The sequence below is a fragment of the Vipera berus genome (assembly GCF_964194415.1).
Source record: "Vipera berus genome assembly, chromosome: 6".
Lineage (NCBI taxonomy): Eukaryota > Metazoa > Chordata > Lepidosauria > Squamata > Viperidae > Vipera > Vipera berus.
The window spans coordinates 63,058,016-63,202,194 of NC_138208.1; the positions used below are offsets into that span (position 1 = coordinate 63,058,016).

The following is a 144,179-nucleotide window of genomic DNA, read 5'->3' on the forward strand; positions in this document are numbered from 1 at the left end:
CCCATTTTATCTTCATACCAGCCACGCTCTGAAACGAGCCCGTAAAGGAATATCATAGTCAAAACGGAATTCCTGATCTACGTGTAATGCAGATTGGTGGCCCGAGTCCTCCAGTAGCCTGCGACAGGCAAGAATTCAACTTAACACAGACCACCTTCCAGCGACGAACAGCGGCTGCCTCCCCCCCCCCTCCCCTCCAGCAGGCGCAGGGGTCGGCAACCTCGGCTCTTTTATGACTCGTGGACTTCAACTCCCAGAATTCCTGAGCCAGCATAGCTGGCTCAGGAATTCTGGGAGTTGAAGTCCACGAGTCATAAAAGAGCCGAGGTTGCCTACCCCTGAGCTGCAGGCGGATGGAAACTTGGACGGTCTCTGACATCAGGAGCACTGACGCTCGCGACGTAAAGGCCGAGCGAGCGTTGGCGCGACGGGCCAGGACTCCGTGCAAGGCTGCGCATGCGCCGCCTGGTCGGTGGCTGTTGGTCCAAGAAGGCTGGGGCTGCTACCTAGAAGGTGAGTAGAGAGAGCCTCGGGACGAGCGAAGTAAGCTCGCGAAAGAGGGGCGTTCTCCTTCCCGTTTCCTTCCGGCGGCGAGCCTGGTTCTTGGGTTTGGAAGAAGGCGGGTAAATCTCGGGGGCCGTTTGGGTAGTAGGGGAATCCTCTCCTCGGCGTCCCCCTGGCCGGTCGCCGTCCTCGCGGGTAGTGTGTATGGGGGGGTGTTGTCTCGATTCGGTCCAAGTGTGCAGGCATCCAGCCCCGCCGCCGCCGCCGCCGCCCTTATTTTCCTCTGGAAGGAGGGACTTTCCTGAGCTTTTCTTTGCCCACCTTGAGAAAGCGAGGGGCGCTTCGCAGGGCCTGCTGGCTCTCCCACTGCGGTCTGGAGAGGACAAGCCAGAATTGCTGGGATTGTAAACACAAAAGCCCCCGACCTTCGCTCATTTCGCTGGGACCTGAACACTTGGCTCTTCGATCTGTTTGGTCCAGACTGCGGGGTTCTTAATTTAACTGGGTTTTAGATTTACTCTTGGGGCTTGAATTTAATTTGTTTTAATTGTTTTTATTTTTTTGGTATTCATGGTTTTAACTGCCCTGTAAACCGCCCTGAGTCCTATGGGAATAGGGCGGTATACAAATCCAATCAAATAAATAAAAAAATAAATAAATAAAAGTCCCCTCCGCGGCCAGGCGCGCTTGAAACCACACGCGTTAGGCTCTGGAGGCTTTTTTTTTCCCTTCTGACAGCGCGTGACAGCTCGTCGTGGTAAAGGATCCAAGTGTGTTGGTTAATTGAGAGCTTTCCCGAGGGTGGATCTTGGCTAGAAAAGCGCAGGCCTTGAATCTTTGTTGTGTTTAGTTCGGGAGTATTTCTGGCTTGAGAAGCCTACTGGGAGCTGTTTAAAAATTGATGCTCCTCGCCTGCACGCTATGGTAATGAGCAAAATCCTATGCTTAATTGAATATTTTCTTTCTCCATCAGGAATACAAGGACAGGCGAGGAATCTTTGCTTATTCGAAGGTGGATCAGTTGCTTTTTATTTTCCTCCTATCTTGGGGAGAAGTAGTTTCTTCCCTGTCTTTTGATTGCTCTGTTTTGGAGGCCTTTTAAAACTCTTTCCAGAATGCAGAGATGCACTTGATGCTTTCCTCGGGGGGGGGGGCCTGGTGTTGTTTATGAACAGTAAAAAGCCTGGGCTTGCTTAATTTCAGACTGTCTTTTCCTATATTGGGGAAAGAGGTGGGCCGTGGATCTTGGCTTTACAGTCATCATTAACCAAAAGAAATGGAGGAGAAGGAGCGATGTGATCAATTCAATCTGACACTCCTACGCTAAATTATCTCAAACAATTTTTCAAGGGAAAAATCAGAGAAGAAGAGAACAATATACTAGAAGCAATTTCTTCAAGTTAAGGAAACAGGAGAGTGGAAGAAGAATGGTTCAGATTTTGAAGTTGCTTTTGCAGCTATCAAATAAAGATAACAATTGAAATCAACTGCCGATCTATTATTTTGCTCAAGTTGTCTATAAAGAAAAGGGCAGTTCGCTCTTTGTTTCTTTTGTACAAAAAGAACCTTCAGAAACATTATCTCCAATCTTCACATCAACACCACTTTAAAAAAATGAGTTGCGTGCCATGGAAAGGTGACAAAACAAAATCGGAATCGCCAGAAACGCCACAGGTGATGCCAGTGCACATTTATCATGAAAAACAACGCAGAGAATTATGTGCCCTCCATGCTCTCAATAACGTCTTCCAGGACAGCAATGCCTTTACCCGAGACACATTACAGGACATTTTCCAGAGGTAGGAAAAATGGTTTTATCATATTATTGTGGGGGGTTTGCCTACATTTCTTTGGTAGACTAGAGCTTTTGAATGTCTGATTTTCTGATGTTTTATTATTAAGCTCTTCTACCATTCAGTTCACTTTGATCTTTGTAAATTAGTCTACCTGCCTGTCTTAACTTCAGACAGAGAAGTAAAACCCAGTTAGGATTACATTACACATTTTTAGTGTAAAGAATGTAATGAATGAGTCAATAGTTAGGTAAAATTTTCTGTTAAGGGGAACCGATACCAGTTCATGATATAAAATTCACCTCTAGCTATTGAACATTTGGTGGCCCATAATCCATTAAGCTTTTGCTGGCAAACCTAATCAGCAGGTCTGCAAGTGTTCCTGCCTTTCCTGTCCCCTTTTGACTGCAAGGGTTCCTGTCAAGTGCCTAAGACATCTGACTTTGTGATTTACACATGAAAGAAAAGCTATGAAAAAAGGCAATTGTCAGTTTAATGTCTATATGCTACTAAAACTGTATTTATGATCTTTAACTGGGTGATACTGTATATCATAGAGCAACAGTTTTCAAACCAAGATAACTCAAATGGACTAACTTACAGAATATGTCCAGAATCCATGACCCCATGACTCCCAAGGAATGAAATTTGGGGAAGTTGTAGTTGCTTCAGTGCTATTGGCTGCTGCTGCACTGCTGATCTACTGCTGCAGTCACATGATCTTCATTTTCAATGTTCTGTGACAGTTTCCCAGCCAATCTCACAATCCCCTGCTCCCCCACCCAGCAGCAGCCACTTCTGAAAAGGGAAGGGAAAAGAAGAGAGAAAGGAAGATCTCTGATGCTCCCTCCCACAAGAAAACGTAATAGGAAAGCCATCAGGAAGTCAGTTCAGTTCTCACTGCTTTTTTGGTCACCCTTGTTCATTCTGTTTCTCTGTTTAGGTAAGAAAATATCTCTGAAACAATGACCCTGTGGGACGCAAATTGTCTAGTTTCCTTATAAGTTTGGCTTTAACTGCTAGCATTTTTCTACACAGTAGCTATGACACTGTCACAATTCATCTCTAAAAGGAGCTGGTGATATGTCTATTTTTATATAAGTAACCTAGAAATCATCTTGATGCATGTTAAAATATAGTATCATTGATTTTTTGGATAAACAAGTCTTTGAGATATTAGTCCAATCCCTTGCCTTCCTTAAAGAATTAGAAAGATAGAGAGACCATCTGCTGTCACCCAAGTGCCATTCCTGTCTCTAGGATAAACTGATACTTCCTATAGGACCCACTGAAATACTTATATGTTAAAACATCTGATTTGCATACAGAACAGTCCAGATTCTTGCAATTACTAGGTAATGCTGAGAAGAACTTCAGATAGCCATCTGAACTTTTCTGCCAGTCAGTACTGAACTAGATGAACCATTGTTTGGATAAGGCTACTAGTCTCCACGTTTTACATTTGATACCAATCTCTAAAGTACTAATGGATAATTTTTGTTGAAAATTGTAATTGCAGATTGGCTTGAGTTGACCAGCTATTTACAAACTTCATTTTTCAAACACTGCTTTATGGCTAGATTTCTTTGTACATTTATAAGAAATAATGTAAATGCATAAAATCATGCTTTATATTTTGAAATATGGTAAGTCATTAAAATGAAAAATATAATGCACTTGATTCAATAGCTCCTTACACTGTTTATACAATGAAAGTTTTACCTTATCTGGGCTTTACAAGACTCATTAAGAAGCAATGCATTAAAAGTTAATTCTTGTGACTTAAGGAATTTTGAATGATAAACTTAGTGAAGTTTATCACTGGTGCGAGTGGGACGGGCTTCTCCCATCAGGGAGAGACAACTTCTCAGATACCCTATGCCATTTAGGGCTTTAAAAATAACAGCATCTTGAATTGCATCCAGAAGCAAACTGGTTATAATACAGTTCACACAATAAAGGAGTTACATATGCAGGCCTAGGAGTTATGCTGCTGCATTCCAGATTAGCTGCAAACTCCAAATATTCTTCAAGGGTAGCCCCATGTAAAGGGTGTTGCAGTTATCTAACTGAGTTATGACTAGGACATGAGTGACCATGTGCACAACCTCACAGTCCAGATAAGATCATCTTTATTGTCATTTTTTTTTACTGTGGGCACAACGGCACACATCAAAAATGAAATTTAGTTGCCCGCTGTCAAAGTGAAACATACATGACACACATTTAAACATACTATATACAACATATGTATAGACCCACACCCCTACGTATACATAACAAATATTAAATACTGTCCATCTTGAATATATAACGGAAGGAGGAAGCTTGAGAGTTCACAAGGTTAATGTTGTATGGAATGAAACTATGGCTAAGTGCACAACTGGTACACAACATGAAGTTGAGCAAATGCCCTCTAACCATGATTGCTACCTACTCTTTGAGCAAAAGTTGTGAGTCCAGGAGGACGCCCAAGTTGCACACTGGATCTGTCTGGGGAATGCAACCCCATCCATAACAATTTTATGATCTTTCTTGCAACAATTGTTAAGTGAATCTTGCTTCCCCATTGACTTTTAGATCATGCCTCCAAAAGCTAGGATTTTCTTTTTTTCCTAAAATGTTTTTAAAAGTGTTGTATGCTAAAGTCTTTGTTACAGTCATGATATTTATTTAACATATTCCTGTTTTAAGATAATTTGCAATCTTGTGTTGCAGGTTCTGTAATATTTTCTGTGTGTTAGCAGTATTTTTTCAAGAAATACTTGAAAATAGTAAAAATACAGACTTATTAATTCATACATGGCAAGAATGTGGAGAGAACAATGCAAAGGTTTGGTCTGCAAGTGCATATTTAAAATGTACCTTTATTCAACCTAGCTACCTAAGTACCTCTTTCATATGATTTGGGATAGCAAAATCTTTGTTTCAAGCACTGCTACTCCGCAAGGTAATGTCTAGAAGGATCTTCCCTAATTTTATCTTTACAGAAAACTTTGTGTAACTTGGTCTGTGTGTGTGTAACTGGCTTAAGGTAATCTAGTGAACTCTGTGGTCAAATGGGAACTTCAACCGAGTCTCCACATGATGGCTGAACTGGAGAGAAATCTGCTTTTTAACTAGCTAGTCATTCCTCCATTATCAGTTAAGAAAACTCTTCACGTATGAGTCATTAGGATATGGAGAAAGTCTCTGCCTTAGGAAATAAACTCTACAGGAGGAAAACAAACCAGTTGTTGAAGTTTTTGTAACCTTATTCTGGCTTCTTTCAATAAATCTTTGTAAAGGTTTTTATTGGGAAAATCATGCTTTCTGTGAGATGAGACAGCCAAGAGCTTGACAAGTCAGCACCTTAATTATAGTACATTGTCTCATTCTTTCTGTTTATTTATTTGTATTATTTGTTTCATGACCAGGCTATCTCCCAACACCATGGTGACACCACACAAGAAAAGTATGCTGGGGAATGGGAACTATGATGTGAATGTCATCATGGCAGCTCTTCAGACCAAAGGTTATGAAGCAGTTTGGTGGGATAAGCGCAGGTAAAGTAATCCAGAGTACAAATTTATTGCCATTAGGGATGGCTGATTTAAAAGGAAGTAAAAAACTATTTTTTTCCTTCTTCTTTCCTTGTTCAGGGATGTTAACGTGATTGCCCTTTCCAATGTCATGGGTTTCATAATAAATCTGCCGTCAAGCCTCTGCTGGGGACCACTGAAACTTCCTCTTAAACGGCAGCATTGGATCTGTGTCCGGGAGGTGGGAGGAAACTACTATAACCTTGACTCCAAACTAAAGGTTCCTGAATGGATTGGTGGTGAAAGTGAGCTCAGGTAGGTTGTCTTTGTTAATCTGTGACCTGAGTGCTATCATCCGCATACACTGTGAATTTATCATCTGAATAACATTGTTTGGCTTTAGGCCAGGGGTGTCAAACTCAATTTCATTGAGGGCCGCATCAGCATGGCGGTTGCCCTCGGGGCCGGTGGGTATGGCCACGGTGGGCGTGGCCTACTGGGTGGGCGTGGCTAGAGTGCGTATGGCCTACTGGGTGGGCATGGCCAGCTCTACATCATTCGCATCAAGGGTGCCTATGGGGGCCTGGGCAGGAGTGGGACAGATCTGAGGGTCTCTGGCAGAAGGAGGGTCTCTGGGCCAAGGCAGTGGGGGCCGTTCCCTCACTGTTTCCAGGATGGTTTCGCGGGCCACATAAAACCACTTTGCGGGCTGGATCTGGCCCTCGGGCCTTGTGTTTGACATGTCTGCTTTAGGCAATGAAATCTCTCTTCCCTCTCCCCATTAACTCCTCCAAATTAATGAAATGTTCCAACAAAGGAAATTGTCTCACTTTGGATTCTATTCTTATATCTTTACATGTCAAGATAATAAAATTGCTACATTTTTGTGTAACTATTTTCACTGCTTATGGCAGATAAAAGTTTTGAACTGAGATACCCAGTTGTTTGGAAATAGTATCAGTTGCCGAATTCAGTGGATTACATTTGAGTTAAAATTTGTACAACTCACTAAACTATCTAATGCCAAGATCAAGCCACTAGCAGCAGTTAGATTTTAGGCAAGTTAGCATACTAGTTGCTTTGGCCTTCAGCAAATCCAAACCACAGCTTTGCTATTGTTGATGTGTTTAAAATAGTTTGTTCTCAGGAATATGGAAGGAAATCGCCCATCTCAAAGCATTTGTTTCAAGTAGCAGCTGCTGAATCCAATAAAGTTCCAAAAGCAGTGTATGAAGAGCATGCACTGTTTTTCATGCATGAATCAAAGAAGAGAAATCAAAGAAGAAATAGACTTCTTTGATTATTAATTTATGACTTCTCCCAACAGCACAGGCAATGTGTATTTTTACAGTGACATTCTATAAAGCTCAACGGAGTAACATAGCTTTTATGCTTAATGTCTATGGAGATTCTGTCATCCAGGTCATAGTTATCCCAAAGGTGCTTTTTCACATGGCCTTGTGAAAAATCACCTTTGGGATAACTTTTATGCTTCATTACCCATAAACTCAACAGTATAAGCAAGCTATTTTTGAGGTAAAATGCACACTGCTGTATTTGATAATCTGCATAAAGAACAATATCATATATCATATTGCAACTCTTGAATTCTTATTCACTATAGAAATTTAAGAATAGCACAAACTTACCAATGGACAGCAGTCCTGTTCTTATATTTAAAATGATTCTGTCTCTGAATATCTTAGTGTTCTCTTCCATTACCACTTTATTCCATTAACTAGCTCCAGTAAATCCAGCAAAAATGTTATCTATGCCTCAATTCATTGATTACTACACTTTCTCCAAGTCTCTATAACTGGAGAATATAATAAAAAAGCAACAGGTAGGAGAGTGGAACTTTTCAGAATAGTTTGCGTGTTCCTAACACTCAGCTGTTTACAAAAATTCCAAAATATACTCAAACTTCATTTGTGCTTGTTGTGCTTTCTTTTTATTTCCACAGGAAGTTTTTAAGAAACCAGCTGCAAGGAAAGAACTGTGAACTTCTGCTGGTAGTACCTGAGGAGGTAGAAGTACATCAAAGTTGGAGAGTTGATGCATGACCTGCAAAATATCATATCTTTGCACTACAGTACTGGTCCTTCTCCTTTCCAACTTCTAATGTCCTGTGATATGGATAATGAGCACTATTCTCTCCCCAGGAACTTTCCATTATGAAGGTGCAATAAGGCAGTCACAAGGTAGTCAGGGCCAAACCAGATTATTGAAGCTGGATTTAGGGAAAGAGATAGAAGCCAGTTTTGCATTCTTTCATTGTAATGCATAATGAATTGGGAAAGGGGTATTGGAATCCTCTCCATTAAATTCTGATTCACTTTCTTACCCCATTATCCTAAAATACTTTATATTGAATTGTACACTACTGTCTCCAGGAGTCTCTATATTAGGATGGTTTGTCTCTCCTTCAGGGGAAGTTTGAGGCCTGGCATGTTCCCTTCATATCTACAACTCCCTTCTCTACCAAACTTATGTTGAAGAAATTTGCAAACGGTATGGGTCTCTCAGGAAATTTTAGATACTCTTAGCAATGGTATGGTGCTTGTGGATTCCCTTTTTAAATAGCAATTGTGCCAAGAGTTAGGGGACATATTGACAAAATGGGACCATAATTCTGAAACTCCTATTGGACTTTGGGGTTTTTCTTTGTCATACTTGACATTTTTGTTGATTTGAGAATGAAAGAGTGAATAATTTGGGGAGATAATTGATGCTTATTTTTCAAAAACCTCAAATATTTTTGGTTAGTAGGTCAGGTACAGCCTCTTTATTTATCTTGTCTGTCCTGTAATTCAGGGAAATAATTCACCGAGCAGGGAATATATCAACAGACATCTTAAGGATGAAATCATGACATAAAAGGAAATTATAGCCAAGTTTTTGTAAGGTAGAACATTGTTGAAAAGGCAAATGTTAATTTTGCAAGCTATTGTGGGGGAAAAAAAATCTAAGGATTAGATTTTTGTTCCTATTTCAGCTGATAATAGCTGAGGTTAAAAAGTTTCTAGGAAAGTTTGATGCGGGTAGATGAAGACCATTTAAAACAGGTAAGCTGAGTTACATTCTTCCATTCCATATGGCAGGAAAACATAATCTCTTCTCTTTCCCACTAAATTAGTAAAAGAACTGAAGATTGGCAGGAACCTTAATAGTTTTCCCTTTCACTTCATCTAATGTGCCTCATTTATTTTTGTCAGTTTACCCTGCTGTATTTTTCATTAAGTGTCATTTACGTTAGTACTGATACATCAATAGAGCTTGTTTCCACCATCATCCTGGTAAGGTAAGGGCAAAAGTAACTCGTGACTGTAAAGGATGTCTTTTGCTTTCTAATCTGAGTGAAAGCGAGATAGACACCTTTCAATTTTGTACTTGAACTCTCCTTTCAATCAAATACTTTGAGGATGACAATGAGATGAAGACGAATCTTGTTTATGATGCCTGGATAATTTGCAGCCATATACTGGGAAACTGAATTGACTCTTCTCTGCATGTACTACAGTCCAAACAAAATACTTCTAGTTTAATAGAAGCACTTTTTTCTTCTGGACTATACATTCCAGTAGTAAAACCAGCTGACATTTTTACATATACGTTTTTCATAAGCAGAACATTAGGCCTGAAGTTCTACTTCTGACTTGAAGCCATTTTTCTCATGAATTTTAAAAATATCAGCAGTAAAGATGATTCTTTATGCTGACTAAAACAGCACTTTGGAGAGACCCTGTTTGCATGGAAGCCAATGGACCAGTGCATAATATACAAATATCTTTTTAAAAGTAAAGCTATTTCTTTCCTCTCAGTATATTGATGTCATTGTTCTGCCCATAAGGAAAGTGGTGTGATTCAGCAGCTCAGGAAAAGGGAACATGTAATCATACACACTTCAGAACCAGAATTATGGCACGAGGAGAATAATCAGCCCAGTCCATTTGCTTGGGAATAGAAAAGCTCATGACTGTTTTCTTGCTTGTTTGGTTTTGTTATAGCTTTGTCTTGGGTTTGTTTACAGAGATGTATTTTGTTTAACCAAATATTAAAAATGAGAAAACCTTTCCCAATGTGCTAATACTTGTGTGAAATTGAGCTGCTGTTTGTAAAAGGTGGAAAAATTGTGCATCTCATAAATTGACTATAACTTTCCTCACCAGTCTTTTAAGATATTCCACCAGTGAAAAGTTCAGAAGCACACATTATTTTATAACTCTGAAATTGGCCTAATAAAGTTATTGCCTTACTAAGGATTTAAGATTTTTTTCCCCTATGACCAGCTCAACTATCTCAATTTTTTATGAAGCTATTGAAGACTTAAAACTCTGCTAGTAGCCTTTTAATGTCCAGTTTGAAAATGTGGCTCAACAGAGAAAACAATTGCCCATGTGGTCAACTTTTTATCGTAACATGCAATTAAACAGAAACTGTATAGCCACTAAGCTGAAATAATAAAGAAAACATTCCATAATTGCACTCTATTTATTACAAAAGGGCTGTTGCAGACTTCAAAATTGGTGAAAATGAGTTAAGATTCCCTCAGCATTGAAACAACAGTGAAATTTAGTGTGCACCAGATTGTTCCATTGTACTTGTAGCATGTTTACTTCATTTTTTGCTGTTTCTATTCTAAAATCCATCCTTGGTATATCAGGAGAGAAACACAGGACTATATAGACAAACATTGCTAACTAAATTTGGCCAGAATCTGGCATGTCCTGAGGTGATTTCCTAGAAATAAAGATATCAAAATAAAAGCTTCCAAAGTTCTTGTTAATTGCTTGGATCATCAGCTGAGGGAAGGAATAAAAAAAAATCATGACTGCCTAAGGATTAAAGAAGAGGTCAGTTTCATTAAATACATATTGGGGTTTGCCTCCATCATGAACAGATGTCCAAGAAAAGAAAAAAACCTGCCTAATAAACAATTTCAGTATTTCCTTCCATAATATGGCTCCAGTGATTGGATTAAATCTTGCCAGGAAGAGAAGGCAGAGCACCTGACATTCCTCCAGAAAGTCCTGTATTTGGTCCTAATAAAATCTGTAAGAAATAAGAACACGTCAAAATGATTGAAATGCCAAACATTCAAATTTCTGCAAAATAATTCAAAGAATTTCTATTTCAAATGTCATAAACCCAACAATTATTTTGCATCATTTTTACCCATAAAAATACAAATGTAGCATTTCTGTTTGCAATCTGTTACTACAAAAATACAATTAATGGTTTGTAGGATTATCAGATTTACTGTATATGAAGCAACATTTGCAAATGCACTCATGTTTTTGATCCTGCAGTGTCCCAATACCTTACTGTGCTAAATCTTAATATTCTGGTTAAGTATGAGACCTGGAAAGATTGTTCTGACAAAAATTCATTTAAATCTTTGGTTTTCTCAGAAAGTGGCTGCTATTGTTCAATTTCCTATTTTATCAGATTGGCTTTATTTTTGTATTTTAAAATATGTAAATAATCCTGTTCATATTCTCAAGACTGGTGTATGAATCCAAGTAATTATAATATTTCAGCAAGAGAGGGAAATTAACAATCAGAAATAAATTTATTCATCCCTGAAAGAAAGCAATGTGTTTACAAAAATGACATGATGAAATAACATATTTACTATGTAAGAAAGGAGTCAGAAACTTGAAGTTGTTTTTCTGAAAGCACTTACAATAGAATATTACAGCAGCCATACCGGTCACCCTAAAATGTGCTCCTTCCAGCTGAGAATTATGGCCTCTAGTATAAAGGCTAAAAGATAACTATTACATCCAGCAATAACTGGAACAATAAGTAGACTTCACTGTGATAAAAGTGCGCACATTTATTAATGTGAATTACTACATATATTAATGAGGTTACATTGTTGATACTACTGTGGGTGAATATTTTAAAGGGATGGTATACACACACACACACACAGTATATAGATATTATCTTTTAGTCAGCTTTGACTTGTGCCAGCTACGTGGACAATTCCGTTTTCTTGGCAATTGTTTCAAAAATGGTGATGAGCTAACAGGCTAAATAGCTGCAGTCTTAATTTTTTTTGGTATCCTAGTACTGCCAGCAGCTGTTAGGATTTTAGAATACTAGATTAAAGCCATTAAGTCTGGATTGATGGCAGCCATGAAAGTCTGCAGCAGCATATTTTTAGTAATAATTTGCCATTTCATTTTTCTTATGGCTGAGAGGGCAATTGGCCAAAGTCACCTAGCTGCTTTCTGTATCAAAGGTAGGATTAGTTTCCTGGCTTCTGGTCCAATGTATTTAACTATTACGCTACAACTAACTCTCGTGGTTAACAGATAGATATACAAAACTTTAACCAATCTTATGTTTTCCAAATGTGTTGGACTAATAATGTCCAGAATTCCAAGCCAATACTGCACATAAATGAAAAACTGGAGAAGTATAGAAGCTGAATTACAGATGAAAAATTACATTAAATAAAATGTAGCTTTCCAATGAGTCTCTTTATAATTTCTTGATGGGTTGGCGAATGAAGGATAGATGAAGTTCACAGACAAAAGGAAGATTAGATTCATTAAATTAGAGCTATAAGAGACAGTATTCACCTGTCTTTGTTGTAACTGTTGCTGCTGCTCCATTTGCAGTTTCTCAGTTTCAAAAACAACAGGAAGAACTAGGATCATGAAAGAAGTGGTCCCAATCCATAAAGCTGCCCTTGAGAATCTTTGGGAAGATGTAAAAAAGAAGTATATTCTTACTCATGCTGAGATGGAAAGTAGCTACTCTACAGATTTCAGCTGTAGTATGTACCCATTTCACATCAAAAGATTCATATACAAACTACATATTCATAACAATTTGAAAAATCATTTTTTTAAATTACCAATATGCCATTTAGGCCTAACATAAAGCATAAATATATATTAATTCCACCCAATCTTTGATCTTATACATAATTAAAACTAATATTTTCATACTGTAATGGATTTTTAAAATTCTTACTGTTTGTGGAAAAAGTTGTTACCATAAGATTGGTACTCTTTAACAGGGATGAACAGCACTTAGGATTTGATTTCCAAAAGGTACTTCAAACACATAGCAGCATGTACATAAAACATGTCTGCAATGTTTTAAAGCAGCTATAACTTTTTTTTATGGGATTGCAAACTATCCTCCATCATTTTTCATGATTATAGGAAAGCACTTTTTGAAGATTGAATGCAAAATAATGTACACTCTTCCTTTTATAAAGAATATAGCAGCATTTTTATTTTAATCTGTAATCTAGCCACCAAAGATTAGAGGATACCTTTCCTAAAAAGAAATATGGAATAAAATCCAAGTTTAGAAAATCCAAGTATAAAAAAGCTGTTATAAGTGAGATAGACTTGTCAGAGAGAGACAGATACAGGAAATTGCTGTGGTTTAATAGGTGCATTGTACACAAATGTGAAATATATTTATATACTGCCTTTTCTTTAGGGCTTCAAGTTTTTATATGTAGAACCCACTCCTCCATTTCCCCCCCCCCCACAACAACTATCCCATGAGTTATCTTGGGCTCCTTTAGTCATACTACTGAACTTCAGCAAGACCAGAAAGGCTGTAATATATAGTTACCTTACTATCCAAAAATATTTGAATAGTGTTGTTTCATTACATTCAGGTAAAAAAAGCATTCTCTAACGGAACATTTTTGGGAGGAATATCTAGAAATTTAACTATAATTTATGAGATAGTGATATTTGGCTTCTGTTTAATTATATAGCTTTTTTCTACATACATGAATATTTTGTGTTTAATTTTGTGTTAAAAACAAAGACTTCAATATATTTAATAATGAAACTTTATTGACTAGAATATTAATAAATATACCTATGCTGAACACAACCACATAATTTACTACAATTTATGAGGTTCTAAGTCCATCTCTCCATCACAACTTCAGTGACGCCACGCTAGCATCTCAATCATAATTAACAGTCAAGGCTGTCTGGGATCTCTTATCAGCTTTTGATACCATCAGTCAGGTATCTTTCTGCATCAGCTTCAAAAAACTCCTTAAGCAGACTCAATCCTTATTTGGTTTGCATTTTTGTTACTTTATTTATTTGTATCCTATCCTGCCTTTATTTTTACAAATAGCTCAAGGCAGTGAACATATCCAGCACACATTCCTCTCCCTATTTGCCCCACAATAGCAACCCTGTCAGCTGGGCTAGGCTGAAAGAATGACTGGCCCAAAGGCACTCAGCTGTCTTTCATACTGTTAAGATGGGACTTGAACTTATGGTCTGCTGCTTTCTAGCCAAGTATCTTAACCAATAAACCAACTATTATTACAGGGAATAACCTGCTATATTACATGCTGTAAGTTTTATTCTTAGCTTTATCTGAACTGCTTAAATGGAACAGACTGTAGCCACATGCTGAAGAAACGTCTCTCCAGCCAATTGGGATGCATGAAACAGGTTCTGTGTTCCTTTTGCAATAATGGCATACAATAGTAGTAGATTACTAAATCATTCAGGACATCTCAACGTCTTTGGACTAGCGACTAGTATCTCTACTTTCCCATTTCCTTATCTCACCTGTACATTTTCTGAGCTACAGAAAGGGATACATCGAAGGTAGCTCCAGCTGCCGATCGAAGGCTCTCCGGAAACATCTCTGTCAGACCCCAAAGTCTCTCTGCCAGGGTCTCATCCAGCTGCAACAAGGCGAGAAAAAACGAAAACTAGGAGCCTGCCTAAGCCTCCAGCCCAGGGGTCTTCAAACTTGGCCCTTTTATGACTTGTGGACTTCAACTCCCAGAATTCCTCAGCCAGCCATGCTGGCTGAGGAATTCTGGGAGTTGAAGTCCACAAGTCATAAAAGGGCCAGGTTTGAAGACCCCCTGCTCCAGCCTGTTCTCCCTACCTGACGTTGTAGACGTGTGGGCTCAATCACTGGGACCACGACTATTCAGGCATCCCTCCGAGGAGACCCTCTTCCAAAGCACCGGGAGCGCACGGCGCCCTGACAAACACGTTCCAACTAACCTCGTGGGAGCCCCGGCCGTCTCGGCACGCTCTGTCCCGCCCCCAGGAGAGGTCAAGCCTCGCACGGCTTGGCCCTGTACGGAGTTCCGCGGCAACGACCCGCTTACCTCGTCTTCCTCCTCCTCTGTATCCTCTTCCAGCTCCTCCGTTTTGCCAGCGCCTCCCTTGGCTGGCAGCAGGTCTTCGGGAGACAGCGGCGTCGAGGCGGCCATGACTGCAACCGAGAGAATAACGAGCGCTGAGGTCCCGCAGCGGCTAGACCGTTACCGGAAGTTCAGATCTAGAGGCTGATAGCCCCGCGGCCCTTCTGTAATTGCACAGCGACGCATAGCGCACCGGAGGAGCAAGTGAAAGTAGCGTGAGGGCTTAGCCCTGCGTTTCTCAAGCTCGGTAATTTGTGGAGGCGTGGACTCCTCTTCAAAGTTACTGAGGTTAAAAATAATGGCCTGAGCAGGGTTTTTCAACCTTTTCACCCATTGTACCACTTTTAGGATAAGGCAACATCCGAGTACCACCACTCGCCTAAAGGTAAAGGTAAAGGTTCCCCCGCACATGCGTGCTAGTCGTTTCTGACTATAGGGGCCGGTGCTCATCTCCGTTTCAAAGCCGAAGAGCCAGCGCTTGTCCAAGGACGTCTCCGTGGTCATGTGGCCGGCATGACTAGACACCAAAGGCGCACGGAACGCTGTTACCTTCCCACCGTAGTGGTCCCTATTTTTCTACTTGCATTTTTACGTGCTTTCGAACTGCTAGGTTGGCAGAAGCTGGGACGAGTAACAGGCGCTCACTCTGTTACGCGGCACTCGGGATTTGACCCGCCAAACTGCCGACCTGATCGACAAGCTTAGCGTCCTAACCCACTGAGCTACCGCATCCCTTCTAAAAACGTGATGACCCCCAAAAAAGTGAAGTACAGGTAGTCCTCGACTTACAACAGTTCGCTTAGTGACTGTTTGAAGTTACATTGGCACTGAAAAAAGTGCCCAAGTCATAGCTGAGCAAGACACCTGCCTGCCTGCCCGGCAGTGCTCTTCTTCCTGGCTGAGGTTTTCATTGTTCTGAGCATTTCTGTTGAGGATTGGCAGCGGGTGTGGAGTGGGGGGTGTTTGGTTTTTATCCCCCCCTCTGCTGGGTGGTTGCAGCAGGTTTTGGTCACTTCACATGACCCTGGGACACTGTGACCGTCATAAATATGAATCAGTTGCCAAGCATCTGAATGTAAATCACAAGATCCTGGAGATGCTGCAACATTCCAGCTGATTGGTGCTTCTTCTTGGCTCAGTGGAAGCGCCAGAATCAGCATCAAACTCCAGCTGGAGCCTGGTGCTGATCCTGGCGCTTCCACTGAGCCCTGACAGCCCTGCAGCTCCAGCTGTCTGTTGCTCAGGCTTGTGCGGTGCTGCCACCTGTTCAGCTCATTCCCCTCCCCCGCTACCACTTTTCTAGGATGGTTGCGTACCACCTGCCAGGTGCCAATGTACCACAGGTGGTATCCCTACCACTGGTTGAAAAGCCCTGGCCTAGAGCAGGGATTTTCAACCAGTGGTAGGGGGCACCTGGCAGGTGCTGCGTGATCTTGACAAGTGGGGTGGGGGTTCGAATGAGCTGAAATGGCTGCAGCGCCGGCACAGGCCTGGGAGATAGTCAGTTGGAGCTACAGGGTTGCCGAGGCTCTGCTGAGGGGCCAGGATCAGGGCACTTGGCTCCCGTTGATAGGCACTTCCCACTGCTATCACAGGGAGCAGCGGACAGGCCTTGGGGTGAGAGTCAGTTGGAGCTGCAGTGCTGTCAAGGCCAGATCCAGTTGATCAGCACTATATACGTCGGCCAGCCATGGGTGACCGCATGGGGGAGTGAGGCTAGGGTAGTTTCCGACAGCCAGAGCTCTTCCTGAGTGGCGCACCTGTAAGAGAAAAGGGGGGGGAGAGGATATAAAAGGAGATTTTGGCAGGAGAGGCTTCTGTGAGACAAGCAAAGGGATCCACGAAGTAACAGAGACTGTGGAAAAAGACCCCAGCAGACAGTGGAGGAAGGAAAGAGGAAGAAGGGCTGACTAGTCCCCTGACTACGAGGTAGCGTTACATATTGATAAATATAAATTTGTCATGTTTGTCAGTGCAGAGGGAAAGTGATTCAGCAAAGGAACCACCACCAAAGATATTAAAACCAGCACCAAATTGAAAATACAGTGAAAATTATTTGAAGTTTAGATTTTATTTCATGGAAGAAAATGATCAGCAATTGCCTGTTTGTGTTATCTGCAATGAAGTACTATCCAAAGCATTTCATGAAGCCTTGTTTGCTGCAGAGACATTTAACAAAAAAAACCTAAAGAGCACACTGAAAAGCCAGTAGTATTGTTCTCGAAGAAGCAAGACGAATTTATAAAATGCCATGCTGCTTTCATGAAGTCCACAACCATCTCGAAAAAATGTCTGGAAGCATCTTATGTCTATCAATTGTCCTTGATAGCAGCTAAAAGAAATCAGCCTCACACAATCACTGAAGTCATGGTTTCCTCTGCCATTGCAATTCTTCAATTCTCTTTGATGAAAAAATGGCTGTTATTCGTAATATTACATCTTCTAACAACACCGTCCAAAGACAAATACAAGGTATGGCCACAGACATTACTCAGCAAGCAGTGGAAACAATCACAGCAACAGAAAAGTTTGCATTTTAATTGGATGAAAGTATTGACATCACCAGTGAAGTGCAATTAATTGTCCTTGTGCGTGTTCCTGATTCGGGCTATATACTGGAACATGTATTATTTTGTCTTCCACTACCAGGCAGAATGACTGGGGAAGAAGTATTTACAATAATTGACAATTTTTTCAGTGGACATGGAATACTATGGACTTGGTGTGTAGCAATTTGTTCCGATGGTGCAGCAGCTATTACAGGAAGAGCTTCGGTCGCGATAACACGAGCTAAGACAAGAAACAGTTCTATTATTTCAAATCACTGCATCTTGCATAGACATGCACTTGCTTCTAAACAGATGAGTCGATACTATGGCCAAAAGACTGATATTGCAGCATTGGACAGATGAACTCATGGCCCCTTTGACTCAATGGATTGAAGACTCCGGCTGCCTATGAACAGATTCCTTCTAAATGTAGCCTTTGCATATGTTATGGACAAATATAATGAAATTGGAACTCATTTATACAGAATACAGTTGTTTAAAAAAGTCATATAAATTTTATCAGAAATATATACATCTTAAATATTTGTATTAGACAAGTATATGATTGTATGGGATTTGTTGTAATTTTTTGTTACGGCATTTTGCGATTTTTTTTCTTTTTGATGATGTATATACCACTATCATTTTTGTTTTGTTCTTTGTTAATTTTAAAATAAGAAAAATAATTTTAAAAAGTATTTATTATGTGATGAATTAAGGATCTAAAATAAGAATTGACTATTCTGTGTGAAGATCGAAGAAAATCAAAGATATATAAAAAAGTTCTTGCAATTTACAGGTAAATTATTGTAGTTATAAGGCAACCCTAATGAATTTTGTTGAATTATAGAATAAATAAGCCATTTTGAGATGAATGTGTTACGTCATTTAAGTATCTGTGAGCAAGTGACTAATCTATTAAAACAGATCCCACATTTTTTTTTAGCTTTTAAGGTTCCTCAAGATGTCCTTTTTCTGATGTCATAGATTTAAACATTATCTCACTGGTGGCTTTCTATATATGTTCAGGGAAAGTGCAGAGGCATTTGTGATGCCTCCTATAACACAGGAACTACATGAAAACATATGTTGTGCTATCTATTTTTCTGCCGTATACCAAGTCATTGGCAGAAACTACAATCCAGAGGTATTTTGCAATCTAAACATTAGACTCCTAGATGCCAAGGCATACACGGATAATGAACCTAAAGTACATTAAAGAAAGATAATGGCTTATTTTAGACACAACATGAGTCCAGGCAACCAGTTCCTCTATTTGTATGAAGCAAAAAGAGGCTACGTTGCTATGGTAGTTCACACTTAACCCCTTTCAATCAAGACAGCATTTATAATTTAAAGTTGACTTTCAGTCCTGCCTTGTTTCTATCTGCTTGGGATGGTGACATACGTTTTCTATACTTAATCATCTATTAATAATATAATGAATATTAAGAGCACTTGGAAAGAAGTTTCACAAAAAAAAGTAGATACCAGCTTCCTCACAACACTATAGAGTCCAGAATAGCAAAGTCTTCCAAGGCAGATGTGACTTTACAAGTCTTGAATATCATTGCTTTAAATCATATTTGCCTGTTATTTCCTCCCTCTATCTCCTAGTGATTGCCAATTTATAATTCACTTTCTCCTTCGGCTGTAATTTTTCAGTTCTTCTAATTCCTTCTCCATGAGGTGGGATTCAGCAGTTGTCTCAGAGAGCTGAAAGTGAAAGGCATAAATGGTAATGGAAATACATACATACTAATGCTGTGGCACACCCAGAAGTATTTTTCTTTTGGTTTTATTCCAAAGCAAAATTATTCTAAAAGTTTGGATAGATGGGGCTGGGTTTCAATCATGTGTTTGGGATAAAGGTAATACTTAAAAAATAAGTCATCAGCCGCAGGTAATGTATAACATATGGTATTCTGTTCTATAGAGCCTTGGTGGAGCAGTGGGCTAATGCCTCCTTAAGTAACACCAGCTGCCTGCAATTAGTGCAGGTTCGAGTCCCACCAGGCTCAAGGTTGACTCAGCCTTCCATCCTTCCGAGGTAGGTAAAATGAGGACCCAGATTGTTGGGGGCAATTAAGCTGACTTTGTAATAATGCCGCTTGGGGGTGTGTGTGAAAGCCCTAATAAGCAGGTATATACATAGAATGAAGGCTACTGCTAAGCTTGTAAGCCGCCCTGAGTCTTCGGAGAAGGGCGGGATATAAATGGAATTAAAATAAAAAAATAAATAAATATTCTTAAAATACATTTTCAGACATTGAATAAAAAATCTGAATGCTGCTTCCTCCTGTCTCTGCTAACCAGTAAGAACTGTCATTTCTAAGTCCCCCCTGCAAACCAGTATGATCTTGTGGGACCTAGAACACAGATGATCTCTATAGCTATGCTTGGCCTGTGAAACAACATTCCACGTAAGTCCATATATCCTGACTCTGCTGTAGTTTCACAAATTTTTAAAGCTGGCTTTTGCAACAAGCCTCAGAGTAGTTTGGGTCATGATCTATTCTCTGTTTATTTATTTTAGTTAGTGGGTCTTGTTTTGTTCTTGCTGTGTAGTTAAATATTATTTATTTTTTATTACTTTTGTTTTTAACCCTCATGTTTAAGCTATCTAGAGATGGTTTGTGATTTGAGATGGCATACATGCTTAACAAAACAAACTATTTGAAAATTATCTGGAAAAATTCTCTCTTTCATTTCTCACTCAGAAAAAGCCTGTTGCCAGTAGTAGTTTTAATTTTCCAGATTTAAGTTTGTATAATGAGGTATCTAAAGTATCTTGGATTAATGAATGACAGGTTTTGTTCACTGGGAAATTCTTCTTATGGGCTGTCCTGTGTTGTGGCCAAAAGCTGGCTCACCTAAAGCAATCAATTCACTTTGAAGATACAAGCATGTAAAGAACAATATACACTGGGCTCCCAACAAAGCATTTGCAGATTACTGAGTGCCTTGTGCTAAAAGCAGGGGTAGGCAACCTCGGCTCTTTTATGACTCATGGACTTCAACTCTCAGAATTCCTGAGCCAGCTACGCTGGCTCAGGAATTCTGGGAGTTGAAGTCCATGAGTCATAAAAGAGCCGAGGTTGCCTACCCACACCTCATATACCTTTGGCCTCAAACTTTTTACCACCACACCTGGAATTGGCATGTGTGGCACCCACAGTAACTGATTCAAGAGGTGTGGAATGCAATAGCACCACAAATCTTCAAATCATACTAATTTGAATTTTCAAATTGTGCTAAGAAATCATTAAGAAACTAAATAACTCCTGAAATGTGATAAAAAGAGAGATGACACATTGACCTTACCATATCCAATAAAAGATCCACTTTCAGCCGAAGAAGATTGTTCTCTTCTTCTAGTTGCTGATTCCGTTTGCGAAGACGCTGTGTCTCCCTGCGGTCCCCATTGCTTCCAAATGATTCTGGAATTACATATCCCAAAATTATCTAGTTTGTCTTGCTCTGGTATGTAATGGAAGATGAGAGCCAGAACCCCAGCAAAACCCAACCACATTAGCTTTACTAAAATAGACAAAATAACAAGTCATAAAAACAATAAACTTCTGATACAAAATAACACTTTATATAGAATAATTAAAGCATAATAAATAAATATACTGCAAACAATATATTATAGCAAATGACTTAGGTCTGGCCTAGCATAAAACGGAGGCCAAAAGAGGTATCTTTGAATATGATAACATTTTAGTTGCAGCTAAAAATTCTACAATGACAGCGAAGACAACCAAACGTTTTAATGATGTAAAAATAAGGTCTTTATTAGTATTCTGAGTTTGATCCCTTTCTGCATTCCAATCTGCAAGATAGTTTTACCTTTCATTTCCCAGGTGGACAGATAGAAGCCTATTGTAGTTCTCACATCAAAGGCTCCAACACACACTCCATTTCATTCAGGCCCAGAGGCCCCTGTTGTTTGTTTACAGCATCTCAGAGTTTAGAATATGTCTCTTAAAGTTTCCAAATATTCCTTATATTTGGATACAGGTACTCCTCAACTTATGATGACATTTGGGACCCAAACTTGTGATTGCTGAGCATGGGATTGTTAAGTGAGTCACACCCAATTTTACGATCTTTTTGCCATGGTTGTTAAGTGAATCACACAGTCATTAAACAAATCTGGCTTCCTCCACTGTCTTTCAAATAAAATTGCACATCTACCAATAGATATCCCTATGGGTATGTTTTGGTGTATATTAAGACTATTTTATGCCTCCAAGAGAAAATGAGATTTGGTGTTATATAAAGGATTAGAAGGAACAAGGTCTGTCTCAACCTATGATTTAGCAAGAATACCAAACTGGATTAAACTATAATATGAATGCCACCCCTAATATAATAATTACTACTTGCACACCCAATCCAATAACAACCAGTTTTTGCAAAAGCACATTAAAAAAAAGATGATGGCAGGAAACGCATCAGGCTGATTATGCACCTGTTTGGAAGGAATCAGGATCTAAACCATCTCTGACACTGCAGAATATTGGAGTCACTGAGATAATTGCTCTTTCTCTCTTACCAGTTATCCATTGGCCATTCTCAAACTTCAGACTCTGTCCAGTAAGTGTCATAACAGGAGTTCCATATTCTAAGCCCAACTCAATTTCACGGGTAGATCTGTCCAGCTGTAAAACAGCAAAATCACTTCAGTACTTTCACAATATTTTGTCTTCCGTAATTTCTATTTATTTTCTTAGCATGAGGCAAGCTTGTACAAAAATGCCAAATCCATTTATTCTAGGGGATAAAAAGTATATATCTTATTTAAGTATGCATAGGAAGTTGTTTAGCATCCTCACACTGATGCTCCCATAATATTGCATCATTTTAGAGAAATATGGATGCAATGTTATAGCTTTAGTGTCCAGTCGTTGCAGAATATGCTGAATTCCAACCATCAAGATCAGGAAAGCTCCAATATCACATTTCTTTTCCAACCTCCTCTGAAACCAGCTCCACCTAAGATTGGGAAATGGAAACTATAAAAAGTTCAAAACAAAACAGTAAGAGGTGGACTAGGCTGAGCTAAGATGTAAACCCCACTCTCTTCTCTAACATGTTACAAAACAGAATAAAGATTTCATAGAACTTGAGAACTGCTCTAAATCTCTTCTTTTCCACACAATGAAAGTAAAACATTATTTTTATTTATACAGTTCTTTCTTCAAGTGGGGATAGATGGCCAAATACATTTTGCTTTCAAAATAGAAATATGTGGTTGTTGTAGCCAACATTTTTGTGTTTTTATGTTCAGTTTTACAGTTTTTTATTGTTAAAAGGATATTTTATTATTTAAATAAAAATGGGTAAAGATGTGTAACATCACAAGTAGGATTCAACAAGTAACAATATTGGCTCTGCCAATATTGTATGGGACAATAGCTTAAAGATTCTTATATTCTGATGAAAAAGATAGCATAGATCTTCAGTTTCTTCTAGAACTTACCGAATGGAGGTTGGAAAGTGAGGCTGATTTTCTGGGTGGAGTTTTCTTTGGACTGAATGTCTTTCCAAAGAGTGGCATCCTTCTAAATTCCTCTTATCTTTGAAAAAAAATTCCAGATATTATTATTTTATTGAAAAATGCATAGATCAATCACTGTCCACAAGGGTTGCAGACAGAGAACTTTTCGACCTCAACCAGACTATAAATTCCCAGTCTATATAATAACCTACATCTCCAGAAGATACCAGGTTTGGCCAAATAGCCCTGAGCAACCACAAACACTGCTTTAATCACATGCAACATGTGAGTATCTGTGCAATAGTGGCTGCTCGGCTGAATTTCACTGATGTGTCGCTGAGTAGACCGTCTCCTCAAGGTAGCGGGTGGCAATTTTAATACATCTTTCAAGCGATCCAGTCCTATTACCGTCTCTGCCCCAAGCAATACCCCACTGGAGGATTTTTGGAGAATCAGATATATCCTGTGCCATAAATGTCGAATCCAAGTTAACACCACATTTAAAGGAGCTGTATGACAAGGGGCAGCATTTTCTTGAAGCCACCCTGCATCTCATACCTAGTACGTCAAACCAAATTTAGGGAAGTTTCACAGCATGATCACGATCACAAAGCATACAACCGTTCCAACCTTCGCAACCAATCTGCGCATGCGTACCCTTAACCGGTGTTTGAAGCTTTGCACCCCGCGGTAGCCCCGGGAAGATAGCGCAAGATAGTTGGGACAGCAGACAGTACCACACGAGGGGAGGGGGAGATTATTTTTATTGCACAATTCGGAAAATAAGCTTTGATATACACTCATTCAAACTGAAAATATATAAACTAAGAACGCGTAACTAAATCTCTTAACAGGAGAAGATGGTCCTATGAGTAGAAGGCTTACGAAGTTATAACCCGTATCAGAAGATACAGCCCTCCTCCTCGTGTAATGGTAGCGACCTAAGTTACTGTGAAAGGAGGCGTGAACAGCAGCAGCGGCAATAGGATCTTACCATCGTTGTAAACTGGGGGAGGAAGAAAGAAAGAATAATAATGTTGATGGAGATATTTTTAATGTTGTTGTTCAGAAACTGTGTTCTCAAATAAATTATTCCCAATTTATCACATTTCCCAGTAATAGCGAAGCGGTCCTAGGCTCCCCTTTGGTCTGGTGTAAAGGTAGATTAAGGAAATAGTTTCTTCCATTGGTTGCTATGGTAACAGAAGGACGCCAAGCGAGGGAGCGAAGCTCGACTCTTCCGGGAGAGGGCGCTCCATGGCGTGATTCGAGCCTTGGTTGTTGTCGGGAAAGTGAGCTTTTTATTCCGTATTAGCCGTCCCCAAACTGAACAATGGCTGGGAGCTCTGAATGTGGTGTGTTGTTCCTGAGCGGGCAGTGCTCAACAAGTTGTAGTTCCCACGTACCAAATTAGAGTCTCAGCTCGTCCAGTTTGTTCTTGGACAGATCTAGGCAGAGAAAGGAGCGCGATACTTTGTTCCACTGTCGAATTTCTGGTATTGTTAGGAGGCATTTTTTCATAATCGGAATCTTACGTTCTAATGACTTAAAATCCATTATTCTGGATCCTACAGTTCGGAACAGTACAGAATATATCTTCATTATCCTCTAGTCTATGTGATCTCCTTTTTATTTACCATGCCTAGATGTAAGGCAGCGGACTTCATTTCCACTGTGATTTACAGATATTTTATATCATCACGTAAACATGTATCTTCCCCACAGTGCCCCATTTTCCTATATAAATGTTTTAAGTAAATAAATTCATGTTGGAAACTGAGCAGTAGCTATTAATATAGTTAAATCCAAGTTCATTTTTTTTTGAAGAAGATTGTATTGGAGCCCACTTCAAAGTCCCCAGCATATTGTCCCCTTTCCTCCACCTCCCCCATTGCATTCATGATAGTCCCAATTCAATCTTCACTTCCCTCCCTGATAGCTAATGCAACTGCTTTTTACTTTGGCCACTTCCTCACCTCTTGCAGACTCTTCCCAGATGATATCACAAGGTGTCACCATGTCGAGGCAGCTTCTAACTCCTTATGAAAAATAAATTCCATCTGCAAAATTTCATTAATACTGTATATCTTCTTTAACAGGGTCCAAGCTATTGTGAAAAGAACTTTCAACAGCAAGTTGCCACTATAGTTTCCTATGTAAGTGACTCCTTTTGTTTCCACATTCCAACACAAGTTGATGATAATTTGTTAACTTCAAGGATGATTGAGAATAAAATGACTGAATAAAAGTGTGTTTAAATGAAACTATGCTTTCCTTCCTGATATTTTTAATGTTGTTTTCTGCAGGATGGATTTAATACATACTAAAGCATTTTTAAGCCCCCTAAGTGGGTTCTTGATTTTGCCATCCTCAACCCAAGAAGAGAGAAGCAAAACCATGAGTTGCAATTTAGATGACCTTCCACGCTGTATCTTTTTTTCACTAGTTACAAATAACATGAACTTTGCATGAAAATATTGTTTTATATACACATGTATATTTCCATTTAGCAGAAATATGCTTTTGTGATACAAATTGTTATTTATTTTAAAAGAGACTTGAATTGGATCTCTGAATTAAGTGTTTGTTATGAAAAATACAAATAACTGCAACCAAACAAACTAGATTGTTTTAATTGTGATAAAAATAATTATTTGTTCAGAGCCTTACAAATCAGAGTAACCTTCAAATCTGTGATAGGTAATAGAAAGGTGAAATCTGGCAATCAAGTGGATGTCCTTTGGTCCCTTACACAGTTATGAGAAATACCTTGTATGGGAAGTTAGTGTCATTAAAGTATTTGGGGCCAAGAAAAGAAGCTAGCAGAGTTAAACCCCAACAGCTCCTTCACAAAACACTAACTTACAGCAAATCTAAGAATTTAATCGTATTAATTAAGAGAAGATGGAATGGAACTCAATTTGAACTTTGCACCAACCAAGATCAGTATTCTAGAAAGTCTAGTTTCTATATACTTAAATGCAGGGCTTTTTTTTCTCATAGAACGCTCAGAACGGAGTTCCGGCATCTTTTTTGGATGGAATCTTGTAGGGTAGGCAAGGCAGGTTGTATGACATGTGTGAGTTCCGGCACCTTTTTCTTTTACAAAAAAAGCACTGCTTAAATGACTTTTTTTTCTTCCATTCAGTTGTATTCAATTCTTGGAGACTGCCTGGATAAGTCCCTACACTTTTCTTGGCAAGATTTTTCAAAGGTGGTTTGCCATTAGGACTAGAATTCATGAGCTCCTGATTTCTAGCCTGGTGCTTTAACCACTACACTAACCTGGCTCCCCAAATAAAATAATGAATATCATATATAAAAGCAATATTAAAGGAAAAAGAAACAGAAATAACAGCAACATTTGTATACTCTTTATAGACTTGAAAAAACCCTTAACAAAATTGTTAGTGTATGTCATTGGCAATATACAAAATGTGAATAAAAAAATATCTCATTTAGAATTGGGACTGAGAAGATACGACAGTAGTGATGTGGTAAGTAAAGATATATTGCAGCATTTTTAACATGCAGAATTCCAGAATGTTTTTCTGTTGTATTTTTAAACAACTTAGGGATTGTCAAATACTTTGCTTAGCCTTTCTGATGACAAACTAAAAATCAACGCAGTTTTTTTTCTAAATACAAATACACTTATATAGCTGAGTAGATGCACAAAATAAAAAGCAGATACTAAGCTGATACAGCTACATGAACAGTTTAAATAATTAAAGCTTTTCAGCTTGAGAGTACTTATGCACAAATATGTATAGTAGAAGAGCATATAAATAGTTATCAGACTTTGGGGAAGCGTATTGGTGGTTATTAGTTGTATTACTTTTCTTCACACCAGAGTTAGATCATTCTTGTTCCACATGAATGGATTATTTATCAGGTTGGACATTGTTAGAAATATGGAGATTTGGATTTCTTTAAGTAAATGAAAATTTATAGAGCAACAAAATGAAATACGTGATTCTAGGAAAGGCAAGCGCTTTAAAATTCCATTACTTTTGATGGAGGAGATAACTGTTGAGATAAACAGGAATTACAGAATAGAGAATATTTTCTTTTTTTCCATATATTTTATTTTTTTAAAAACATAAATCACTTAATAGTTGGTAAACAGTGTGTTGTCTAGGTTTACATTTGTAAAGAAAAATCATTAACAATTGGTTTCTACAATCCACAATCCACATAGTACATTTAGTTGATTCCCCTTTTCCCTAAAATGTCTTATTTGCAAACCTTGAAATAATAGTTTTAATTATTTTAATAAATAACAGTTACATATATGAATTTCCCAATATTCCTAAAAATCACATCAATATATTTCTTTTCTATCTAATCATTCTGGTTGCCTCATCATATATCCTGTTACAGTCCTTATTTTTTTAAAAAAGTTTATAATTCTCTCTTTATCTGGAGCCCAGATTGTTGTCTTTTTTTTTTGGTCACAGCTGCTCTTTGTTATTAAAGCTTTGAAGGTCACAAACACAGATTAGCTTTTCCCAGGTTTTGGCAAATTCTCTGTGGAAATCATAACTGTCATAATCTTCATCCACCACTAGGTGTCAGCATCTATTTAGTTTTCAATATGAACAATGGTCTTTAAAATGAGAGTTTTAACTATTCAACAGTTTTAAACTTATCCAAAATTAAATTTTAACTTTCAAGTTTATATATTTATTTCACTACCATATATTTTGATCCCCCAGGAAATTTTAATCCGCCGCTTTCGCTAGTATAAGGGTGGGGCGAAAGTCCCCCTCCTTCACTTTCGGAGGTATTTTGCTTCTTGGTGATCTTTTCCAGGAAATTAAGTGTAGAATAGAAAAGGGATGTAGCCAAGAAATTAAAAGACGCTTGCTCCTTGGGAGGAAAGCCATGGCAAATCTAGACAGCACACTAAAAAGCAGAGACACCACCCTGTCAACAAAAGTGCGTATAGTCAAGGCTATGGTCTTCCCAGTTGCAATGTATGGCAGTGAAAGCTGGACCATAAGAAAGGCTGAGCGCCAAAGAATTGAAGCCTTTGAACTATGGTGCTGGAGAAGACTCCTGCGAGTTCCTTGGACTGCAAGGTGATCAAACCGGTCAGTCCTAGAGGAGATCAACCCTGACTGCTCTTTAGAAGGCCAGATCCTGAAGCTAAAACTCAAATACTTTGGCCACCTAATGAGAAGGAAGGACTCACTGGAGAAGAGCCTAATGCTGGGAAAGATTGAGGGCAAGAGAAGAAGGGGACGACAGAGAATGAGGTGGCTGGATGGAGTCATTGAAGCAGTAGGCGTGAGCTTAGATGGACTCCAGAAGATGGTAGAGGACAGGAAGGCCTGGAGGAACATTGTCCATAGGGTCGCGATGGGTCGGACACGACTTCGCAACTAACAACAACAGAAAAGGGAAAATCAGATTCCTCACCCAGTTTCAAGCACACTGTTTACTGTTGTGCTGGTTAGTTCTTTTGGACTTCGGTTGCAAGTAGCTTGGGCTGATCGGTGAAATACAGTCTTTCTCCTGTTGAGTTAGAAGGCTTTCCCCAAGACGAACGGAACGACCACCGTCATTCCAGAGTCGTCGGGGCACCCTTCTTTCTTGGTTCTCCATAAATAAGATAAATTTCAGAGCTTTTAAAGAAGATTGTATCTGTTTATCTTTTTCTTCATTGTTACGGCTTAAGGTGATTGAGGATATGATGCAGAGGAAATATGCAGGGTTGAAGGGTCCTAGAAAAGGAAGACGTACAAGCAGAGTAAAAGGTAAGCATAATGACAATATTAAATTAGTGGTCTAATTGTTCAAATATAAGGTTTCATTACATCATATTTAAAAATATCCCTTTTTGTCATTGTTGCTTAAATCAGATGTCTTACCAAACTGTTCTTCTAGTAACCATAGTTAAGAATCCAGAATGTTTGAGGAAACTGCTGTTTCATGTGAACTTTTACCCCTCTTCTATCTGCTCAGCATACATCTTCAAAATTTCATAAGTTCACTCCTGGAGCATGAGTACAGTTGGGGAACATAGCAATGGTCCTAATTTTGGCTTATCAGAGGATTGTGAATCAGGGCTAATACCAAATTACAGTAGCTGATTTTTTTGTACAAATAGACTCCATTTAGGTTTAAATGCATGACAAAACAAAAGCTATTGACATGGAAAAAGTCTACATTTCTATGTCTGAATAATTACATACCAATTAAATTTGCATATTAAGTGAGCTTCTACTCAGGTGCTCAATATGAGTGTTCTTTTTCTTATATTGCAGAGAAGGAACAGGTGGTGATACAAAAGTATGGAAGGCTTGGGTCAGATGCAGGTACTTTAAGAAATCAGAAAAAAATAGCTCAGAAAAAGGTATGATATTGAGTGACAAATCAAGAATCATTCTTTCCTATAAGTATATAGTATTTAGAAGCTATATTATTCTTAATGGTTAGAAAATACAAACTTTACTGTGGGATGTATGCTATGATGAAATCATACAGGATAAGAATTTTTATATTTAGTGACTATTAAACTATTCCATTAACCTATTCCATTAATTATGCTGATATTGCAAAATATTTTATTATGCTTACTTGGAATTCTGGGTGCTTCTGTACAAAACTTCTATAATTATGCATGTCTGAAAAAAAGTAAATGTTTTCTAATAGTACAGGTAATCCCCAAGTTACGAGCGTTCACTTAACATTTGTTCAAAGTTATGTGATGAGTGCCCCCTAGTGCTTATGAGCAAGTCCCAAAGTTACATGCGACCGCAGCGGCTCTGCAGCATTCACCCTGGTTATTCCCTCCCTCCCCACCCCCGCCTGCCCCGGGTCTCCCTAGGCACCAGGTCTTCAATACCCTGCAAAGATTAAGATCCTTCACTTTCTTGGCTGCTCCAGACCTTCGGTGCATTCACAGAGAATGGAGGCCTAAAGTAATGCAAGGTCACATGAGATCAGTGGGGCGAGGATCTCACGCTACTGATCTCACGTGATCTCATGGTACTTTAGGCCTCTGTTCTCTGCAACACAGAATGGAACTGAAGCTAGGGGACACTTCCATGTGCCTTTGGAGGCTGGATTGGGGCCCTGGACACCTTTTTCAGGCTGCTGCCACCTGGATTTAAGGTCAGGGGATGCTTCTGTGACCTGCTGCGGCTTGATCCAGGCTCCAGTGGTGTTTTCCAGGCTGCTGCCACCCAGATCTAAGGCCAGGGGATGCTTCTGCACACACACACCCGTGGCTTGATCTGGGCTCCAGAGGTGTTTTCCAGGTTGCTGCTGCCTGGATGTAAGGCTGGGGGGTGCTTCCGCGCTCCCCCCATGGCTTGATCCGGGTTCCGGAGGCATTTTCTAGGCTGCTGCTGCTGCCTGGATCTAAGGCCGGGAAACACTTCTGCATGCCCCCCCCAGGCTGATCCGGGGTCCGGAGATGTTTTTCAGGCTGCTGCTGCCTAGATCTAAGGCCAGGGAATGCTTCCGCGCACCCCTGGGGCCCGATCTGGGCTCCGAAGGTGTTTTCCAGGCCCCATCGGGCCGCGGGAAGGCCGCAGAAGCGTTCCCTGGCCTCAGATCCAAACGGCAGCAGGAACCGTGGCAGAGACAATACGGGTCTTTTCCTGGTGAGTCTGGCGTGGAAGGAAGGGAGGAGAAAGCATGCGATATCTTAGTGGGTTCCCTGGCCTTGGGGGCCTGTTCCATCAGTAGGCCCTCCATGGCCTTCCCTACCCTGAGGTACCTCATGTTCGCTTAATGAGCCACGTGCATCTTAACGACCAAGGGAGTGATCTCGTTCAAGGTACGGGATTCACTCTATGAGTTTTCGAATTACAAGTTGAATAGGCAGGCTCCATTTCACACATAACTCGAGGACTACCTGTATTTAGCATTGAGCAAAGAGTAAGCAATCTATGACCCAGATTTTTTTAAAAAAAATCCGAGAACCTGATCTGAGTCTGCTTATTACACCTTTACAGTATAATTTGCCACCATATTTAGGCAAAATACCTACATCATCATAGTGCAAATCCTCTAAAATAAAATTAAAGTAGTTATAAAAAACAAGAAACTCTGAAGGTATAGAAAAAATAAAATCTTAGCTTTCTCCATGTATATGTAACATTAAATAATCAATGAACCCTTGGATCATCATTTCAGAGAGATTTCCTTACCAGATTCCTCAAACCTTTAGCACTGAGTTTTTCAGTAAAGCTTCTAATGTACTTGAAAAGTGCCTAAAATTCAGGGAGATATTCAGAGATGCATCTGCCTTGAAAGTAGGTCATACTGAATTGTGTAATATAATCAAGTATCAGGAATTGACCACAAGAAATGTGCTATAACATTTTGTATTATGTCATAAAATATTTTATGATGATTTTATAAGATTTGCCAAATTTCAATTCTATGGGGGTCATGGGTCCCAGATTTTGGGGGCATTTTATAAGTTAACCCATGTGAGGTACCTTGGTTGAAAAGATTTTGTTCTATGTTGCACCGTTTCACTGAGTTAAAAGTTACAGACAAGAGATAGATAGATATTCATATTCATTTTATATTATTGCCACACCTGCTGAAGATTTGGCCTCACCTCTACATGTTAAATCATTCCTTACTCCTGATTTAGACAATAGTTTTGAACATTAACATTTTTTAAAGAAAGTATTGTTAAAATACTGAAATATAAAAGGAGGAAAAGCAATAAGACAGAACAAAGGAAACACCATATATAGATTTTTAAAAAGAAAAAGGCATAGTAAATAGATTTTCCCCTTCCTTTCCATTGTTTCCTCAACCACTAGCCATAATATAAATATTTATACTTTAAATATAACATTAGTGGTTGTTGTTGATTTCCAGTTAAGTCCTAAAAACGCTATTCTATATTACATTCAAGAAGTTTCTGCATTCATTATCTTAATGTAGTCTATAAAATAACCCAGAATCTATATTATAACTAAGAGTTGTGGTTAAAGGCCAAACGAGGCATGAACTGAAACACCTGGTAGATAATTATTAGCCCAGGTAGATATGAATTCTGTTAGAATTACTATATGTGGCAGATAATAATGAGATTCAAGGTGCTGGTAATGACCTATAAAGCTCTAAATGGCTTGGGTCTGGATTATCTAAGGGAACACCTGCTGCCGGCATCAACTTCCCATCGTCCTGTGCGCTCCCACAGGGAGGGCCTTCTCAGGGTACTGCCGGTTAAGGAATGCCGGCGGGTTATTCCCAGGGGAAGTGCGTTCTCTGTGGGCGCACCGGCCCTATGGAACCAACTTCCCACGGAACTCAGGACTGCCCCCGACCTTCGCTCATTTCGCTGGGACTTGAAAACCTGGTTCTTCGAGCTGTTTGGCCCAGACTGAGGGGTTTTAACTAATTTAATTTAATTGGGTTTTAGTTTAACTTCAGGGACTGTAATTTAATCATAGTTTTTAACTGCTTTTAATTTTTGTATGCTATGTATTTTAATTCTCCCTGTAAACCGCCCTGAGTCCTACGGGAATAGGGCGGTATATAAATTTAAATAATAAATAAATAATAAATAAATCCTTTTCTCCCCTGAGAAAATTTTCCTCCTAGTTGTACTTACTGCTAAGCCCAGAGAAGTAAGCTCTGATTGGTATAAATGACAGATTACTTTATCTACCAGGATCCAACCTTTGTTTCAGGTATACCATAGCTGGACCTGGAATGACTTTATAAAGCTCCATTTGGTACACTCATGTTGGTCGTTCCTGCTAAAGGAAGATCTAGACTTTGTTATGAATCCCATGGTTTGAGGTTGGACTATAATATAGTCTGTACAAAAATAAAAATACTATTTTCCTAATAATTATAATTATATTAAATAAAACAGTATTCATAATAGTAAATATTGTTATGGCAATAATGTAGAATTTTAAGGATGTAGAATTTATTGTTGTCATCGTGCACCACTTGTATGTGAGGAAAAACCTAAAATACTCCATACATACTAGAACAATCATATGCATTGTCCCTCCCCTATCAAATTAAAATCTCCTAATAGTGTTTTTTTAGTAAAAGAAGTGCTTAAAGGAGCCAATAAATGATGTAGCTTGGCCCATAGTCACACTCTGTGCAAGCAAATGTAATCTGCAAATTCTATAAAGATCAGGAAGCATAAGGCAGTATGTTCTGGCTTATTGTTGTATTTGGTAACTGTCATTTTACTTAGCTTTTACTTACAATGTCTGCTTTAATCGGATCTGAGGCCTGAATCCTGCTTAATAAGCCTTAGTTCATCACTACAAGAATAATAGGGCTTTGCTTGGTACAGTGAGTCCCTAGTTTGACTTATTTACCAACACATTATACATTGAACTTAATATATTCTGGGCAATATTGCACCTTGATTGAAAGGTAGCTAACCACATCCATTTTATTAGGCAGACGGACATTCATTTTTTTTAACAGATTGCTTAAGTAGAACCTATTGAATTATGGGCTTCCTATGTTTCTCATATATTATTTCTTCCTTTGATCCTTAGATGATCACAGAAAAGAATAAACTTGTAGAGTTGTATCATTACCCAGGATATCATGAAGAGGAAATGACACCACTGCCTAATGGAATAGAGCTGAATGCAATTTTGGAGAAAGTGATTCGTGCTCAGAGTAAAACTGTAGTTGGGAAGGTAGTTTGGACCTTCAGGGTTTATGTGGCAATACTCTTAGTTCTGGAGAAAAATAGTAGGGATAGATTAACCATATATTTACTTGCTTTAATGTCTATTAGCACCTGATATAATATACAGTATATGGCCATAATGCCCCCTGGTGATGACTGCACAGGGATTTTGTTTTTTTACTTGCTCAGTTTCAAATGAGTACAGTAGATCTGGACGAGGGGATAGATGGGGAACTCATGAAATTTGCAGACGACACCAAGGCAGGAATAGCCAACGCTCCAGAAGACAGGCTTAAGATACAGGAGGATCTGGACAGACTCGAACACTGGGCGCTATCTAACAAAATGAAATTCAATAGTGAAAAAAGTAAGGTTCTACATTTAGGCAAGAAAAAACAAATGCACAGGTATACAGTAGTATAGGTAATACCTTGCTCAATAGTAATAACTGTGAGAGAGATCTTTGAGTCCTAGTGGACAATCACTTAAATATGAGCCAGCAGTGTGCTGCAGCTTCCAAAAAAGCCAATACAGTGCTGGGCTGCATTAACAGAGGGATAGAATCAAGATCGTGTGAAGTATTAATACCAGTTTACAATGCCTTGGTAAGACCACACTTGGAATACTGTATCCAGTTTTGGTCACCACGATGTAAAAAAGATGTTGAGACTCTAGAAAGTGCAGAGAAGAGCAACAAAGATGATTAGGGGACTGGAGGCTAAAACATATAAGGAATGGTTGCTGGAATTGAGTATGTCTAGTTCAGGGGTCAGCAACCCGAAACAGCAAAAGAGCCACTCGGAACCGGTTCTGTCATACACACAAAAAAGTGGGAGCCGCAAAATGTGTGCGTGCATGTGGGCACGCACGCGCATTCGCAAAACAAGCAAAAAATACACCACCCCCTATGCCCGCACCGCATCCTGAGCTGCACGCACCTGTCGCTGCCAAGTGCCGCCAGCTTATGCGGAGGGGGGGAGAGACGGACTCGCAGGCGACGGGCACTGGGTTGCGGTGGCGCCTTCAGCCCGGGCACCGCCGGAGCCACCCAAGCGCCCTCCCCCTCTCCCGGGACCTCCAAACCTCTGCGTTTGATGAATGCAGCAGCTCTTCAAATGTGGAGGCGGAGGTGTGGGGAGCTGCGCAGCTCTCTAAACCGCCGCCGCCCTGTTTGCAGAGCTGCTGCATTCCTCCGCGTTTGAAAGAAACACGAACGAACGCAGCAGCTGTGCAAAGAGGACGGTAGCAGTTTGGAGAGTGCGCGCGCACCTCTCCAAACCGCCGCTGTCCCATTTGGAGACCTGCCACATTCATCTATGTTTGACGAGCGCGGCAGACCTCCGAACGGGACGGCTGCAGTTTGGAGAGGTGCGTGCGCACCTCTCCAAACCGCTGCCGTCCCGTTCGGAGACCTGCCGCGCTCATCAAACATGGACGAACGCGGCAGCTGCGCAAACGGGATGGCGGCGGTTTGGAGAGGTGCGCGTGCACTCTGCAAACCGCCGCCGCCCGTTGGGAGACCTGCCACGCTCGTCAAACATGGACGAACGCGGCAGCTGTGCAAACGGGACGGCGGCGGTTTGGAGAGTGCGTGCGCACCTCTCCAAACTGCCGCCAACCGTTGGGAGACCTGCCGTGCTCGTCAAACATGGACGAACACGGCAGCTGTGCAAATGGGACGGCGGCGGTTTGTAGAGTGCACGCGCACCTCTCCAAGCCGCCGCCGTCCTGTTTGGAGACCTGCCGCGTTCGTTCATGTTTGACGAGCGTGGCAGACCTCCGAACAGGACGGTGGCGGTTTGGAGAGGTGCGCGCGCACTCTCCAAACCACCGCCGCTCGTTGGGAGACCTGCCGCGCTCGCCAAACATGGACGAACGCGGCAGCTGTGCAAACGGGCCGCGGCAGCTTTCCCAACGAGCGGCGCCACTGCCCGTTCGGGCGGAGGTGCGCGTGCACCACTGCCCATTTGAAGAGGTGCGCGCGCACCGGGCGACTGGGAGCCGCAGGAGACGGCTCAAAGAGCCGCATGCGGCTCCAGAGCTGCGGGTTGCCGACCCTTGGTCTAGTTTAATGAAGAGAAGCACCAGGGGGGACATGTTAGCATTATTCCAATATCTCAGGGGCTGCCACAAAGAGGAGGGTCAAGCTATTTTCCAAAGTGCCTGAAGGCAGGACAAGAAGCAACAGATAGAAACTAACCAAAGAGAGAAGCAACCTAGTACTAAGGAGAAATTTTCTGACAGTTAGAACAGTTAATCAGTGGAACAACCTGCCTCCAGAAGCGGTGAATGCTCCAACACTGGAAGTTTTTAAGAAGAGACTAGACAGCCATTTGTCCAAAATTCTATAGGGTTTTCTGCCTGAGCAGGAGGTTGGACTAGATGACCTCCAAGGTCCCTTCCAACTTTATTGTTGTTGTTGTTATTTAGTTATCTTTCTAATTAATAGAGTATCTAGATGCAACCACCTGGTATGCACAAAAGACGCCATCACTTAGTTACACAGGATAAAGTTTTACAGTTTGAATTGGTTCAGTTGACAGCATGATCTTAACTATTCTTTTCAGGTTTTAACTATGCTTACTTATTCAGATTAGTTCACAATTCGGAGAATTGAGATTCAAGATATAATTTAAACCCCTTGTTATGACTGCTTAATATAGTTCTGATTAGGGCCCCTAGGTCTAAGGTAAAACAAGATGATGGAGTAAATATACAGTAAAATATTCTTTTCAGACAGTTCTTAAAATATCTTGACTAGTAGTTTCCAGCTGACCTCCTTCAGATGTACAAGATAGCAAGTCCCATTATTGCCAGGCTTTGTCCATTCATAGAGGGAAGTCAGAGAATTGCAATTCCACACTTGTGGAGGGTTCGTAACATAGGAGGGAAGACAGATATAGACTATGGTGTTACTCTTTTGTTTCTTTACAGACGAAGTGGGCTGTGAAAATGCTGCACAGGTTTTTTGATACCCCAAGCATCCGAGCTGTTTTGCTGGATAGTTTCTGGTGGCAATTCCTGCACTTATATCATGTAAGGATAGGAGGTGGTTATTGATTAGATTATTAAATTCCATTTCTCCAATTTTTCATTTTTGGTTCACCATTTTTATATCATTTCACCTGTTTTAAAATAATGGTATTATAAATCTATATCTCTAATATGTTCTACATAATTATAAAATTATAATAAGCTATTCAGAATTTTGAAATATTGGCAAAGAAAAAATATAATAGTTTTTTTTTTAAAAAGTCTTATAACTATTGCTTTAATTTGGATTTTTGCATTAATAGGCGTACAGGTAGTCCTCGACTTACAACCTTTTGTTTAGTGAGGTTCCAAGTTACAACACTGAAAAGGTGGTGTGAGTTTTTCACACTTTCAACTGTTGCAGCATTCCCATAGTATGTGATCAAAATTCAGACACTTGGCAATTGACATGTATTTGTGGCAGTACAGTGTCCTGGGGTCATGTGATAATCTTTTGCGACCTCCTGACAAGCAAAGTCAATGGGAAAGCCAGATTCAATTTAAACCATGTTACTAACTTACTGCTGTGATTCACTTAACAACTCTGGCAAGAAAGATCGTAAAATGGGACAAAACTCACTTAACAACTGTATTACTTAGCAATGGGAATTTTGGGCTCAATTGTGATTATAAGTTGAGGACTACCTGTAGCTTGCTGACCTAAGTTTCCTTTCTAGCTCTGTGATTCTGTATCGTACAATGTTAAAACAATGATGTTATTAAAACCAGTGAAGTACATATTTATTATATTCACTAAGGTATTATGTTAACAATTTTGTATAGGGCAGAGAAAAAGTCGTTTCTGATCATATATCTCAAAAATGTGAATATTGCAATCCAGAGCATCAAACTTACAAATTTACAAGATTACTACAAGGATAATGCAGGAGGAGAGAATCAGACAATGTCTGTCTGTCTCGTTTTTGGCAGACTGATACAGTATATTGGGTGTCAAACTGGCAGCCCCGCAAAGCCCATGCCCACCCCGGCTCCGCAAAGGCAAAAAAGTCACAATACATCACAGTACATCGTATGACAAAAATTTGACACCCGTGCAGTATATGATCCTTCCTCCTTCCCTTCCTCCTGCCTTCCCCCTTCCCCTTCCCCTTCCCTTTTAACTCCCTCTCCCCTCCCTCCCTCCCTCCCAATTTATATTTCTTAAGTAAAATTGTCTGAGTAGCCTCGAATGGAGGGATAGCTTTCTTTTATTTAGGAAACTTAAATTACTGGTGTATTGGGAGGTTTTTTGAAAAGAAAATTAGGAACATAGAGAAGTAGATTTTACTAGAAGTCTGAGATGTGATAAGTTTTATTTTTGACAACAATAAAAATAAAATCCATCTACAATCTAATTGTTCATACAGAACTGTATAAGGTCTAAAAATATAGGATACATGTTACAAATGTTAATTCAAAACTTAGATAGGTTGTCCTTAAATGGTAGCATTGAAGAGGGCTGATGAACCTCCGAAGTCTATAATTTAACATGCAAAAGGTGATCATATGACCCCAAGACACTGTAACCATCATAAATATGAGTCAGTTGCCAAGCATCTGAATGTTGATCATATGACCATGGGGAATGCTACAACATAAGTGAGAAAAATGGTCATAAGTAACTTTTTTCAGGGCTGTTATAACTTTGAACTGTTGTGAATTAAGGACTATCTGTATTCTCAGAGGCAGTCCCATTTACATCTAATGACAGTATGCTTTTCCTTTAGGCTTCTTGTCATTAGTTTTCCTTTCTAAAATTCCATTGCCATGGCACTGTGGTTAAATCAATATGCCTTCAATAACCATGCAATTTATACTTCTCCCAATAGCCAAATCGAGAAATTCAGGGGCACTTGTTTGAACGCATTGCAGAAAATTATGCCAGCATTCTATTAGGCAATCACAGTGTTTCAAACCAGGAATGTATCCTCAAGGTGAGTAAAGATTTTAAGAAATACTGGACTATAAGCAATATTAGTGTTAGTTTTTAATCAAATCTTAAGTGTGATATGATTTAAATTTTAGAAATACAGGAAGAAGTTTTAAATATAAGGTTAAAACTGGGACACTATTGAATATTACACTATGGTTTCTTTTTCAATAATCAGCTTATGACTTCTTATTGTGTAAAATGTATGCCATCTCTTCTTGATTTCTGGTTAATACCAATGCTTCCCCCTCCTAAGAATAATAGATAAAAATAAAGATGAACTTAATCTATCTTCATAAGTGGTCAGTATTTCTGTCAATAACTTTCCTCTGTTACAGTACTTATTTCTAGGAACTAGTTTTCAAGCAATATGGAAGTTCACTTGAATGTGAATTTCTCTCTACTTTTCATTAATACCAACTCAGTATCTATGTAGTTATCTACATCTTTTTTAAACTGTAATTTAATCCGCCAAAAGTATATATTTGCTATCTTTACTTTTGTGGCGAGGGAACACCTACTGCCGGCATCAAATTCCCTTCGTCCTGTGCGCTCCCACTTGGAGGGCCTTCTCAGGGTGCCGCCTGTAAAAGACTGCCGGCGGATAACACCCAGGGAGAGGGCCTTCTCAGTGGGTGCGCCTGCCCTGTGGAACCAGCTGCCCGTGGAGCTTAGGACTGCCCCCGACCTTCGGTCATTCTGCCGGGACTTGAAGACCTGGCTCTTTGAGCTTTCCGGCCTAGGCTGAGAGGTTGGGGTTTTTTTCCCCCCTCAGGGATCAAATTTAATTAACTGTTTTTAACTCTTGTATTGTATTGATGTTTTTAAATACTTTGTAAACCGCCCTGAGTCCTACGGGAAAAGGGTGGTATATAAATTCAATAAACTTAAACTTAACTATGGTTTTGGAGGAGTAAGTTAAATGCAATATCACCATCTGAGTAATTATTTAATGATTGCTACTGGAAGAAATCATTGCTCAAGCCTATACACAGAAATCTTCTTGTTTATATCTGAGCGAAACTAGATAAAATTCAACAGTATTCAGGGAGAGAGGGAATTCGGACATCTTCGGGCCCATGTAGGAATTCTGGATTAAGTCCCCATTTGACTCTTCCCCCTCGCTCTGTCAGTTCTCTCCTGTAGAAGGTTAGGAGAGAAGATGACGATTATCTGACTGCCAATCATTAAACTTTTAATTGAGGGACTTTTGAAAAGATTTTAAGGAGGTTTAATATTCTTATAATACAGGTTGAAAAATAATTGGTTGAGAAATTTAAATACGGTACTCAAATACAATTGCCATAGATTTATTTGAGATTCCCCCCCCCACTCCTGCTTTGTTTGAGTTTTTAGTTTTTTCCATCACTACTGAGTCAAGCTGTGTACATCTGCTTCTGCTCCTGTTTCCCGAGGTCCTGGTTTAATACCTCTGAATTCAAAGCCCAGCTCTGTGATGTATTCTTCGAGTGGCTGGGAGGTGAGATGCTATGATATCCTTACTCAAGGAATGGTCATATAGGTTTTGAACATGTAGTCACTGCCTTTCCGCTTACTCATCCTAGATGGGAATCAAGGGATGAATCTACTACTTGCACCTTCCAAAAATTAGTTTTTTAAACTATTGCAACAAAAATGTTGATTATTGCATAGGTTTTTGTGAACTAGAGGCCAAAGTGTGCCATAATAATAATTCTTTAAAATGTGTTTTAAGATTCTTTGTTTCAACTAGTTATATGCCAACAGAATTTGTCCTTGTATTTCTTAAGCACAGTATTTTTTATGTCACTTAGGTAACTTTATGAAAAAAAACATTTAAACACAGCATGTAATATGGCATATGGAAGAATGCTGTTTATAAAGACAGCATACTCCACACCTATACTGTAGTGTTTTATTAACTTCTGGTGTTATAACCTTTTAACAGTTATCCTGTAGTACAGGGGTGTCAAACTCAATTTCATTGAGGGCCACATCAGCATTACGGTTGCCCTCAGGGGGCCGGGTGGGTATGGCCAGGGTGGGCGTGGTCTACTGGGTGGGCGTGGCTAGAGTGCGTATGGCCTACTGGGTAGGCATGGCCAGCTCTACATCGTTCGCATCAAGGGTGCCTATGGGGGCCTGGGCAGGAGTGGGACAGATCTGAGGGTCTTTGGCAGAAGGAGGGTCTCTGGGCCAGGGCCAAGGCAGTGGGGGCCGTTCCCTCACGGTTTCCAGGATGGCTTCGCGGGCCACATGAAACCACTTTGTGGGCCGGATCTGGCCCCCGGGCCTTGTGTTTGACATGTCTGCTGTAGTAGGTCAGGCAAAAGATCTAAAAAAGGTTCTCCAATTTTTTTCTGATTGCTTGAATACTTGGAATTTTACTGCCTTAGGCAGCTAATGTACCTTTATTTAGGATGGTTGTCACTGTCTACCAATATATGAGTTAAAGTTCAGTTGTGTTGCCTGGGCTGCTTAGAAATCATATCAGTTGGAATCTCAACATATGTGGATGGCCCAGGTTGCAAGATATATGCACCAAAGCCTTTTTCCCAGTTATGAGCCCAAGTGGTTCATAATCTGAAAAAAATATGATGTTGTGCTGGAACTAAACAGATCTATCCCTCTTGGCTGTATGAATACAGACTTCTTGGGAACAATAAATGTCAATCTCTTCAAATGATCTTTACATAATCAGATAGAAGGTGCTATTTGAAAATACATGTATATTAATTTGAATTCATTTAGTTCTTTAAATTTCTCCCTCTCCTTTTTTCCCCGCATATAATCTAACTCATACTCAACAGCATCCACTAGATTATGATTTTTACTATGAATTCTTTTTTGCACAACCTTGTTAGGTACACTGCATGAACCAAGAAGTTTCAATAAATGGGATTACTCCCAGCTGGAACCAGAACGATCAAGGAGAGAAGATTTGATGTCAAGAAATAAAAAAATAGGGACTGGTAAAAATCCTGATAACATTTATGTTATCTTTCTTACATAAAGGAAAATGATCATTGATTTTAAATGAAGTAGTTTCTCATTATGAACTATTATAAAGTATTACATGGTAAAGGGGAAAAATTACATCAGTTAAATTCAAACAATATGCCAGTTTCCCTTTTATTATATTTATTATATTATATTATATTTCAATCGTGCCAAGAAGTCAAAATGAAATGTATAGAGCTGTCATAGATTAGTGTTAAATATATGATTTGCTTGCAAAATTAGTTTTAGTAAAATATTAATAGTACATCTTAATCAACTGTAGTAAATAGATTAATCTGAAAAACAGTGCTCAATTTGTCTGAGATTTTGTAGAATGTGAGCATCTAGATGTAAATAGCTATTGCAAGTCATCTTACTACTTTCTAATCCACTCTATTATACTAACTGTAATATAAGTCTAGACACTTGGTTTAATTTTCTCAGGATTATGTACCTACACAATACCTGAAATTTTCTGCATGTGGATAAATGGCAAGTTAAAACAACCCTGATCATAATATGCCTTAGAGATGAAGAACAATCTATAGCAGTAATGGCGAACCGTTTAGAGACTGAGTGCACAAACTGCAACCCCAAACCCACTTATTTATCGCAAAGTGCCAACATGGCAATTTACCCTGAATACTGAGGTTTTAGTTTAGAAAAAACAATTCATACATTAACATCTTTTATCTTAAAAGAAAAACACAATAACAAAGCTTTCAGTGATACAAACAACTTTTTATTGAAAGGTAAAAGTTTGCATTTGGCATGCTTTTGAACAATTAATGTGATTTTTGCTGTTGTATGCATGCTGATCATTTGTTTAAAGTTGGCCCATACTTCGTAAGTTTGAGAGCAACACATGCAGCACTCAGATCATCTGTTAGTCTGTTTCTGGTGTCAGATTTGATATAATTCAAATCTGAAAACAGCTGCTCACGAGCATAAAATGATTCAAACAAAATAAGGAAAGCAATCCCAAGTGCTTTCATTGACTTAAAATTATTTGGCAGAGAATTCCACACTTTAAGGATTTCATCTTTCGAATTAATTGTGCTTTTCCTTTGTCATCCTTGTTGTCGCAGGATTGCTCTCAATAAGAGCGAGGCACGCTTTGGCTATGTTTTTGCCAGGAAGGGACTTGGGAAATGTTTTTTTCCTGGCGAAAACAAGCCTCCAAGTCCTGATGCTGGTGGAGTGAGGCAGCAGAGGCCACAGCAGACCCTTCCCCATCTCCCCTCGCTTCCCCAAAGCCTCCCTTCACTAACCTCCTTTCCAGCTCTGTTCTCCACCACCGCGTGCAGGGCAACAAAAGAAGCTTGTGGGACTACCAATTAAAAAAAAGTTCAACCATACCAGGGGTAGGCAACCTCGGCTCTTTTATGACTCATGGACTTCAACTCCCAGAATTCCTGAGTCAGCTATGCTGACTCAGGAATTCTGGGAGTTGAAGTCCGTGAGTCCGTGAGTCCGTGAGTCATAAAAGAGCCGAGGTTGCCTACCCCTGAACCAGACCTTCCAACTTTGCAAGATCTTTTTTTTTTTTGGCGAGAAGTTGGAAGGTCAGATTGATCTTTTGTTGCCCTGCACACAGAGAACAGAGCTGGAAAGGAGGTTAGTAAAGGAATGTGGTTGCCCTGGGGTGAGGATTAGGATTTGGCATTGTAGATGCACTGGGGTGTGGTGGGGGTTAGGGTTTGGCATTGTGGATTGTGCAGTGTTTGTTTTGGCTAGGAAGGGGCTTGAGAAATGGCTTTTTCCTGCAAAAAAGTAGCCAAAGAGTGAGGCATGCTCACTCTGGAGGCTTATTTTGGCTAGGAAGTGGCTTGAGAAATGGCTTTTTCCTGCAAAAACATTGCCAAACAGCAAGGCGCACATGCCCACAGAGAGGGCTCTGAGTGCCCCCTCTGGCATGCATGCCATGGGTTCACAACCACTGGTCTATAGGTTATGTGTTTTCACCACTTCCTCTCTTGAAAATAGGTTCCAGTACAGTAATGTAGAAAGAATGCACTGGATTTATTTATTTATTTATTTATTTTATTAAATTTATATACCGCCCTATTCCCGTAGGACTCAGGGCAGTTTACAGGGAAAATTAAAAGCATAACATACAAAAATTAAAATCAGTTAAAACAATTAATTCAAGTCCCCAAAATTTAAAACTAAAACCCAATAAAAATTAAAACCCCTCAGCCTGGGCCAGACAGCTTGAAGAGCCAAGTTTCAAGGCAGGAGAAGCGTTCCAGTCTTTCTTGATTAAATTTCACATTTATTTTATTTCTATAGGCACTGGTATTTCGTTTGAGAGCTACAAGCAATACAGTTCAATAGGAAAAACTCATTTGCAAATTCAGAAGGTAAAATATGAATTAGTTTATATTAGTATTGAGATAAAGCCATTTCTATTTCATTTGGGATGTGAAAAAGAAAAGAATTTATCAAATGCTAAAGCTAAATTTCATGCCTATTAGCCCATTAAGAATTCATTTTTACAAAAAAATCAAACAATGTTTGTAGTTTAGCAATCAAGCACAATTATTTTGCTTCTTTTCACAGAGCAGAGGATCTTAACTTGCCAAATATATTTAAACTCAAATTTTCTTTGAAAAAATGCCAACCCATAAATGATTGTAACGCACCTCCAGTTCTCTTTCCTAAAGTTTGATATTCTAATATGAAGTGATATTTATGTTTTATTCATCTTTCTTTTTCTGATATTGAAATAGATCCCATCAAGGAAAACATTTAACATATCTGTTAAAAAATCCAAGAAAACTGTATCTGGGAAAAAATATCAAAAGCAGCTTTCCAAAAAAGTTACCACATTGGAAAGTGAAGGTAACATCTGCAGAATTTTCTGTAATACCAGTTTTAATAGTGCATGTATGTGGGACTTTGTTTTCAGACTAAGCAAGCAATAATAATGGCGAATGCTTTCTCCAATTGAATGGATAGTAGTAGTAGTAGTAGTAGTAGTAGTAGTAGTAGAAGAAGAAGACTTTATTGTCATTTCAACAATATACAGTACAGTACACAGTGAAATGAAACAACGTTTCCCCAAGACGAAGGTGCTACATCAGAGGACACAAATCAAAAAAAGAACAGAACACAAACTACACATAACTCTAAACTAAAAACTTAAAAAAAACTACAAATACAAGTATTTATAGTTCCAGTTTCTTCGTGTTGAGAATTCTAATGGCTTGTAGGAAGAAACTGTTACACAATCTGGATGTCCGAGCCCAAATGCTCCTGTACCTCTTTCCAGATGGCAAAAGAGTGAAGAGTGTGTATGAGGGGTGTGTGTAATCAGCCACAATGTTTCTGGCTTTACGGATGCAACGTGTGATGTAAATATCCGTGACAGAGGGAAGAGCAACCCCGATGATCTTCTTTGCCGTCCTCACTATTCGCTGTAGGGTTTTGCGATAATCCATAAAAAGGTGTCTTATTTTTATATATCATGAAACCATATTCCTATGACAGAAAGATACAAATATGCTACATTTAGTTGGTTTGTAAAGAATTCACAAGCTTAGATCATAAAATACTGCTTTTTTTCCCTAAGGATTGTGTGGAAGCACAGAAGTTCTGCACTGGTTCTGTAGCATTAACATTGTTGAAGATGAACTGATTTACAGATGAACACCCTGTGAAGCTCCATTTATTTTAAAAAATTGTTCTGAACCAGCCAACTACCGGCCTTGTAATAAGGCAAACCCCTATTCAAACAGTAGAGACTGGAGAGCGTCCAAGGCTGAAAAGCGTCTGCCAAGATTTATTAGTCAATTAACAGAGCAAGAAACAAAAACACTGGAACTTGAATCCTCAAGCGGAAGGGTTGCTTTCAGCAACCAGCCCTTCCCCAAACACTCCTTTTATTTAGAGTTCAGGGCGTGGCCTCCCTCTGCCTCCTCCCGAGGAGACCCGCAGCCTTTCTCTGCTTGGTCCTGCTCGACTGCCTCCTGCGTCGGGCGTCCTTGAACAGGGCCAGCTGTGGGTCATCATCCTCCGCACTATCGGGCTCACGCAGCTGAGAAGAGGGCCCCGGCTGGGAGCTCTGCCAAGCCTGCAAGCCATCATCAGCCGGTTCGTCTCCCACACACTCCTCCTCCCCCTCATCTGAGTCATCCGATACATCTGAGCCGGCTGCCGGGCCCACAGGCTGGCCCTGAGTCACAACAAAAATACTGTCTTTCTCCCCTTTGATGATTGTACAAGAATTTTTATTTCTTCTCTCTTCTTAGCGCTGGAACTTCAGCTAGCTTGATGGCTTTGTAACTCCACCTCAGTAGCCAGTTTCCCAAAGCTCTTGTCTACTGAGGGTTTGTTTTTTCCCCCTTTCCCCTTGGTAGGATGGCGATGGTAAGGAGATTTGTGTTGTTGCACACTAAAATAAGTAGGCTTGTTTTCAGCATTTCAGTTTGACAGAACAATCAGAATCAGAATCAAGCTGGAACGGACCTTGGCGGTCTTCTAGTCCAGCCCCCTGCTCAAGCAGGAGTCCCTATATCATTTCAGATGTGGCTGTCCAGTCTCTTCTTACAAACCTCAAGTGATGAAGAACCCACAACGTCTGAAGGCAAGCTGTTCCACTGTTTAATTGTCCTCACTGTAAGGAAGTTCCTTCTTAGTTCCAGGTTGCTTCTCTCCTTGATTAGTTTCCATCTGTTATTTCTTGTCTTGCCTTCTGGTGCTTTGGAAAATACATTGATCCCCTCCTTGTGGCAGCCTCAAATACTGGAATACTGCTATCATGTCCCCCCTAGTCCTTTTCTAGACTAGCCATTCCCAAATCCTGGAACTGTTCTTCATATGTTTGTCTCCAGGCCTTTAATCATCTTAGTTGCTCTTCTTTGCACTTTTTCCAAAGTCTCACCATCTTTTTTATAATGTGGTGACCAAAACTGGTTGCTGAAGTCTAAATATATTATGTCCACAGCATTTTGTTGGTCTACTAATTTAGTCACTTGATCAAAGAATGAAATAAGATTGGTTTGGCATGATCTGTTTTTAACAAACTCATGTTGGCTACTAGTTATAACTTTATTTGTTTCTAGATGTTCACAGATCTGTTTTTCCAGGATCTTCCATGGTATTGATGTCAGACTGATTGGTCTGTAGATTAATAATAGTAATAGTAATAGTAATAGTAATAATAATAATAATAATAATAATTAATAATAATAATAATAATATAAAGTTGGTAGGGACCTTGGAGGTCATCTAGTCCAACACTCTGTTCAGGCAGGAAACCCTATACCATTACAGACAAGTAGCTGTCCAGTCTCTTCAAAAAACTTCCAGTGTTGGAGCATTCACAGCTTCTGGGGGCAGGTTGTTCCACTAACTGTTCTAACTGTCAGGAAATTTCTCCTTAGTTCTAGGTTGCTTCTCCCTTTGATTAGTTTCCATCCATTGCTTCTTGTCTTGCCTTCAGGTGCTTTGGAGAATAGCTTGATTGGCAATCCCTGAGATATTGGAACACTGCTATCATGTCACCCCTCATCTTTTTTTTCATTAAATTAGACATACCCCATTCCAGCAACCATTCCTTATATGTTTTAGCCTCCAGTCCCCTAATCCAGGGGTCCCCAATGTTTGGGGCACCAGGGACCGGTTCCGTTGAGAGAGGTTTTTCTGTGGACTGGAGGGGGCATGGTTTCATGTGCTGCCTGCATCCTGTGGATGTGACTTTCCTTGTTTGTATGGCCCGGTACTGGTCCATGGATTGGGGGTTGTGGACCTCTGCCCTAATCATCTTTGTTGCTCTTCTCTGTATTCTTTGTAGAGTCTCAACATTTTTTATATCATGGTGACCAAACTGGATGTAGTATTCCAAGTGTGGCCATACCAAGGCATTGTAAAGTGGTATTAACACTTCATGTGATCTTGATTCTATCCCTCTGTTAATGCAGCCTAGCACTGTGTAGGTTTTTTTGGCAGCTGCAACACACTGCTGGCTCATATAGTTTCCTGGATCTGTTCCCTCCCCCTCCCCTTTTTTTGAAGATGGGAACCACATCAGCTCTTTTCCAATCCTCTGGTAGTTCCCCAGTGCTCTACGTTTTTTTAAAGATATGATATAATGGTTCTGCAATAACATCTTTCAGCTCCTTCAGAACTTTGGGATGTAATCCATCAGGTCCGGTGATTTATATCACAGATCACCTTTAAACTATTTCTGATAATTTTGGAAGTGCAAATAATAGCTAGAAGTGCCTTTAAAGAAATTTCAGGATTTTATAGACTACCATATTTTGTCTATGCTTGTTCCTTCCCAGATGATTGTACCAAGTTAGTTAGATGCACAGTCTGGACATTCAAACTATATTAGATAATACAATGCTTGTCTGCCACTATAGAATACATAGCAATACATAGGAGGAGAATTCCTTTTTCTAACTGTGCTACAGATTAGAGAATTCATGCATAGATGTGGTTCATTTCAGCTGAACAGAAAATCCCTCAGAAATCATAGTCCAGGAACAGGGATTAAAATAAAAGATTAAATCATCTTGGTAAAGATTTCTTTAATCTTTGCCTTTAACTTGTGAAAAGCCATTTCAGGATTCTTCTGAGAGAAGCTTCTTCCTCTGTATAGATTACTTTTTGGAATGCCACATAACCATGCAACACTATCAATGCGGGGCAGGCATTTTGGGAATTTTGAACAGGAAGTGTAGATAAGAAGAGTTCCAATTACTGCAAGAAAAAAAAGGATTTTCTAGTGTTGAAATCATGCTAATAGCACACTGGGCTCTCTTAATATATGCTTTTTTTGTGTGACATTTTCTGGAGTCTCCACTTAACTAAGAAATGTCAGTTGACAGTTCTCATTCCAGACAATGTTTCTGAAGCCCTTCTCTGTAGAACCACATGCCATAGTGAAGACCATAAAAAGCCGGGGGGAGGGGAACCAAAAGCTTCTTTACCACTTCATATATTTAATGAAGTAAATGCAAATCTCTAGCCCTGCAATGAGAAGGCTTTCAAAAAGACAAAAAAAATTCCAAAGGATTAATGAGGACCCAGATTGCTGGGGTCAATATGGTGACTCTGTAAATCACTTACACAGTGCACTAAAGCACTACGAAGCAGTATATAAGACTAAGCGCTATTGCTGTAAAATTTTGAACAACATTAGCAGAAAGATTCTGTATATTATTGTATAAGATGTGAATGCAGTTATTAACATGTTTTTCTATGGATTATTTTTTAAAAAACCATAAAAAATCTTGCTAAATAATACAGATAGAAAATTGAATTAATTTTTTATTGATCTGCACATCTAAAATGCATGAAATTTATGCTGCCTAGATTTGATGTGATGAACAGCCATATAAATCAGATTGTTGGGGGCAATAAGCTGACTTTGTAATAATGCCGCTTGGGGGGGATGTGAAAGCCCTAATAAGCAGGCATATACATAGAATGAAGGCTACTGCTAAGTTTGTAAAGCCGCCCTGAGTCTTCGGAGAAGGGCGGGATATAAATGGAATTAAAATAAAAAAATAAAATAAATAAATCTAATGCAGGTATTCCTTGATGTACAGTTGTTCATCTACGAAAATAAATGATGAACCCTACACAATCAGCACTCCATTGTTCTGGAAGAGTTTTCTAATTATAGACCAGTCTCAAATATTCAATTTTCAAATAAAGTGATTGAGAAAATAATGATTCTATAGCTCCAATTATATCTGAATGAAATTTATTTTTGGACCTGTTGGTTCCAAGATATGATAATAAATGTAGTAAAAAAACTCTGATTGTGGTCTGCTAATAAAATATGTATTTGCTCATCCATGAGGTCACTTTTCTTCCATACCTGAATATGAGTAATAGCTCCACTTGGAAAGTAAACTGTGTATGTTATTGATTAATTAATGGTTATTTGAATATATAATTCCTAATAAATGATTAATATTTATCAAATGAGTGCTCTTTTTAGAAATAAAGCATACCATATCAAGTAGTGACCAGTTTAAAGAGGATAATGAGAAAGATGCATGGAGCAGACACCAGAACTTACCCAAAAAGAAACTGAAGATAGCTATGCTTCCTCGAGAGGTGACATTATTTATGGATAATAAAAATGTTAAAATAATTATTAATGGATCTGGATAACATAAGAATGTATTCCTTATTCTTGTGCAAATTAGCCTTTGACTTCATAACTTAGTTTTCAACATATATTTGCTTGATTTATTTTGTAGCAAAATAAATCAGCTCTCTCCCAGGCAATGAAAGTTATTTGTCTAAAATGAACTAATGATCCAGAAATGTTTTACAAATCTGAGAGTTGTTCAAAACTCTCTCTGTTTGGGTTGGTTCAGATTCAGTATCAGTCTCTTTTAGATCGTGATGGGTTCAGAGTCAGCCTGACAATAAACATCACTCATGTAGAAAGACTGGCTATATTTAGATGACTTATTTTATGAAATAGTTAATTAGGATATTTTGGATATTGTGTATCAGAAAATTCATATATGTGGAGAAAATTATTTTCCAAAATTCATAGGACAATTTCAGAAGAAAATTATTCAGATTACAGATTTTCTAATATATACATATATATATATTTTCTTCTGTTCAATCTTGTCCAATTCCTGGAGACTAACTGAGAATGTCCTGGCAGTTTTCTTGACAAGGATAACTATAGAGAAACAAGACCTAAAGGGGATGATTGTGAACAATTTTAAATATATTACCAAATTTGTGGAATAATCATTCATCTAAGATAAAAATTATTCATTCTGAATGTTGCTTTAGTAATAGATCTAGCCCTGAAGCACTAATAGTCATGTTTATTTACGTTCTAGTCACACCCAGCTTGCTATGGTCCCGAGTTGACGTGGCATCGCTTCAATATTAGTGGTCACAGTCCACTAATTCAACATTACTTCCAGAAGCATGGTACTGAATCAAAATCAGGATGTGACATCTTTCTCTCTAGGAGGGAGATATACAAACCAATGCCATATCCTTATGATATTCCAAAGAGAAGTATTGATGTCTATGGAGATTCTCAGTCATCCAGGTCATGGTTGTCCCAAAGGTGGTTTTTCAAAAGGCAACTGGACTTTTCTTGTTTTTCTTTGAAGAAGTTTTGCTTCTCATCCAAGAAGCTTCTTCAGCTTTGATTGGATGGTGGGGAATGGAAGGATTTATATTCCATGCAGACAGCTGGTCATTTGCATTCTTTTAGAGAATTGTTGAAGCCGCTTGGAGGTTTATCTATGCAAATAGACGTGGAGCCTTCTTGGAACTGCTGAAAGGCCTGTGTTGTAGACTGGAGATAGATGGTGTCATATCCTCCCCTTCTGTTGAGAGAGGGCTGTTCAATTTTGACACAGATGGCCTCTTTGACCCCTTTTTCAAACCAGCAGTCCTCTCTGTCCAAAATGTGGAATTTGCTGTCTTCAAAAGAGTGGCCTTTGTCTTTTAAATGCAGATGGACTGCTGAATTTACATATAAATGTCTAGGTCATTTTGGGAACCCATTACTTTTTCTTTGTGGTTTGCTTAAGAAAAAAATTCTAAGTAGAAATTTCCTTTACTTTTAAATTCACTGATTCTGTCAAAACATATGCAGAAGTGATCAAGGAAAGTTTTCATATCCTTCATCAGAATCACAAAGCCTTCAGAAAATGTTATTGGCAACAATACAGAGAAATGAGAAATTTTGATGAACAGAACAAATGTAACCAGGAACTTTACAGGTACCCAAAAGTGTATATTGAAATGACATAATTTTATGCATATAATGCCCACATTTTAAAACTGTTTCTGGATATAGATATAGTTTATGTAACAGCCACACTGTTTTCTTCCTCTACATTTTCAGATTTTGTTCCATACCATCTTGTGTGATGAAGAGATCTTACCCATCCTTTTGAATTGGCTGACATTGTTTTAATAAAGAATTGAAATGAATTCTAGCATCATGATATCAACATGAGGGAAACAGGGCTCCCTCTAGGAATTTCCTGTTTCTTACATAATGCATTTAATGTTAATTCTTATTTCATTGGCCACTCTGAATTCATTACGCTAACCCAATACATTCCCTTAAGGATTCTTGTACTTGTTTGCTCTCACATTTACATACTTGATTTACCCCAAGCTTCACGGTTCAACAAAATCCAAGCTTTACTTTGTAACATCCATGTGTAATCTATAAGAATTGCATTTCTGTTGTATGGATGTTACACTATTCCTGAAATTAATGTGATATTTTTTACTCTGTAAAAAATCCCAGTAACTTTTAAATATATTACTGTTACTGGAGAACTCAACTGCTTAAATAGGATAGATGGGGAACTCATCAAATTTGCAGATGAGACCAAGTTGGCAGGAATAGCCAACACTCCAGAAGAAAGGCTTAGATACAGAAGGATCTTGACAAACTTGAACTTTGGGCACTATCTAACAAAATGAAATTCAATGGTGAAAAAAGTAAGGTTCTACACCTAGGCAAGAAAAACCAAGTGCACAGGTACAGTGGTGGTACCTTGCTCAACAGCAGTAACTCTGAGAAGGATCTTTGAGTCCTAGTGGACAATCACTTAAAATATGAGCCAGCAGTGTGTTGCAGCTGCCAAAAAAGCCAACACAGAGCTAGGCTGCATTAATAAAGGGATAGAATCAAGATCATGTGAAGTACCATTAATACCATTTTATAATGCCTTGGTATGGCCACATCTGGAATACTGCATCCAGTTTTGGTCACCACAATGTAAAAAAGATGTTGAGACTCTAGAAAGAGTGCAGAGAAGAGCAACAAAGATGAATAGAGGACTGGACACTAAAACATATAAAGAATGGTTGCTGGAAATGGGTATGTCTAGTTTAATGAAGACAAGGACTAGGGGTGACATGATGGCAGTGTTCCAATATCTCAGTGGTTGCCACAAAGAAGAGGGAATCAAGCTATTCTCCAAAGCACCTGAAGGCAGGACAAGAAGCAATTGATGGAAAATAATCAAAGATAGAAGCAACCTAGAACTAAGGAGAAATTTCCCGACAGAACAATCAGTGGAACAACCTGCTTCCAGAAGTTGTGAATGCTCCAACACTGGAAGTTTTTAAGAAGAGACTGGACAACCATTTGTTTGAAATGGTATAGGGTTTCCTGCCTGAGCAGGGGGTTGGACTAGGATCTCCAAGGTCCCTTCCAACTTTATTATTATTATTAATTATTATTACTATTATTATTATTATTATTATTATTATTATTAATAATAATAATAAATGACAACAGCAAGTTCTCATACCTCACTCCTGCAGCCCAGTTTCCTCCCCATCCTCCCCCCTCACCCACTATATTTGAATGAAATAAGTATTCTATGAAAAACATTCATTATCTCATAAGTAGCTGGATTGTAACTTGGACTCATTGTGAAAGGCTTTATGTATACATATATATATACATATATATTTCAAGAATTTACGAGTTGCCTGCTTGAGAGCTTTATCAGAAAATATGGCTTCAATTTTTAGCTGTAATCATAATCTAGGTTTATTCTCAGCTTTAAAATTCAAATATCTCTTCTGCCACTTTATGCTCAAATTAATTTCAAATTTTTTCTTGTCATCTTATTCTGCAGACAAGCTATAAAAGAAGAGATAAAGAGAAAGGCACAAAAACCAAAAGAATTGCTTTCTTTGAGGGATGCAGAACCTTCATCCCTGTTTTCAAAAGATTCATCTGGGAAACGTAGTTAACCTAGATCTCTCCTTCTGAACTGACATTGATTGAGTTCACTGGAAGCATGTTACAGAATGACAATTTAAATAAAAGTAATGAATCTAGGTTTGATACTAAATGAAAATATATTGCTAATTAGAAATAAATGAGTGCTATTACATTAAGGGGGAAGAATAAGATAATGTTTTGGGAATGCTAACTGGATATAATTTTGTTTTATTCTGAATATAATTTTTCTCATTACATTTCATTTTATTGTTGTATCCGTTTCATTCTTTGTCCAGTTTAAGAATATATTGACTCTAAATTGGATTATTTGCAGCTTTTCTAACACCAATTTCATAATAAGTATACAAAACAGCAATACTTCTTTCCTTTAGAATTATAATATCTAAGTTTGGAATGTTTGTTAACTGAACTCTACATTTTAGCTCTTATGCGCAAAGTGTTATTTTTCTTTATTCTCCCATCTTAGCCCCGGTAAATGAAGTTTAAAAGAGCATCTCTTTTAAAAGAAGAGCATTTCCAAATATTAAAAATTTTATTCTACTAGTATGTGTGTAATAAGTTGTAATTATGTTGTAATTTATGTTGTAATTTAATCATGACAATATATGGATTGTAAATATGTATAGCAGAGAAGTCATTGTTTTTATTCTATTTGTCAAAATATAAAATAATATTTTGTTAGGTTCTGAGCAGTATCTTTCAAGGAGGATATTCCTAAACTGAAGCATATGCAGAAGTAAACAACCAAGATAATTAGTGGCCTAGAAATTTACATTTCTGAGGGGAAACTGGGGAGACATGATAGGTCCTCTGAAAGTTCTGAAGGACTGTTATATAGAAGTCCAGCAGAATTGATCTAATTGTTCCTGAAGATGTGCCAAGAAAAATTGAGCTTAAAGAAGGTAGATTTTAATTGATCATAAGAAAAAAAAATTCTAAAAGCTGTTCTTCTGTGTAGCTGCTCTTAATTGTTAGGAATTATTCTATATCCTTTGGAATGGTATGTCAATGTTTACCAATCTTGGCAATTTACTGTGGAATTCTGGGAGTTAAAGTTCACACCTCATAAAGTGGGCAAATTTGAAAAACACTGTTTGAGAAGCTAATTTCTTTTTTCCCTCCAATTTGGGAGCTCTGTTCACAGAAGCTGTAAACTGTGCTTTTAAAGTCAATGTCTGAGCTGCAGAGCAGTCTGTTTCAACTTGGGTCAAACTTAAATGCATATAAAACAAGGTCTGAGCAGTATTTTGAATGAAGGGAAATCAGCATCTCTGTCCCTAAAGCTGCAGATTATTTTCCCCCCCCCCAGATTTTCTCTCCCAGCCCAATTTACTTCCAAAATTATTAAAAAGTTACTAACAAGTTTGCATAAAGGTGACATGAGAGAGCTGAGAGGAGATAAACTTCATCTTCTTAATTTACCTCAGAGCCCAACTCTTCACTTTACCTATCTAATTTACCTCATAGCAGAATGTCTGGTTAGGGAAGCAATAAAGGTATGAGCAAGTGAGTAGATATGATATGCCATTCTAAGCTCCTTTGTGATAAAAATGTAACTTTCATATGGCTAAAAGAAGACAGCCTTTGCGAACTTTATGCTTCTAGCTTTCACTCTGAGACAAGACTCCAAAATAAAAGTTGGCCTCCATAGAGAAAATCTGTATTAAAATGTGTTCTGGAAGGATGAGGATCACATATAGCTTGTATACAGTATACCATTTTTTTCAAACTTTGCATTTTAAACAATATGTTATTTCTAATTTATTAGATGGCTATTGCAGATTTAGACAGGAAAATGTGGCCTATGATGGAAGTTAATAACATTTTATGTGTATATGATAACATGTAATACAATAGATAATATTGCATAATTATCTATGTACACACACAATTATAATACAGGAGTGCAATTTGAAGATTAGATAAGTTATTAATCTCACTATAATAAAATTCAATGTGAACATATTAGTTTATTGTTACCATAGTTTTATTACCACATTGTTATATCGTGCATTTATTGTTACTACTCTTGTTAATTGGGATTTTATCTTGCAAACAGCATAATGACCCATGGGTTTTAGTATTTAATTGGCTATACTATGTTCCTTGTCTTCCAGCTAACTCAGATTGCCTCCTTTTATTCCACCTATTGATGGGACACAGTGAGCTTCTTAACTTTACGTGTGTATAAGTATATTTAAATCTAAAACTGCATAGAACAGTTTTATCAAAATGGGTTTCAGAACACTGGAGGTCACTGTGAATATATTAAAAATCCTAAGAGCTTTATTAACAAATTATTTTGCCTAAAATGCAAGAAAGCTAATATATAAAAATATGTAAATATTAATTATAAAGCAGAAAAGATTCATATGAATATAAGAACAGGTGGAGATGTTGTTTGATGCATTTTGAGTAACCATAGCTTTATGCTCACTTCCTTTCCTCACAAGGAGTTAGTGTCTCTGTTAAAGTACATTTATTAATTTCATTCAGAGGACCATCACTTCACAGGTTTAGCCTAGTTAAACATATTTTCTTGAGGGACGTTTGGCTTTCTTCAAACATGAAAGTGAGAGAACTGTATGGGATAATCATTATTTCAATAAGACAGAAGTACCATTAATTTTATAAATCTCCAGGTTTAACATTTTAATTATTGCCCACATTCTGGATGCTAATTTACAATATTCAAATAATTGTGAACATTAAAGTTAAAACATATAGTAAATATATAGTGTTTAAGGACTGCCTTCATGTGTTATAGATATTCATAATTACAGTGAACGATGTGAAAGAAGATTTTTTTAAAAAAAACAACCTCAAATTATGTTGCAAAATTTTTGGTAATCATTTTAAAGTAGAGTAGAATAGAATAGAACAGAACAGGAAACCCTATACCATTTCAAACAAATGATTGTCCAAACTCTTTTTAAAATCTTCCATGTTGGAGGATTCACAATTTCTGGAGGCAAGTTGTTCCACTGATCAATTGTTCTAACTGTCAGGAAATTTCTTCTTAATTCTAAATTGCTTCTCTCCTTGATTAGTTTCCACCCATCCATCCCTGAGATATTGGAACACTGCTATGATGTAGTCTTTCTTTTAATTAAAGTAAACATACCCAATTCCAGCAACCATTTTTATATGTTTTAGCCTCCAGTCCCCTGATCATCTTTGTTGCTCTTCCCTGTATTCTTTCTAGAATCTCAACAACAGATAAGTCTGTCAAGATCCTTCTGTATCTTAAGCCTTTCCTCTGGAGTGTTGGCTATTCCTGCCAGCTTGTTGTCATCTGCAAATTTGATGAGTTCCCCATCAATCCCCTCATCCAAATTATTGATGAAGATGTTGAAGAGTACTGGGCTTAAAACAGAGCCTTCTGGTACCCCACTGCATAATTCCCTCCATGTCGATGCAGTTCCATTGAGGACTACGTGTTGAGCGTGGTTGGTCAGCCAGTTACAAATCCATATGGTTTCTTTTGAGAACTGTTATTTTTCTTCTTCCTTGATATTGTGCTAGACTGGACTTTTATAATCTCACTTTTCAAAATTTCTTGTTTATTCTTTTTCTTTCAACCTCAAAGTAAATCTGTCCATTTCTGCACGTTCTAGTATTTTTTAAATTATTTCTTCCTCTGGTAGTATTTCTTCATTTTTCCAATATTGTGTGAATATGATTCTTGTCGCTGTTATCACATGTGGAATCAAGTATATACTTTATTTATCAATCTTTTCTGGCATTATAACTAATTAAAAAACTTCAGGTTTACATGTTTCCCAACATCTTTTCTAGCCCAGTATGTATTTTTGTCCAATATTTAATTTAATTTAATTTATTAATATTTCTATACCGCCCTTCTCCCGAAGGACTCAGGGCGGTGTACAGGGCAAGAATAAAACAAGAGTTACAAAAATTAAAAGATAATTAAATACATGCCCATAAAAACAGTTGATACATTAATAAAAACCCCAATAAAATGATAATAAAAAAACCCCACCAATCCCCCCTCAGGCCAGGCCGGCTTGTTCGAACAGGTATGTTTTCAGATCGCGGCGAAAGGAGCGGAGATCGGGCGCCGTCCGGAGCTCAACCGGTAACTGGTTCCATAGCTCCGGGGCGCCCACAGAGAAAGATCTCCCCCTGGGGGCCACCAATCTACATTCTCTGACCGGTGGCACCCTGAGGAGTCCCTCTCTGTGGGAATGCACAGGGCGGAGGGAAGTTGACGCCGGCAGCAGGTGTTCCCTAAGGTACTCCGGACCCCTGCCATGTAGGGCTTTAAACACCATTACTAGTACCTTGAATCTCATCCGGAAGACAACTGGCAACCAATGCAGCTCACGGAGCAGAGGTGTGACATGGGAGTATCGGGAAACTCCCAACACAACTCTCGCGGCTGCATTCTGTGCCAGTTGGAGCTTCCGGGTGGTCCTCAAGGGCAGCCCCATGTAGAGAGCATTGCAGTAGTCTAGTCGAGAGGTCACGAGGGCGTGAGTGACCGTGCATAGATCATCCCGGCTTAGATAGGGCCGCAACTGGCACACCAGGCGAACCTGGGCGAAAGCCCCCCTAGTCACGGCTCCTATGTGGTCTTCCAGAGTGAGCCGTGAATCTAGGAGGACTCCCAAGTTGCGAGCCCTATCTACGGGGGGTAATAATTCACCCCCCATAGCGAGAGGTGGAATGTCCGAATAAACCTGGGATGAAGGTATGCAAAGCCACTCGGTCTTGTCGGGGTTGAGTTGAAGTCTGTTCCTCCCCATCCAGACCCGAACCGCCTCCAGGCAACGGGACATCACGGTGAGGGCATCACTGGGGTGGTTTGGGGTCGAAAAGAAAAGTTGGGTATCATCAGCATACTGATGATACCCAACTCCAAAACCACGAATGATCTCACCCAGCGGTTTCATATAGATGTTGAACAGGAGAGGCGAGAGGACCGACCCCTGAGGAACTCCACAAATGAGAGACCTCGCGGTCGACCTCTGCCCTCCTGCCAACACCGACTGCGAGCGTCCCTGGAGATAGGAGGAGAACCACTGCAAAACCGTGCCTCCCACTCCCAATCCCCTGAGACGCCGCAGCAGGATACCATGGTTGATGGTATCGAAAGCCGCTGAGAGGTCTAATAGGACCAGAACAGAGGAATGCCCCCTGTCCCGAGCCCTCCAGAGATCATTCACCAGCGCGACCAATGCCGTCTCCGTGCTGTACCCGGGCCTGAAGCCCGATTGGTACGGGTCTAGATAATCCGCTTCATCCAGGACCAGAGGGAGCTGATGTGCCACCACACTCTCAACAACCTTCGCAAGAAAGCGAAGGTTGGAGACAGGACAAAAGTTGTTCAATACAGCTGGGTCCAAGGCAGGCTTCTTGAGGAGGGGCCTCACCACCGCCTCTTTCAAGACGGCGGGGAAGCTGCCCTCACTCAAAGAAGCCGATATAACTGCCTGGAACCAGCTGCGTGTCCTCTCCCGGGCTGCATAGACCAGCCAGGAAGGGCACGGGTCCAATAAACATGTGGTGGTGCTCAGCCTCCCCATGATCCTGTCCACTTCCTCCGGAGTCACAGAATCAAACTCCTCCCAGGTGATATCGACAAGACCGCCCGTGTCCTGCTCGACAGACTCTGCCCAGTCAGAGTCCAGACCGGTCCGAATCCGAGCGATTTTGTCCGACAGATGCTGGTTAAACTCCTCGGCACGACCCTGCAAGGGTTCCTCCCTCACCTCCTGATTCAGGAGGGAGCGAGTCACCCTAAACAGGGCGGCCGGGCGATTATCTGCGGACGCGATAAGGGTGGCGAAGTGGTTAGACCTCGCCTCCCTTATCGCAGCGAGATAAGACCTATTATAGGTTCTTAACCGCAATCGGTCGGATTCGGATCGGCTGGATCTCCAACCGCTCTCTAGGCCCCGTCTCCGATGCTTCATCTCCCGGAGCTCCGCGGAGAACCATGGAGCTCGACGGGATCTGCACCGGGTCAGGGGCCGCAGGGGTACAACTCGGTCAAGAGCCTCAGTGGCTGCCCTTTCCCAGGCTTCCACTAAGGCGTCTGCCGAGCTGTGAGCAAGGGAGGCAGGTGGGGACCCCAGCGCCACCTGGAACCTCTGGGGATCCATTAAGCGTCTGGGGCGGTACCATTTAATAGGTTCCACACACCCACGGCGGGGGGTGGCAAAACGGAAGACCAGCCGCAGGAGATGATGATCGGTCCATGACAGGGGCATAACAATTGGGGAGCCCCCACCAAGATCATCTAACCACCGTCCAGATAAGAAAACTAGGTCAAGGGTGTGGCCTCCCTCATGAGTCGGTCCCGAAATTACTTGCGTCAGGTCCATGGCCGTCATGGAAGCCATGAACTCCCGAGCCAACTCAGATGATCCTCCCAGAGATGGTAGATTGAAGTCCCCCAAAACTATAAGTTTCGGGAACTCAATCACCAACCCAGAGAGGACATCGAGAAGCTCAGGCAGGGCTGCTGCTGCGTGACTAGGCGAAAGGTACACCAGCAGCAAGCCCAACTGCGCACCAGGGCCGCATCTCAAAAAGAGAGACTCACACCCGACTATCTGGGGAACGGTGGCCTCCCGTGGACACAAGGTCTCCCTCATAACAACAGCCACACCCCCACCCCTACCCTGAGCCCGAGGCCGGTGTAGCACCCGGAAACCTGGTGGGCAAAGATCAACCAGAGGAATACCGCCCTCTGGGCCCAACCAAGTTTCCGTGATGCAAGCCAGGTCCGCCTGCTCACCCTCGACCAAATCACGGACGAGAAGAGCTTTGTTAGCGACAGACCTGGCATTCAAGTACACCAGCCGGAGCTCAGGAGGCTGCACATCCTCACTCCCGGGACCTCGGGGCGGAACCAGAGGGTCGGAGTGCCTCACCGCTTGTAAGCAGCGGAGAGACCTTCCCTGAGATCGATACGGCCCTCTGTTCCTACACCTGCTGCCATTCCCTAACGTCGTGGGAATGGGTAATCCCACGACTGGCCCTGGAGCCCCAGAAGCAACCGACCCCCGCTCCTCCCCCCCGCGATCCGCCTCGGCACTGGCCTGAACAAAGGTTGTTGGACTGCCCCCCTCGTCCAAACAACCAAAAGAAGTACCCTCCCTCCTCCCTAACCCCCGAAAAAATTTCGACAAAAAACTAACCAGGGACCTCTTATTAGGTTTACGTCGGAGGCCCCTACCCATGCCAAGCCATCTCTCAGGGTCCCAATAAGTGGGCCCTTCCTCGAGATTGTACTCGGCTGGAAAGGCGGGTCGCCCCCAGGAAGGGGGAGCACCCCTGAGGGCGAGCAAGTCCGTAGAGGAATACCTAAGATAAGGCATAAGAGCAGTCCAGATGCAGGCAGTCCATAGTCCGTAAGGAGGGTCTAAGCAGAGGACAAATAGGTGTCCCGACCCTCCACCCAGCCACTGCCACTCAGCTGGGTGCACCCCCAGGACAGGCCAACCACCGTCCTCTCATGACAGTCGCAAGGCCTATTCCTGGGGGGGTGGTCTGAAACACCCATCCTGGGTATAGCATGTCCCCTAGAGCTCTCACCTCTAGGGGCAGCAGATGTAAGTTCAAGCCACCCTCTCATGGTGGCTAATACCCAGGGAACTCTGAATCCTTTGGGGATGATATGTGGGTGACAATAAGCAACAGTCCGAAGGCAGAAGTATAATAGTGTAATAATCCATCGTAATACGCCATCAAAGTCTGCACTGCCAAACAGCCGAGTCCTCCGTTGCTCTGCCGTTCCAGAGGATTGTTCATGGCCACAACTCCATGGGCCCTCAGTTCTGCAGTCATTGGGGCCTTCCAGATTGTGGTCTACTGAGTCTAACTCCCTTAGGTCCCAAAATCCATTGGCACCGACCAGAATCACACCAGGTGCCACGGAGAGCATAGGTCTTTCAAGGGACCGCTGGGTTCCATTGGGCTCCACCGGAGTTAACCGGCTAACCCGGGAACCTTCGGGGCCACCAGCAACAGTGAGGGTACCAGGCCATCTCAGAATAGGCCTCTCTTCTCTCCTAAAGCAATATCTCTTTGCTTTAACAGATGTCCACCATACATGATAATAAGTACCTGACGTGTTTACATTCCCAATATCTATCTGACATATTTTTAAAACATTTTTGCTAATCTTGCTGGTGGCAAGTGCCATCTATAAAACATTTTATATAAGTTTTCTTTGTAAGGCGTTGACATTGTCAATTTAGAGTTTCTTTCCCACAAGTTTTGCCATTTTTCTAAATCTATATTATATCCAAAATTCTTTGCCCATGTTATCATTGTTTCTTTAACTTGTTCATTTTCCATTTTCAAATTCAATAAAAAGTTATACATTTTCTTAATTAATTTCTCATCAGAGGTTAATAATGTCTGACCAAACAAGATCTGCTCTTTATAAAATCCGTACAATTTAACATCTTTATCGTATCTAACTTGCATTTGTAAGTATGCTCACCATGTTAGATCAATAACCTTATTCTCTATCTCTTAAGATTTTAAATTCCCTTCAGAATTTAGAATATCTGTATACATCCATATTTTCTCAAAACTGAATAAATTTGGATGTACAAATGCTTCCATTTGTTGAAAGCCATCCTGGAATTTTCAAGTATATTTTACATTTCATTTTTTCCCATGTTAGTAATAATGTGTTTCTGATATAGTGGTTTTGAAACTACTTATGAATTTTATTTTTCCCATACCATAAGAAAGCGTGCCAACCAAATTGTAAATCACATCCCTCCAAATACAACAACCTTTTATTTCTAAGAGTTATCAATTCTTTTACCCATGTTAGTATAGATGCTTGATAATATAAAACCCACTCTGGAAAGCCAAAACCTCCATTTTCCTTAGCTTCTTGTAAAATTTTCAATTTGATTCTAGCTTTCTTTCCTTACCAATTAAATTTTAAAATTAGTGAATTTAAATCTTCAAAAAAAATTTCTCCAGTTTTATAGATATCATTTGGAATAAAAACAATATTTTTGTAATATATTCATTTTCACTGTAGCGATTTCTTCCTAACATCGACAGTTGTAAGTTTTTCCATTTTCCCAGGTCTAGTTTTATTTGATTCAGTAATTTTATATAGTTACCTTCTTTTATCGTTGAACATCTTGCTGTTAGATATATTCCCAAGTATTTAACTTTTGTAACAATTTGTAATTCTATTTTTTCTGACATTTGTTTTTTTGTTTATCTGTAAGTTTTTTAACTATCACTTTAGTTTTTCTCTCTGTTTATCTTCAGTCCTACTATCTCTCCAAACTATTCTATCTTTCCCAATAATTTAGGGATCATTTCTAAAGGTTCTTCTAGGATGAATACTAAGTTATCTACAAATGCTTGTAGTTTATAAGTTTCACCTTTTATTTCTAGTCCTTTAATTACTGTGTCGTCTAATATTTCTATTTAAAAGTTAGGATAAATAACAGTGAAGATAGTGGACATCCTTGTCTTGTGCCTTTTCTTATATCAAAGTTCTCTGTATAATCTCCATTTACAATCACTTTTGCTGTTTGTTTGTGGTATATTGTTTCAATCATATTTATAAAGTTTTGTCCAAAGCCCATTGTTTTCAGCTGTTGAGTCATACATTGCCAGGAAACATTATCAAATGCCTTTTGAGCATCTAGATATACTAGTGCCAAGTGTTTCCCTGGATACATTTAATAATATTCTAATATGTCTGTTACAACTCTTAAGTTATTTTTTATTTGTCTCTGGTAGAAATCCATTTTGATCTGGATGTATAAATTCAGTTAAAAATCTTTTCAGTCTCTCCGCTATTATTGAAGTAAAAATTTTATAGTCCACATTTAGTAATGATATCGGTCTGTGTCAAATCTGAGTGTTCTTTTGGTATTAAAGTAATATTTGCTTCTGTCCATGTATTTGTGAGTTTAGCCTTCAACAAAAGTTCATTACACACATCTTTCAACGGTGTACTTAGTGTATCTTGTAGACATTTATACAACTCTGCTGGTACCCATCTAGTCCCGCTGCTTTTTCAGTTTTTTGTCTTCTTATAGCCTCTGTAAATTCCATCGTTGTTATTTTTTCATTTAACATAGTCTTGAAGTTTTCTGAGAATTTTAGTAAATTATTTTTTCCCATCTATTGAATCATTTTCTCCCATGAAATTTCTTCTATATCATACAGTTTCTCATACTGTTTAATTATCTTTTTTATTTCTTCATTTTTAAATTGTAAACAGCCTTTTTCATCTACTAGATTGTTTATCAATTTTTTCTCCTTCTGTTTTTTAAGTTTGTAGGCTAGCCATATTCCTGGTTTATTTGCATTTTCAAAAAAGTTGTTTTGCTCTTTTGATTTGGTGTGCCAATTTTTCTGATTCCATTAAATTTAATTTATGTTTTATTATTTCCATTTGTCTTTTTAGAATTTTCTTTTGTGTATTTATTTGTAGTTCTAATTCTAGTTTTTTGAATTCTTCCCTTAACAATACATGTTGTCTTTTTGTTTATTTTTTTCGCCATACAATAGCTACAGCTCTAAAATATGCTTTTGGCTATATCCCATACATTTTGTAATGTTCTATTTTCTTTTTTATTTTTGTTAAAGATAAGCTCCATTTCTTTTGTTGCTATTTTTATAAGTTCTTTTTCTTTTAATATGGATTGGTTCAAGGTCCATCTTAGTTTTTTTTAATTCCTTTCCACATCATTTTTAAAGGGTTATGGTCTGCCCATGTGCCTAATTCTATCTCAATCTCCTGCATATTGGTTCTTAATTTAGACTTTATCCAAATCATGTCAATTCTGGACCAAGATTTATGGCTATTTGAATAGAATGTGTATTGTAGTTTTTCTGGATTAGTTTCTCTCCAAATATCTTGTATCCCAATTTCCTCTATCATGTTAGAAAAAGTCTTAGGTAATCTTTTTCTTCTTCTTTTTCCTGTTTTGCTTCTTTTATAGTCTAATGTCCATCTACTATTGCGTTAAAATCTCCTACTAGGCAAATATTTTGGTATTCCATTTCTACTATTTCTCTATGAAGATTTTGATAAAAATCTTCTTGTTTATTGTTTGGTGCATATATTACTACCAAAGTGTTTTGGATGTAAAAATATTTCTACCTTCCTTCTTCATCTGAATAAATCATTTCAGAGTCTATTGTCTCTTTGACGTATACAACTACTCCTCTTTTCTTTCTTTTTTTTGTGCTGATGCATAACAGTTTTCCAATTTTTGGGTATTCCAAAAGGTTATAGTATTGTTTTTTATATGTGTCTCTTGCAAACAAATTATATCAATATTTAATTTCTGCAATTTTTAAAAAAGATTTTATTTCTTTTTGATGAGGAATTCAGTCCACTTAGTTCACTGAAAAAAAATCTGTTTTCTTTCTCCATTTTGTTTATGTATATTTAGATCTTGTCGATCTCATGGTCCTTTGCTCTCTTGCCATTCCCTCACCCTCTTGATATGGCTTTTCTTTCTCTCCCTCTGTTTGTATAGTTGTTTCCTCTGTTGTTTGTTCTGTCTGTTTCTGGCCTTTTCTGTCCTCTTGTTGATGTTGTACTCTTTCATCTAGGAATGCTCTGTTTCTTTCGTCAAAGTCTTATGCTTTCCAGACTGAATCCAATCAGTATCTTGTATTGTTCCAGTTGATTAAGATCCCTTCTGGCATTAACCATCTAAAGTTTACACATTTTGCGATTAACTTTGTAGTCAAAAAGTGATAATGTCTTTGGGTGTCTCTTATTCTCTTAGAGATCTGCTTCAACACCACAATTTCTTTATTTTTATATTGTAATGGTTCATCTCTAACTCTTCTCAGCATCTCATCTCTTATTGTTTTCTTTATAAATCTTACATGGACTTCTTCCGGGTAATTTGTATTTCCTCGCCTAGCTTTAATTCATTCGGAATATTTCATCTATTTCCATTTGTATCTCCACTCTTTCTGTTTTTAGGGCCTCCATCAATAGATTAATAATCACTTCTGATATATCTTCCTCCTTGTCTTCAGGTATATTTTGGAATCTTAGGTAGTGTATAGCTTTCTCCATTTCCAAGGCTGCAACTGCTCCTTCTAAGCTTTGATTTTCTTGTTCTAACCTTTCATTTTCTTCCATTAATGCCTCCATTTTTTAATCAGTTTCTTCTGATTTGTTTTCTATTTTCTGAATTCTTTGTTCATTTTTGGCAATCATTTGTTGATGGATGTCAATTTGTGTCTTTTTGTCCAGCATCTGCTCATTTAAGTTATCAAAGTTGTTTTTTGTCTCTTCATGGTTTTTCTGTATTGATCCTTGAATTAGCTGTAGTGTAGCTTGCATCTCTTTTTGAGAGCTGTTTATTTTTTTCTCACTGCAACATTTTTTCAATAGATCCCTGACTTGCTGGGCTGGATGTTCCAGAAGAGGGTGCAGAAGAGGTTTATTTTTCATAATTTTAGTGAGATTTGGTGCACTCATTTTTCAACTGAGCAAGTTTTGTAAATCCACAAAGAGAAAAAAAGCAAAAGAAAAAAAAGCCAACTGCCTTAGGCTATAATCCAGCCGTGAAACAAGCCAACTGCTTTAGGCTAATTCAAATATTCCAGTTAGTTTAAAGATGTAAAAAGTCCTCTGTTTCCAAATAGTTTCTATTGTAGTTATATCCAGGGTCAGAAGATATGATTGTAGAGAGTCTTTTCTAGCATAGAGTCACAAGATTCTTTTCTTTACAACAGGTATTGTTTCAAGGTCAAGAGCTTCTCTGGTTCTTTTAGTATTTTAGTATTGTTGTAGTATCTCCTTTCACCACTAGATGTCCTTATTTACTGTTTTGTCTATATCCAGGTTTAGAAAAAATCTTTTTAAGTTGCTTTCTCACAGAAATTAGATAAGAAATTTTTTTCCCATGCCATTAGAATTAACCAAATTTTCTTTAAGTCAGTCCCAATTCCATTTTTATATATTCTTTTGTATTCCTTAGTTTTGTTCCCCCATTTAAAATTTTTCACCACTTTTAACTTCCTTCTTCCCAAATCTTCCTGGGGTCTTTGCTTTGGAAATTTTATCCAATCAGGGGATCTCTATTTCTAAGTCCATAGGGTTCCAGTTCTCAGCACATTGTTGACAATCAGCTGTCTGGCGGCATGCCATGGTTCTCTGCTTTTTTCCTGGTTGTCTATGACTTGGGCTGCCTGTGCGTTACAGGCAGCCTTCCATCCATTTATTTATTTATTTATTTTTATTTTAATTCCATTTATATCCCGCCCTTCTCCGAAGACTCAGGGCGGCTTACAAGCTTAGCAGTAGCCTTCATTCTATGTATATGCCTGCTTATTAGGGCTTTCACCCCCCCAAGCGGCATTATTACAAAGTCAGCTTAATTGCCCCCAACAATCTGGGTCCTCATTTTACCTACCTCGGAAGGATGGAAGGCTGAGTCAACCTTGAGCCTGGTGGGATGCGAACCTGCACTAATTGCAGGCAGCTGGTGTTACTTAAGGAGGCATTAGCCCACTGCTCCACCAAGGCTTTGAAGAGGTTCCTCGGTTTGTTTGGCCCGACTGCCATCTGCTCCAAGCTCCCAAGGCTTCTCTTCTTCTTTGTCAGCTCTCCAGGGCAAATTTCCGACCCCTTGGGGTCTCCAGACAGAGCGAAATTGAGCTAGGAAGCCGGAGCTCTGGTGTCTTTCGCCCATCTCATCATGACATCAAACCCGCTTTTCAAAATTTATTGAGTTGTTTTCCCCTTGAGGATTCTCATCCACAGAATCCTTCCCAAATTCTCTCTTAAGTTTATTGAAATTAGCTCTCTTAAAGTCCAAAACTCTAGTTTGACTATGTTCTATTGCTTGTGTTTGCATAATGTTGAATTTCAACATTACATGATCACTCCCCACAAGTTTCCTGTAGCTTCAACACCTTCTATCATTTTGTCTCTGTTACTGAGAATTAAATCCAATATAGCTGATCCCCTAGTTCCCTTTTTTACTTTTTGGGAGACAAAATTGTCTGCTAGGTTTGTCAGGAACCTGTTTGATCTTCCACTTGGTGCAGAGTTTATCTCCCAGTTGATATTAAAGTCACCCACTACTATTGTGGTGTGCTTCCTACATATCTTAGTTAACTGACTAGCAAAAAGTGTTAGTGCCCTCCCATGGCCATTCCAAGATGGCAGCAGCATAGGAAGCAGTATCAGATCACAGGGAGAGAAGTTACTAAACAAAGTAGGATGGTACAAGGAGAGGAAAAAAGGGAGGAAAAAGGAGCAGAAAGTTAGATAAGGAAAATAGAAAGGATAAAGGAAAAGAAGAAATTGGGGTAAGGAGGAAAACAGTTCCTGCAGTTCTAACTATTCGTTGAGGTCTATGTCTGTCTTGTTTGGTTGCAGTTCTAACCAAAACAGTTATAGAGGTGCAAATGACAGACTCAATAATTCCTTTGTAGAATTGGATCAGCAGCTCATTGGGCAGATGTAGCTTTCCTTTGGCTCAGGAAGAACATTCTTTGTTGTGCTTTTTCTATGACATTTTTGATGTTAGGTGTCTGTTTTAAATCTTGAGATATTAATGAACCTAGAAAATTGAAAGTCTCTGCTATTGATATTGTGTTGTCTAGTATTGTAAGAGGTTGTAGAATAGTAGGGTTTCTCAGTGATGGGATTCAGCCAGTTCACACCAGTTCGGTGAACCGATTGTTAAAATGGCACTTGAAAAAAGAGGAGTCAGTGTGCACACCTTCCTCGTGCTTGCCCCGCGTCCACCATGCTCTCCATGGCACACTGCAGTTGATCTGAGGCAGCTGGCCAGACACAGAAGCGTTGCCGAAAACAGCGGAGTCTGTGTGCACGCCTGCTATGCATTCACCCGTTGCACCACAAAGATCATCACGCCAATCATGCCAGTTCCACCACTTGCAGCAGGAGGCTGCAAGGCTCATCACACCAATTGCGCCCTGAGCCTCACGGCCTCCTGCAGCAAGCAGCAGCACCTGCGCAATTGGCACGATGAGCCTCAAGGCATCCTATAGCAAGCGGCCACACTGGCGCAATTGGCGCCCAACAAGAGGCATCTCCACCCATGCCACAGCCCTGTGGCAGCCTGAATCCAGGATCTATAGAAACCCAAGAGGATCCAGGGAGCAGCTTACCCACATTCCTTGACCCAGAGGGCTTGAACCCAGGGCGCCTCGGAGCCTCTGCCAGTCAGCAAGAAGTCAAGTCGCAAGCACCACAGCAGCAACCTAGGCAAGATTGGCACTGCCAAAGCTGTCCTGGTGCCTAGCAGGAATTTGCACCACTGACTTCCGGTCTTGTACAGTAGTGCAGCAGCCAAGGGATTTCGGGGCTCCGTACCCTCTGGCTGAATTTCTTCCTGTTAGTAAAGGTAAAGGTTCCCCCGCACATGCGTGCTAGTTGTTTCCAACTCTAGGGGCTGGTGCTCATCTCCATTTCAAAGCCGAAGAGCCAGCGCTTGTCCGAGGACGTCTCCGTGGTCATGTGGCCGGCATGACTAGACGCCAAAGGCGCACGGAACGGGCCAGAAGCCACCCTGAAGAGATGGCAAAGAAGGAAGTCCCGCAGACCACGGAGAGACAGTGGTCGACCCGATCGGTCCAGGAGAAGCCTTCCAGAAACCAACAGGAGAAAGGCTAGCCTAACTTCAGAGTCTAGACTCTATTCCAAGCTACAAGCAACTGAAGTCAAAAAGCATTATTTTAAGCTGATTGTAAACAGCACATTTGAATCTGGATAAGATCATAGATTTTCTCTATCCTGCTTATTAACTTTCCTGGGGGGGAAAAATCCCAAGAAGCAAAAAACCTCTGAATGTGAAGGAGGGGGATTTTTGCCCCACCCTTTTACTAATGGAAGTGGCGAATTAAGCCTTTTATGGAGGGCCAAAACATACAGAAATGAAATGAAATGAATAGAAAACCTAAATCTGGATATGTTTGGAATTGTTAAACGGTCAAAATTCTCATTTTAAAGGCAATTTTCTATTTTGATAATTTGAAAAATAAACCAGTGCTGACATCTAGTGGTGGATAAAGACTATGACAGCTATGGCTATTATACAGGACTTGGCAAAATCTGGAAAAAACTAATCTGTGCTTGTGACCTTCAAAGCTATAACAATAGAGAACGGCTGTGGGTGGGGGGAAAGAAAAGAAAACAATTTGGGCTGCAGACAAAGAGAAGATTATAAACTTCAGGAAACTTTTCTGAACCTTTTTGGACTATAAATATCTAGTAAACTGTGACTCTAAAGCTATTTGCAGGGAAAAGAAAACCTCAATTCTTGACCACTATGGAAAATCAGAGACTTGCAGAAAGAACTTATCAAGAAAAAATAAATACTTTTCAAGAGGAGACATATGAGATGCTGCAACTAATTCAAACAACAATGACTTCAAACCACAAAGAAATCCAAAATAACTTTCAAAACATAAACCAATTCATCTCCAATTTAACCTTACAAAAAAAAAACAACCCAGGAAATAATAATAGAGAAGGAGCAGATAAAACAAATAACAACACAAATTCAAGGATACAGACTCAAAGATGGAACTTAACACAACAAAGTATGATTTAACCCAAGTTGAAAATTTTTTACAAGAAATATTGGTTTTTGAAAAGGCAACTTATACTTTCCACAAGACAAATTTGATTATAAGAAAAAAGACTGGTCAAAATGGATGGCAGAGACATCAGGAACACCACTAGAACTGGAGAGACAAAAAATGATAAGAGATACAGAGAGAAAAAGAAAAAGATTTTCAACAAACATGAAAGAGCAAATGCCTCTTACAAAGATATTGTACTTGACTTTTTTTTATATCTACAGTGACACCTACAAGAATATGGAAAGACTCTTTGATTCAGCAGAATATATTGATTAAACATTGGGCAAAAAAAGAAGGCCAAAGTGAAAATAAAAAAAAATAGATGATGGGACTTATCAGAGAGAATATTTAAAAAAGAAACACCTGTTTGAATATGGTTAAAGTAATAGAAAGATTTTGGATATGAATTTTACTTTAAGAGAGAGGAGTCCCTCAAATAACATAGTACTCTCTTCTCTTTTCTTATTTTATTTCTTGATATGAGCAGTGCTTTTTTTTGTAAAAGAAAAAGGTGCCGGAACTCACACATGTCATACAACCCGCCTTGCCTACCCTACAAGGTTTCATCCAAAAAAGGTGCCGGAACTCCGTTCTGAGCGTTCTATGAGAAAAAAAGCCCTGGATATGAGTAACATAAAAGAGTTAGAATGGGGCATGGTAGGCCTGGCTGCAGGGGCCCTTCGGCATGGTAAGCAGCACGTTAAGTGGGGAGCATGGGGTAGCTGCCCCCTCCCCCACCTGCCTTGTGGCAGCATCCCCATGCCTCCCCTCCTGCAGAGAATCGATTGTTAAATTATTTGAATCTCACCACTGGGGTTTCTCCTAAAATCTACTATCATGTCTACAGTTTTGAGTGTGTTCAGTTTAAGATTGTTCCAGCTGCACCACAACACTAGTTGTTCAACCTCCTATCTGTTCAACCTCCCCTCTACAGACTATATACCCAAACCGAACCAAATAATTGAAAAATAACTCTCAAAGGATTTGAACCTACTGATAAACCCTTGGCTGAAGAAAAATGGAGGTGTGTCACACATAGAAGGAAACACAATAATCAAAGAAAGAAGCAGCATACATCTAACAAACTCCTACTGCTCAATCTAACCCAACCAGAAGCAGCCTGATTAAAACTGAGCAATCGATTTCTCCACCTAGATGGAAATATGCAGACCCACAACCTCCCCCCCCAAAGAAAACATGCAGACACCTAGCAAAGAATCATCATCAAATATCCCTAAAAAAGTCACCTCACAAATACACCTGAGATAAATAGAAAAGCACCCCAGATTTCACCCCACCCCCCAAAAAAGGAAGGCGAGCATTGGTAATAGGAGATTCTATTCTCAAAAGAACAGAACCAACCATCTGCAGACCGGACATACAATCTAGGTACAGTATAGTTTTACTTCTTGTTCCCTCCTCTACCTTTTGGATGACAAAGTTGTTGGGTAAGTTGGTTAGGAATCTGTTTGATCTCCCGCTCACTGCAGAGTTTCTCTCCAAGCTGATATTTGGGTAGTTGAAGTCTCCCATTACTACTGTGGTATGCTTCCTACATACATTTATTAACTGGTTGGCAAAGAGTCCATCTATGTCTTCTGATTGGTTGGGTAGCCTGTAGTATACCCCTATGGCAATGCCACTTTTTTTCCTATTGACCCAACAATGGTTGGAAACTGATCAAAGAGAGAAGCAACTTGGAATTAAGTAGAAACTTCCTAACAGTGAGAACAATTAACCAGTGGAACAGCTTGCCCTCAGAAATTGTGGGCGCTCCATCACTGGAGATTTTTAAGAAGAGACTGGACAGTCACTTGTCTGAGATGGTATAGGTTCTTCTGCTTTAGCAGGGGGCTGGACTAGAAGACCTCCAAGGTTTCTTCCAGCTCTATTCTATTCTAAATTCATCTATTTCCCTTGTTTGGTTGGGTGGCCTATAGTATACACCTATGGCAATGTCATTTTTCCCCTTTTATATTGACTGAAATGCATTCAAGACAGTTTTTATCATTGTTGTGCTCCATTTCTGTAGAGATGTAGTTATTTCTTATATGTAGTGCAACTCCACCTCCTCTTTTATTTGGTCTTCTTTTAAAAAAATTAATTTTTTCTCCTTTTGAATCTTCTACTTGGAAAGGATTTAAATCAATGATTCAAAGCTCAGATCACTGTAGTAGTGGATGGTATATTTATTTTTGAATGAAATTTATCTGAGTTTATGTATTTCAGCAATCTACATAGCCCCCTCTAGACTAGCATAATATGGTAAAAATCAAAAATTCATAAAATAATTACCTTATTTATGCTTTTTAGCAATATTGAATTGATTTCTGCAGCACTGACTGAATTCTATTAGTTCTGTTTTCACAATGAAATCTCTAGAAGACCAAGTTGTACAGGAAGAACTAGGATACCAAGATGAAGAGGTATGGAAGTATATTTGGTTCAGTAGTAATTTTCAATGTAAGCTATCCCTTGAGAAAATAATAAATTTATATATACCGTATATACTTGAGTATAAGCCGACTCGAGTATAAGCCGAGACCCCCAATTTCACCCCCCAAAACTGGAAAAAGTTGTTGACTCGAGTATAAGCCGATCCGCCGTTCTGCAAGCCTCTGCCGCCAGCAGAGGCTCGATCCGCCATTTTGCAAGCCTGAATACACAGGAATACCCTGTGTGGCCGCGGCTCTCGGGGAAGCCCTGGCTGTCCGCTTCCTCGCTCCACGCTGCCATTCGGGGCCCGCGCGTTCCCCGGGCAAATCGCGGCGCCCAGCAGGCGAGGAAACACGCCCGCTCCAGTCGCCCCCCCTTCCCTCAGGAGACGCGAAGCAAGTGACTGCCCGGAGCTTACCGAGGACTTGCTTCGGCGCTTCCAGGATCGCGTGCACCTCTCCCAAGCCGCCGCCGTCCGGAGACCTGCCGAAGTTTGGGGAGGTTTGGGGAGGTGCACTACCCCAGTCAGACCTGGTGCATAACCTGTGGGGTCCTCTTGGACTTGCAACTCCTGCTCAAAAGCAGGTGGCAGCCATGGCCAGGAGTGCCTTTGCCCAATTCCACATTGTGCACCAATTATGCCTTTCTATGTTCAGTCATTCATGCCCTGGTCATCTCTCAATTGGACTACTGCAATGTGCTCTACATGGGGCTATCCCTGAAATGTATTTGGAAGTTTCACTGGTGCAGAGTGTGGCCCTATGGGCCATATCAAGTGCCCAAAGAAGGGCATATATAATACACTTGCTCCATGAATTGCACTGGGTATCTGTTTTCTTCTGAGTCCCATTCAAGGTATTGGTCATCACCTATAAGCCCTACATGGCATAGGACCAAATTACCTACAGAACCAGCTTCACCTCATCAGCCTGTCTCAGTCAGGCAGAGAAAGTACACTGTAGGCCCCAGCAGTGAAAGAATTTTGATTGGCAGGGTCTAGGAAGAAAGCCTTCTTGGCCACTGCCCCTGTTTTATGGAACATCCTATTGCCAGAGGTAAGGAAACCAACCCCCCAGTATTTTGACTTTCTGTAATGGGGCTAAAACTTGGCTGTGCAGCCTTGAGTGGGAGGCACAGAAGAACATGTAACTGTGGTGCTGGCTAGTCCCATGAGAACCCCCCTTCTCCATACACACATCTGTAAAACCATCTTGGCATCACCATCTTAGGATTTTTTTTTCTTTTTTCCCTTTTGGTGTTTGTCATTATTCTATAATTTTAAAAGTTTTTACTGTAATTTAAATTTTATACAAGGTTTTATTTATAGGTTATAGTTTATTGTACTCTGTGAAGAATCCCTCTCTGGGGGAGATGAGCAGTTTAAAATATGAATATAAATATGTAAATAAATAAAATAACCAATATTCTGTCCTCATGCTACAGGAATCATTTTTCCAGGACATTGATCTGTTACAGAAGCATGGAATTGTAAGTACATTCAGGGATTAATCCACATCTGGTTATTTAGTTGAGGGAAGACAACCTACATTTTTATTCTAATTTGAAAAGCCCGATATAAAATTACAATACCATAACGAGAACAAAAATGTATGTTTTCTCAATAGATGTAAACCCTTTTGATACACATAAACATGATTCTGTCTCTTTTATTGTTTTCAATTATATTTATCTTAAAACTTTTTCTTCTTCTATTTGTACTAAAGGAGGAGGTTGTGCATATGTTTGCCTTTATCTTATCTTTGTGAAAGTGGTTTGCATGTGAGAGGGAGAGAATGGCTGGTGTGAGAAAGAATACTTGATATAAATAAATATTGTAAAGGGAATATCATATTTTAAGGCAAGTAATTATTTACGTAAGGGACGCGGTGGCTCAGTGGGTTAGGACGCTGAGCTTGTCGATCAGAAGGTCGGCAGTTTGGCGGGTCGAATCCCGAGTGCCGCGTAGCAGAGCGAGCGCCTGCTACTCGTCCTAGCTTCTGCCAACCTAGCAGTTCGAAAGCATGTAAAAATGCAAGTAGAAAAATAGGGACCACTACGGTGGGAAGGTAACAGTGTTCCGTGCGCCTTTGGCGTCTAGTCATGCCGGCCACATGACCACGGAGACGTCCTCGGATGAGCACTGGCTCTTCGGCTTTGAAACGGAGATGAGCACTGGCCCCTAGAGTTGGAAACGACTAGCACGCATGTGCGGGGGAACCTTTACCTTTTTAATTATTTACGTATTAGATTTTTTTAAAAAACCCCATTTTTTATAAATAACTGAAGACAGCTTTCATGCCTAAAGTGGGACTAGAACTCACAGTCTCCTGGTTTCTAGCCTGGCACCTTAACTATTAGATAAAACTGTCTTTTCCTGACCAGGCCTTTTTTGATGTATGGATTATAGCAGTGAACCTATGCATATAGGATTATAACTTTGCCTCCTGCACACATTTATTGGTGGAAGAAGGATGAAATCTGCAGCACTGGTTTCACCTGGTGTTGGCAAGATTAGGCTGACAAGACACAAGACATCACTCCAAAGAATATTTACAATGTACAAACCCTTTGTCTACTAAATTTGTATATAAATTTAGATGTATCACCTCTATGAGGGAGATGGGCTGTAAAGAAGTTTAGGAAGGAAGGAAGGAAGGAAGGAAGGAAGGAAGGAAGGAAGGAAGGAAGGAAGGAAGGAAGGAAGGAAGGAAGGAAGGAAGGAAGATAGATAGATAGATAGATAGATAGATAGATAGATAGATAGATAGATAGATAGATAGATAGATAGATAGATAGATAGATAGATTCTGGAGCTATATCATTTCAGAACAGAGTTTTGCCTCTGTCAGAAAAAAATAAACATTGAAGATACCTATGAAGTATTTACCCTGCAACTGAGATACAAATTATAATCCTCTATAGTAATTATCTTAAAAGACCAAATACTTAGGGTTCATAAATATATGAACTTTGCAAAAATAAATGGTGCTGAATCTCCACCAGTATTTGGCCTTGGAAAGCAATGGATTACCTACAAAGGAATATAGCTCTTGACAGAAAATAAGTTGTATTCAAGAACTTGGAAAACACAGCTTGTACATATTGTTATAGCACATGGCCTTTAGTATGTAGCTAATATAAACATAACATACAAATTAGGAATGCTTTCACAAGGAGCTAGTCTGTCATCTGTCTAACTAGGATTATTTTCAGATTTATAGTATATTCCTGACTTCCAAATGCAAAATCTCTCATCTGCTTAATATTCCTATATCTCACTGTTGGTAAACTCTTATTAGGTTGGATTACCCTGTATTAAGACATGATTGTCATATCCTGAATTTTGAGCAAGGAAAATTACTCTTTTCAATATGACTTGAACTAATTTCAGGTCTATCTCTTAACATGCTAATATTGCCACAGCAGCCAATGTGGTATCAGCAATCTAATTAGTATTTTCCTGATGTGTTGGACTATTTTAATTCCCACACATAGGGATGATAGAATATTTTGGGGTGTTTGCTACCAAAACATCTACAAAGTAATATTTAGTTGGAGGATCCTGGTTTATAAAGCCACCATTTGAATTCAATGTATATTCCTTAAAACTGGCTTTAAAAATCTCACTAGGGTAATTACCAAATATACTTAAAATAATATAATCCAGCATAAATCAGTATAGTATGTACCCCATCCCAAGTCTACTAAATTGAGATAAGTGGCCTTATGAGAAAAGGTGTTCTTCGTAACAACATCCTGGCTACAAGATGTTATTATAAGAGCCTTGCTAGGTACCTTGTTTTTTTTTCTTTTGCAATAAATTCATTGCTCTTATAATTGATTACAAAAGGGGAATTCCAATATTTGAGGTTGGTTTTGTTCTATATTCTGAGTTGCTAATTGGTTTTACTTCCCCCTTGTAGTGAGGGACATAATGCTGCATTCATGATTATCATATAGTGAATGCTATACAAAAACCAATCATTACCAGGAAAAAAAAGAACAAATGCTTGATTTTTTTTTAAAGACACATTTTTCCATTTTTTAAAAATCACTATATCAAGTCTCACCTTTTGACTGTTCATTTAAACCCTGACATCCATGTAAAGCTTATACAACAGTAATAATAATATTAATTTTAAAGATTAAGATAACATAAGATTGAAATTATGCTATGGATCTCTTCCTTTCCTTTTTCCTTTGTTTTATTTTTTCTTAATTTTTACTTAATTAATAAAAAATATATATTTTAAAATAAATTATTACCAGCATTACCACAAATTCTTCTCATTTTGATAAAAATATGGTTAAGTTTTCAAATATAAAATTTTATTAATATCACTACTTTAGACCATATTTATTTTCTTCATAGAATGTAGCAGATATTAAGAAGCTAAAATCAGTAGGAATTTGCACAATCAAAGGCATTCAGATGACAACTAAGCGGGCATTATGTAATGTGAAGGGACTTTCTGAAGCCAAAGTAGAGAAGATAAAAGAAGCAGCCAACAAACTTATAGTAAGCAAATTATCCCTCAAGATTTTCTTTGTAATTATTTCTTACTGGAAGCCTGAGAATGTAGATAGTTCTCAACTTACAACTGTTCATTTAGTGACTGTTCAAAGGTACAACAGCACTGAAAACAATAACTTACAACCATTGTTCGCTCTTACAACTGTTGCAGCATCCCCATGGTCACATAATCAAAATTCGGATGCTTGGCAACTGGTTCATGTTTATGATGGTTGCAGTGTCCCGGGATCATATGCTCATCCTTTGCAGCCTTTTGACAAACAAAGCCAATAGGAAAGCTATATTCCCTTAACAACCATGTTGCAGTGATTCACTTAACAACTTTGGCCCAAAAGGTCGCAAAATGGGGCAAAATTCATTTAACAAATATCTCGCTTAGCAATAGAAATTTTGGGCTCAGTTGTTGCCATAAGTGGAGGACTACCTATATATAAAAGTCTTCATTACTTTCAATATAATTTAAAACCAGTTAAACAGGTATAATCAATATATTCTAAGAGAAGCACTTCTGAAAACAAATAATCTATGGACAGTGATTACAAATGAACAATGACTATAATGAATTTTTATTTCCTGTTTGGCAACATTGGATGAAATTTTTATGTGACATATGTTGGTCCCTTGGAATTTGATTAATTGTAAGTTTTAATGAATTTCTTAGCTACACTTTAGCCATTTTCTTTTTCTTTAGCCATTTTTCAGCCATTTTCTTGGGAATCTCAAAGTTGTTATTACAGCATTATCTCCTTAGCCTTGAGTTTTCCCATTAGTTCTGATTTCCAGTTTTCCAACTGATCCTATTTTTTTACGTTGTTGTTTGTAACTTTTTGATGACTTTTGCCCATTCTCTGCTTTTTCCAACATTTCTCACTCATTCTTCATTATACTATAGAAACAATTAATATAAATATTACAGTAGTAATAACCAACATATCTGTATTTATAGAATTTACAATAACTAAAAGACTAATAAGTATTGTTTAATCGAGTTACAATACTAATGAAGCCTCTCCAATATGGTCGTAATTTGTGATGGTTATAAATTAGGTCATCCATGTGACCAAGCAGATTTAATTACTTTTTTGTGGTGGTCATTAAGTAAACACCACAGTCATTAAGCAAACCAATGGCTCTCTAGGGACTAGTTTTGCAAAAAACTAGAAGTACCGGTAAATGCTGGTTTTCGGAAAAACATACAAAAGAACACAATCACATAACTGCAGATGGGTGTATGTGTGTGTTTGGCCATTGGAACTTTAAATCTAGGTTGTAAATTCCGGCGGGGAGATCCATCATAATTTTGAATGATCACTAAGCAACTAGTCATAAGTCAAGGACTATCTGTATGTGATTCACTAAACTTGAATATACCACATTTTCTAGGCAAGCATTTAGAATAGAATAGAAGAATAGAATAGAATAGAATAGAATAGAATAGAATAGAATAGAATAGAATAGAATAGAATAGAATAGAATAGAATAGAATAGAATAGAATAGAATAGAATAGAATAGAATAGAATAGAATAGAATAGAATAGAATAGAATAGAATAGAATAGAATAGAATCTGGAAGGGACCTTGGAGATCTTCTAGTCCAGCTCCCCGCTCTAGCAATAGAACCAATACCATCTCAGACAAGTGACTGTCTAGTCTCTTCTTAAAAACCTCCAGTGATGGAGCACCCATGATTTCTGGAGGCAAGCTGTTCCACTGGTTAATTGTCCTCACTGTTAGGAAGTTTCTCCTTAATTCCAGGTTGCTTCTCTCCTCGATTAGTTTCCATCCATTGTTTCTTGTCCTACCCTCTGTTGCTTTGGAAAATAATTTGACCACCTCCTCTTTGTGGCAACCTTTCAAATACTGAAATACTGCTATCATGTCATCTCTAGTCCTTCTTTTCTCTGGACTAGCCAAACCCAAATCCTGCAACTGTTCTTCATATGTTTTAATCTCCAGGCCTTAGTTGCTTAGTTGCTCTTCTTCACACTTTTTCCAAAGTCTCAACATCTCTTTTGTAGTATGGTGACCAACACTGGTTGCAATATTCCAGGTGTGGTCTCACTGGGATTTTATAAAGCGGTATTAATACTTCATGTGATCTTGATTCTATGCCTCTGTTTATTCAACCGAGGATTGTATTAGCTTTTTTGGCTGCTGCTGCAAATTGCTGGCTCATAGTCAAGTGATCATCCACTAGAACTCAAATGTCCCTCTCACGGTTACTGTTTTTGAACCAGGTCTCACTTAATCTGTACTTAATTTTTTTATTTTTCCTGCCTAAATGTAAAACTTTGCTTTTCTCCACATTAAAACTCATTTTGTTGGATAGGGCCCATTGATTAAGTTTGTCAAGATCTTTTTGAATCATGAGCTTGTCTTCTGGGGTGTTAGCTATTCTTGCCAGGTTACTGTCATCTGAAAATTTGCTTAGTTCCCCTTCTATTCCCTCATCTAAGTCATTGATGAAGATATTGAAGAGTACTGGGCCTAAGACGGAGCCTTGTGGTACCCCACTGCTTACTTGTCTCCATGTGGATGTAGTACCATTGAGGACTACTTGTTGAGTATGGTTTGTCAGCCAGCTACAAATCCATCTGGTGGTGATGTTGTCTATTCCAACTATGTCACACCCAACCTTGTGTACTATTGCTTCTAGTTCACCCTGTTTGTTCTTCAAGCTTTGAGCATTAGTATATAAACATTTAAAACTTTTTATGTCTGTCCATGGGTATGTTTCCTGGATCTCCTGATTGTTTGATTTTTTCTTTTTTCTCATCACTCCCTACCTGATTTGTTTTGTTTTCTTGGGATTTATGTTTGGTTTTGTGTTCTAGAAATTCTGCTGATTGGTCACCCTTCCCCCTCAATTTTAATTTAAAGCCCTTCTAATGAGTTGGGCCAGTCTTTTTCCGAGTACATTTTTCCGTTTTTGTGAAGTGCAGCTCATCCCTTGCCATGTGTCCGCATAAAAAATGCAGTCCATGGTCCACTTTCCTGGTTTTGGTTTGATACTTCTTTTCTCTTTTCTCGCTCCTCAGAAAAACTAGCAAAAAGCACTAAGATTTGACACTGACTTGCACTGTATTACCCAATTAGGCATTAATATGGTATGGGAAGAATGCAAACGATTCTCTGTCCTGTTGTAAACATTGGCTAACACCACTACTTCCAGCTTGGACATTATTGGTTCTGAACTCACTGCAATTCGCACAACTGTTTTGCAGAATCGTTTGGCTCTTGATTATATTTTAGCCAATGAAGGAGGTGTATGTAAGCTTGTGGGTTCATCATGTTGTGTTTACATTCCTGATGGCAACAGTGGTCTATTCCGTAATATTGCTAAAATACAGCAAGCAGTACAGAATTACAAAGACGGACCCCTTTCTCCTTTTGGCGATTTTAATGACATAGGTTTTTTAGGGCCTTTTCTAAAATGTTTTCTGGTCTGGGAGGCCAGATTATGTTCTTTTTGCTATCTGTTCTTTTTGTCCTTTTCCTTCTATATCTGATTTTTTGCATAGTTAAGAAGAGATGCATTTCTTCTGCTGTTCCTATCTCCTCTCCAGTACCCATTATGACGGTTAGTGTCCATGCTGCTGCTGCTGCTCGCCTTGCCGTCAATTCTTTGTCCAGTTCTCCCTCTTTACATTCAGCTAGCTTTCGGCCTCCCTCTGCTAGGTCTTCTGTGCATTCAGCGGTCACCTCAGCTGCAGAGGATCCTACTTATGTTGCCTTGCTTGCAGGTGATCTTAATAACGCTCCTATGCACAGATCCTCTACTTTTCGGTCTGCTTGGAGCATTTTATTTCCTTTGTAACTGTAACGCCTACTAATTACAGTAGTTTTCCTCCTTAATCTTAAATGAAGGATGTGATTTGCTTTTTACGTATTGTTTACTGATTATGTGTGTTGTCCTTATGGACAAGAAGTGGGGACTGTGGGAAATAAAAAATATAGCCCCTTAGCATCTAATAGGATAGGAATGAGCAAACATAAAATAGGCTCCATAATTGTGATTTAAAGCTTTAACTTTGAACTTTATGCTGTGTCACAATGAGAATGTGCTATTTGCAATCTGCTGAGCTCTGTAGAAATATATATTGCAAAGTATGTAATTCTATATATATTTGAAACTTACATATTTTAACTGTAGAAAAAGAGGAAGAGGAAGTAGCAGATGCATAGAAGTTTCAGATGGGGACTGCCAGTGCAAAGCAAAAATTATGAGTGGGTGGTAGGTAGAAGGAAAGTATAAAAACTTACCTCTTCGAACAAGCTGGCCTGGCCTGATGGGATGGGGTTGGGTTTTATTAATGTGTTTTAACCTACTTTTTTAATGTGTTTTAACTTATTCGTGGGCATTTGTTTAATCTTTTTTAATTTTTGTATTTTGTCTTTTAATATGTACTGCCCTGTTCACCGCCCTGAGTCCTTCGGGAGAAGGGCGGTATACAAATAAAATTAATAAATAATAAATAATAAATAAATAAATAAAAATATTGGTTAAAGTCTGGCTCGGAGCCATTGGTCTATAGCTGTTCTATTGGAATCTGCTATTGCCATTTGGTCCTCATTGCAATGGGTTATTGATGTAAGTAATGCTATGTTAATATACTATGTTCCAAATTAGTAGAAAATAAACCTCTGAATCTTAAAGTAAGAATTGTCTTTGTGTTACTGTCTGTTGTCTTTTCTATTGGTTTTTTCCACGACAAAGGGTAGCCCCATTTATTTTATTTATTTTTATTTTAATTCCATTTATATCCCGCCCTTCTCCGAAGACTCAGGGCGGCTTACAAGCTTAGCAGTAGCCTTCATTCTATGTATATGCCTGCTTATTAGGGCTTTCATACACCCCCCAAGCGGCATTATTACAAAGTCAGCTTAATTGCCCCCAACAATCTGGGTCCTCATTTTACCTACCTCGGAAGGATGGAAGGCCACATTCCAGTAGTTAAGCATGAGATGACCAGGGCTTGAATGACTGAGTGCAGGGACACCTGATCCAGAAAAGGCCACAACTGACACACAACCCAAAGTTGTGCAAAGACTTCTCCTAGCTCCGCCTGCCACCTGCTTTTTCAGCAGGAGTCCTGAGTACAGGAGAACCAAGTGGCAGACCAGGTCTGTCTGGGGTAGTGCTACCCTATTCAGCTGTCAAAGCCCCAGATCTTGAAGTCCATTCACCCAGTCACATTCGGTCTTGCCAAGGTTCAGTCAGACCCTGTTGTTCCCAGTCTAGGCCCCCATAGCCTCCAGGTACTAATACTTTTTCCCTATTCTCCCCATTTAACCATTTTTCTTAAAATGGACAGTTTGTGACAAAATTGGTTTTTGCAAATTCTTCTAAAGTAATTTGGATTCAGTGGCGCCCCCTACTGGCCATGTCGAGCTAGCGGTGTTGAGTCCTCCCCTTCCGGTCTAGGAGGCCCCCCCAAGTTGTACACTGGCGTAGTGCAAACCCATACAGATTTAATGATGATAAATAATTTTACGACTTGCCTTGCCACAGTTGTTAAGTGAATCACTGCAGTTGTTAAGTAAGTAACACAGATGTTAAATGAATCTGGTTTTCCTATGACTTTGCTCGTCAGAAGGTTGCAAAAGGTGATCACATAACCCTGGGATACTGCAACCATCATAAATGTGAGTCAGTTGCCAAATGTCTGAATTTTAATCATGTGACTACAGAGATGCTGCAACAGTTAAATGTGAAAAATAGTCAAGTCCCTTTTTTCAGCGCTGTTGTAACTTTGAACGGTCACTAAATAGTTGTAAGGCAAAGACTACCTATATACTGCTATCACTATTACATGGTTAGGAGTTTTGATCAAAGATAATATAATTGTTTGCTTTTATTATTTGCATTATTTGTTCAGTGTATAAAGCAATTTACAAATCTTAAATGACAGTGACATCAAGACATATTAAACATTTTCAACTTTTTCCCCAGGAACCAGGGTTTCTGACTGCTTTTGAGTATAGTGAGAAGCGAAAGATGGTATTCCATATTACCACTGGAAGCCAGGAATTCGAGTTAGTAAACTGTCAGCCCCATAACCCTATTTTTTTCATTTCCTTCATGTTTAAACTTTTGTTATTGTTTTGATTCTAATTTAGTTTCATCTGACTGTCTTTATTGCCTCCCAGTACAATAATGAAGCATTCAACAGTGCCCCTGACATGTAATCTTAGTCCCAGAGATTACACTTCTATTAGGTAAAATGAAAAACTGTTAGAGAATGGACCAGAAGATACCTAGTCTGCCTATTAAAGAACAAACTATACTATATAAACAACTGAGAATCACTAGATTGTAATGGGGTACAAGTTTAATAAATTTAAATGGTTTCTTTTGATTATAAATAAAGTTCTGGAAAAAAACAAAAGGGAATATTTTGATTAATATCCACTCTATTTTAGTTCCCTCTTTTGTAATATCACATATCAAGTAAACAACTGATTTTACTACCATCTCTTGGTATTGTTAAAGTTACATTTTTAATCTCATTTTTCTGTTAAGCAATAAATTATTCCTAGCATCCTAGATACACACTCCATCAGCTCCCATTCTGTCAGATGCAAGCAATCAGATCCACATGTGAAGAGTTCACTTAGGAGTTCAATTAGGTGTTTTATTGCTCAAGCCTATAGGCAGGAATCTGCATGAGACTAGATAAGGTTCAATGGCATTCCTAGGGGAGGTCAGATTTTGCCCTCTTTTGTCCATGTAGGAATTCCAGATTAATTCCTTGTTTGATTCCTCTCCCTGGCTTGGTCAGTCTTACTCCTATACATCCCATGATTTTAAGTTTTTTTCTTCCTTCCAGTAAACTCCTAGGTGGTGGGATTGAAAGCATGGCTATCACAGAAGCCTTTGGAGGTTAGTGAAAATATTAGGGAATAATTCCCTAAAGCTATAGGAATTGTAAGTATATTGAACAGGCACTGTATTTTGATTTGTATGTAGATATTTAAAAGTCATAATCTTTTTAGAAATGGAAAGAGCTATGCCTTTTTTGTATTCCGGGATATACCATAAACTAATTTATAATCTAGATCAGTTTTCTTAATGTGATACCATTCAGGCTGGGTAGAATTCCCTGAAGATATTTGGGTTGTGAATTTTCGTGGTAGTCATTCTAAAGCATCTTTATCATGCCTAACTGGGAAAGCTGCTTTAAACCTTTAAATCCATTATTAAAATGATTTAATACCATCTTAATAATATGTAAATATTTTTAAATATTTGAAATCTGTATCACTTCATAAATGTAGTTTCTAGTTGAATTGAGTGGAACTTCAAGTATATACTAGGTAGATATCCACTAGGTCAGGGGTCAGCAACCTGAAACAGTGAAAGAGCCACTCGCAACCGGTTCCCTCACAAAAGGAAAAACTGGGAGCCGCAAAAAATGTGTGCACATGCGCGTACATGCGCAGAACAGGGTTTGACTGAAGAGTGGAGCCAAGGCGAGATATGCACCTACCCTGCATATTTGAATTGATTGGTTGAATTTTTTTAGTCTCACCTTTTTTTTTGGACTGCACATGGCAGAGGACTGGGAGCCGCAGGAGACGGCTGAAAGAGCCGCATGCGGCTCCGGAGCCGCGGGTTGCAGACCTGTGCACTAGGTAGACCACACCTGAAAATCAACTTCACAGGATGACTAAAGCTATACTCAATAACAGAATCTTGCAGTCTTTCTTCTTATACCCCAGTGAATCAGGAGGACTATCTAAATCACTTCTGAATACTATCTTCTTCCTCAGACTTCAAGAATATTTCAACCATATCTGTCTATTTCTGTCAAACCATTTTCCTCTCTGCATCAAATGTCCCTACTGAGTGGTTTTTTTCGGATAATGACATTCTGTATGTTATCATGCAAATACAATCAATCCTTCTGTTAGAATATAAATAATGTTTTTATATAAATGCATTAAAAAAGGTAAAGGTTACCCCGCACATGTGTGCTAGTCGTTTCCGACTCTAGGGGCCGGTGCTCATCTCCATTTCAAAGCCAAAGAGCCAGCGTTTCTCCGAGGACGTCTTCCGTGGTCATGTGGCTGGCATGACTAGATGCCAAAGGCGCACGGAACGCTGTTAAATAAATACATACATCCCTATAAAAGGGAGTTCATCTGAACACTGGAGATTTTGTGCCAGTAGATACGGTTTCAAAGAGGTAGTTGTGTTAGTCTTTGAAACAAAAACAATAAACTTTGGACTAACTAACTAATGTATCCTTGCATGACGGACTTCCCTTATTTACAATATTTCACTTTTTAAATTTTTGTTTTTATAGAATTCCGAACAGGCAAAACTCAACTTTCCCATACTCTTTGTGGTATGTAACAAGTAATAGTTATATTGAAAATTGCATGTTCAATATGCAAAAATATGCTGATGGTATTTAAAATCAAACCCATACAATGTGTGAACATTCTAAATATCATAGTAGCTGAAGAAATCACTTTCTTCTTTACAGTGGTGGATTGTATCTCTTACTTGGTAAGGATAACACTAATCCTGCCTTCAGCCTTTCTGACTCCTTAGTATGAAAGCAAGTCCCTAGGTGCCACATTACAAAGAAATGAGATATACCGTGTATTTAAAGCAGCCATATTCTGAGAGAAAGAATTATAGGAACTGCCTTCTAGTCTTGGTGTGGCATGTTTCTTAGCAATATCATCTACATGGAGGTATTTTCCAAAATCATTACAATAGAAGAAATGTTTTAAATGCTCAGGCTCAGAACTTTATCAGAATCTCCATACTGGTGGAAAGAAGAGCAGCCAGGCTAAGCAGATTATACTAGGTATGCAGCTGGAATGTCAACAGGTCAGAATACTTGATATGATGAGATTTCTTCCATTGTTTCTGACAACATCCATTTTAAAGCATCCTCAGAGTTTTCCATTTTACCATATTATACAAGGTGGGTGTGAAGGAAACAGTACCTATACCACTAGAATATTCTCAGTTTCATCCAAGGCTGCAGCAATATTTCCAGTCCCGTTTTACCTGCAAATATTTATTTGTACAGAATTTAAGACAACATACAAGGAAGAAAATATACATATATAGCCAATATAAAATACAATAACAAAAACAAATCTATATGATGGCCTTACCACCATTAGTACTCATACACCCTGGGAAATGCCACATCTAAAATGATTTTAGAATAAATTAAATTCTTTCATTTTGATGTTTACGCCTACTTAACATAATAGCATGGAGCTTTTGATACAGAAGACCATAGAAAAAGGGAGATTTAATGTAAAATCCATTCATTGTTTTGACAGTAACCCTTCAATTTTGGATATTTGAAAATTTGTTACTATTATTATTCATTTAGTGACAGCCCAACTTCCAGGAGCAAATGGATATACAGGAGGGAAGATTATTTTCATTGACACAGAAAACACATTGTATCCTGAATATATTATTATGTCGACTGAACACGGTGAAAGGATTTCCTATACAGTGTTAATAAATACATTTTAAATTTGAATTTATGGTACAGCATAAGCAGAAGAGACATTTAATGTATAGACAGGAGAAGGTGAACGCTAACAAATTTACTATATGAAATGCAGTGGAGAGGTCTTCCCATTTGCCACTCATTTGCAATGTATTGTAATACCTAGTTGGATTCTATATGTTGTTCTCCCAATTTTCAAGACACAAGCATTTCCACCATGAGGTTTGTCAGTATGGAACTCATGGAGAACATCTTCATGTGGTCAATCAAGGTGAATCCAAAGTTGTGAAAACAGTATGTCAACTAATTTACTTCCCTAAGTTAGGCAGGATGTTACATGCAAGAAACTTAAAAGCAGGTGATATGGCGAGAAGTCACTAAAATGGGAAAACACATAAACACAGGATGAGTTTAATGGAACATGAATTTAATTTGTCCTTCAAGTCAGGTAAAAATACAAATATATTTTTAGCCTGTAAGTTTTGGAAATTTGCATTGCATCAAGACTAGTTTGCAAGTAACATCTGGCAATCAAAAGAACATGGTTACTAAAAGGGAGGGGGGAAATTAGCATCTGGAAGTGCTCAATTTTGAGGAGATATTTGTTTTTAAATATGGGCTTCAACTATATATCTGAGAACTGAATTAAAAATCAGATACCTTAACTAAGAAACAACTCCAGTCGTCCCGACCGCTTACGTGACATTGCTGATCGCTTCAATGCAGATCATGAGGCAGTTCTTGACAATGTATTGTATGCACGGGCTTATACTAGTAAGATTGCAAGAAGGTGGCACAGAAATCCTGTTCACTTTAAGGAACAATTATGCATCAATGAGTTATCACTGGAATTATGTCTATTTTTAAATTCGTGTTTCTGTTTTGAATATAGTCAGGGTACTTTTCACATAAGATTGAGTTATAAAATTTCCCCAAATCTGAACATAGTATCTATCAGTTTATTTCTCCTCCCGAAAGAAATATTTATATTGCCTTCCCCTGAAACCATATCACTGCACTATATGAATTTTGTACAGTGAGGTTTGTTTATAACACACAGGGGACTCTTTTCTTAAGGAAATTCATGTAATAAAGCTAATTAGTTTTCTTTTCTAATATTCTGTATAAAAACTTTTAAATGTTTATTTTAAGTAATTGTGATAAGACCGTATTTTTGCAAGCTTTACAAAGTCAATTAGATCTTCTTAAGTAAATTAGGTAAGTTACATCAAATGTCTGAACATGACATTACACATGACTTCTATATGGAAATATTGCAGAATTATAGGCAATATTTATAATTAGGCATATATATACATTAATGTGACCTGAGCTAGAAATGAATATTAAATACCATGCTTTGCAGAATTTTCAAGAGGATTTCAAATATTCATTAAGTATTTAGCTTCTTTTGGAATTATTTTATAGTAATGTTTTAAAAATAATGAGCTAAAGATACTAAAGATTTAGTTATGTCTGTTGTAACAGAACTCAACTACAATACATCTTGGTCTATCTAGTAAGTACTTTTTTCTGATTTAAAACAAGTGTTATTATTATTTCCTCATTGAAAGGTGAGCATCAAATGGAACTACTTGATTATGTTGCTGGCAAATTCCATGAGGAACCTGGCATCTTCAAACTACTGGTATATATTTTATAGTCCTGATTATTATATGCTTCAATCAATCAATCAATCAATCAGTCAGTCAATCAATCAATCAGAATAGAGCTGGAAAGAACGTTGGAAGTATTCAAGTCCAACCCCCTACTCAAGCAGAAGACCTTATACCAGGGGCAGGCAACCTCGGCTCTTTTATGACTCATGGACTTTAACTCCCAGAATTCCTGAGCCAAGTGTCTGTCTACTCTCTTCTTAAAAACCTCCAGTGATGAAGAACCCACAATTTCTGATGGCAAGCTATTCCACTAGTTAATTGTCCTCACTGTTAGGAAGTTTCTTCTTAATTCCAGGTTGACTAATTTCCATCCATTGTTTCTTGTCCTGCCCTCTGGTGCTTTGGAAAATAAGTTGACCACCTCCTTTTTGTGGCAACCTTTCAAATACTGGTATACTACTATCATGTCATCTCTAGTCCTTCTTTTCTCTGGACTAGCCAAACCCAAATCCTGCAACTGTTCTTCATATATTTTAGTCTCCAGGCCTTAGTTGCTTAGTTGCTCTTCTTCACACTTTTCCCAAAGTCTCAACATCTTTTTGTAATATAGTCACCAAAATTGGATGCAGTATTCCAGGTGTGACCTTACTAAGGCTTTATAAAGCAGTACTAATTCTTCAATTCCTTTAATTAATGTTAATCTTTTAAATAACTTATTCTCATGAACAAATGTCTTTTTTACATTTAATGTACAGATAATAGATTCCATTATGGCACTGTTTCGTGTGGATTTTAGTGGTCGTGGGGAATTAGCTGAAAGGCAACAGAAACTTGCTCAGATGCTCTCAAGACTTCAGAAAATATCAGAAGGTGGGAGAAATATTTATCAGGTTAAACACATGATTTTATGTAATCTGTTTTCTCTTTTGAAAGTCCCAGTGAGACTGACAGACATAAGAGATGGAGCATTTTTAGTCCTTTCTGCAAATTTCTACTCCGCACAAGGACACTGGTTTTTAATTAGACCTATACAACAACTTTTAATTTGGTTTTAACGATCTGGTTTAAGTTGATACTGCTGTTTTTTTAACTAGTATTTCTCAATCTTGGCATCTACCACATATATATTTCACTGCAAGAATTCTCAGCAATGGGGAAATTGGAGATTTGATGTCCACACATCTGAAAGTTAGAAAACTTTCCATAATACTATTTTATCTGTATAGGTAATTAAAATTGGTCTTTGTGCTGTTTCCATATTGTGGAGAGTTTTATAAGCATAGTTTATTCGAAATGATTTTTAAAAATTGTGGAAAGAATACTAGTAGAATATTTTTTTTTCTCTCTTTATGTCTATCGCACCTTCTGGCCTAATTTTCCTTCTGCAGAATATAATGTGGCTGTGTTTGTGACTAACCAAATGACCTCTGATCCTGGAGCAACCATGACGTAAGCAAATTATTATTAATGTTGTTCTTAAGTCACATGAATAGGATCTCTTAAATGATATTTTTAAACCATAGAAAAAGGTTTTAGAACCATACTAATAAGGGATTCTAGGAAAATAGTTCATCTAAATGTCAATTTAAATAGGAAAAATGACTGAACAGTCCAAACTAGATATGTAGTTTAAATGGGTCTTTATATTTAAAATGCATATGTTAAAAAGTATTTTGGAAAATGAGATGAAAGTTACTGAGCAAAACTGGGCACAATGCAATTACTTCTCTTGCCTCATGTGGAGAAAAGTCCTCCTATTAAAGCTGTTATTTGCATTTAGAGTAGAGGATTCTCAGATTGGACCAATTGGAATTCTCCTTCAATGATCTTGAAAGGGATCGAGACTCATACAGTATCTTGTTTTCCCGTTACAGATTATTTTTAGTTTTTAAGTTCAGAGCAAGCTTGCTACCAGAGCTTACTTGCAAATGATGTGTTCCTGGTTCCCTGCATAAAGATAGTAGTTGATGGGTCAGTTTCAGAAATAGGAAAGAATGTTGAGTCAAAGCAACATTGTCATAGTTGTCAAGCATTAGTTCTGTTGTACACATTGTCATTTGTATTCAGATTCAGTTTTGTGCTATAAATTGAGAAGTGATTGGTTATTATTTTTTATGTTTTTGCCCCTCTTTGTCCAACATTAATAAAGTTAATGAGTGAGAAAGTGAGTGCTTAGTATAGTGGTCAAACTGTAGGAACGTGTGAAGGAAGCAACACTCATCTAAAGGCATACAGACAAACACACAATAATTAAAAGAAAGTTATTTTGTTAATATTGTTATTTCTCATGGCAAACTATATATCAATATTATTTCAAGATTTTCAGGAATTTAGGGCCATATTTCCCACTTTGAATATAACAGCTATATCTTTATTTAATGTAGCTTTCAGGCTGATCCCAAGAAACCCATTGGAGGCCATATCCTTGCTCATGCTTCTACAACGAGGATTAGCTTGCGAAAGGGAAGAGGAGAATTACGTATTGCCAAAATATATGATAGGTAATATATAAACTGACTGGTACAGTACACTATACTTCAACATATTCTATGTTATCATTGTATCTTATTTGGGTTCTAGTTTTTAAATGAGTTTGTAAAAAAATTCAGAAATATGACTAAATTACTTTAATGTAGTCATTTGTATACTTTGTATACATTTGTATACTTTGTATACATTATAGTATACTTTGCTGTATAGAATAGAATACAGTAGAGTAGAATATTTATTTGGCCAAGTGTGAAGGAATTTGTCTCCAGTGTATAAGCTCTCAGTGTACATGCAAAACAACAGAGTAATAATAATCATAATAATGATACCAAGAAGAGAATTATTATCCATTTATACTTGACACTATCACTTCTTGTTTTATGATACACTTCTTTGTAACCCAATTCTGTGGCATTAAATGTTTATGCTTCTCCTGACATCTCCAACTCTAACTTTGTTACACATTGGACAGAAGCATGTTGTTACATATAGCCACCCATGTTTGCTTTTTCAGCAAGTTTTCATCCTTCTCAAGAAACTGTATGCTACCCATTACCAGTAGTATGGTTTCAAAGATCAAACTGGTTATCTCAATGTCTGGTACTCAATGTAACTGAAAACACCACCCATCATAAACATTGTAAAAAAAAATAGAGAAACATAGATAAAATTTCCCCCTCCAAGGGGTTTATATGAAAGTAATATAAAACTCTGCAGATGGGGGCATAATATAATGTAACTTTCGATACAATCCTTTTATCATTGACCTTCATACAGGTAGTCCTTGGCTTGCAACCATAACTGAGCCCAAAACTTTGGTCGTTAAGTCATAGTAACCATTAAGCAAGACACCCACGACTGCTTCACTTAGCAACTGCAATTCAGTTCTCATTAACTACCACATGGATTGTTGTTAAGCAACCACATGGATTGTTAAGTGAACAGAAGCTCTTTTTTGAGGCAGGGTAGGCAATTCCCCTCCATATACAGAATGAGAGTTTAGTCGCTTAGGCCGCAGCCCGGGGGTTGGGGACCCCTCATGTATAGGTTATAGGATCTGGGGTGCAGAAAGCCCACCACTATATGGGGACAAAATGATACAGAAGACTAACTTTTTGCCCCCATCTAGTGTTTTTCTAAGGGACGCGGTGGCTCAGTGGGTTAGGATGCTGAGCTTGTCGACCAGATGGTCAGCAGTTTGACGGGTCGAATCCCGAGTGCTGCGTAACAGAGTGAGCGCCTGTTACTTGTCCCAGCTTCTGCCAACCTAGCAGTTCGAAAGCACGTAAAAATGCAAGTAGAAAAATAGGGACCACTACGGTGGGAAGGTAACAGCGTTCCGTGCGCCTTTGGCGATGAGCACCGGCCCCTAGAGTCAGAAACGACTAGCACGCATGTGCGGGGGAACCTTTACCTTTATAGTGTTTTTCTGGATTTCTGCAGCCAGTTCTATTTATTTACACAATTCCAAAAAGAAAGTAAAAGAATGATTTTTTGTTTTTTCCCCAGTCCTGAAATGCCTGAAAATGAAGCTACATTTGCAATAACCGCTGGAGGAATAGGAGATGCTAAAGAGTAGGCTGATCTTAGTGATAAACAACTGGGAGATTCCCATCAAATTATATCAAATGTTATTTAGTTCCTAGTTACTTATGTCTATTATTTCAACTTTAGAAAAGTTAAATTTGAGGGGCAGCAATATGATTGCTAGAAATGTTACCTTTTGATATTGCTAAGGATATTTTCTTTGTTCACAGGATAAGTCAATCATGTGTAACCATCCTTTTCATAACAGCACTAATTTTGTGCAGGGAATTTCTACTAGAATTAGAGTACCAATGCACTGCAGTTTTAAAGGTCTGGAAAAAGTCTAGAGGTCATAAGAATTGAAAACATTTTTATAGAAAATATCTCAAAATGCTTTACGGATCCTTAAATACTTCAAGGACTTTTAATGTATTAATTTTAGCTTTAATGTATACAAGGATATGAATCGCAATTGAAAGTAATTGACCAGCATTTAAAAATAAATACATTTGTCAACTCTCTAAATAAGAGTTTCTAGATAGTCGACTGGAATTAAAAATTGGAAATTGATTTTACTTAAGGAATATTCATTGTTTGCAAAGTTTAAACATTTGCTTAATTATAATTAAAATACCTATACATGTACTTCATGTAAAATCAAACAACTGCCTCTTTTTTCTTTGAAAGCAAATTATATTGTCTATTCCATCTATGGATGTGTAGTAAGCATCAAAAATCTAAGTAAATATTTTCTGGCTTATTTTTTTCTTGTTCTCTGTTAAAGCAATATATGGATCATTATTCATGTATGGACCTGCTTTTCTTGAATAGAGTCACTCACCAGGAAATAACACCTACATACTGAACGTAAGTGGGAGTTCTGGAAGTGCATGACCTTCCAGAATAGGTTATTTCTCTTTTTAGATTCTAACGCAGCAGTCAGAAGTTGAAAGCACCCACTTCCCATTTGTGAATTAGTTGCAGTGGACAATACGATTTTTAAGCTATGATTATTGGACCAATACAGCAGGGCTTTTCAACCAGTGGTACATGTACCACTTGTGGTACACGTACCACGTGGCAGGTGATACAGTCCCAGAGAAGTGTAGCGGGGGAGGGGAATGAGCAGAAGCGACCCAAGCCTGAGGGAGAAGCAGCTGCAGCTGCAGGACTGTCCATTGGCAGAAGCCCCAGGAGCCAGCAGGGCTCCAGCTGACTGGCTCCAGCTGATCCTGAAGCAGCCCCAGAGCTGGAGGTGAACTGAAGAAAAAGGGGAGGGGGGAAGGAGACGAGAGCCTATAAAAGGAGGTGGCTTGGGTGGGAAAAAAGCCATGATGGCTGAGGAATTCTGGGAGTTGAAGTCCACAAGTCTTAAAAGTACCAAGTCTGAGGACCCCTGAGCTAGCTGGTAGTGGTGCATATTAATAAACATGGATAAATTCATCATACATTTGTCAGTGCAAAGGGAAAGAGATTCAGCAAAGGAACAGCCACCAAAGAAATTAAAACGTACTTTTTTCCTTATTTTCTCCAGTTTGTAATAATTTATCAGATTATAGAATAAAATACAAAAATAAAAAAGCAAATAGTAGGACACAATGGGGAGGAAAAAGGGGGAAAAAGTGAGGGGGAGAAGAGAAAAAGAACAGACTTCCTCTGTTGCAGTGGAAGGAAGCATTAAAATTGAACCTCAACTTTTTACTTTTCCATAATATTATAAACTAGCCATTTCTATAACAACAAATGAATCTAATCAGTAAAACCCAAGATCCCCCTCCTTTTTTTAGTCAAGTTTTTGACATCTTGCTAAGCACTGGTGGTACTCATATATTGTCATGTCCTAAAAGTGGTACAATCTGTGAAAAGGTTGAAAAGCCCTGCAATACAGAACCTCAAGACCATTATCTATCTAGTAAGTGCCCACACGAAACAACCAAGTGTTTATGGCATCAGTAGATTAATAAGTTGGAAGGGACCTTGGAGGTCATCTAGTCCAACCCCCTACTCAGGCAGGAAACCCTATACTATTATTTAGTGTCTGTGAAAAATTTTGGGCCATAACAGTCAGTGTCTTGCTATGGCCATACTGGCTGGACTAATGGGCAGGTTCCACATACTGAGAGGCTACCAGTTTTCCTCCCCATCCCAGCCTCTTTTCATAGAGCATAAGTGAAAAACCACCCTTCTGCTTGAAAAATTATCTTGCTTATGTACTACGGTTCAATTGATAGGAAAGTCCATAGAAAGTGTGTAGCTACCACGGCATTCTGTGGCATTCCTACCTCACACCCCATTGTGAAGAAAAAGACTTCCAGGAACACAAAGCCAGCACAACTGCCAGGGGTAGAGTATCAGCTCACGGCATGTGGAAATGAAAGGAATTCTGGGAGAGGAGGAGAGACCTCCCAGGGCTCAGTCCTCCTACAGTAGAATGGTAATTACAATCACTCTTTGTATCGTTCTAATAGTTTTCAGCTGGAAAGGTAAGCTGAATTGTGTAGGAGAGAATTGTTTCTGTATTTTGAAAAGAGTCAGTTATTGGGGAAACCAATTCTACGTTATAGATATTGGAACTATTTGTCCTATAAACCCGATGCCTTTTCGTTCAACACAGCTGATGAGTATGATTACTAAACTCTACATATTGCAGAGCACCAATAACTTGCCAGTTTCTAAGGAAACTGGGCAATTTTTCCACTCAAAATGTGGCGCTGAACTAGCGATGGCAACGGAAATGCTATGGACTTGCACTTCCGTATTTCATTGCGTTTAAGATAGCTAGCACTGAAACTTGACGTACATGTATTTCGAGAATACACCCCCCCCCCCAAAAAAATTGGCTATTCACGTAGAGTTCTTAGATAGCTTCTGCGCAACCTAGCGAAATCTTCTTAAATCGCTCCTATGAAGCGTGATCAGCGTACGCGATCACTGCTAGAGAATAAGCGTAGGAAAACCCTTTCTCTTTCCTCGCTAATTTAAGAGACGTATCTTACGCAACAATCGGACTGGCCGACAGCGTAAGAGGCGGCAAACCGAGGTGATGACGGCCATTTTGTGTCTGGAGGCCGGAGAAGAAAGGCTGGTTTGCTTTTTAACAAGCGCCAAGCAGTTCCTGACGCGACTCGGCTCTCAGAGGCTCCAGAAAAACCAAACCCGTCGGCTGTTTAGCTGGGAAAATTAAGTCCCGGGAGTTCTTTTTATAGCCACAAAGCAGCAGGAAAGTTCAGAGTAGGCGCGGTTGAGTCTCTCAGCGCTACCCTTCACGTAGTCGCGCACAGAGGTCCCCTTTTTCTGCTTGGGAGAATGCGAGGCTTCGGTGACCGAGGCCGCGATCGCGATCGTGGCGGGTAAGGAAAAGGGAATCGGGCTTCTTTCAAGGCTTTGTCGTATCTCTGCCACCCCCCTCCACCCAGTCTCGCACCTTGCGTTCTTTCTCCTGCGTGGCAGGCAGAAATACTGGGGCAGCCAGGGCTGCCTGAGGGCTGATCGTGCTAAATTTCTGCCTTTCTCGTAGTTATTAAAGCATCGAATGGCACCAAGAAGAGGGGTGGGGTTCTGCCATTTTGTCGAAATGGGAAAACGTCGAAGTTGGGGAGCAAGTTCCTCGGAACTCTCCGGGACTTTTTAAATTAATCAGCACAATACTAGGCTGTGTGGAGAGCTGATGCAATGGAGGAGGGCTGCCAGTTTGTAAGGTTTGGGCTTTTATGTCGTGGGGAAAAGAGCACTTTTAACAACGGGATCTTTTCTCGTAAAGAAAAAACAAAAGGCTCACGCTCTGCGTTGCTTTTCTTTCTGCCTGTATTTCTAAGATTACGGAAGCTTTGCCAGAAAATTTTATGCGGGTGGTTGAAAGATGGCGTCACAATAAGGAGGTGACCGTTTGACTGGGTGCCAGGTTAATGTCGGCCTAGAAGAAGGAGGTGGAGAAGGAAGTGCTGGGTTTTGGAAGGACTAGGCGCCCCGCAGACAGATTTTGCATTTTCTTTCCTTTGAGCAGAAGGCTTCCATAACATTACTATGGTTGATTTACCGGGGACTCTAACCTTCAAAGGCTATATAGTAACTTCTCTTCTGATCCCGCATACCCTGTTTTTCTTTCTTTCCTGGTGAATAGGACCAATATAATTACTTACTGCCAAAATCAGAGTGGGTGCTTTGGAATAATAAGATAAAAATAAGAAGTATTTTAATCCGATTTGCTATACTGGCTGCTTACAAAATTTATCTGCTGTGCTAGTCAAAGAGTTGGGTAACTTAAAAAATCGTAAAAATGCAATACAATGCTTATAATCAACAATCGCCGCTCATTTAAACCAAAGGCCAGATGGAGAATCGGCAGCCATGCCAATATTGTGGCATCCTAAGTTTGGAACCCTTGGGTGAAAAACTCCCCTTAAAAGGATATACTCATTGTATTTTACCTCAAGATACCTATTTTACCTCAAGATACCTATCAGTTCTGATAAAATAAGTTAAACTTCCAAGTAAACATATTTTTGGATTAGTATTTAATTAGGAGGAAGTTATGGATCATTGATACTGGGCAGTCCCAGGGATTACAGTAGTTCCATACCATATGAGAAGCTACCTGAATTATTTTGAGAGATGTTTATTGTAGTGGGTGATTCTGAGGGAACTGTAGTACCATTATTGCAGTTTTATCCAACTTTAACATAATCTTTAAAATATGGGATATGTTTATTGATAATAGTGTGGCTGATAATTAAAATTCATCTCGTACTGAATGGAAGTGCTCTACTAAAGCAATACTAATTATATTTATGCAGAAATCATATTAATTGCATACTTCAGTGCTTGCACAAGAAGGGTGTGCTTTCACTGTAACTCACAAAATCAAGAGTCAAACTGATTAATTATTACATGGTGTAATCTATTCTTAAGATAAATAGAATAATGTTAGCAGCTTAAAAGTCAAGGTCAAAGTAGTTGAAAAAAGATCTCTCCTACCTTCAAATGAAGAACCCAAAAACCCTGATATTTTTCTGAAATAACAAAAGGCTCTGTGAGCACTACAGTATAACTTAAGTATGTTACTACTATATATTACAAATACAAGTTTAACTGTTCATTAATCTATACTTATTGTATTTAGCAATATATGGGAACATATCTCACTGTCAGGCTCCTAGGTAAATCAGAAAGGAAACACAACTAGATTTGCTAAATCTATTTTAAGACTACATTAACAGAATCTTGCAACTCTGAAAGTACAAAACATCCCTGCTGTCATTTTAACTGCTTGATCTATTATGGCAGATCCTTTCTAAGTTTCTTTCTCTCTAACTTAAACCAAATGGGAGCTCCTTCTTTTCTTGCCTGGTTGCTTCCCTCTTCCCCTTTTCCCTAAGGTCATTTCCACATTCCAATGTGGTTATTGAAGATAGTGGATTTTGTTTTGGTTAAAATGCTTGGTTTCCTGTACTTGGTTTCTACAATGATTGCTATGGCTTTGTTGATGTTAGGTGTTGCAATTAAAACTGCATTCTGATGTATTTTTTTCAATAATTCGTTACTCTTAGAATATTGATTAAAGACTTACATTTTTTGTATATTTTTATGTAAAACTTTTGAACATTTGCCCTGTTTTGTAATTTCCATTGGAGAATGTTATGGAACTACATATACATAATAATGTCATGTTCAAACATGTTTATTCTTTTATTGCTAGAGATAAAATGCAAAGCAAAGAAAAGCGCAAAAAACCACCAAAAAACCCCAACCGATTAACAAATATCCAACGCTAAGAACAAATGAAAACCTTTGTGTATAAAAAAGAAGAAAAGCCCAAATTCAAAATACATCTAACATTAAACATAAAAAATCAACCCCAGCTGAATGCTGAAAGATATATCAAAAAATGTAATATATTTCCTTCCCCTTACAAAACTGGTCTACAAATAGTCAAACTTTTCCAGCTGTATTTAACAGAAATGCTATATTATATAAATAAATATCCCCAATGTGGAAATCTATTTATCTAACAATTGAAACAATCCAATATCAATTTTAAAATCCCTCTGTTGACCATCTGTCATTGTATTTAACATGCAGAAAATCCACAGCTTCCAGTCTCTTATACACTTGTTTAATCCATTGTCTCTAACCAGAGCAGTTAATTGTGCCATCTCTGCTAATTCAGATAATTTTAAAATCCACTCTTCAGCAATCATTCTCCTTTTTTCCTTCCAATGCTTAGCATATACCAGTAGTTCTCAACCTTCTCTTTGCTATGGACCCTTTTTGTGGCCACAAAACATGGCCATGGACCCCCAAGACATAATTCAAAATATAAATTATAAAATTTCTTCAAGCTTTCATGGACCCCTTGTGATGATGTCATAGCTTCCCAGGGGTTCGTGGAGCACATGTTGACAACCACTGGAATATACAATTCTCCCAGCAGTCATGAAAAAAAAAGAACATCCTAAACTGTTTTTAATTGGTTTGTATATAATATTTAGAAGAAAAGCTTCAGGTTTCATTAATATTTGTATTTTAAATAGTTTCTGCATTGTCAATATATTTGTCCAATACGATTTAGCATACTTAACATGACCACCACATGTGATAGAATGTACTTGGATTTCAGTTGCATTTCCAACATTTATTGGAAATCCCTCTGTTCATTTTCGCCAGTCTATCTGGAGTCAAATACCAACAGTCATCATTTTATAAAAAAATCCTTTTAAACTGTAATTCAGAGGGATAAAGTACACCCTTGTCTTGTTCCTTTCTGGATTTCATGGACTTCAATATCTGTAAAAAGCCCATTCCAAAATCCAGTTTTTGACTACCTTTGACTATCAGTTCAAATTATCAAAAGTTTTTTCTGCATCTAAGAAGATTAGTGCAACCTATTTGTCACTGTAGTAAAGCTGTGATACTAGTATATTTTATATAATGTATTAACTAAGAAGAAAATGGATAAAAAAATTCAAAACGTGCTAGATGAAATTAAACTGAAGGAAAGAAAACTTCAAAAATTACCAATTAAAAATATACTTAACCAATTAAAACTTTTGCAACAAAAAATTTCCTTGTTGACTGTTTCAGATATTGAAACTGAAATACACAAAACATTGTTTTGAACATGCAAATAAACCAAGGAGATGTTTGGTATGTAAATTAAAGAAGCAGACAGACAGGAGGATGATAATTAAATTTCAGGAAGGAAATAAGACTAAAATGAAGTAACAAAAATATTCAAAGATTCTTTTGGAACTATTACACCAATTTATATAAGAAACGTGAAGTTCCATTAAAACATATTGATTATATATAGACTCAAAATCTTCCTAAGCTATTGGAAAACTACAAGCAAATTTGAACAATCCAATAACAATCTTTGAAATAACAGAAGCAATTAATAGTGCTAAGATAATAAAGTGCCGGGACCCAATGGTTTATCGAGTGAATTCTATAAAACCTCTGATGAAGGATTTAATGAACTCTTATTTTACAAGCAAATTTTATGCCTGATTCATGGAAAGGTGCCTACATCTCTTTGGTACCTAAGGAGGGACAGGAGTTAACGTATGTGGGGAAAAAAATTCTTACCAAGGACCATAAATTGTTTACATCAGTTTTAGCTGAAAGAGAGAAATTTTACAAGATTATACACATGAAGACCAGTGTGGTTTTCTACCCAAAAAACAATTAAAAGAGAATGTGAGAGTAATCTTGGATATAATTGAACATTTACAACAACATAGTGACATTTTACATATTTTCAACACTTCTTAATAATACTTTCCAAAACACTCTGTGATACTTTTTGCTCATACACTGTATATAAATTTTATTGAATCTAGACTTCATCATGCATATTCAGTTAAATGAATATCATTTTTCAGCCATGAGTGATTTTTCCCATTCATTTCAGAGGATCTAAATTAAGCATGGCTTAATGGAGATCTGGCATATTATATACCGTATTTTCCGGCGTATAAGACGACCCCCTACTTTTCCTGTTAAATTATAGGGTTTGGGCTATACTCGCCGTATAAGACTACCCCTCTTGCAACGCACACCAAATAAAAATTTAAAAACATCAGATTTGATTTTAATATGGTAATTTTATCAAATGCTTATGACATGCAGGTGCTTAGTAGGAAAACTGTCACTTATAAGCATAAGGCTGTGTGTCATCAAACATGTAAACATAAAACAGTGCAAGTGGATTAAACTTCCTAATTCACTCTAAAGCTGAAAGGAAGGATAAGACAATAAACCCATGAGAGCTGCCATGCTGTTTGTTTTCTAAGCTGTCAACCAAACTGGAACTGATGATGATAGGAGGAAGATAACAAACTAGAGAGAGAGAGCAAGTGCAGGGCAAGTCCCTGGCGAGTCAGCAACGCCCATCGTAACTCCAAGCTATTTTTACAGGATTTGCTGGCGTGACAGTTTCCCTTTAAAAGCCTTCAAAATCCTCCTGTTCATCTGATTTCATTAGTACATCAATGACATCTTGTGATACACTTGTAATGCAGTCATCGTATGGATCTAATTCCGTATCAGATGGTGTGGTCTCAGCTTTGGCTTCCTCTTCATCTTGCCACAAGTAGTCGTCCTACATACCATCTAATGAATTTGATATGCCACACTTCTTGAAAGACTTGATTACTGTTTCTGCATCAATATCATTCCAGGCTTTTATGACAAACTTGCACAAAACATCCAACTGTGGAGCACGCATGTTTCCTCCTTTTGTGAATGACTTTTCGCCGCTAACCATCCACTCATTCCACTGTTCTTGAATGTGATCTTTAAATGGATTATTTAGGCACACATCCAGTGGCTGTACCAACGATGTCAATCCTGCAGGAATAACTGCTGCATCTGTGTTCATTCTTGCCAGCCTTTGCTTGGTGCTGGGAGTTAAATGAGCCCTGAACATATCCCACACCAGTAGACTACGTTTTTGAATAAGTCCACCTGGTCGCCTGCTCCATACATTATCAAGCCATAGCTTTACCCCTTCTTCATCCATCCAGCCTTTTTCATTCACATGTACAAAACAACCAACAGGGAACTTGAGTTTCGGCATTGTTTTTCTTTTAAAAATAATCATTGGTTTCAGTCTGGCGCCATCAGCTGTGCATGCTAGTACCACTGTAAAATTGGACTTCTCATGTCCTGTTGTTTTAATTAAAATTGTTTTTTCACCTTTTGGATGGACAGTTTTATTTCCAACCATATCAAAACTCATTGGAGTTTCATCCATATTTCCGATACTACTTAACGCATAGCCATGTTTATTGCGCTGTTGTATTACGTATCGATGGAAACTAATTACTTTGGCATCAAGATCTGCAGGTAATTTTTGTGAAATTTTTGTCTTTTGCCTCAGTACCAGATTATGCCTTTCCAAGAATCTAGTACAACAGGATACAGTGGCCTTAAATCTTTTGCTGTGATCTGGGTTAGATTTGGCCCACTGAAGTGCAAACAAACATATTTTATTTCGTGTCACTATATAACCGCTTTGGCGATGCTCATTCACCATGTCTATTACATGTTTTTCAAGTTCTGGCCAATGTGGAGTGCCTCTTCTTAATGCACACTTACCCCTTGGCATACTCTTTAATGCTTTTTCATTTGCTTTCCAGTCCCGAACCATCTTTTCTGTTAACTCCATATTGTCTTGCAGCAGCACAGTTATTATGTTCTGTGGCAAAGTTTACAACTTTAAGTTCATATTTCTTTCTTCTTACTGGTGGAGCCATGATGCGGCCTTGACTGTTAGCCAGTTGTATGAACCGGTACAGATACTGGTGCTGTGCTGTACTGTATTCACCACCACATGTATCTGCTCACCAGACAGACTACCTTCCCTCAGAATCACCATTCCCAGTATAAAACAACCAGCCAATCACAACAAGCAATGTATTTCCTGCATACAAAATCTGCTTGCATTGGGTGGGTCAGCTCTCCCTCCCTGCCTGCCCAGCCCTCCCTGTCTCCAAGACGATCTGAGCGGTAGTATGCAATGTGTCACAGGAGTGTTTGGGAGTCAATAAGCTGAAGACTTTGAGGAACCCTGCCTTATAGCAAAGGTAAAGAATCCCAGTTTTATAAAGTACCGGTAGTTCTAATGTGCTTCATTGAGAATTCACCCCAGTAGGAGGAGATGCAGATTCTATGCATATTTACGGTACGCAGAAGCGAAAGAAAAAACTCAATAGTTCACTTCCTGGCTCACAATCTGCATATTAACAACTCTTTTAGTACCCTTTTTTTATAAGTGCCACGATGTTGCTAAAATAAAAGAGGTGAACTTTGTGACCCACCCAGCCCATGCATAAAACAGAAATGAAAAGTCTTAAGCCTTTTCGTTCCCAAATACCAAGGTTTCCCCCGAATTTTGCGCGGTTAAATAAACGGCATTTGCGTATTGTTTCTCCACGGAGCACCGACAAAATTCGCTCGAATTAAGGAACGTGGGGAGCTAAAGAATCGGGCTATAGGGAATGTCTGGCATGACGGGCAACCCTGGGAAACGCGAGGACTGTAGTGGCACCCTCAGTTCGCACGTTCCGATCCGGGAAAGCACCCGGAGCCTCCTCTGTTATGGTATTTCTAACGGAATGTCTCCACGCCCACGTCACACCTGCCTCGCCTTTTAAATCCCGCTCCCTTTCCTCCCGTAACGTTTCCCTGCTCCGCCTGCTCTGTGATTGGCCCAGCTTTGCTCCTTTCACGCCAAAGGGGCACCTCGCCTTCTTTTCTCTGAGCTCTCTCGCCTGGTGCGCTGCTGCTCTCAATTCCGCACTCCGTGACCGGGCAAGCAATTCTTCTGGTCGGCGCGGGTCAGGCGGTGCCTCGGCGGGAGCAAAGGTGCTCCCTTCCTACGGTTGAGCGGGGCGCCTCTGCGGACCGCCTGCCCCTCCTCTCGTCAGGGACCTGACAGCCAGCATTGGAGGCGTTAGCATGGCCAGTCCTAGAGAGAGCAACGGCGGCAGCTGCAGTAGCTGCCCCAGAAGCTGACGAGAGTTTGCCCTCCATCACCCGTTCGCCGTCAGCCGCTTTACCACGGGTCGCCATCGCCTACCTCCATTCACCCAGCGATCCCGCTGCCCAGCAGAAAAGAGAAAAGATCCAAGAGGTATTTTCCGGCGTATAAGACGACTCGGCGTATAAGACGACCCCCCAACTTTTGAGATGATTTTCATAGGTTAAAAAGTTGTCTTATACGCCGGAAAATACGGTAGAATAAACATTTATTAACATTGCTATTGATGTTTTTCAACATAAATAATTTAATAACACTTAATCTTCATAAAGGTACAGGTTCCCCTGCACATGCGTGCTAGTCGTTTCCAACTCTAGGGGCCGGTGCTGCTCATCTCCGTTTCAAAGCTGAAGAGCCAGCGTTTGTCCAAGGACGTCTCTGTGGTCATGTGGCCGGCATGACTAGACGCCAAAGGCGCACGGAACCCTGTTACCCTCCCACCGTAGTGGTCCCTATTTTTCTTCTTGCATTTTTATGTGCTTTTGAACTGCTAGGTTGGCAGAAGCTGGGACGAGTAACAGGCGCTCACTCTGATATACAGCACTCGGGATTCGACCCGCCAAACTGCTGACCATCTGATCGACAAGCTTGGCGTCCTAACCCACTGAGCTACCGCGTCATAAATTAATGCTATTTCAGGTTGAACAACTTGAGAAAATGAGGTAATCATTTCTATCTAATCCTTTAAGGTTTGGTAGCCCTCTGCCTCCTAAAAAATTTGGAAACCCAGGAGAGCGTTTGCGTAAGAAGAAGTGGGACTTGAATGAATTACCCAAATTTGAGAAAAACTTTTATGTTGAACATCCGGAAGTAGCAAGACTCACTCCTGTAAGTTCTGCCTTTTCTTTCACCTTTGTCTTGCTTACTTATAAACTCCAGTTTTAATATCTCCAAATGCTATAGCAATGAAAATGATTAGAATTACCACCGTTATAGTAATGAGATTTTTTATTCTTTATTCATTTTGTCAACATGATCTGGGGGTGTAAAAGGATGCAAAAATTTGGGTGCCACTAGGTGGCAGAACAGAAATACTGCAAATGGAATTTTTGCAGCCTAGTTCTACATTCCTATTCTGGTCCATCTTTTCTGTATTTTGTTTTAATACATTTCATTTGCCGTTAGTTTGGAGTGATTTTGTTCAACTGAATCTCCTGTCTTCCTTTTTTTCTAGCTGCTATTTTCTAACTTTCAGGAAAGTTTCTGATGGTGTTTTGACCAAAGTAGAAGTATTCCAAGTTCAAAATACATGGGTATAGTTGGAAAAAGGACATTTTGAGTTGGGACACAACATTAAATTTGGACTGGTTTCTTCCATTTCAGAATGTATAAACCTGTATAAATCAGAGTATTTCCAATCAGATGCATCATCTTCAGTGAATGCATCTGCAGAGAAAACAATTTGCTCTACTAATTTAATACAGGTCAAAACATTAATACAGTTAAACCATCTTTAGTTGGTAATTGAGATGCTTGATTAATTTATTACTTTGGAAATCAGTAATTCACTTTTCATGTCAAAGAGTACTTGAAATATACCTAGTTTGTGTAAAGTTTTTGCTGTAGACTTACTTAAAATCCTTTGGATGGCAGATTTGAAGGAAAACAAAGTAATGTGTGTATGTGTTCATCTGCATATACAAGGTTATATTTGCTAGAAGTTACAGTGAGTAAATGCATGAAGTGAATATTTTCATTTTATTTTTTACTCCAATCTGTATTTCATTGTACATTTTGATAAGTTTCTGAAAATGAAGTCAATAAAAGGAGAGCTCTCAAAAGAATTGCTAGACCAAGACTTTACATTATTTATGGAGAATACAAAGAGATAGTAATTACTTGAAGTAAAAGAAATGAAAATTCATATTCATAAAGAGAAACTACAAATTCTGTTTTTCACACTTTACTTGCGATTTTCACTCTTGAATAGTATGAAGTTGAAGAGTTGAGAAGAAAGAAAGAGATTACTATAAGAGGGTCAGATGGCTGCCCCAAGCCCGTATTTGCCTTTCATCAGTGTAACTTTCCACGTGAGTATTCTGTTGTGCCCAAAACAACAGTTTTGGAAGATGAATGGGTATGCTTAAATAGCATTATCTGGCTGGATGTATTTAGTTCTGGAAAATTGAGCTTAATGACACAGAGTTTTGGGGAAATAGTTTTTGAAATTAATGCTATAATCTAAATTTATTTCAGTACAAGCTTTACTTACATAGCTACATAGATACCATGCTGTTCATTTGTATATTTTTATCTGTATTAATTTTTAGAATATGTGATGGATGTCTTGATAGACCAACATTTTACTGAACCAACTCCAATTCAGTGTCAGGGCTTTCCCTTGGCCCTTAGTGGGCGTGATATGGTGGGCATTGCACAGACTGGCTCTGGGAAAACATTGGCAGTATGTATTTTTCAGTTTCTTTGAATTTTCTTTTGTCTATTGATCTGTAAAGGTATTTTTATTGTATTTTGTTAGGTAGAATGTAATTCATCAACAAAATGAAAAATGTAATTTTTTAAAGTTTGGAACAAGTCATCTTGGGGTTCCATTACTTTATGCTATAGAAAGAAATGGAAATTTGTGGCCAGCTGGTGGCTGTTGTTTGCCTCCCATGGCTGTATCACTATGTGGAGTGATAATGCTACTTGCCTACTACTAGCCAGCCAGTTTTCAGAACTTTGCCAAAAGAGTGATTTCTAAAAATGTTTATAAAATGGTCTTTACAGGAAAGCATTGAGATAGGAAAAAAATGCATTAATCTGCTAGAAAAGCTAAGTTCTTGATTGTTTTTCAAATGAATCCTCTGGGGCATTAACAAACAAGATAAGAGAGAATGAGATAGTCTCTCTCATCAAGTACAGCCTACATTTAGTTTATTACTATAAGCAGGCCAGTTGTTTTTTTTAAAAATACAGGTATAAATGTCATTGGCTATGTATGTTTCTACTATTTTGTTTAACTTAGTTTTAAAAGTAATTTTTACCTAAGTTCTGCTACTTGGAATTAATAACTTACATGGTGATCATATGATTATTTTATAATTTGTATTGCCTTAATAGAGCAAGCTCTACTAAATGCATTCTGAAAAGTACCAATTGGGACAGGAATTGCACAGATACATTGCTGAGCCACCAAAAGTTAAACTGAAAAGTTGTACAGTGCAAGACAGTACAAAAAATCATCAACAATCCCAAATGAAATCAAGACTTAATATGAAATTAGTTTGCATTCATTTATCCAGATTTTTATATTATCATAATTTTTTTATAAAAATATAGGTTTTATCTACAAATAAAGCAAGCATGAAGCCTCATATTTGCATGTACCGTATTTTTTGGACCATAAGACGTACCTGACCATAAGATGCACCCAGTTTTTAGAGCAGGAAAACAAGAAAAAAAATATTCTGAACCAAATAGTACCGGTATACTAAAACAGGGCTTTTCAACCTTTTCATCCATTGTACCACTTTTAGGACAAGGCAATGTCCGAGTACCACCAGTCACCCAGCAAGATGTCAAAAACTTGACCCCCCCCCCCCAAAAGGAAAAAAAATGATACAGGTAGTCCTCGACTTACAATGATTCACTTAGTGACTGTTCAAAGTTACAACGGCACTGAAAAAAGTGACATGACCATTTTTCACACTTATGACCGTTGCAGCATCCCCAGGGTCATGTGATTTACATTCGGATGCTTGGCAATCAATTCATATTTATGATAGTCACATTGTTCCAGGGTCATGTGATCGCCTTTTGCAACCTTCTGACAAGCAAAGTTAGTGGGGAAACCAGATTCACTTAACAATCACTTAACAATCGTGTTACTAATTTAATTTCTCTCTCTCCCCCTCCCTCTTTCTTTCTCTCTCCTCTCTCCCTTTCTCTCCCTCTTTCTCTCCCTATTTTCTCTTTCCCTCTCTTTCTCCCTCTTTCTCTCCATTTCCCTCCCTTTCTTTCTCCTTCTCTCTCTCCCTATTTTTCTCTTTCCCTCTCTCCCTCTATTTCCCTCCCTCTTTTTTCTCCTTGTCTCTCCCTCTTTCTCTCTCTCCCTTTCTTTCTCTCTCTCCCTCTCTCTTTCCCTCTCCCTCTTTCTCTCTCTCCCTCTATTTCTCTCCCTATTTCTTTCTCCCTCTCTATTTCTCTCCCTCCCTCTCCCATTGTCCCTTTTTTCCTTCCTTCCTTTCTTCCTTTCCTCCCTCTTTGTCCTTCCCTCTCCGCGTTAGAGCAGTACCCGTGGAGGCGGCCCTGCGGCCTGGCTTTCTCTTACAGAAAGCAAGCTGAAACGGAGCGAGGGATATTGACAGGAACGTGAATTGGCCGATCTCGCGCTCCTGTAATCTCCCTCGTTCGGTTTCAGCTTCCCTTGCTACAAGAGAAAGCAGGCTGAAACGGAGCAAGGGAGATTGCAGCAGCGCGAGATCGGCCAATTCGCGTTCCTGGCAATCTCCCTCGCTCCGTTTCAGCCTGCTTTCTCTTGTAGCAAGGGAAGCTGAAACCGAGCGAGGGAGATTGCAGGAGCGTGAGATCGGCGTTTCTCAGCACGTGCCGATTCGCGCTCCTGGCAATCTCCCTTGCTTTTCACTTGCGGAGGTTGGGGCTGGCCATACAGATCACCTTCGGACCATAAGACGCACCCCGTTTCCCCCCCACACTTTTGGGGAAAAGTGCATCTTATGGTCTGAAAAATACGGTATTTTCACATATGATAATATAAAATTTAATTATTTACATACTTTTTGAGTAGTAAATTACTTTTAGATCATTGAAATATACACAGGAGAAGCTAAAGTCTTGGGAATGTTTGGATATGGAAGGTATCATCACATACGTTTGTTTAGGCTTTCTAGTGATGGAGAGAGCACTCATTCATTTCTCATGAATGCAAGACTTCTCGGTATATGATGATAGTACCATACTGGATGAATTGGAAAAAAAATGGTACTATAAGGAGAATATTTACATGGCTCATGACATTTATTATATATGCTACAGTATTAGCCATAGCTAATTGTGTTTTAATATATTGTGCAAGGGGTGGAGATTTCAGATTCCGATTCCAGCTTGATGTCAAGTTTCCGACGTATGGGCTTTTCAAGTGACTCTGAGGCATTGTTTACCTTAAAAGTCCTTTATTAGCCTAATACACCGGCAAATGCTTGCTCGAAGGAAGCTGGAATCTGAAATCTCCACCCCTTTTACAATATATTAAAACACAATTCTCCACCTTTCTAATTTTGTCATTAATCATATTCTCCAATTAATTTAAAGAATCAGTTTCCCTTCCGTTGCCTTATCATCTTTAGTTAGAGAGATGGCCTTGAAGGTGCAATCCTACTCATTCCCCCTTTAAACTAAATCTTTTAAAGCAATACACAAGTTTAACATATGAAATGGCTACTTCTTCATCTCTTGTCAAGCAATAACATTCGATGTTAGCAGCGTTGACATCCTTTTAGTTTTTGTTTCTTTAGGCTAAAGGATCAGATACTATCTCTGATGTATAGGTAATGCTCAAGACAACATTAGGTGTTTTATGGCCTATAAAGCACTTTTGGCCATCACAAAATGTCACCACTATCCCCACCACCTGCAGTCACATGATCATGGGTGCTTTGGCAGCCTGTTTTTGCAAGATCAGAGAGGAATCTGGCAGGGAAGGTTGCAAGCTGCGGCTGCTCCCTGCTTGAGGACTCTCATGTCTGGGGACCGGCTGTAAGAGCTCCCTGTCGATCAGTGCCTGCTTGGAACTCTGCACCTGAAATTTAAGCAGGCATGGAATTTGGAATCCTCTCCCTGTCCCTGCAGAGAGTTCCAGTGAAACAAGGATATGGGGCTCTGCATGCTTGGATTTTGGCAGCCAAGCTCTAGGCAGGCACGGAGATTGGGATCCATTTCTTTTTATCCCCCTCAAAAGTTTTCTGCAGAGATGGGGAAAGAAACTCTTGTGTCTGCTTGAACCTCTGCAGCCAAAATTCAAGCCTGCACAGAGCCCCAAATCCCTCCCCCTGCCTCCGTGGAGAGCCTCACAGAGGCAGAGAAAAAGGATTTTAAAAACTGCATCTACTGCAGGCAGGAAGCTCAAAAACCCCCAATCTGCAGCTCCATAGTCATGAAAAGCGATTCCATTTCCATGAGATCACTTAATGACTACAGTGGGGACTGCTGGGATCACAGTCATTGAATGAAATGATCACAGCGTTTTGCTTAACTTCTGGTTCACTCAGGAACCAAGGCTTTAGTCTCAATTGTAGTCATTAATTGACTACTACTGATAAATAAATGCATGTTTACATGATCACATTTAACCAATACAGCTTGTTCAGGAACAAGGAGCATAAAAATTATCCTATTGGAACACTAGTGCATTATTCCTCTTACTATTCTGTTTTTAGTATATCCCTCTGAGATTTAAACTGGAAGAAGCTATAAGCTGCATTTTAATTGAAATTATATGCTTACTGTTGCCATGCTTAATCCAGATCTTTCTTGTTTAATTTTATGTTTAACTTCTAATGTCTTCTTGCTGTTTTCTTGAGAATATAAGAATGGATGTACAATGATTTAAAACAACTAATTAACTGTCACAGCTGAAATATGTTTCTCTTTTTTTAGTATTTGCTACCTGCAATTGTTCATATAAACCACCAACCATATTTGGAAAGGGGAGATGGTCCAATTGTGAGTATTATTATTATTATTATTATTATTATTATTATTATTATTATTATTATTATTATTATTATTATTATATTCAGGGGTCCCCAACCTATGGTCTGCAGCCCAGTACCAGGCCCGGGGAATAGCTGGCGAACCCCACCCCACTCACGGTAGCAACACTGTGGAAGCATTAGTGGCCCCATTTGTGCATGCGCGGGGACACTAGCACCACCGCCAATATCACATGGGTGCCAGTGGCCCGTTTGTGAATGCATATGGAAGCCAACGGGCGTGCCATATGTGCGTGTGACCCACATATGTATGCACATGCACGCTGGCGACACTGTCATGTGCACGCCCATTTGTGCATATGCATGCAGGGCCACACGTGCAGACATTTCCCTGCTGCTCCCTTCCAGGCCGCCAAGCTGGAAAGGTTGGGGAACTCTGATTTAGGATTTAACCTTCAAATTGATTCACAGTCTGGGACTGGTAAAAACTTAACAGTTCAAATCTTAACCAAGGACCTAAGAGCTGTTAAGCTAAATACTGAGTATTGACGTTAAAGGCAGTTTCGAGTAGAGTTGTTATTGATTTTTGTGCTTACATGCTGTCTATTATATTACAGTTATGGGTCTTAGCTACTGCTAAGCTTGTAAGCCGCCCTGAGTCTTCGGAGAAGGGCAGGATATAAATGGAATTAAAATAAAATAAATAAATAAAATTTATGTAATTGGAGATGGCAATTTTGTAAGTTCTGCTTCTGAATTTTAAGCAGAAAAATTTAAGAATATCACTCACTGTTATGGATGGTTTCTTCCCAGTGTTTAGTTTTAGCTCCTACCCGAGAACTGGCGCAACAAGTCCAACAAGTAGCTGATGATTATGGTAAATGTTCAAGATTGAAGAGTACCTGTATATATGGAGGAGCACCCAAAGGTCCCCAAATTCGAGACTTAGAAAGAGGTAATTATGATGGACTTATATATTATAGGGCAATTGTGATGTCTAACTTCCTTTATTAAAATCACTATTAATGTGACTAATGCTTGGGAATATGTGTGCATATGTATTTATAAAACATGCATGTCCAACTCTACTGAGTCTTTTTTTAAAAAAAACTAACATTTTTTTTTAAAAGGAGCCAGGATATGGAAAATGGTGTTTTATTTTTGTTAAATAAATTGCATTTGTAAAAACAAAAAAATTGTTATAGTCGGTTTAGTAGTATAAACTGAAGTTGCACAATATGTTCATGAAATGGTCCATGTATTTCTACAGCCCTGTAAGAGACTGTTAGATTATTGTCTGACTTTTTGAACTCTCTTTGGAAGGTGTTGAAATTTGTATTGCTACACCTGGTCGTCTGATTGATTTCCTGGAAGCAGGGAAAACTAATCTTCGCCGCTGTACATATCTTGTACTGGATGAAGCTGATAGAATGCTGGATATGGGTTTTGAACCTCAGATTCGTAAAATTGTTGATCAGATACGGGTCAGTATTTCTTAATATAGTTTAGGTTTCTTCTTGCAATCTTGTTTAAAGATCACTTTCAGGATAATAACACATTTCTTTTTTCAGCCTGACAGACAAACACTTATGTGGAGTGCCACTTGGCCAAAGGAGGTGCGCCAGCTGGCTGAGGACTTCCTGCATGATTATGTCCAGATCAACGTGGGGAACTTAGAGCTGAGTGCCAATCATAATATCCTGCAGATAGTGGATGTGTGCATGGAGAGCGAAAAGGATCATAAGTATGGATGCTCTTATATTAACTTCAGATTTTATCTCTATTCCAAGTAGTCCTTGACTTATGACTACAATTAGGACTGGAATCTTAGTTGTTGAGCGAAGTGGTCATTAAGCAGGATGCCCATGTGACTTTTCCTCAACAACCATAATCTCGACAATCCAGTTTGTGGTCATTAAGTAATTCTTGGGTTGTTAAGCAGATGGACTAAAAGAGCTGCCTGCCCAGTTTAGTTTTCCTTGTGAGTAGAAGGGAACTGCTTTGACAGGCAGCTTGGATTTTTGGGATCTGCGGTCCATTTTTCCATCCTGCCAGAGGAGTTCAGTTCCCCTTAATAGACTACTTTGTCAGCCAACACCCAAAATTTAGGCTTGCAGCCTTCCCCACTGTATTCCCCATTGACTTTTCTTGGAAGGCCAGTAGAGAAGATTGCAAGTAGCCATCATATCATTGTGGGGTGTTTGATAACCTTGATAAGTGCAAACAGGTTGTCAGGCACCAAGATCGCAGTCGTGACCACAGACTGTGTGAGAGACTTTTTATGATGACTGGAAGTACTCTTCCTAAGGCCACTATGAATAGCTACACTTTAAACAATCATTAAATGATGGTAAGTCAAGGACTAGCTATAGAATCAATGTCTTTTTAAGTTTAGCATTTTTATATGAGCTGTGATGGTTTAGTTACACAAACAGACCAAGTTTTATAATTTTTTAATATTTTTATTCTTTTTTATCTTAATTGTATTTAAAAGCCTCCCTAAAAACACCATTAAGTCAGTGCTATCTGCTTTGACATTTTAGAAGTAGTTCAAACCACACCCCTAAATTCCTTAATTTTTTTTCTGTCAAAGGAGGGGGGAAAGAAGCTTTGATTCACCCTTTTCACATTGTAGCCAATTACAGTAATTCATTAATTGTAGAGGGGTGCATAAAATGGGATATGCAGAAAAAGAATGAAACAGTATACTGTTTGTGTTTGTTTAAAAGATTAATACAGCTGATGGAAGAAATTATGGCTGAAAAGGAAAATAAGACTATTATCTTTGTGGAAACAAAACGGCGATGTGATGACCTAACACGAAGAATGCGTAGAGATGGGTAAGATTTGATTCACATTTTAACAGTGTTAAATTGGGAAAGACAGATTAGTTTTGCATCCTTCACCATGTTATAGTAAAGAGATTTTAGTGAATTATAATTAAATCCTATGAAAGAATAGATGAGACTGATTACTTGAAAAGTTAAAATGCCATATGTCATTTGAAGCTTATGATAACTACGGGTAATCCCCGAGTTACGAGCATTCACTTAATGCTCATTCAAAGTTTGAGCACCCCCTAGTGCAGGGGTCGGCAACCGGAAAAAGGAAAAGAGCCACTCAGAACCGGTTCCATCACACAAACAAAAAAGTGGGAGCCGCAAAAAGTGCGTGCGCGTGCGTCCACTCATGCGCATGCGCAAAATGGGAGGCACCTGCACGGCGACGGGTCTCCCCTTTGGAGAGGTGCGCGCCGTCCCGTCCGGAGACCTGCCGCGTTCATCAAACGGGGCCAGGCCGGCACGCGCAGGGGGGAGGGGGCGATGGGGGCTTTTGCTAAGAACAGCGGCTTTTAAAAGTGGGAGGGTCGGAGCGCCGCGGGCAGGTCCGGAGAGGCGGGGGACGAAGCCCCGCTTGCCTGGAGGGGGGGGCAGAGAAGCAAGTTGCTGCAGCCCACCTTGGGCAGCTCCCGCCCTTTGTTCAGGCGCCAGCATCCCAAAGAAGCCCGGCCAGGAAGCCCACCCCCCGCCCGCTTTTCCGGAGGGGGGCAGAAGGAGGGAGCACGTCCCTCCCTTCTTTGTCTGCTCCGCGGCTGCCCTGCGGGAGGGCTTTCTGACGCCTCCGGCTGGAATCGCACCCGTTAGCAGCAGCGCCAGGAGCGTCCGCCGGGGCAAACGAGGGGAAGGGCGGCTCCCCCAGCCTCGCAGATCCTCGGGAGCGGCAAGGACCGGGTTTCTGCTCGGAGGGAGGGGGGAGCGCAGCTCGCACGGTCCGGCTTCGTCCTCTGGCCCGGCCCAAACGCCGCCTCTCTCACCCCCTGCGCCGGGGCCAGGCTGGGCACACGAGGCGTTGTTCCCCTCCCGCAGGGCAGTCGTGGAGCTCCCTCCTTCTGCCCCCCCTCCGGAAAAGCGGGCGGGGGGCGGGCTTCCTGGCTGGGCTTCTTTGGGATGCTGGCGCCTGAACAAAGGGCGGGAGCCGCCCAAGGTGGGCTACAGCAACTCGCTTCTCTGCCCCCCCTCCAGGCAAGCGGGGCTTCGTCCCCTGCCTCTCCGGACCTGCCTGCGGCGCTCCGACCCTCCCACTTTTAAAAGCCGCTGTTCTTAGGACAAAAGCCCCCGTCGCCCCCTCCCCCCTGCGCGCGCCGGCCTGGCCCCGTTTGCCGAACGCGGCAGGTCTCCGGACGGGACGGCGGCGGCTTGGAGAGGTGCGCGCGCACCTCCGCCCTTCGGAAAGGTGCGCGCGCACCTCTCGGAACAGGCGGTGCCACTCTCCATTTGGAGAGGTGCGCGTGCACCACTGCCCGTTCGAAGAGGTGCACGCGCACCGGGCAGCTGGGAGCCGCAGGAGACGGCTCAAAGAGACGCATGCGGCTCCGGAGCTGCGGGTTGCCGACCTGTGCCCTAGTGCTTACTAGAAGCAAGTCCTGAAATTACGAATATTGCAGCACCACAGCAGTCGTTCGCCCTTATGAGCGACCATAGTGGCCCTGCAACATTCACCCTGGTTATTCCCTCCCTCCCCAGCCCCGCCTGCCTTGGGTCTCCACAGGCACCAGGCCTTCAATACTCACCCTGCAAAGATTGAGATCCTTCACTTCCTCGGCTGCTCCAGGCTTTCAGTGTGTTCACAGAGAATGGAGGCCTAAAGTAACGCAAGATCACACGAGATCTCGTGCTATTTTAGGCCTCTGTTCTCTGCAACAGAGAACGGAACCGAAGCTGGGGGATTGTTCCATGTGCCTCCGGAGGCTAGATTGGGGCTCCGAAGGCCTTTTCCAGGCTGCTGCAGCCCAGATCTGAGGCCTGCAAATGCTTCCCCCTCCCCCCCCCCCCCCCCGCCACGCTGCCCGATCCATGTCTGGATCAATCCAGGCCGCTGCCACCTGGATTGAGGCCGGGGAACGCTTACATAGCCCTCTGGCTCCCTGTTTCCGCGTGGCAGCAACCTGAAAAAGGCCTCCAACACCCGGATCAGGCCACAGGAGGGCACGGAAGCATTTCCCATCTTCAGATCCGGGTGGCAACCTAGAAAACTCCTGGAGCCCGGATCAGGCAGCGGCCTGGAAAACGCCTCCAGAGCTCGGATCAGGGCACGGGGGGGGGCTGTGGAAGCGTCCTCTGGCCTCAGATCCGGGCGGCAGCAGGAACCGCAGTAGAGAGGAGATGGAACTTTTCCAGGTGAGTCCGGCGCGGCATGATGGGAAGGGAAAGCATGGGGTATCTTGGTGGGTGGGGGAGGCCTTGGGGGCCTGTTCCATCACTAGTCCCTCTTCCCCACCCTGAGATACCTCATGTTCACTTAAAAATGAGCAAGGGAGTGATCTCATTCGAGGTACGAGATTCACTCTACGAGTTTCCGAGTTACGAGTGGAATGGGCAGGCTCCATTACACTCATAACTCGAGGACTGCCTGTATAAATGATAAAAAGAAAATAAGATAGTCCTTACATAATGATTCTTTCAGCGACAAGTTATGGTAGTAGTGAATGAATGGTACTTACATCTGGTCCCTGATGTTATGGCTGTTGCATTGTCCCTGCAGTCACATGATCAAAATTCAGGCACTTGCCAGGTAATCCATTTTTACAACTGCAGGAGCACTGCAATTCCCATAGCTGCTTATCTTCCCCTCCCCCATCTGTTGCCCTTTTGGCCACCCTGCACAATGGCACACAGGAGTGGTGGTCCAGGGGCTAAAGTAAAGGTCCAGATGCAGTGGTGGCTCACTGAGACTGCTGAAGTCCTGGGTTTCCGCTTCAGCCCCAATAATGCTAACACCACCGAGGAGTGCTGTTGTGCAGGGTGGCTAAAAGGGCAAAGATGGGGAGGAGAGTTGAGTAGGCAGTCCCTTATCTTGCCAAGATTAGGAGTTATATAGCTTGGATTGGGGTGTATCCTTGCTTAACAAATGGAAACTAGGACTGCTGGGTTGTTGCTAAGCAATGCAATCACATGATGTCGCTCTTTACAACTGCATAGTTTAGAGATGGAAATTCCAGTCCCAGTTGCTGTTCTAACTTGGGGGGAACAAATAGTATCAGTTTAGTACAATTAATTTGAGGGAATCTGAACTTATGCAAAAAATAACATTTAAAAGTGAAAAATAGAAACTTATTTCTGAATTATTGCAAATTATAATTTGATTATAAGCAAAGGACAGAACATGACATGATTCCCAAACATTTTTGATATTACTCTCAGATGTAATCATTTAAAATACTCTGTCCCCAAAAGTGTTCTGCACTTACATTAGCCTCTGTTTAGTTGCATATTATGCTAGTACTGGTGGGAATCAGGCATTATTGGAATCAAATACTTGGTTTGATTATTTGAATTGATTAAAAAATACCTCCAGTGCAAAGAAAGTAAAAATACAGATTTCTGATTTCATATAGAAAAAGCTGTTTCAGTGTATGAAAAGGGCATCCCTTGCTTCAGAAGCATGGTATTATTTTGAAAAGTAGTTTCTTAGTTTTTCTGATTTCTAAATCAAAATTTTGTACATTCCAAACCAAAAAGTCTTCCTTTAGAATTCCTGAAAATTACAGTAAACACTTGGTTTAGTAGTTCTCGGTTTAATAGATTCTGAATAGCCTGGGCAAATTTTGTGTTCAGAATTTATCCTAATTGAATAGCCTTAACACCCAGAATTACAGAAATGACAATGCAGCTGTCAAAAATGAATTATATGAGACATCTTTAGATTTAACAGATCCCCCAAATGTAAAAATTGAGGTTATAAAATATTTATATTCATTTATATCATTAATTTGTAAAAAGGTTCATATTTTGAAATATGTGGTAGCTGAACATACTTAAAACTCTTCCTTACAGTTGGCCAGCTATGTGTATTCATGGAGACAAGAGTCAACCTGAACGAGATTGGGTGCTTAATGGTGAGTTGTAGAAATGCTCTGTTTTATTCAACCAACTGTTTAGTCCATCTATGTACACTTTTATTGCATAATGTGTTTTTATGAACTAGAGATTTACATCAAGATTGTTCCTTTTCTTTCAGAATTTCGCTCTGGAAAGGCTCCTATCCTTATTGCCACAGATGTTGCATCTCGTGGGCTAGGTTTGTACACATGGGCTTCCTGCCTATTATTTTTTTAGATTGACAATTTTTTCCCCAAAGAATTTGAAAGCGTGACTTTATCTCATATATGAAATGCCTTTTTAACATTGATCTTTTTTTTCTTTCATATTCAAAATCTCTTCCTGCTCCTAATGAACAGGCTTTGGTCTGCAGCAAGGCCTAGGCATGACTAATCGATCGCCAATGGGGAGAAGAGACGTCCAATTACTCAACCCAATTTTTCCACTATACCCCATCTTCTTTAATTCCAGCTTTGTGGCTGGGTGGCTAGGACTGAACTGTATTCATTACGTTGTTATTCAGAATTACCAGATGGTAGAACAAGCATCGCTTTAACAATCCTTTTTTGCCCAAATGCATTACTAATGTAACTGCACATTATTTTTAACAGCCCCACTTCAGTATCACAGGACATAGATTTATATGTGTGAGCATATTTTGCTTTTTTACACATATTCTTTTTCACTTTTCTTCCTCAGTTGGATTGTTGAAGTTGTAGTAAAAACTCTTAAGGGGAGGATTATAATGAAAATCAGTCAGTGTTTCAGTGCTTTCATCTGGATGTTTAAGCAAACAATTCCACTGCTCTTTACATTTAATGTTCAAATCTCTACCTCTAGTACAATCAGAAAGTAGATTTAAATGGTGGTGTAGATATTTGAAAAACTTTGGAGAAGACATTCCTAAAAGGTCTTCAGTTAATGTTGAGTTCAGCAGGCTCGATCAATCTTTTATTAAAAGTAATCTCTCAAATATTTCAGATGTACTTTAAATATAGGATCATTTAAACGCTGATTCTTGAAAATGCTTAAAAGACAGCTGCTTGTTAGCATTTCTGAAAAATCACAAATAAGTTGCTAGTCTTTTCCTCACAGAAAATTCATTCTCCCATGCCATCTCCCAAATTATCCCAGTGCTGCTCTAGTTCATGTGGTTTCAGTCTCTGTCTTCTGGGGTCATGTCTGGACCTATGCAGGTAGAACTTGGCCCTGTTAGGAGAAGGGGTGAGGCCAGTTTTTTTTATTAAAAAAGGACAATATTTTGGTTGGCAACATTTTGTTTTTTAAACAGGCTTGCTGTGTGCTGGTAGCTTCTTTGTGCATCTTGCCTAGACACTTAAATCAGCCCTTCTCATATATTTCCCCAAAACAACTCATTTCGATACTATTGGAAGAAAACAGTCTCCCCGTTCTGCCTTCTCCACTTGACTGAGGCTGTGGGGAAAAGGTTTCAGAGTCTGTTTCTTGTTACTAATAACATCTTGGCTTGTTTTGGGGCCCAGAGTTTGCTACTTCATAAAAAAAATATAATATCTGACTGGCAAATCTCTGGACGAATTCCTCCAAGTTCCTGGAAAGTGAAGGCTTCTACCTAAAACATAGAACAGGGGCGCGCGCTTTTTGGCTGAGTCACCAGGGTTTTTCCTTCTACTCAAATGAACATTGCTCTCAGAAAGCTCCTTCCAGGTAAGTTGAGTCCCCCATAATGGCTTGTTTGTGAATCACCCCCAGGGCAGAAGATTTCCCTCTGCACTGTGCATTAAAAATTTGGTTACGCTTCACTCTGTTAAAGTCAAATCATTAAATTTCTTTTTGTTTGTTTTCTTTAACAGAAACTTTGATATCAGCTGCCGATCACTCAGTGCAGGTCTGGGGACATATCTACATTGGTGGTCGAAGCAGCTTTCTAGATGGTCGAGTTTGCTAGTTTCTGCCCCTCCCAATTAACAATCAGACATTCCTTTGGGGGGCATCTCAGTGGATAAGCATCCCCAGGTAGTCATATTCCTTCTTAGAATGAACAAATTCTGTGGAAGAAACACTATGATGAATTTTACACCAGTGTAAGATAGTAAGATAGTAAGAAACCTGCATTATAACTGCATGTTCTCTCCCTGGGTCACCAGCCATATAATATGGATGTCATAACTGCCAGTCGAAGGTGAAAACTAGCCCCGCCTTCTCCTCTTTCCCCTCCTTGTTGTCCTTTCGTGGATTTCTTGGCAAAATCCATTTCCCAATACCTTCATTGTTGACAATGTCTGTATTTCCTAATAAGCAAATGCTCTCTGGTATTCATTATGACCATTTTGCTAATGGATGTACATAATGGGATTGATTGAGGTCCCCAATCTGCTCTTTGTCAGACTCCAGTGAAGCTCTAGCTATGAAGATGTGAGTGCACATGGTGTGCTGTCCTGTCCTTATCTAATACAAGCCCTTTGCACCAAGGACCCTAGTTGGAGACTCGCGCTGCCCCCTGTGAAATCTGCCTTCTCACTTTTTGGTGTGATTCAGGACTTTGGAGTCGGGAAAGATTGAGGAGCCCCCCCTTGCTGTAATAAGAAACAGACATAACATCCCTTTGCCACTACTACAACCCACTTTCATTTTTGCTCTCCCTCCCACCCCTTTCCCTTTATTTGAAATTGATGCAGTCTGGGCAATAGATGCAGCCTGACCTGTTGGATGTAATTTTTTGCATCTTCAATTTTGGCCCCTTTAAGCCCTATGAAGGGACAAAAAGTGTTGGAGGACCTGAAACGTTTACGTGAACCCAGGTTCTCAGGCGCTTGACGGCCAAATAGGCTACAGAGAAGCATCTAAGCCAGTTCACAGAGCGAGCGTGTGTGGGGACTTCTCGCTGCCATGGACCCTTGATGCATGCTCCCCGCGCTCCAGTGGTCCCGTGTCAGAGGGCGGAGTTTTCGAAAGGAGGCCGCCAAAAATAAAAGGCAAAGAGACGGGATCGGCTGCAGCGATTTCCCACAGGAGGAGGGAGTGTGCATCGGTCTGGTAACAAAACAGGGAATGTTTCTCATTTTTTTAAAAGAAAAGTCAATCTGTGTTTTATCTTGGATATATTTGGAATATTCTCTGTAAAATGCAGATTTTTAATGGGTTGTTAATTTTTAATGTAATACTGCTTTTGTCAGTTTTTTTTTATCAAAACAGTACACTAACATTTACTTGTTTTTCTGTCCTCATTTCTGAAAACTCAGATATTTATGACTTTAAATGTTTGCATCTGGGTTCTCTTTGTTCAGGTTACACTGTAAACAATATGCTAAAATTTTCACTAAAATGAACGTGGTGATGTGATCAAATGTTAGTGTGTATTTTTCTAAGGAAGATTAAAATAAGCTAATTATCTATTTACCCAAACTGGCTATCTTGAGATATCTTTTGGATATCAGGAAGAGGGGAAAATATATTAATAATTATTTTTAAACCTTTTTGGAAAAGGTTTGTGTCCTATCCCTTGTGATAACCTGAAGGTAAGTGATCTTGTGTTGCTAGTTTTTCTAGACTTCTCCTAACAGAGTTTTAAGTATTCAGCAGTTCTCTCTCTTACTCACTCTGATTTGCTGCATTTGTAATAAAAACAGCACATTTGTACCATTTTGAAATGCTGTTGTGGAGCAAAATTGCCTGAATTATATAAGACAAGGTTTCAAAGATGACAATTTGTGCGTGTGTGTGCGTATGTGTGTATGTTCGTGACATGCATGCAGCAAAAGATGGATGAATTTGAGAGGAATTATGAACTGCTTTGACTTAATAATTGCTTTCTCATCACAAACTCCTTTTTGTGCACAATTATCTCAGTTTAGCCTTTTGCTCTGTTAGGAAGAGTCTATACTGTCTTTGTATTTTACAAATACTAACTTTTTTCTTTTCTCTTGTTACTGTCACTTGCATTTGTGCTCCCCACCTTCTGTTGGCACATTCTTCCTCCACTGCTCTCCTCAATTCCTCACTGTGCTTTGATTGCCTTACAAGATGTGGAAGATGTGAAGTTTGTGATAAACTACGACTATCCAAACAGTTCAGAGGATTATGTGCATAGAATTGGCCGTACTGCCCGTAGTACCAACAAAGGCACTGCCTACACATTCTTCACACCAGGAAATCTGAAACAGGCTAGAGAGTTAATAAAAGTTCTAGAAGAAGCCAATCAAGCCATCAATCCAAAACTGATGCAGCTTGTGGACCACAGAGGTGGTGGTGGAGGAGGAGGTAAGAGATTGGGAGTATTTTGACTGTTCCTGTGTCTTTAAGCTGTGTTTGGTTTCCCAGCACGTGATAACACTTCATTAAATTTGTTAAGAGGCTAAATCATTTCTTAAACAATTTTCTGTATATCTCACCTCATCTAAGCTTCTTTTTGTTTTTGGGAGATGTTTCTACATCCCAACATCTGCATATTATGCGTCAGGAATATTTCATGTATTATCAAAGGATATAACTGGAAATCCAAATTATATGGTATTTCTCTGGAATGATGCCTTTAGAACTTTGGACATTTTAAACATGCTGGGAGAACAAAATTAGAATACTGTTTGTGTCATAACTCCTGCAGGCTAGTCATAAAAGAGTTTCGTCCTTGCAGTAATGTGAATAACAGCACTCCATGATGTCATGCTGGCTACACAACCTCGGAAATGTCTTTGGATAGTACTGACTCAACGGCCCTTGAAAGGGAGATGAGCACCTCACCCTTATAGTCAGCAACCACTAGCGGAGTAAAATCTGCAGGGAGTCCTTTACATTTTACCTTTAGTGTGAATAAATCTACAGTTTAACTAATCAATATATTTGTACCCAAAACTTCTTGCGTGTCAGGTTAGCTTGCCTATTGTGGCTGCTATTATACATTTTTTATCTGTTCTTGGATAATCTGATTTAAAATTATAGCAAAAACTAAAGATAAATAATAAATTTCACAACTTATTTTTTGTAGCCAGTAATAGCTCACTCTACTCACTCTATCATGCCAGAATAAGACTGACAAACTAGGCATTTGATAGGAATAGGAAATGGCAGCTTTTGTTAACAGTGAAGTAAAAATGACTTTCAATCTTTTGCCTGTGTTTTTAAGAGTAAAACAGTTGGATGTGTATTATCAAAATAGTAAAGAAAAGCCCTATTAAGTTACACGAGGCCTTTGTGATGAACTAGTAAACACGTCTAGTTTTTGCATTGAAAATATTCAGTAGAAATTACTAAATTCAGGTCTGTATGTATGTATATGTTACCAGGTGGTCGTTCTCGTTACCGCACAAGCAATTCATCCAACAATCCTAATTTGATGTACCAGGAGGAGTGTGAGCGAAGGCTCCGGGGAGTTAAGGATGGCCGAAGAGACTCAAGTAATTTCCGAGAACGTGATCGCAGTGACAGTTTTGCCAATGGAGCCAACAAAGCCTATGGTGGTACTTATGGAAATGCAACTTCTGCATTTGGGGCACAACAAGGCCAATATGGTTATGCCCAGGGAGCCTATGGAACTGCAGCTTATGGAACAAGTGGTTATGGGGCAGAATATAGTGCTGCTGGGTATGCGGGAGCCAGCACTGCCAGTGCTGGAAGAAACTCACAAAGCACCAACCAACAGCAGCAATATGCAGGGATCGGCCGTTCAGGCCAGCAGCCACAGCCTCTCATGTCACAACAGTTTCCTCAGCCTCCTGGCACCAGTGTGATGGGCTATATGGGGCAGACTGCCAACTACCAGTATCCACCACCACCACCACCCCCTCCTCCTTCACGCAAATGAAGCCACTTCATTTAGTGGTTGTCAGTCAAGATTTGCATCCCTTTCTCATTTTTTCTGTCTCTTCCCTTTCCCAACCCCATCTCCATTGTGATGTTTTTCTTAATGAAGGTTAGCTTTAGAGTTTATCATCCAAATTCTGCCCACAAAAATGGTCTTGGTACACATTGCTGATTTTCTTTTTAAAAAGTAGTATTGGCTGGGAAACTAATTTCCTTATGCATATTTTAGCCTTGCATGTTATGAAATTTGAAATTTCCTGTCTCAAAAAAGAAAAACCTACAAGGCATATTTGTCCCATTCTGGCTACTATTGTGTCTGAGGCTTATGTATGAAAAATTGCTGCAGAGAGGACTTCTCTATAATATAAACATTGAGAAAGATGGTGCTAAGGAGTACCTCCTTTTTAACAATATTAAATTTGGTGTGATTTTTGCTTATTGAAGTTGAGACGTAGGTTTTCTACAGTTAATGAAATGAGGCCTTGGATTTGGCATAGGAGAATTTGGAAGATAATTTCTTTGGTTTGACTCATTTTTTCAAACTTCTACAAAATGTAAACATAATTTTGAGTTTAACTAGCATTTCTGCAGCTCCTTAATGTCTTACCAGCCCTATGCATAAGGGATATAAGTGTTGAAGATTAATTTTCTTTTCTGTTGCAATGTGTTTTTACTCTAGATATAATCACAGAATTGCTACACTTTATTTTTATTGGGATTTTTCTATGGCTCTTAAATTTCACCCAAGATATCACAAATGACATCTGTTCCATAATTTCAACTCTGAGGTTAAAGTTGTACCTATAACAAAAGGTATATATGTCTATAAACATGGGGGAATCTATACAGTTCCTTGACGTTCATCTTTTGATCCATTTACTTGGTATCTGGTTCCTCATTGGACATGCATAAAATCCCACTGCATTAAGCAAAAGTGTTCCGTTTTTCAATTTTAAAGGTTTATTTTAAGCTAAACAAAATCTTAAAATCTCTTAAGGGGATGGTGAGGAGATAGCTAATATGTCTTGAAGCTGCATTTATATCCACATCTGACTAGGCTTTCCAGTGGCTTTATGAGTGAGTTTCTTCAGCTGGCTCTTATACTCAGCTTTTACAGGTAGGTAGCACCGTAGATTTTAGGAAGAGAGAACTTTAGCAAATTCTTTCATTAATTCTTGTTTTTTTTCCCCAGTCTGAGAAAGGTTTAAAGGTGGGGGAGTGGGGGAGGGTGGGGTGGGATTATTCAAATACTAAAGTTTCTGTCTTGTAACTACAGGAGAAAGTTGATAATAGTTGGTTCCACCTGTTAACGTTTAGATAAACATGGCAGGAAAATCTCTTCTGTCCTAAGAGAACCTATGGGGTTTTTCTTTTTTACAGTTTTGGGAAACAGGTTGTTGAAAAAATTCAGTTATTTATAGCAGTGTGGGTTTGGATTATAAAAATGGGATTTAAATACGTGTTTCTGAATAAGAGCAGGCTGTGGAATAATAACCACTTATGTGTCTGCGCACATCATACAGGTAGGTTGTTGGTACAGACCTTGTACAGTAAAGGTTTGCTAGTTAAATTCCTCTTTCTCAGTTTGGTTTCCATAATCATAATTAAGATATATATTTGGCAGTTATCTTCATTATTGAAAATATTAGAAATGAACATTCATATACTGAACACTGCCTGAGTTGTATTTCCTTTCTTAATAAAAACATCATGGAGCTGCTGTTCATGCAGAAATGAATATACAGGCCTAGAGAAGGGGGGGCAGAATAAATTCTTCCCCATTGTTTTTAAAGGGATTTGGTCTTCATCTTTGCCAATAGAAAATTGTATTAGGGGCCTTACATTGCTGTACTGTAGCTTATAACTAGAGATTGGTGTGCGTTGTGCTCAGACTGAGCATTAACAGATAATTGATCTCTGACATGTACAGCTTGTTTCCACTTACCAGCTTAAAAAAATGTGGCCAATTGGTAATATTCATTATTTGCTCAATAAATATACCAATATCCAGCCTATATTCCCTTTTACAAAAGTCATTGTGTAGGCTTTATTTAGTTAAAAGATACAGACTCTTAAAACCCTGTGGGCTTCTTAGATTGAATCATTGGGGACTTTTTTTTTCCATATTGGTATTTGAACACATTCCTGTTCTGTGAATAAAGACTTGAAAAGAGAGATTCATAGGTCTGTGATGTTCAGGCACTGTATATTAAAAAGCTATGTTACTATTAGTTTGTAAATTGTCCTTTTGATACCATCTTGTTTTCTTTTGTAGGTATGAATAAAAACACTGTTGTCAATAAAATTCAGAAATCTTGTTTTTTATTTAAAAATACAATTGAATATTTAAAAATGTTTTCTCTAATGGCTTGAGGGAACATTGATAGTTTAGGAAAAAGTGCTAGTTCACAGCTGTTTTAGTCTTTAATCACTTGAAATTTGGATATAGCCATTATAGAGGATACAATGGTTAAATATAAATCATAATCTGGTTTCTAGTTTTGAAGGAACACTTCTTTATAAAACTACTGTAGATGAGTTGTCTTCCACACTAAATAAGTTCAGAAATGTTAGTTACTTAGACCACAGTCCCTTTGGTGCAATCATATTTTCTAATTGAAATGGAAAGAAAAAAAGGAATATGCTCTGAATTCAAATAGATTCAAGCAAAAGCGTCTTGAATCCTGAAACATGGACTTCATCTGCTTTCTTCCATTGTTTGCATTTTCATATAGGCATTGGGAGACTCAATTTCTTCCCTTTTAGTACTAAAAGAAGAGGGGGAAAAGTTAGCCTAATAACAGAAAGCAATGGCCTTTAAGTTTCCATATTTTTATGCTATACCAAGAACATTTAATGATGTCTTTAGCACAAGAAAGTACATTAATTTCTACACAAGGTATACTAAGATTAATGGTTTTTTTTCACCTACTACTCAAAGTCAGTAATATCTAGCAATTCTAGAATGCAAAGATTGAGATGGGGGGACAACACAGTATAATTGGAAGTTAATATATTTTTTATTTCTGCTTGTGATTTAGAAGTGATGGCTGTGATATTCCCTCCAAAATTCATTTTTTCCCTTCGTATGTGCATTATTTTTGTTAGAAGTTAGGAATGAAAAGGTACAATTAAAGCGATGGGAAAGCTGCTAGGTTCACAAACTATGACTTCCCTCATAAATAAAACAAATATTCAAATAATCAAAAATTAAATCACTGATTGACAGCCATCTTGAAGCTGTTTGGGGGAAGAAATATTCAAATTTGGAAGCAGAGCCTGCTGTGGGCTGCTTAGGCCCAGCTGAAGTAGGTTTTGACAGTGTTCCCCCAGGGCAGGAATGCTGTCTAAAGTTGGTCTAGGAATTTTAGACCTCTTAAATTGCTCATAATCCAAGTAATAACCCAAACCTGTGACTCATAATGCCACAGGAGATAGCATGTTATAATCCATTTATTCTTAATCTTTTGGTAATCCTTACCTTTGGTGACATAGAGATAAAAAAAGTCACAATAGAAGATTGTCTGTACTACTCCAGAAACAACAGCAATTTGATCAAAGAAGTTTTCTGTGTGATAACGCCAGATCCAATTGGCAAGGTAAAGTGCACGATAAAGGCCCAAGAAGAAAAGGTAATGCGTTGTGATTGTCTCAGCTTCACCAGTTTTACTAATCATAAAAAGTTGTGGAAGGATAGCCACTGATTCTAGATAAATTGAGAAAGTCCATAGTATCTGAGGAAGAACAGTAAATCCAAAATAAATATCCAAAATATTGACACAAAAAGTTACAAATATGCACAAGCTATTTAAGAAGTGGGTTTTAGAAAGCTGGGCTCAACGAAAATAATGGGCGTCCTTATACTTAAGCAGAAACAAATATCTTACCTCTAAAGGAGTGAATTGGTAGTTTTGTAAAAATGAGAGACCTGTGACAGGAACCAAAAGGAACTCGAGACGGAAAGTATCCTTTTCACTGTCAAAAGTTTTCCGGAATTTTCCATAGATCAGGTACACAGTAGCATAGGCACAAAGTAAGAAAATAACCTACAGAAAAACAGAAATAACAGCATGCTATTTGCTAGATCTTCCCTGTCCAATGGCAGCTTTTCATAGTTGGTCAGTGATACTAATTGGACACAGACTTAACATCTGATAAACTGAGTGCCAGTTCCAAAAATCTTAGGGACCCATTAAAGTAAGTTAATTTTGAAGTGTCTACTTGATTTTATAATGTTAAAAAATTTTAACAGTTAAATACCTTTCTATAAATTTTCCAGATGTGAAGCAAGTGGAGGAAAGATTTATAGCATGGAAGCAAGAGTTGCTATACAGGTATTACCTAATCATTGCAGGTACATTTATATGACTTGCAATACTCCAGCTATGTACCTCGTGTATTGTCTTCCTAATCTATCCACCTTGTTCAGCTGTGGATAGAACAGTATAATCTTTTTCAGAGGTGCATCAGTCCTTACAATTCACATGGATTTCAAGTATGATGTTTTTGTTTCTTGATTCTTCAGTCTGACCTGATTTTTTTCTAATATTGAATAGTTGGCTTTCGTGGCTGTTGAATAAACACATGGCCTCCTCCAGCACTTTTCAAATGTGTCAATCTCTCTCTCTCATGCATAACAGGAATGCCACTCCTGTTATGAGTTGGCCATTAAATGCTAGTACTACTTAATGGCGTTTTCATACATTGAAGTAAGCTATAGTTTTAATTCTGTAAAGTCCCTGAATATTCCGACTGCTTTCACACCATCATGCATGCTCTGTGCATTGCAGTGAGAGGAGAGTAGCATTTTTAAAAAATCTCAAGTGGATTACTCCTGGAATGTGGGTGCTTAATCAGCACTGCTAAGAGAAAGGTATACCTTGCTGCTCTTTCATTATTCCCATGGAAATGGGAATTTCTGCATTACACTAGCTCCTTCCTTCCTGAATATAAGGCTTATGGGGATTTAGCATATCTGAACTTTTGGAAGCTTGAGGGCAGTACCACCCGGTAAATTTGGCAGTAGGAACATAGAAATAATTTGCAGGTTTCCACTTTTAATCCCACTAGATATGAACAGCTGGAAAAATAAAATAAAAAACAACGATGGTGCTGAGCCTTTGCTGCCTGAGAATTTAATTGCATTTGTTAAGTTAGTAAAAGCGAATCTGGCTCCCCCACTGACTTTGCTTGTCAGAAAGTTACAAAAGGTGATCACATGACTCCAGGAGACTGCAACTGTCAAATGTGAGTTGCCAAGCATCTGAATTTTGATCATATGATCCTGGAGATGCTGCAACAGTCATAAGTATGAAAAATGTGCCATTGAAACTTTGAACTGTCACTAAACAAAATGTTGTAAGTCAAGGACTACCTGTACATTAATAATGTAACATCACAGTGTTTTTAATTTCGAAGTGTGGGGGGGGATTATTTAGCTATCCCTTACTCAACAGAGGCTACATTTAAATAATTGCATGGCTTAAAACATCTGAATTAATGAATGAATGAATGAATTAGCTTTTTTTTCTGTTTCCTTACCTTCATGATGGTATTGTAAAAGGAGATGAAGTTTGTGACGAGGTCAAGGTAACGGCTTGTGAAAACAAGTGCAAAAAGGATCTGACTCTTTCCTGAAATACCTACACATCGTGAGATATGAATAACAAAGATAAAACAAACCAAGGAAAGGCTGCTTGAGGCTTTAAGCCTAAAGATGCAGATTGCTTAATTTGACTGCGGGAGGCAGCAAGTGATACCTGACGCCACAACCACTCAAGAATATTCTGAAATCAAAGCACCAGCTTCTGTCATGGAAAGGGACAGTACTGGCCATTCAGTCAGGCAGCTGAGTAGTCCAGCCCAGGTTCATGTATTATTCTGTTCTATTTTGTTTAATGGTTACAATTACAAAGGTGTGTTCCTTTAAAACAACAAAAAAAGCTGTTCTGGCTGAATGAATGCATGACATTAGGAAAACACACTTCTTTTTGCAAGGCTCAGAAACTTACTCAGAGGAAACTTCTTTATAACCTGGAAATAGTATTTTCTCTCAGAAATGGAACTTCTGGGGTTACAAAACTTTCAACTACTTTGCTGGTTACCCAAATGTTTACATTGGAGATCTGGCAGCCCTGCTCAAAAAAAATTTTTGTTTGTGCAAATGGTTTTTATAAATAGTGTGATTCAGTAACGGAATATTTGTGTGTGTGTGTGTCTAGTTTAAGATATCTACACATGTATGTATACAGTATAGATACAAAAACATTTTAAGAAGAAAAATCACTAAAATAGTTTATTTAAAAATTTTAGACTAATTTATTTATTTATTGATTGATTGATGGGATTTATATCCCGCCCTATCTCCCGAAGGACTCAGGGCGGCTAACAACAAAACATATAATAAGTACAGAAATCAAGATAAAAATAAAATTGAGAACATCTGTGCAATAAATTAAAATTAGAGAATTTAAAAAATAAATTAAAAATACTAAATATAAATTAATTAAAATGCCTCTCAGTCTAGGTCAGCCTGGTGGAACAGGAGTGTTTTGAGGCCGCGGCGAAAGGATTGGATGTCTACCTAAAGGTAGTAACATCAAACAAAGCTTGATACAAATGAATTAAAGTAGCTGAAAATAAATATTAGGATCAACTCTTTAGAAGTATCAGAAACAGTAGTGATTGTCCCACAAAATCTCAGTAACACTTAGCTACTTCCTACTACAAACTGACTGGTACTAGCAATCCTTTTTAAAGAGAGAAGAATGGTCAAGTAAGAACAGAGAAAGTTAATCTTTTAGTCTTGTCTTGGAGCAATGATTTCTGGAAAGTTTTTAAAAGCAGTTATATGTGTATACAACAGGTTCAAATAATTGAACCACACTGCCTTATTTTGTGATGGTAAGAACTGCATCAGGATAATTTAAAAAAATAATGTTTATCCAAAGTACAGGCTGTACATATGGTCTTTTGTCACAATAGAATAGTCTGCAATTGTAAGGAAAAAGGAATAAAGAGGCATGCTTGATTTGTCTATATAGAATGACTCTTCTGTATTTATATCTCATTTTCATTCACATATAAATACACCCAAAATGTCAAATGCTTCCATTCTGTCTGAGAAGGGAATCATTGGATAATTCCAGTGATTCAAAATCTTCCTGTACATTTGTTATTTCCAAAACCAAATACTATTAATAAAAGAGAAAAGGCATGGATGGGTGAATCAGCAAGTTGAAGACAAATTTTCAGACATTGTAATTCAATCATTAAATGGGCTGGCAGGTCCTTTTTTCCTGCATTCTCACAGTGTCACTCAGGCTGATGAAGAACATTTGAACATTGGTTGCAATCCACCGTAATTAGTTACAAAACTTCCATTTTGTTTGGGTGGACTGCAACCAAATTATACAAGGAGATACAGCACTTTGGATTTAAATCAGTATCTATTAGAAAGTATATCTTAAAATTGTGCCTATGATTTTTATTCTCAGCCCAGCTGAGGGCCACAGGATGTTTTACCATTCATTCTGAACACTAAAATTAATGGAAAATCCATTAGAGTCTCTCCATCCTCTTTCCATTCATTTAATCCCTCTGGAGGAAAAAAGCTTACAACATACTGTAGAAGACACCTACTTTGGAGTAAGCCTCACTAAATTCAATAACAGTAAAATCAGTTTCTAAATGTATGTATAGCTGAATTGAGCATATGTGTCTATCATTCTATTGTACAATTTTCAACAATACCGAGCAGAGTGTTGCAGCCCCATTAGTGTTTATTAGCCCATTTACATGGCAAGCACTGTGCATTGATTTGTGTGTGTAAGAAAAAGGTGAAGAGAGAAAGCTGGAAAGGACACTAGCGTTACATCTGGCTTTATTCATTAGTGGATCTAACTCCACCCATCATCTGTTAATTTGTTAGCACTCCTTGGATATTCTTTCTGAAACTTCAAAAAATGTTCAGCACATTGGATGGGAAAAGAAAGAATCTGGAATACATTTACAGATACAGGGAGGGGAAAGAGTGCCTTAGCTTTTTAATTATTACTCTGAGTAGATTCTCTCTTTTTGGAAACAATTTGAAATTGGCTGGTAGCTTCAGAAAAGCACAGGCATAAAATGATTGCAAATGACAGTATAAGCAAAACAGGAAAGGAAAGCAACGAGTTGTAGAACGGGTGTCAAACTCAATTTCATTGAGGGCCGCATCAGCATTGCAGTTGCGCTCGGGGGGGGGCAGGGGTGTGTGGCCAGGGTGTGTGTGGCCTACTGGGGGGGCGTGACGAGTGCATGTGGCCTACTGGGTGAGCATGGCCAGCTCTACATCTTTCACGTCAAGGGTACCTATGGGGGCCTGGGCAAGAGTGGGACAGATATGAGGGTCTCTGTCAGAAGGAGATGGGACCGGGGCAAGTGCCAAGACATGGTCCACTGGAGGAGCCTCACTGTTCCTCTTAGGCCATGCAGGGGGGAGCTGGACGATGGCGTAGAGGTCAAATGCCCAGCTCAGCCCTCAAGTACCCACGGCACTAAGCCCAGCCCCACTTCCCCAAGGGGGCGCCCAGCTGCACTGCTGCCCGCTGCTGATGTGCTTGCTCTCCTTAGCCAGGTTGCTCATGAGAGGTACGAGGGCAAAGTCAAGAGGGAGGCCCACTCCCTCTCCATGTGAAGAGACCTGGCTTTGTATCCAAAGCTTCCTTAGCAATAGGATGGGAGACCCCCCAGGATGGGCCAGGAAGAGGGGGCAAGGGGATGGTGAAAGGGCAGCAGAGAAGGTCTAAGGCAGAACTTCCCTCAGACGCTCCCTCTCCTTCCTTCCTTCCTTAGAGTGGTGGGAAAATATTTGAGACGAGGGAGAAAAACAGGCAAGAAACGCAGCTGGGGAAGTGTCATCCTTCATGAGGAATGAAGAAATGCACCATCGCCTGGAAGTGACCAGCACATGGCCTTCACCTACTTCACATATCTAGCTTGGTGGGCTCTGGGGGAGGGGATGCCATGAGCAGCATGAGAGTCGATGTTACCTGCGCAATGCTGCCCAGCCCCCAGCCTGCCTGGTTTTGGCAGGCAGCGGGGCGCTCTCCTCACAGTGCCGAGAGACTGAGCCGGGTGGCACGAATCTGAAGAGAAGCGCAATGCTGCCCAGCCCCTAGCCTGCCCGAAGTAAGCAGGGCCATGTGCTGGCCACTTCCAGGCGATGGTGCATTTCTTCATTTCTCACAAAAGGTGATACCTCCCCAGCGTGCGCCCAGGGGGCAGTGCCAACACAGCACGGACCGGTCCCTCACTGTTTTCAGACAGCCTTGTGGAGCTAAGTGTGAATGTGTTTCAGCATAGATGGCCACCACAAAATTGTACATTGGCTCCCGGCCGGCCTAGGCCAGGGCCAAGGCAGCGGGAGCCGTTCCCTCGCTGTCTCCAGGATGGGTTCGCGGGCCACATGAAACCATTTCGCAGGCCGGATCCGGACCCTGGGCCTTGTGTTTGACTTGTCTGTTGTAGAACATAGTCCCTGAGAAACAATCATTTTATGAGCTAGAGCAGTGTTTTCCAAACCTAGCAACTATAAGAGGGATGGACTGCCTGGGGAATTCTGAGAATTGAAGTTCACACATCTTGAAGTGTTCAAGTTTGAAAACACAGAGCTATAACATAAAAAAGTTCTTACAAATTTTCAAGGTCAACTTATTTATTGTACATCTAAGGCCTACAAGCAATCTGATATTTTTTTGAGATGCCACAAGATTCTTTTCTCTTTTCTCTAGACAGTTATTCTGGTGGCCTGTTTGGATCTTATTGGGGTTTCTTTCCCATTGCTTTGCCTCAAACACAATTGTGAAGGCCTTAACTAAAGTTTAAAAAAAAATAAAAGAAGACACCTGGATGGAGGATTGAGAGGACAACAGGGAAATACAAAAACAAGAGGAATGCTAACGCTTAATTCAAGCTTGTATGTACTGTTGCATTTTAAAGAGAAAATGTGTCACAGGTTATCCCTGGGTCTTTTACAGCACATTCCAGTTATTGAATTGGGGAACAACATACCTGGTCCTCCATCTTTGCTATCCAAAGTGGGGCTGGGGAAAAAGACTAGAAATTCACCACTTCAATACTACATCTATTTGAGAAGAAATTGAACTCCATGGACACTGGTGGAAATTGGTTACTGCTGATGCTTGAGTCTGGAGTTATCATTGTCTGCAGCTGCAAACAGCATAGGGATGGACTTTACGTGGAAGAAATTAAAGATGAATAAAAAGGTAAAGGTAAAGGTTCCCCCGCACATGCGTGCTAGTTGTTTCCGACTCTAGGGGCTGGTGCTCATCTCCGTTTCAAAGCCGAAGAGCCAGCGCTTGTCCGAGGATGTCTCCATGGTCATGTGGCCGGCATGACTAGACGCCAAAGGCACACAGAACGCTGTTACCTTCCCACCGTAGTGGTCCCTATTTTTCTACTTGCATTTTTATGTGCTTTCGAACTGCTAGGTTGGCAGAAGCTGGGACGAGTAACAGGCGCTCACTCTGTTACGCGGCACTTGGGATTCGACCCACCAAACTGCCGACCTTCTGATCGACAAGCTCAGCGTCCTAACCCACTGAGCCACCGCGTCCCTAAGATGAATATTCCTATTTAATAGTGCAATTTTTTCAACAATGGTGACTCTCTGGGTAGGCTGTATAAAAATCTATGAATTGAGAAACATGATAGTCTCTGGTTATTTAAACTCCTGTAGTATTATCAGTACACATCAACACATCAACATCAGAAACTATACAAAGTTTGCATTATATAACTTCATAGCACCACTTCTTCTAAACACATATTTCATTCTCAGAATCAGGAAGGAGATTGGTGTGATAGAGTGGGATGGGCTTGCAGAAATGAAACTGGGCATAGAAGGATTTTTTTCAAGGTCTAGGAAATATTTTTGTGGCAAAGAATGTAACAGGTGAGAAGAAAGCAAGAAAGTTAAGCAACTGATATGAAGTTGGAGCCTTAGAAACTTTTCTCAGAATACATTTTAGATTTTAGTGTCTCAAATTTAACATTTTTTGTCTAGACTAATAAAGATGATATTGTTAAAATGGATTGTAATTAAAAAAAACCTTTATGGTTGTTATCTAAACTCAAGACAAGACAGTTTTTCAAAAAATATAAAAATTCAAATCTATCTCAGCTCCACTCCAAATGTCAAAGTGTGGGTTGCTATGGTACTAAGATTTATGCTTCAAGTTGCAAACACTGGAGGCCAGGGGAAGGGGGCAAGACGTTCAGAAAGGTGGGCAGGTGGGGAGCTATTCTGCCTTCCTTGCATTCCCTTGGCTAGCCTTTTGCTGTTAAGCCTGTTGGAGCACAACTTTGTGAGCTGCTTCTCCAGTTGGTCCTGGCCCCTAACACTGGTAGACGGAAGGGATACCATCTTTTTTTGCTTGCCTTAGGCTGCAAAGGCTCCTGGCTGAGTCTAAAGTTTCTTAGTTGGGTTAAATTGGATTAAATGTGTTTTCTTGTCTCTTCCTCCACAGCAATAAAAGCTTCTATCTAGATTGAGATACGAAGAAATTTATTTTTGTTTAAGGAATTACAAAGTGCTGCTGAGCTTAATAGCTCACTTTCTGATTTCCTTCCCATATTCCTTCTTCCATATTTATTCCTCTATGATTTATTATAACCTTGTTCTATACATCTAGGATGAATGTGACTCCAGCAGCCTAAGGCTAAATCCCAAATCTGAGACTCTGTGGTCCATTTGTGTTCAAGTAAAAAAATTCTGACTGGCCTGCCACTCTATATGGCTTTCTCATCAGCTTCAGCAAGACAGAGAAGAGAATAATGATAATCATAATACCTACCAGCACATGACTTTGATCTCCAGATTTTCACTATCAAAATGATCATAGCTAAGAGATGGGAGACATCTCCAAGGATCCGAAATACATTCATGATGGCCCAAGAATATCCTACAGGAATCTGAAGAAGAGCAAGTTAATGTAAACTGAAAAGGAAGATGCCGCTTCTCCACTTTCAAAGCTTGGGAAAAGGTGCAGCTGGTCCTCTTTGTCAGCTTCCTGCTTAATGATCCCTTTTCATTAAATTTCTTTGGATATGCCTGTTTCTAGGTGAAGAACTCTCTCACAGCAGAAATCTTCGGAAATATTGTGCACGGAAGTTTAAAATTAAAACTTGACTGTACTCTGCACGGAACAAAAGAAAATCTTTTTTTACTTCTTCTGCAGAAAGTTTCTGGCTTCTCGGAAACTGATTAGCTCCTCTCGACCAAGTAATGGAAGACCATTGGAGAACAGGCTCAGTGCAGACGCTGGGTGACGTGGCATAGATGCTGTTTGTACAGAGACGATGGTGGAGAGAGGCGGGAGCAGCCGCTAAGCCAACTTAGCAAAACTTTCTCTTGCATCCCTTGACTTCTCAAGTTACAGCTTGAAATGTCCTTAAAGGGAAAAAGACAGGGAGGAAGCAGATTTCTCTTTCGAACTGGAGTCGGGGGGGGGGAGGAGAACTATTTAAATGGATCCAGATTCTGGAGATGGTGGAGGGCCCACCATTAAATAACAACTCTCCCTTGGGATCATGGTGAGGCTCTATGCAAGGTCATATTCCCTTCAGTGTTCAGTATCCTGTGCAGATTTCTTTAGTCTTGTTGCAAAGAGATTTAGAAGTCAGTGGATGCCTTCTAACTGTTAAACAAGTTTCCTTTATAATGTTCCAAGTTAGACTGTTTGCATTTCAATCTATGCAAGGAGCTTATTTCCTTGATTTAAGTTATTTCGAAGAGGAAAACACATACTTGGTGATGGAAACAGAATTCATTCATTCATTTATACCTAATGTTTCTTCCATGAAGCTCAAAATGATGGTCCTGGTTCATCCAGGACTATTCACTCCACCCATGCAGGCTGAGATTCTTGTGGCACTTGAAACTGCATCTCCTCTGATGGGAGGTCCTTTATATAATGGGCTAAGCCACTGATATTGTGGCAGTGCGACTAGCATGCGTTGACAGGGACAGGCCAGGTTCCCTTTGGAACAACTTTCCAGGATGAATCCTTTATTTGGTCTCATATTTCCCCCCCCCCTCCTCCCACCACCATTTCTTGACTTGCATCTGGATTCCTTCTTCCACACCTACAGCTTTTTAAGTGCATAATTAAGGAATTGTTGAGGATCGGAAAGAGCGGAGAGAAGGATGGAAGAGACTTACAAGCTGAATCCCATAAAGAATAGTTAAAAGAACCTGATCTAAAGAAGAGAAGGCTAAGGGTTAGAAGGGCAGCATTTGAATGCATGAAGGAATATTAGAGGGCAGAGGGTTCTTTTACCTCCATAGCACTGACGGTAAAACAAGACTCGATGGTGGAAGCTTTACAGTGAGATCTAAATTTAAATCAGTGTTTCTCAACCTCGGCACATTCCTTCAAGTTCACACGGTTGAGAAACACTGATTTAAAGCAAAGAGGAATTTTCTGACTGTAAGAATTCAGAGACAGTGAGATAGCCTGTCTCCTGAAATTGTGCTACTCTATCCCTGGAGATTTTCAAGAAAAGATTGGGCAGCCATTTCTCTAGGATGGTATGAGGATTCCTGTACTTGTCAGGGAGTTGGATTAGATGACTTCCAAGGTGCCTCCCAGCCCCATGATTCAGTGTATTAATGATGCAACATAACCCAATCTATTGTAGAAAGTAACGGCACCCATGGATAATCTAAAAGATGCAAATAAGTTAAAAAATGAAAGAACTTTAAATTTAAAATGGCTCCTCTTAGTAATATTGGGTGGAGGGTGCTGAAAAATAAAGTAAGCTTCAAAAAGATTGGTTTGTAAAGATGTGGACCTTTTTCAAAAGCCAGTACTAGATATTCTTGTATCTTCAGAAGATCTTAAAATCTCTGGGTCTCAGTCTGAGCAAAATATTACAGAATACTTTCTTTTGATTCTTTCATTCAATATAACTGAGTGATGGGAAATTCAGGAGGAGTAGAGTAGAATTCTTTATTGGCCAAGTGTGGTCACACCAGGAATTTGCCTCCGGTGCATAAGCTCTCAGTGTCCATACAAATAGCAAGTGATAGATCATAAATCATAGTTACAATCATTAATCATAAGATACAAACAACATGTGATAAATCATAAGGTACCAATGGAAGAAGGTGGTAGGAAAGATGAGAAGATGAGAAAATATGGCAAATGAGAAGATGAGAAAATGGAAAGGATAATAGCAATATAGCTCTACTACATGGGTAAATATCTTTAGGCCCAAGATAATGCTGTGAGAGTTAGGTGTTCACAGAGTGATGGCACAAAGGGAAAACACATGTCCATGCAATTTTTAAACTTTGGAATGCAAAGAAAAGGTGATAATCACCTCCTTAGATGGGCTTTAAAGAAAGTTGGGTTGACTATTGTGAAAACAGAATATTCAGACCAGACCAGGAAATTTTGCTTCCTGCATATCACCGAAATATACATATTTTTGGCACTCTGCACCTTTCTGCCATTTGCTCACTACCCCAACTGGGAGTAGAGTTTCTTATCTGCTCAAGCATGCTACTTTACCGTAGCACTAGTATGTGTGATGTGAACAGAGCAATACTGAAGTATGAGCAACTCCTGATGGATGTTATGGCGTGGGAGAAATGCCTGTTTGCCAGATCTCTGAACGATTCACCCCCCCAATTGTTTTGTCAATTCTTTATAAATTGATCTGATACCCCCTCCATTACACATCAAATGTTTAATTTGTTTCAGAGCTACAGTATGTATCTTGCTTACAGTACATTTACTGTATCTGCTTTTCTTAACAGTCAGTTATACCCAGTGCTTTTTTTGTAAAAGAAAAAGGTGCTGGAACTCACACATGTCATACAACCTGCCTTGCCTACCCTACAAGGTTCCATCCAAAAAAAGTGCCGGAACTCCGTTCTGAGCGTTCTATGACAAAAAAAAGCCCTGGTTATACCCTCCAGCTTATTCAAGCTTCTGTTCTTATTGGACTTCCCCTTGTCATATAAAGTATTGGCGTTCTCTATTCACTAATCAGGATCACACTTCACAACAGTGAATTCCTGAGATAAGCAGGCAACCCCACCTGCAAAAAGCAAACCTCTTAGGAGGCCAGGAACTATTAAGAGAACAATACTTTCCTCCTAGCCTCATTGTTTAAGGGCAGCATTCCGCTGCCTGAAAGTAGGACCTTGACTTTCCTTTGATACAGTATGATTATATTTAGGTTCTTAATGTTGGAACTATTTCATTTGCATTTACTCTTCAGTATCTCATAACTTATTGTGCACGAGAGGCAGTGGGTGTAATCAGAGAGAAATGTACTTTATTACCCTCTTTATTTTTATTTGCTCTCTGTTAAATTGTTAAGCTCAATACCCTTGCTATAAAATAGGAAGTAGCTATGAGAAAATGTTTTGTAGCTGTACAGTGCATTATTGATATGATCAGATATGTTTGAAACTGGCTTTTTTGCTTCTATTGTATGAGCAATTCATCTAAGTACAGTCATACTCTCACAAACAGTCCATGCTAGTCCCTTTATAAGAACTCTCTTATCCAACACATTGTTACTTTGGCCAAATTTCATCCAACTTCTCACTTAATTCGTGAGCATGGATCTTTCTAATGTAGAACTGTCTGTCTACAATGTTGAGTGTTGACCTGATAGCATATAGCATATATACGTGATAGCAGGGGTGTCAAACTATCAGCCCACGGGCTGGACGTGTCATCTGGAAATTGCGCCCACCCCATTGCAATGGCAAAACCGTCCCAATACGTTGCACAACATCATGTGACATCGTGAGTTTGACATGTCTAAGGGCAGAAACATGAGTATACCTGGGCATTAAAGGCAAAAAATCCAAGTAGTTGAAAGATGAGCATGGTAGTCTTATTTTATCTTTTAAATAGTTTATTCTGTAGGCTGCATCTCATCACCCTACTTATACTGCAGATTACCGGTATTTTAGATCTTGGAACAAGATCTTATGAAGGTCTTTGGGGGGGAACCATGTGTATTCCTTAGCTATAAGCAACATTCTGCCATTCTCTTTCTCTGTCTCTCATTATCTCATCATCTTTTTTCATATTATGTCTTTTATCTGAGAACTGAATGCAGTTTATATATTAAGGCTGCTGCCTCCAGCTAGACATGTTTTTTAAAAAATTTAAAAAATTCTAATTTATTTTCTAATTAAAAATTAGGAAAAAAAGAATGTTGTGACCTATACAACCAGCTCTCATGACCTTAGCATCCCCATATCTATCCAGAAAAAGCTTATTTCTTTTAATGCCAATTTTTATTTATTTAGGTTTTGGGACACAAGCTTGCCAATTATCCTGAAGAGCCCTTGGATAATTTCTTTTCCGTTTCCATTAGTGCAACCACATAAAGGGATGACTTCAATTGGCCATGCCTATCAGGAGGGCCATGCCGTTGCCACATGCTCTCTCATAAGGACCTACTCACTGGCTAGTTCTCAGCTCACAGGTGACAAGGAGACTGTGGAACATAGCATAGTCTGAGTGTCCAAAAGATTAGATTACAGAAATGAAAGTGCTACAGAGGGCTCAGAAAGGCCTGAGGTTTTGGGGTTTGAAGATTGCTCTTTTTGAATAAATCTAGAACACGGTATTTTATTGTCAAAGGTTCTACAGAGTTAAAATTATTTTTCTTACCCAGAAGAGTATTCTATTTTCAAAGTCTTGTTATTTATTGTGCCCTGCCAAAACAGAAATTCAATAAAACATGTGAAACAAAATTCAGTTTCTAACATCTTCTGTGCAAGGCAGAAAACATATACAGCCATTCAGAAAAGAAAATCCATATGGCTTTTGGGAAATGTGTCTCTGTGATCTCTCAATAACCCTTTGTGGTTTTCATGATGTAAAGAGGTATAATGTTACTAGAAAATATAAGGCCAATGTGGAAAGTCAAAGTAGTTTAAAAATCTTTCACACAAATACAGGAGTTTAAAATCCTTCACACAATCCAGTAAAAGAGCAAAGAACACAGAATTACTTTCTCAGAGTTCTTATTTTTTTAATTCAGCAGCACAATTTGCCACTTGCTGTAATTGTCAATTTCAGTAAATATGTAGACAGAACATTTAATTATCCATGCAGATATACAAGATCACCTTATTCGTTGCAATGAAATATACAGCATAAGTGTCATTCCAAAATAATTGACACAAATATTTGCTTGCTCTTGACACAAAGGAGGGTTTCATTTTGAGTTATTGATGGCTTGTTTGGGTTTACAATTTTAAGACTTGAGGAGCCAACAAAATGCATCATTTTGTTTGGGGAGAAAAAAAAATATTTTAAGTGGATGCTGCCCTCCTGACATATTAAGAGATATGGGTCCAGCCCTAGCTGCGCCATCACACACTACAGAAATGGTCAACATCCGGGAAAAGGAAAAATGCCTTTAAAATACTAATATATTTTGTTTGATTTTTGTATGTAAAGTAGGAACAGAGAACCTGTATTTTTTTATAAATAAGTATTCTCCAGAAGAGTAGAAAATATAACTAAGAGTTATTAGTGGGGCTAGAAACATGAAGCAGGGATATACAACCTAAGGCCCTAAAAATGCAAACAGCCCCTCCAATAATGCCAACAAACTGCATTTTTTTTAATGACAGAAGGAAAATATTACACACAGAGACACAGACACACAATTTATTTATTATATAATTGCTATTTATTTTATCCTGGTTTCGTCCTGTACTGTATATATAGGATGAAACCATATTGATTGAATTTGCCCTGGTTCTGCTCACGTCCTTTATCTGACAGCTTTTTTGGAGTGTGAGTCTCAGCTTGTCTATCAAAGCCCAAAAGTGATGCACCCCTGCGTTATAGAGAGCTGATTTTTGAGCAGGTACTTAGCGTGACACAACATTCCCTTGCTAAGCAAATTATCCCTCCCCACCCCACCCCCAAAGTATGGAGCACCCCCTCTGGCTCTCCTAGTCTTAGAGTGAAAATTTGCTCTGCAATGGATACCACACTAGCCTGCCTCAAACGGAAGGAGATGAGTGAGCAGGGGCCCATCTCTTTCCCTTCAAAGCAACATTGTGCCACTGCCCTCAGTGGGCTGCCTTTTCGTGCCATGTTCTTCAGGCTGAAGAGAAGGCAGAGGAGGAGGCAACCAAGGCCTGAGTGATCCAAAAGCAATGATTGTGACATCCATGTGCCATCAAATGGCTGAGGGAGGATGTGGGTGAAGACAGGCTTGAAAGAAGGGGGAAGAGTTTCCAAATTTGGAATAACTGAGAAAGAAAAAGTTGGCACATGAAGTGGGAACAATTAAAAATAAACCTTCCCCCACCTCCTCTCTTGCTGCAAAATAAGCTTGAAGAGCCTCACTCCAGGTGTCTCCCTGTCTCCTAAAATAACCCAGAATGCTGCTACTGTCTCTCTCTTTTTCTCTGTGATGCTTCCCTCCCCATCTCAACGAGTGCCTTGAGTTTCCATGGTGACTGCAAGCCATGTCGCTAGGGTGACAAGAAGGAAAAATATTTAAAAAATCAAAAAGAGAGGTATTTTTCGGGAGGCTTTTTTTTTACTTGAAAGATTTATTTATTCTTTTTTACCAAGATGAGGCCTAGTCATTTTCAACCCTTGTCCAACTGAGTAGCTCTTGGAGGTCATGGCCACGCTGCTTAAGGATCTAGTATCCCTAATGATATTATGCTGAGGAAGACATTCTTTTTCCTAAGACCTCTTCTCCATCACAGTTGCTTGGTTTATAAGCCAAACCACTGAGTGGTTTATAAGCCCAGTCAAATAAATAAATAATCCAATCCTTATCTGTTGTGAATATAAAGATCCTGCATATGCCACTTCAACGTCTGAAGGAATGTGCAAGAAGTTGGGAATTGCAAAACATAGATCTGAGTCTTGAATTAGGGCCTCCAAGCATGGAGCTTTGCTTTATGTATTTATGGTAATATTTATATTCTTCAGTCTTCTGGACAATTCTAGGTTGCTCACTAATTACTAAGACAGAAATATAAAACAATGAAACAATTGGAGAGAAACACAACAGCAGTAATTTAAAAAAAATGAAAGCAAAGTGATAAAAAGCAACAAGCTTATACACAGAAGGCCTTCCTCTGAGGAACTTCATTAACTTCCTAAATTTCTAAGGCAAAGCTACTGCAAATGATATCCTAGATCCTTTAAGGAGTTCTCTCCAACACCAAAAATGTCAATTTTCTTTCTATCCTGCTTCTTCAAATTCTAACATTCATACCCATAAAGTATTACAGGGAATAGCATTACTTGCATTATTCTGATCTTTGTAGGTAGACAGATCACAAATGATCTTTTGGTTCAAGGCCTCAAGGCTTTCATGGCTGTTCTACTCTTAAGTGCTATTTGATATTTTTAACTACCTATCTATGTTTTATTGCTTTGCCCATGTTTTAACTGCCTTTAACTGCCTTGAGTAGTTTATTACATCACATTATATATATTTAGTTTTATTTAGGCCAATGCCTTTCTTCCATTTATCTGCTGGGGCCTGAAAACTAAATGAAAACAGAAAAGTATTAAAGAGATAAAGAATGGAGTTTTTAGATAGGCCCTAATTCCAGAGGCCTGTTTAAGATTTTGTCTAATTCTTGGGTGGGGAATCAACACACTCCCAATTAAATAGTTTACATGGCATGGAGATTTTCTTTATCCTTAGACAAGACTAGGAGTCATTGGAACTAACTCTAATTTGCCTCTGGGTTAACTACAGAATATGCTTCCTATCCCATGGCCATGTTGCATGAACAAGACCAATGGAAAGCAGAGACTTGAGATAAAAATCCATGTAAAAATTTGCAGCTGAAAGACAAAATCAGTGAGTTAACAATGGCTATTGAAATAATAAAAATATCTTGGAGTAACAGTAATTTAACAATTGAACTCCATAGAAAAGTTCCATAAACTTGTATGGTTACTTAAGTGTTCTGTGTTTCAGCCAGATTCCCTCCTGAATATTAGCCACACATATAACAGAAACTCCCAATCTATATACCTCTTTCTTTTTCTTTCTTTCTTTCTTTCTTTCTTTCTTTCTTTCTTTCTTTCTTTCTTTCTTTCTTTCTTTCTTTCTTTCTTTCTTTCTTTCTTTCTTTCTTTCTTTCTGTCAAATATAAGTATCACCCATCTCACTCTCAAAGTGACTTTAATGTGACTTCATATGGATTATATGGATCAACTTGTTCTTAAGCCATTTAGGCTGTAACTAAAATAATAATTTTCATTTCAGAGTGAGTTTGGATATGAATGAGAAGTCAATAAATCCATAAGGGCTCTTGATTACTATGTGACAAATTGATGCATACTCATGGGATTCAACAGTATCCCCCAGAGTGTCTAATCAATTGGCAATGTTTGAATATAGTGAATCTTATATTTTTTTCCTGATATGTATTCAGAAATTAAGCTCTATCACTTATACTTTTGCCCAGTTGTCCTATACTTTTATAAATTGAGAATAAGGTCCTTAAGAAAATGGTTCCATTAAAATTTAATTTTTTAATAATAATAGAGGATTTTCAGAATGAAAAACATCATTCTGTTGGATAAAGTAACAGACAAACTTTGCTTTGCTAAGAAGCTGGTTTTCTGGTTTTCCACTGATTTTAGTTGTTCCTGAGTCTGAATGTTTGCTCTTCTTCTGTATCCTCCTATTAAATCAGAAAGCCAAGATCCTTTCTGTCTGCCCGTTTTCTTTGCATCTTCTCCATGTGTTCTGAAAACAAGGTGCTATTTATATAACTTGTTGATTAAATAGCTTATATTCATTTTATTTCTTATTCTATTGCACATAACCATATTTTTCACTCCCCAAAACTCAAAAATAGTTTTAATCTAAACTTTACTCATCTTTATCACTCTCATTAAAATACTAGGAATAAGGAGCAAAGCATGTCAGACTATTATTTCCCTGCCCCAACTGTTGCAGGTCCTGGAGTTTAAAGTAAATATCTTTATCTCTACTTTATGGAAGTAGAAAATATTTTTTAAAATGCCCCACCTCTGTTTTGCATGTTATATGTTCATTGCTGGGGGGAGGGTGGAATCTAGGCACTTTTCTCATAAACGTAGCCCAAACTCAAGAGCTGGGAGGCAGGAATTCAGCTAGAGGGTCTAAAATACTAGCAGGATCAGTTCTCCAACACTATCATTCTCTTGGGATTGAAAACTTACTTTTTTTATTTATAGTAATTTTATTAAAAATTACAACTAAAAAGATAAAAAACTAAAACTTAAAAAGAAAAAATAGAAAAGAAAGAAAAAATAAGAATATAGAAAGAAACAAAGAAATAAATTACTTCCCCCTTCATTACAACAAGTATAAAGAATTTATCACCTTCTTTTAAAATATAACAAATGATCTTTTCTTCCTATACCATTTCTTATCTATAAAGGAATCCTTAAAGCCTTGTTCTGCTCAGCAAAGGTCCATTTAGGTTTACCAGAAATAACAATTATTTAAGTCTTGATCCAATAAACAAATTTAAATTTCTTCCATTTACGTTTAACACCTTGATTTTTAATTCCTTCAAATAATATCCTAGATTTTAATTTCTTTTCATTTAATTCTTTGTCGCTTCTCACAAAATTTTTCAAAACTTTAACTTTGAATTTTTCTAAATTTAATATAGGAATGCTGTCTGGGTCACTTTTAGT

General features: G+C 39.2%; 7 protein-coding genes across 9 annotated transcripts; 4 read left to right on the forward strand and 3 right to left on the reverse strand.

Annotated features, from left to right (window-relative positions):
• Positions 1–485: 485 nt before the first annotated feature.
• On the forward strand, positions 486–9,892 carry JOSD1 (Josephin domain containing 1). Its single transcript, XM_081331207.1, has 5 exons — positions 486–513; positions 1,478–2,303; positions 5,714–5,842; positions 5,939–6,133; positions 7,782–9,892. Exons 2-5 carry the CDS (start codon positions 2,119–2,121, stop codon positions 7,879–7,881), a joined length of 609 nt encoding a protein of 202 aa, XP_081187333.1. The 5' UTR covers positions 486–513; positions 1,478–2,118; the 3' UTR covers positions 7,882–9,892.
• A 403-nt stretch (positions 9,893–10,295) lies between these two features.
• Positions 10,296–15,079, reverse strand: TOMM22 (translocase of outer mitochondrial membrane 22). Its single transcript, XM_081331208.1, has 4 exons — positions 14,955–15,079; positions 14,398–14,516; positions 12,412–12,529; positions 10,296–10,870 (listed from the first exon to the last, which is right to left on the reverse strand). The coding sequence occupies exons 1-4, from the start codon at positions 15,057–15,059 to the stop codon at positions 10,796–10,798; spliced, it is 417 nt and encodes a 138-aa protein (XP_081187334.1). The 5' UTR covers positions 15,060–15,079; the 3' UTR covers positions 10,296–10,795.
• Positions 15,080–19,028: 3,949 nt separating this feature from the next.
• CBY1 (chibby 1, beta catenin antagonist) lies at positions 19,029–23,714 on the reverse strand. Of its 3 annotated transcripts, XM_081330597.1 has the most exons (6): positions 23,604–23,631; positions 23,028–23,124; positions 22,381–22,540; positions 22,101–22,206; positions 20,864–20,979; positions 19,029–19,255 (listed from the first exon to the last, which is right to left on the reverse strand). In XM_081330597.1, the coding sequence occupies exons 3-6, from the start codon at positions 22,477–22,479 to the stop codon at positions 19,175–19,177; spliced, it is 402 nt and encodes a 133-aa protein (XP_081186723.1). In that variant the 5' UTR covers positions 22,480–22,540; positions 23,028–23,124; positions 23,604–23,631; the 3' UTR covers positions 19,029–19,174. The 3 variants fall into 3 exon arrangements, with proteins under 3 accessions (XP_081186723.1, XP_081186724.1, XP_081186725.1); XM_081330598.1 differs by lacking the exon at positions 22,381–22,540 and having other exon boundaries at positions 23,604–23,714; XM_081330599.1 differs by lacking the exons at positions 22,381–22,540; positions 23,604–23,631 and adding an exon at positions 23,258–23,321.
• FAM227A (family with sequence similarity 227 member A) lies at positions 21,579–53,374 on the forward strand (the record flags this gene model as incomplete). Its single annotated transcript, XM_081330639.1, has 17 exons — positions 21,579–21,627; positions 25,145–25,201; positions 25,352–25,473; positions 26,457–26,542; positions 28,729–28,807; positions 29,318–29,406; positions 33,557–33,703; positions 36,631–36,732; positions 38,559–38,663; positions 40,016–40,139; positions 41,503–41,610; positions 43,931–44,001; positions 44,371–44,482; positions 49,599–49,717; positions 50,470–50,653; positions 51,195–51,369; positions 53,257–53,374. Coding segments are annotated over exons 2-17 (1,743 nt in total). The 5' UTR covers positions 21,579–21,627; positions 25,145–25,199.
• An 18,975-nt stretch (positions 53,375–72,349) lies between these two features.
• On the forward strand, positions 72,350–92,129 carry DMC1 (DNA meiotic recombinase 1; the record flags this gene model as incomplete). The annotated part of the gene is made up of 13 exons (XM_081330537.1): positions 72,350–72,406; positions 73,860–73,904; positions 76,789–76,935; positions 82,904–82,986; positions 83,781–83,833; positions 85,260–85,301; positions 86,316–86,388; positions 87,124–87,215; positions 88,016–88,089; positions 88,816–88,930; positions 89,449–89,509; positions 90,445–90,561; positions 92,060–92,129. The coding sequence occupies 13 exons, from the start codon at positions 72,350–72,352 to the stop codon at positions 92,127–92,129; spliced, it is 1,029 nt and encodes a 342-aa protein (XP_081186663.1).
• Positions 92,130–95,122: 2,993 nt separating this feature from the next.
• On the forward strand, positions 95,123–124,753 carry DDX17 (DEAD-box helicase 17). The gene is made up of 13 exons (XM_081330744.1): positions 95,123–95,427; positions 103,808–103,946; positions 105,049–105,148; positions 105,389–105,522; positions 109,737–109,802; positions 110,606–110,747; positions 111,116–111,276; positions 111,364–111,536; positions 112,522–112,632; positions 116,626–116,687; positions 116,810–116,869; positions 120,673–120,909; positions 121,932–124,753. Exons 1-13 carry the CDS (start codon positions 95,384–95,386, stop codon positions 122,447–122,449), a joined length of 1,947 nt encoding a protein of 648 aa, XP_081186870.1. The 5' UTR covers positions 95,123–95,383; the 3' UTR covers positions 122,450–124,753.
• Positions 124,754–124,800: 47 nt separating this feature from the next.
• On the reverse strand, positions 124,801–134,792 carry KDELR3 (KDEL endoplasmic reticulum protein retention receptor 3). The gene is made up of 5 exons (XM_081330745.1): positions 134,307–134,792; positions 127,990–128,090; positions 126,336–126,494; positions 125,930–126,182; positions 124,801–125,216 (listed from the first exon to the last, which is right to left on the reverse strand). Exons 1-5 carry the CDS (start codon positions 134,395–134,397, stop codon positions 125,176–125,178), a joined length of 645 nt encoding a protein of 214 aa, XP_081186871.1. The 5' UTR covers positions 134,398–134,792; the 3' UTR covers positions 124,801–125,175.
• Positions 134,793–144,179: the final 9,387 nt, after the last annotated feature.

Excerpts from the sequence above, each read along its gene's own strand:
- JOSD1 (XM_081331207.1), top strand. The coding sequence starts at position 2,119 with ATGAGTTGCGTGCCATGGAAAGGTGACAAAACAAAATCGGAATCGCCA. Across the intron at positions 2,304-5,713 it reads TTACAGGACATTTTCCAGAG|GCTATCTCCCAACACCATGG; the intron begins GTAGGAAAAATG and ends TTTCATGACCAG. Across the intron at positions 5,843-5,938 it reads GTTTGGTGGGATAAGCGCAG|GGATGTTAACGTGATTGCCC; the intron begins GTAAAGTAATCC and ends TTCCTTGTTCAG.
- TOMM22 (XM_081331208.1), bottom strand. The coding sequence starts at position 15,059 with ATGGCCGCCTCGACGCCGCTGTCTCCCGAAGACCTGCTGCCAGCCAAG. Across the intron at positions 14,517-14,954 it reads CAGAGGAGGAGGAAGACGAG|CTGGATGAGACCCTGGCAGA; the intron begins GTAAGCGGGTCG and ends GCCTTGTTGCAG. Across the intron at positions 12,530-14,397 it reads GTAGCTCAGAAAATGTACAG|ATTCTCAAGGGCAGCTTTAT; the intron begins GTGAGATAAGGA and ends ATCTTCCCAAAG.
- CBY1 (XM_081330597.1), bottom strand. The coding sequence starts at position 22,479 with ATGGTTGGAATTCAGCATATTCTGCAACGACTGGACACTAAAGCTATA. Across the intron at positions 20,980-22,100 it reads GAATGGCCAATGGATAACTG|AATCATTTGGAAGCAATGGG; the intron begins GTAAGAGAGAAA and ends ATGTAATTCCAG. Across the intron at positions 19,256-20,863 it reads TGGATCTTTTATTGGATATG|CTCTCTGAGACAACTGCTGA; the intron begins GTAAGGTCAATG and ends TTTCACTTTCAG.
- DDX17 (XM_081330744.1), top strand. The coding sequence starts at position 95,384 with ATGCGAGGCTTCGGTGACCGAGGCCGCGATCGCGATCGTGGCGG. Across the intron at positions 109,803-110,605 it reads AAAGGGGAGATGGTCCAATT|TGTTTAGTTTTAGCTCCTAC; the intron begins GTGAGTATTATT and ends GTTTCTTCCCAG. Across the intron at positions 112,633-116,625 it reads CGAAGAATGCGTAGAGATGG|TTGGCCAGCTATGTGTATTC; the intron begins GTAAGATTTGAT and ends TCTTCCTTACAG.
- KDELR3 (XM_081330745.1), bottom strand. The coding sequence starts at position 134,397 with ATGAATGTATTTCGGATCCTTGGAGATGTCTCCCATCTCTTAGCTATG. Across the intron at positions 128,091-134,306 it reads GAGATCAAAGTCATGTGCTG|GTATTTCAGGAAAGAGTCAG; the intron begins GTAGGTATTATG and ends CACGATGTGTAG. Across the intron at positions 125,217-125,929 it reads TTATCTCTATGTCACCAAAG|TACTAAAAGGGAAGAAATTG; the intron begins GTAAGGATTACC and ends CTCTTCTTTTAG.